Source organism: Cibotium barometz, chromosome 7, assembly GCF_041138505.1.
Source record: "Cibotium barometz isolate CiBa-2024 chromosome 7, ASM4113850v1, whole genome shotgun sequence".
Classification (NCBI taxonomy): domain Eukaryota; kingdom Viridiplantae; phylum Streptophyta; class Polypodiopsida; order Cyatheales; family Cibotiaceae; genus Cibotium; species Cibotium barometz.
In genome coordinates, this window is record NC_141052.1 from 26,588,948 (window position 1) to 26,704,206 (window position 115,259).

The following is a 115,259-nucleotide window of genomic DNA, read 5'->3' on the forward strand; positions in this document are numbered from 1 at the left end:
TGCACGAAGGCCTCATGTCCACCTCTTTTATCCATTAGCATCTCAACCATGTTGAAATTTCCACCAATAATCCAATGGTTAGCAAGAGGCATCAACATAGTAAGAGATTTCCAAAAGATAATCCTCTCACCTCTATGGTTAGGAGCATAAAGATTGAGAATACCAATGTGTATAGTACCCTACATAAGAAGGATCCATTGCACTCTCTCGCAGGTAAAATGACACCATGTCAATGATGCAAGGCAAGACCAAAGCTGAAACAGAGATACAGACACCACATTTGGTACCAATAGTTGGTGACCAAAAGGTGTGTCTCGAGAGAAGCTTGCCTGATCTCCCACATTGGCTAGCATCCAGTTTATGCTCTTGAAAGAGCAATACATCCATAGGTCCACATGTAACTGCACAATGAAGCTGAGTTTTGACAATTTGTTAGAAATTGAACCTTCCATGCATCACATATACTTAAGCATTTGCAATATCCAAGGAACCCATTCTCACCCTCTCCAACAAAATGAATGAAAGAGGATAGGTCTGTGAAAGGTGAAGAGAAATTTGAAGAAGGATCATTAGGATATAAATACCCATCAACCTAAAGATCCACATTACAATGACCTTGTTGTCTTCTTTCTTGCTTCTCCTATGTGTTTAGACGTTCTTTTCTAATAGGTGCATATTCATTCAAGATGCGAATATGCAAGTCTACCTTCCTCACTCGTGATGAATTTGAGGTGTTTGTTATTTCTTTGAGTGCCATAGTAGACGCAATGGAAGATGGTAGATAGCTTGGATCCCAAAGAGAAGCTTGAAAGAGAGACCTACTGCAATGAGAGAAGGGCTTGGGAGGAGCGACTGAGAGAGAGAGAGAGAGAGAGAGAGAATCTTTTAGACAAAGGTACGTCTCGCATAGATAAGGGAGGAAAAATCTAACGATGAAAACCTTACCTCTCGTTCCCACTCTGGAGAAAAGCCAGGGCTGGTCCTCAAAACTGGAGAGGTACCATGACATTGCATCTGTGCAACATCATCCTCAAGGGTGCAATCATCATGTAACTGTAATGCAACATGCTCCTGTGAGAGATCCAAATCTTGTGCCTGCAGAGCCTCATCCTCCAAAGAAGGATCAACATCATGTGAGACAAGAGCTACATAAGGGTTGGAGTGCTCCACTAGGGGTGCGGGTAAAAGGGTAGGTACGAGGGTCCAAGGACACCTGCCATTTTTTAAACCACAACCCAATGTTGTATGGTCTGCTATAGCATAGAGGCAATTGGAGTTTGGGGCAAGCAGAAGACATTTGATGGATAGGACCACGTCGCCTCCTAGCATGGCCTCTTAATCTGGGACAATCTCTAGCAATGTGGCCCTATCATGAGACAAATCTGACACTGGTCCGGTCTACTTGCAATCTCCATCCTCTGGCGGAAATGAGAGCCGTCAAGTCTCTAAAGCATGATATGATCGTCAGTAATCGATGGACCATGAACAAGCATAAAGACCGAGGTACACCATCAAAAGTGGCAGTAATAGCCCGCAAAAGCTGAGGCAAGAGAACCTGGAAGGGTTGGTACCTCTAAAACCTAGCCAGCGGATGCCCCTATGGAAGCTAAGAGCTTCCAATAAGATAGAGGAAGAGTAGGGAACTATAGTGAGACCTGGGCAAGGTGTCGATCCTCCGCCACTGGATAAAATCCCACCTGGTACTGAATGAATAAAATTTTCTTAGGGCCAAGAGAGAAGTGGCTACCAACCAAAACCTCAAAAGTGGATCCTGGAGGATGAAAGTTCGTCCACCTGGAAGAAGCCTCAACCAAGACAATCATCTCCAAAGGGAGAGCTGCTATAAGCCATTCACGGGCCTGCGAGACGAATGAGAGGGGTGGGAGCCATAAACCGTCACAACAAGGGTGGTCTAGACCTCAATGACAATGTCGTGCTGAAGAGGTGAGCTCGTCTTGCTAAAAATTGATTATTCTCCCGGTTGGGGGTGCGAAGGATTGGTTGTGGCAAAAGCAATAGAGCCAATCGACAATGGGCGGCCGACTCAAATCCAAATGAAAGAATGCTGCTGAAGGAAAGAGGTGGTGAGAAGTGGAAGAGGTGGGTGACAGCAAGGAAGAGGAGGCGGGGATGGAGGCAGGGGACAAGGCAGGTGCAGCAGAGAAGGAGGCGAAGGGCAGCAAGGGTAGGAGCAAATGGAAGGGGCAGCGGGAGCAGAAGGGGCAGAGGCGGGAGGAGCAGATGGGGGGCGGCGGAAGCAGGAGAAGTAGAAGGGGGGTAGAGGCGGGGGAAGCAAGGGCAAAGACAGAGGAGGGGGCGGAGGGAGCAGAAGGTGGGGGCAAGGGCAGAGAAGAGCGCAGGCAGCACACTCTCAGCCTTCAAAGTTGTTCGAATTCTTACGTAAAGAATGTGTCAACAACGACAGTTCTTGAGCATAGTTGGACCCAAAATTAAAGGAGTTCCATCTTTTTGGTTGGAATGTTAGAAAATTTGATTTGCTCCGTTTACTACTTTGTGTGGGAAACTACTGTTTTTGAGAAAACACACTTCTCGTTTGTATTTAGCCAAGCTGACAATTGTAAGGAGAAAGGTATAAAATCTACCAAACACTAATTACTATTATTTTTTTTTTGAATTGGCATAGTTCCTTTTGATTCAAATCATAATAGACAAATTTGGATTTTGGATTTTGGATTTCATCTTGCTCGATTTCAAGGTGAGGCACCTATTTCTCGAACACTACTAGTATGTCAATGTTTCTCGAACGAGCTTCTAAGAACGTTCCATGTCTCGGTGTGTCCTTGGGTACTTGCATGTTTATTTGGCATGTTAGATGTTATGTGCCAGGGTTTGAGGAGCACAATACTTTTATGAATTTATTATTTATATTTTTCTTTATTTCCAAAATATAAGTGGGGATACCTAAATAAGTCATGTAGGGTAGCCCTACTTCAAGTACTTTACAGCCTTATCATAGTGTTGGTTTTCTTAGCATAGGCATCTAAGTTTTTGCTTGCAAAAGACACATTTGTCTAGAATAGGACTAACCTACAAGATGTAATGACATTGAGCTTCCAAAGTTGAGGAGGTGAGTATGCTTTGTTTGACTTGAAATTTATTGTCAAACCAAGTTTTTTTTTCTAAAGTGAAAAGGCTATGTGCCAAGTTTTATTTTTATTTTTTTTAAAGGGAGGAAACCTACGCTTTTACGCGAGAAACTCAAGAAAATATGCAAAAAGTTACTTGCGCTGCACACATGAGCGACGGAAACCATCTTGAGTATCCACATCAAACAAGCATTGTAACATGAAACTTCTCTGAAGACATGACTTGTACCCAAGGTAGGCTATCCCCTTGGGTGGGTATGCCCATGGGTTTAAAAAGCTTCCCTACTTTTTTTAAACTTAAAAAAGCATATAGATATGCACTAATCATGTTTTGCAAAGCCTCATCTCTATATTATGTTAAGGAATAGTTTCACAAAGCTGCCATGTGGCAAGAATTTGGAGGTTCGGGAAAGTATGAGGAGGTTTGGGTAGAATTTAAATTTGGAGTCTCAAAAGACGTGCGAAGCACGGGTTGCCCATTAGTCCATTTTTAAGCAAAATAGTATCAGGCAAAAAAAAAACAAGAAAACATCTCCCTATTTTTTAGGCCATCTGCTCCCCTATTGTATGGCCAGCACACCATGCCCTTGTATGGCCTTTGTTCGGCAACAATACATGTTGCTTTGTACGACCTAGCTAGGTTGTGCACATGTGCCCCAGCCAGGTTGCTTGCCTAGGGTGCCCCCCTACAAGTGTCTACCATGCACACACAGCCTCATCTGTACAACCCTAGCAAAGCGGTGTTCTCTAGTGCAGCAGTCGCCTGCCAAAAATAAGAAACTAGGGTTTTTGTTCCTAGGGGTCAAAAAGCTTTTCCCTTGTCTCCCCCTCTTTCAGAATCCACATGCATACTATCATGCCAGAGCAAAAACCAATAAAAAGAGCTACTTCTTTGCTATAAATAACCATTCAATCTACTGGCGCCATAAATAACCATCCAATCATAAATAGCCAGTATCTATGGATTTATAAACAACCATTCAATCTACTCGCACCATAAATAACCATCCAATCATAAATAGCAAGTATCTATGGAATTATTAATAACTAGCCACTTGTATATCAACTTGCTTTCCCTAATCTCTTGCAAGAGTAGTCTCAAGGATTAGTAACATCAGGGTTCTATGTTTGGTTTGCATTTATTGTTTGCAGTAATTAGTTTGAGTGAGTTTCATTTTCAATTTCCAAATAGTTTACCTTTCTATAGTTGGCAATCATTTGATCTATATATTATTATTTGACCTATATATTATTTTTTGAGAAGCGTGTTGCTGAAGTTTATCTTTTTGGATTGAAGGGAATCATTTTTATGATTTGCGTGAGGGAGAAAGAGTAGTTTTTGTTCTACTTAGTCTTTTGTATTTCTCATACTATATAATTTTTTGGTGTCTTTTCTTTTTCTTCTCTTTTTCATAGTTTTTATGTGACATCAATATTTTACTAGACACACGTTTTTGAGTTTTGATAAACATTTACTCTACTCAGCCTTTTTTCCAAACTTTAATTTATTGTGAACAATCTTTTACCATTCATTGTAACATAATTTTTTTGTTTGTCATAAAATAGAATATTTTAATTATTTTAAAAGTTTACCATTTTTTACATTGATTTTTTCATTTGAGGTAGCATAAGAGCTTCCCTTTATTCAAAACTCTTTTGTCATTCTTTATGACACCAATTTTCTATTTAAAGCAACATTATAGTTGCCATTTGTTTTTGCCTTTCTAAGTTTTTCATTTAAAGTGCCATGGAGCTGTCATTTATTGTGACTTTAAGTTTACCATTTTTTTTCTCACAAAAGCGCCATCATTTGTGACATTTTTTTTGTCTAATATGATTATCATTATAATGATCATTTTTTGTTAATTTCCTATCTTATGTAATACAATAAAATTATTTATGCTATCATTTAATTAGCACTAATTCTTCATAATATAAAGAGTGACTAGTAAGTTGACCCATGTTATGCAAGATTACAAGATCTTCAAATAAATCTCAACTTTCCTCAATGATTATCGAAACGCCAACAATATTCATTCGAAAAAAAGATGAAACCATACTACATTTACAACACAATCCATCTTGATGTTTATGCTTATAATATTGTCGTTTAATTGCAGTATAGCATTGTTACCACACAAGGGACCTTAATCAATTACTATGCCAAGTATAGCAGTGTCACCCCACAAGGGACCGCAATCAATTACTATACCTCATTTATATTGATCATATTCATATTGGATACTAGATACCTCAATTACTTTGAGGTATCTAGTATCCAATATGAATGTGTGCAAGCAACACTAGTAGGGACCCAAATAGAAATGGCCTTCATCTAGAACTATATTATTCAATGAACACATATAAGTACTTACATATCATTACTTGCTTTATCATGGGAACCAATGAGGTGTAGTGAATTACTATACCTCATTTATACTGATCATATTCATATTGGATACTAGATACCTCAATTACGTTGAGGTATCTAGTATCCAATATGAATATGTGCAAGCAACGCTAGGGACCCAAATAGAAATGGCCTTCATCTAGAACTATATTATTCAATGAACACATATAAGTACTTACATATCATTACGCATTTCTTTGCGCGTGTGTGACATTCTGCATCCACATTAAAAGTAGCGCCACTACTTGAACCCTAACCCACCTAGGAAAGTAGTGTTTAATTTCATTCTTTTAACAATGTCAAGGACCAAAACATTGCATGTACTCATTGCCATACACTAACTCACCTAGGAGAGTAGTATATAATTTCATTCTTTTAACAATGTCAAGGACCAAAACATTGCATGTACTCATTGCCATACACTAACTCACCTAGGAAAGTAGTATTTGATTTCATTCTTTAACATGTCAAGGACCAAAACATTGGACGCACTCATTGCATGCTCATCTCTAACTCTTTCTTTGAAGCATTGGAATTCTTGCTTTTACTATCACGAGAGACACATCTCGTTGATATCTCATTATTACAAATTATAATAAAAATGTATCCATCTTAGAACTTTTGACAAAATGATGGGATGATAATGTGGAGAGGATTGGGCCCATTTTGATGCCATGTGGAGGCTAGAGTGATCAAATGCAAGAAACATAATGGAAGTGCTTCAACCAACCTTGCGCTAGTAAGTGCTTCAACCAACTCTTAACTTTGAGAGTCTCAAGTATTAACATCCTATAAGGCCGTTGAGCTCTTGGTAAATGTTCTATTTCATGCTCTACCTCTCTAGGTGGGGCACATTAGTTAACTCCTCATCATGAAAAAGATTTGATAAAACACATGAATCTAGGCATGGGTATGGTGGATTAAGTTATGTAGAAATGGATTAAGTTGTTTGTGTGTGTGTGTGTGTGTATATACACACACATATGTATATAAATACATAAATAAATATATGTATGTATGTATATGCATGTGTATATATGTATGTGTGTGTATATATGTATGTATGTGTATGTATGTATATATGTATGTATGTGTATGTATGTATATATGTATATATGTATATATGTATATGTATGTGTATGTGTATATACGTATATGTATGTGTATGTGTATGTGTATGTGCATGTGTGTGCATACATACATACACATATACATTTGTATATATGTATGCACGCACATGTGTGTGTGTGTACACACACACACACACACACACACACACACACATATATATATCAATATATATGTAAGTATGCACATACACACACATTGTGTGTATATGTGTGTGTGTGTGTGTGTGTAAATTTTTTTTACTATACATATAATGACCATATCCTTGGTATTCCTCTCTTTACCTTTGAGCTTGTGATAAAACCATTGTTTTTGCCCCATAATTTCCTCTACTATCTTGTTGTAGTTCGATCCCTTCAAACTTATGAAGCTCAACAAAGATATCAGTAAATAATGTTTCCAATTAACCTTTCCTAAACGGTAATTTTTTTAGCTTGGCACTGAGAATTCCATTAGCATAATTATGTTTGATGTCATGTAATATATGTTGTTCTATTGATAGAAGTCCTATATGCCCATAGAGTAGCTGGAAACTTCTCCTCCCAGTCGTTGTGCCGAGTCTCTACAATATTGGTGGTTAGGATAACATAAATAATCTTAAGAGTTCATGCTTTTAGCCTAGTCGTTTGGACTTATGATACCGTAAAATTCCTTTTATCATGGAGTAAGAATTGCACCACCATAAATTCCTTAAACATGAATTTATGGCGATGCAATTTTTGAAAGAAGAATTACATAACTTCATTAATAAAGTGTGTTCTATTGCTTGCTTCTTGTATAGGAATTTAAATGTAGATCTTGCACCAACTTTTTTGCTAGTTCAAGTGGACACCCGAAATCTATAGTGTTGACATTCTTGTATAGGAATTTGGATGTAGACCTTGCACCAACCTTTCTCTTACATTTGTGTTATAGGTTGTGGCTACTATGACTAGCGTGCTTGCATGTTTTGCAAGTAGCCAGACTAATAGGTCCAACTTGATCAATGCACCATTTCTTGAAAGGTTGTAGAGAAATGATAGAGTGTAAGGGTATTCTATTGTCCTTATCACGTGTACATTACCCTTAAGAGTTCACATATTTGATTGCACCACCAAACAACGTAGGCCACAACAAGCTTGGTAGTAGGACTTTCTTTACGGTGGTGCGTCTATTGTTTGCTGTGAAATATTCATAAAGCCGAGCACACCGAAGTGTGCTTGTTTCAAGGATCTCGACATACTCAAGTTCTTGTGGGCTATCCCATCTTAGCCTCTATAGATTATATAATTTCCCATCAAAATGATAGGGGGCTACCGTGATAAGGCATATGGAAGAATCTTAGTTGGTCTTTCAAGCCATTGGCTAGATAATGAACAATTTTGTCACCCATGAACAAGATAAATTATGAACAATGGATCATCTAGTGGATCACCTTTCAATACCAACTAACGGTTCTCCATTATCTATATGTAACAAATGGCCAAGATGCACGTGTTGAGAGCCTTGCTATAAAGTCAAACTTCATGAGGATCAATAGAGCAAATGGCTACTCCTTCCTAGGATACATGGTTTGTTGATAAGATAAAGGAGGGCTTAGTGGTCTAGGAGGATTAATAGCCAATGGGTGATCCTTCCTAGAGTATATGGTTTTGACGGTTTAATGGTCCACAAAGAAGTCAAACTTCAATGTCAAATAATTCTTGACAGAATATACTTTTGCAAAGTTTTGCAAGACCTTCCCTCTCTAGATCATGGTAATTATGCCCTGCATCACTCAAACTGGTGACTAGCAAAGCTAGCAAGGAAACCCATGTTATGTTCACCCCAGGTGGTATAGCACATAAGCAATTGCAAAAGCTAGAGCCATCTATGTGCACATGAAAGATAAGGTCCCAATTGGGAACTCTTAAGATTGGTGCATTTCCCAAAGATTTCTTGAGAGTTTCATGAGCTCATTGGCATCCTCGGTCCACTAAAAAGAATGTGCATGTGTAAAAGGGGTTTAGCTATGTCAACATACAAAAGATGAAAAGTATCTTAAGCATCTCTTTATTGTATAAGAAGATTAGAGATAATCCAATTCTTCCTATTCTTCCAAAAAGAGTAGAGTAATTGCTATTATTTTATGATGCTGATTTGTGAATTAGTATGGTTAATTAGAGTTATGATTATTACTCTCCTTAAGTAGAGAAAATGCACTGTGATATCTTTGATCATTGCTCTGATTAACAAGGTTAAGCTGTTTAACGCTATGATAGTAGTTGTAAGGCTCCCACCCTGTCGTTTCTTCTAAGGGTCAATAGTCTCAGCCTAGGGGCAAAGCATACTCGGGCCTTGATGATGTCTTGGTGAATGGCTAATCTAGGTGGCTCTCCTTGGCGATATGAGTTAATTCCACTAGTCAAGAAATTTAGGCAACTCCGCCAATTGGGTCATGAGGTCTCACTACTCTTTTTCTGGTTTTTTCCTTGGTCAAGCCTAGCCTCATTCAATCTCCTTGGGTCTAGCCAACCGCTCGACCACTCAAACTTTAGGAATCTAGTCAATACTCAACCACCATTCCTTATGCTTTCATGCATGCACACCACCATAATGGACACTCTTTTTGAAAACAGACCTTCATAAGAGTCAAATTCACAATTCTTCCAAAACTATCATCATAGCTTGGGAAATAGCATCCAGGTCCATATCCATATTCCATTCCAAAATCATAGTCATATCCCCTTCTTATGTAACCATCATATATATCATGGATGTCAGCTTCCTCAAGTGCATCAACGGCCTCCCTAAGAATAACTCCCTCTAGCATCACCTGTTTAGGATCATTGGGTTCTCTGACCCTCTCTCCAAGTGTGTCGAGAACACACCCTTTTGTATGACTACCAAGGGGGTTTTTATTGCCGTCAACAAATGGTCCCATGAGCCACCGTGAGGGGTTCTACTCAAATTTGACTACCAAGGGGGTCATAACCTCATTAGATAGCCCCCATGGTGACCATTTGGGTGCACACATGGGTGACATAACCCTTGTAACATACCAAGGAAGGGTTTTAAACTCGATAGATGGTGCCCATAAGAATGCACTCATGGGTGACAATTCCATTTCTTTGTGGAGGATCCTTCTTTATGACCACTCATAAACTTTTGATATAATAACATAATTGTGAGCATCAAGTAAACAATCCTTTTTTTCAAAACAACATAATTTTTACTTTTGCAAAAATCATTCTAACTGAGAAACCCATGCTTAATTTCATTACCAGGCTTGTTTAAGACTTCCTTGGTTACTAGTTTACAAGTTGAATACATGTGCTTGTCCTTAAGGACAATTTACCTTGTCCAAAAGTACTACTTTACAAGATGAATATATGTGCTTGTCCAAGTGCATGGTTGCCATGCTAATCTAGAACACATAACCTACTCTCAAGTGAAAAGTTTGCATCACTGACATGAATGCATAACCATAATCTCAAGTGGGGGCTAATCCAAGATTACATAAACATAAACTCAAGTGTATGGGCTAATCCCAAATGGTTAGTTAAATCCAAGGCATAAGCATAACATTAATCATGCTAATCCAAAGGTTAGATAAACCCTATTGTATAGGCATATACTTATGTATATGGTTAGCCACTTTTAGAAAACATGATTTCTTATGCTTAATCTCAAATAGACAACATATTCTACGTTAGCATAAACACATAAACATAACCTTGGTTAGCCACACCTATCAAGGAGGTTAGATAAACATGATGACATGTGTAAGCCAACAAGAGTAAGGTTAGCATCTCTTAATCTTAAAACACATAAACATAATCTCATAGCATGGGTATATTCCTTAATAAGGGGTCAATCATCACTAAATACCATACATGTTAACTTAGTCACATGAAAACTTACTTAACATAAGCAACAAGCTAAATCTCCTTTTTTAAAAATAGATTAACATAAGCTAAATCATAAACTAGTCTTGTTATACATGATAAGAAAGTAATAATTACTAATCTAGATAAATACATCACTATTATTCATTAATATAAGCTTAAACACATGATTATAAACAAGATTAATCCCATATTTACTGAAAATCTACACAAAGCATAAGATTAGTTGGGTGGTGTAACCAGTTTGTTTTCTAAAAATCTCACTCATATAGAGTTCAAATTGAGATTTGTTTTCATAAATGGGATCTAGGGACTAAATAGACACTTTTTGTAAGCATAGCTTTATCTCTTTAGCAACTAAATAGAAGTGATCCCTTTAGACACTTTTTTGGGAATAACTTTATCTCACTATACCTTTTTCTCTCTCTACTTTTTTATACAGCAAAATGAAATGCTTTTCTCATTTTAATTTTTCCACTAATTTCTAGAGTATAAAGGTGAAATATTCAATAGCTTACATGAGCCCAAATAATTTCAAGTGGTATATTCAGAGACCTGCACATAGGCGGTTTCCAATTGAATCCCAAAAATTTCACTTATTTGGCACCCGCTTAATGATTTGCTTGCCTTTCAGAGTTCTTGGGACTTAAAGAAGAGCTTTTATTCAGAAATTTTTTTAAACTCAATTTTCTCTCTCTAGGTTGATCTTCTCTCTCTAGATTCTTACCTCATAAACAAACATCTTACATTTAAGTCAATCCATATTTTTAAATTGATGTACAAATTCAATGGCAAGTGAACATCCCCACAATTCACCACCAAGAGATACGTAGTGGGGCCTCACTTGTAATGGACTGACTCATTATGAGTTGGGGGTCTTTCATTGTAACAACCTTCTAGTACTCGGAGAAGCAAAAAGGGACAAAAAAGCTAGTTCATATGATAAAAGATGGACTGGTTACTCTAATTCAAGAGAGAGAAGAGAGACTAACTTTAGAGGGAATCAGAGAGAGAGTAATGTACTTAACAATGGGCATATTGCCATGTTTGCTCTAACGAGAAGGGTCTTGTAAGGAGAAGGTCATGACTTATGGTTATAATTTTCTGATGTTGCTAAAGTAGGAAGTAGAGGTTAGACTTAGTGGATTATGACTATCTGCATGTTAAGTTCTAATTATGCGGTGTACTTTAACATTAATGAGCTTCCATTAATGCACTATCATAAGCATGCATATGAGTGTTGTAGTTCACACAACTAGGTCTCTCTTATATAATAAATAGTAGTTAGCATTCATAACTCTTGTGGGACACATTTCAGACAGAATTCATTTGGACTAATCTCTAGAGTGCCCCCTGCTCACGTAGACATAGATTGGTGTTGGGAATGTTTTGCCCACTTATGGTGTTGGGTGGTCCTATACCACTAAAGTGTCGAGTCTTGACTGGATAACACCTTTAGTGATCTTGTGAGGGATTCCAATGACACTTTTAGTGATCCTATTAGTGATTCTAACTCATGGGGGGAATGAGTAATTTGGAAGCGTCGGGAGTTTTAAATATACCTAGATAGGAAAGGAAGAGCTTAGTGGAGCGGTCTAACCATGTCTTGGAAAGAGTACGATTACTACGTCATGACAAGAGCTATAATCATGTGACAAGTGATTTCTAGAAGATGTGCACATGGAAACTGTATGAAAAATGATAAACACTTATCCAGATTGATGCATTACCTAAGGCAAAGCAACCAAGACCAGAGATGGAAATGGTGGTTGTTGGAATTGGGATTAGGGTTATAACAATGCACATACACAAGATAGAGAAGCTTGAGAGCACACAAACTCACTAGATTAGAATGAAGAAATGTGTGCTAGATACAAAAAAATAAGTACACACCCCAAAATGAGTAGATAAGAGGGTGTACATACGCACGGGGGAAAAAACCTTCTAGTGAGGGAAAAAGTGCCCTAGCGGTCCTAAGTGTATTCACACACATCACTACCATATAATGATACAAATCTCCCCTCGAGTGATGATGTAAACATGTATAGGGTATGGCTGATCAATCTTGAAAAGGTAGTAAGCCCAAAGCTTTATGAAAAGCTTCAAACTTTTCATGAGGAAGAGTCTTCGTGAATAAATCTGCCATGTTGTCATGTGTAGGCACATAGACCAAGCTGATCTCTATTGCAGAGAGTCTTTCCCTAACAAAGTACTAATGCACCTCAATGTGCTTAGTGCGAGCATGAAACACTGGGTTCCTCGTAACTGTTAATGCGCTCTGGCTGTCACTAAAAATCGTAGTACTAGACGACTGTCCAACACCCAAATCAGCCATAAGACGTCTAAGCCACACACACTCAACTGTAGCTGTAAAAGCTGCCCTGTACACTCAGTTCATATCTGGAAGTGGCCACTATAGGCTGCTTCTTGTTGCTGAGCCATGATATACATGAATCACCAAGGCGAAAGCAAAACCCACTAGTAGACACTCATGTGTCATAACATCCAGCCCAATCTGAATCACTAAAAGCATGCAGTTGTGACTCACCCCCCTTTGGATAAAACAATCCAAAATATTGAGTCTCGTGTAAATAGCGAAAAACCCGCTTAACAACCTGCCAATGCTTCGTACCTGGGCTATGCATAAATCTGCTCAATTGTGAGACCGTATACTGTATATCTGGGCTCGTGTGTTGCATACATAAAGAAGGGATCCACAGCCTATTGATACAAACTAGCATCAAAAGAGTCTCCTGAATCTTGAACACTAAGTCGAGTACTTGGCTCCATAGGTGTAGCCACAGGTTTACACTCTTCAAGATTAAACCTCCTCAATAGCTTCTGTATATATTTAGACTGCAGCATAACCATCCATGATGTGCTACCAAAGCAATGAGACACCTAATGGTAGTCATACGAGATATGGGTGCAAAGGTCTCATCATAATCAATGCCCTTTTGTTGGGCATACCCCTTTGCGACAAGTCTGGCCTTGTTGTGATCAATGCTACCAACAACTGCTTTGCATTTTAACTTGTAAACCCACTTAGTACCAATGGCCTTCTTGGCATGAGGTAGATCTGTCAAATACTAGGTGTCATTCTTGAGTATAGAGTTATACTCATCCTGCATAGCATGCATCCAATGATCATTATCATGTGCTTCCTCAAATGAAATAGGTTCCTCCTCATCATTACATAAAGTAGAAATGAGAACATGATCCACATGAGAATAATTTGCATAATGAGAACCTGCACGAGTTCTACTAGGTAAAGGAGCTGCCAACTTACTATCCCTTAATGTCTGTATAACAAGCCATTTTAGCACACACCTAGATTCTTCTATGGCTGCTCTCTCCTCATCCACCACTACATCCTCAATAATTACCTCATCAAAAGGCTGATTTGCACCTACAAAGGCTGAATTTTAGCACTTGGTTGAGCATTCAATTGCTCTACATATGGCTGCCCTCCATTAAACAAAGGTGGGAGCGAATCAAACATGTCTTATAAGCATACATTCTGCTGTTTTTTTGCATGAAAGCATGGGCTGAACTGAGTTTTCGATAAAAACATCTCTACTTACCAAAATATGCTTTAAGGCCAGATGGTAGAGTCTATATCCCTTGCTTTCTAAACTGTATCCCATAAATATGCATTTAACTGCCTTATCATCAAGCTTACTGCATTGTTGATTAGGCACGAGAGGATAAGCAAGACAACCAAAAACACGCAAATGAGCCATAGAAGGCTTCTTGCCATGCCAAGCTTCATGCCAAGCTTCATGATAAGGAGTTTTAGACTACAAGGCCTTGGTAGGGCATTTGTTCAACACATAGTTTGCGCACATAGTTGCCTCTAACCAAAAACTATGAGGTAAATCTTGGGCTTTCACCATACATCATGCCATCTCCATGAGAGACCTATTCTTCCTCTCAACCACACCATTTTGCTGAGGTGTGTATGGCACTATACATTGATGCTTTATGCCTTTTTCAGCCATATATGCATGAAATTCCTTGGACATATACTTCCCCTCTCGATTTGAACGACTGGTGCTAACTTTACATTCACATGCATTTTCAGCCATGGATACGAAGTGCCTAAAGCTAGACTTCTACTTTAATGGATACACCCAGCTATATCTAGAGTAATCATCAATAAAAGTGACAAAGTAGAGATATCCCCCCATAGATGGTGTCCTCATAGAACCACATACATCACTATGTATGTGACAAAGTAGAGATATCCCCCCATAGATGGTGTCCTCATAGAACCACATACATCACTATGTATAAGCTGTAATTTCTTAACAGCTCTCACAGATCCATCATTTGGAAATGATGCCCCATGTATTTTACCAAGAATATGCCCCTCACATACATGTCTAGTAGGGGTCTCAAGAGTTGGCAACTCAGACACCATATCATGCCTTTGGAAGGCATAACAAAGTGCCATAATTCAGATGGCCAAATCGTGCATGCCATAATTTTGCATCACTCATAGCATGAGTCGTAGAGACTGAGCAAGCATCATGTTGCAACTTCTCAAATACATCCATCTTGTATAGGCCATGAAACAAGGTGCCTGAGGCAATGATAGAATAACCATCATTTCTATCCTGAAGTGTATATCTATCATCCACAAATTTCATCATCAAGCCTGACAAGGCTAAGGCTGAAACTGGCAGCAAGTTCTGCTTAATTCTTGGCACATATAAAACTTTAGAAAGAGTAAATGCACCCCCATTTGCAACAGTGAGCACAACTCTACCAACTCCTTTGACAGGATATGAGGAACCATTTGCACATGTGACGGTTCCTACACTTGGGAAAGATTCCAGAGATGAGCAATTTTTTTGTGAAGTATCTTACTAGCACCACTGTCAAAGTACCAAGCATTCGATTCTGCCACCACTGACATGCATACAATGAACATAAGGGTCATAATTGCAATGTACAGTCCATGCCCAATCATCTTGAGCAAAACTTACAGATTCCTTCTTCTCTACACTTGGTGCAGATGCATCAGCCCACAACCATGCCTGATTCTTTCTTTTTCTCCTTCTCTAGCCTTTTCTTGCACTCATTTATGTAGTGCCGTGGTTTCCTGCAATAGTGACACTTGCCCTTCTTTTTAGGCTTATCACCTTCTTTCTCTGCATCCTTACCTAAGGATTATGATTTTGGCTTATATCCACCATGGAAAGAAGCTTTACCTTTACCTTTTTGATTGGCAACAAAAGCTTGGTCACCAACTCGCATAACAGATCTGTTTTTCCTAGACTTCTCTTCTTGCAAGAGTACTAAAACCAGCTCATCAAATGTAACAACATTTGGATTTCCCTTCATCATCAAATGTATGAGTCTAAGGGTAGAGGCAAAACTCTAATAAGAATCCGGCAATGCATTGAGAACTCTGGGCACCAATGTACTATCTGCATATATCTCATCCACACTAGCAAGCTGCTCCTTAAAATCTTTGATCATGGTCAAGAAGTTGTCCATTGAGTCTCCCTCATTCATGTTCTTAGACTCTAACTGTTTACGTAGATATGCAACACGTGCTTCATTGCGTACCTAATATAATGCAACAAGTGCATCCCATGCCTGTTTTGAAGTCTTACATGACCGAATATGAGGAATAATGCTTCGCTTCACAGAAAGTGCAAGCAATGCATGTGCCTGTGCATCTCTTCCATCCCATCTCATTGTTCGAACAGTAGTGGTAGGTATTGGTGGTGCATGTGGAGGAGCCACATCTGTATTAGATTCTACTTCAGATGTACCTGCAACACTTGGTTGCACTGGTAGTTGTGAAACAGGATGAGCTTTACTACCACTGACCATATTCCAAAGGCCTTTAGCAACCAGTACATGCCTCATCATATAGGACCACAATGGGTAGTTAGTCTCATCAAGTTTGTCCTTAGCAGACAACATGTTGAATACATCACTACTGCTAGCCATGACTTTCTACCAAATGCAAAATCTTTCAGCACATTGCAAGTACTCAGTTTTCACTGAATGCAACCCTAGATGGCTACCAACTGACTGAATCACCTGCAAAGTGTATGAAAAATAACACAGAGTAGAGGATACAGTATTACTGGTGAAAGTATGATGGTCGATGTTGTTGAAGACACTGTAGATGCTACTGCACACCAAATCTTGACCGCTACACAGCCCAAACACCCTAAATCGAGCAAAATCAATCCAGAACGATGCCTCTTCAGAACGTCAGCAGAAACCTTGCGATGCCCAAAACGCGCCCAAATCACGCCGCAGATCCTATATACCTTCTTCTCCTAAGAGGGTAACCCAATCGGAGAGAGAAAAACAGGGTCGTGAGAGGAGGAGGGAGGCAGACTACTAGATCAAGTGTCAACAAGGAAGCTAGCTCTGATACCAATTGTTGGAATTAGGGTTAGGGTTGCAACAATGCACACACACAAGATAGAGAAGCTTGAGAGCACACAAACTCACTAGATTAGAATGAACAAATGTGTGCCAGATAAAAAAAGATAAAAGTACACACCCAAAATGAGTAGATAAGAGGGTGTACATACGCACGAGGGAAAAAACCTCCTAGTGAGGGAAAAAGTGCCCCGACAGTCCTAAGTGTGTTCACACACATCACTACCATATAATGCTACAGTGGTAAGTCGTAGCACACAAAGCAGGTCTTGAGAGAAGACCTACAATAGCAAGAGCAACATCAACAAGGACTTGTAAGGAACCAAAGGGTGTCAAGAAGCATTCCAGAATCTGAAGAAAATGGTGGCTTCCACAACCATCCTTTGATAACCCAATTTTCACCTTATCTTCCATGATGTCTTTGTACTTTAGATGTGGCAATAGGAACTAGCCTATTACAAGAAGTGCCCTGTTTACAAGAAGAAGGATAATTTTAACCATTGTACTATGCAAGTAGAAAGCTATCCAAAGTAAAAAGAAATTATTCCACCATAGAAAAGTAATCATTGGAAATGATCTACTCGATTAAAAGTTTAGGCACTATTTATTGGGGAATATTTTGGAGTTTCATGTGGATCACATGGCACTTTTGTATTTGGTGCAATAAACACGACCTTATAGAGAAGTTAACATGACAGATGTTAGTGTTATAGGAGTTTAACTTCACACCATTAAGCACACCCTAGGTAACCAACATGCAGTAGCAGTAGAAGGTTTCTTATCCATACTGGAGTCGAGAGAACTCTAGTATGGATGAAAAATGACTTTCCATATGCAAAAGTATTTGTGGTGGATAATGAAAAGCTAAACTAGCATGAAGAAATTATGTAATTATAGATGTTGAGGGACCATAGGAAAAAGCTGACCCTCAAAAGTAAGTTATTCATGGTGATATCTAGGTAACTTTACAAGCTGAGCATTGATCAAATACTTAAAAGATGTGTCCTAGGGCATGAGTATTAGGTTGTTTGGTAGAAGCATACCAAGGGGTCATTAAGAAGAAATTTTTCATGAGAAATCACAAGAAGAAAAGTGTTCCAAGCAAGACTGTGGGGTGGCCAACAATAATTAAGGATGGTCACACCTTTGCAAGGAAATGTGACATGTGCCAAAGGATGGGATAACCAAATGCTTCAGAAAGAATGCCACACAATCCGATCTTACCTCTCTTGAGCCATTCAAACCAACATCCCAAATGACAGGCAAGAAGTATAGTGGCAATGGATTATTGCATAAAGTTGGTGGAGGTAAAGGTAATGAAAGATTGCAAAGCAACATCTATAAAGGCAATGAAAGATTACAAAGCAACAAGTTGGTGGAGGTAATGGCAAGTAAAGATTGCAAAGCAACATCTATAAAGGCAATGAAAGATTACAAAGCAACAAGTTGTTGGAGGTAATGGCAAGTAAAGATTGCAAAGCAACATCTGTAGCCAAGTTCCTATATGAAGTGATCATGATAAGATTCAAATGTCCAAGGAACTCATCTTTTAAATAAGCTGGCAAAGTAGCACATGGTGATATACAAGAATTCTGAACAATGTATTATCCATAGGCCACCAATGGTCAAGAAAATTTCACCAATCTAATTCTAAAGGAAATTTTGGTCATCAACACTATGAACAAGATCCGAACAGATTGGGACACAAAGTCACATTCTACATTATGGGCATTTAGAATAGCTTACAAGAACACTACAAGATTGATACCCTTCAATATGGTGTATGGGTTAGAGGTAGTAGTTTCCATGGAATTCCTAGTGCCAAGTATTTGATTGTTGTAGCTAAGATAGCGAGAGATTGCCAAAGTACATGGGTAAACCGAATTATGGTAGGACCATGAATCATATGTAAAATGACCAAAAGAAGAAATTCAATCTCGAAGATGATAAAGAAAAAAGGGATCCAAAAGTGTGAGTTTGCATGGTGACGCGACAAAAGCTAGCAATAGGACCATGGTACCATTTAAACCAAAAATAGCACCCCTAGCTAGGCCACATATGGGCAAAGGGAAAGGGTCATGATTGTCTTTCTGTGTGTGTGTGTGTGTGTGTGTGTGTGTGTGTGTGAGAGAGAGAGAGAGAGAGAGAGAGAGAGAGAGAGAGAGAGAGAGAGAGAGAGAGAGATCAATAGATGCCACCTACATGAAGTAGGAAAGAAAAAATCCATCCTTAAAGTTATCATCCTTGAAAAAATATATATATGTTTTTAGCTTCCAAAGCTCTAAACCTTAGAAAAAACTTACCCAAAAACATATTTCAACATTACCTGGGCAAACTATTTATTAATAAGACTTTAGTGCCCTATTTGGAGCTTGATCACATGAGGTAGACCATAGCCTTACACGCTCCTTGCGTATTCCAACTTATGCTACCTAATTTTAATTGTTTGCTTGATAGCCCCCGATACTCTATGTCAGGGCAAGTTACATGCTTGAAAGTTTAAAGAAAAAGAAAGCATGATCTTCCATGCTTGAAAGTCTAAAGCAAAATAAAGCACAATCTTCCATAATGCTAGTAAGAAAGCACACTTACATCAAGCATAAGACTTAATGAATCCACATTATATGAATGGTGATGCTTTCATGAGTGATGTGGACAATATCATTAGCTAGCCTTGGGAGTGACCCTTGTAAGTTATAGTAACATGGCTATACACACAATTGAGCCACATAGTATTGTTACATGTATTAAATTCTTCAAAGTGTGCTAGTCATGTTTGTCTAAAGCATAGACTTAGTAAGGCAAGGCACTATAGATCTAAACAAAAAAAATAGTTCCAAGTACATATTGAAAAGACACAAAGCATGCCAAGAAGTCTTGTAAGAGTTAAAAATATTGTGCAATGAAGTGCTCATCTATCATGTAAACATGTAGGGAGTTAAAGAAAAAGAAGTTACTTTCTTTGTTATCTTCTCAAAATGAGGTACACCTTGTTAGCTTCTCAAAAGGAGATACACTTGCAAGGACTTTGTGGTTTGTGACAACAAAAAGGGCCCTTATATGTTGCCTTACAAACACATCTCCAAAGTAGCCAATGCTTGCTACTTTTCTATGCTTGATGCTTAATAGACATTAGTGTATGTTTTTTGATTTAATGTTTCTCCTTATGGGTTGCCAAGAATCGCTACAAAGCTACTGCACTAGTGGTTGTAGATGCATAGAAGGAAGGGCCAAGATCTACTAGAGCTTGCTTGTTTTCTCCATTGGTAAATGATTGTTGTTGACATGTGGTTATAGATTTCTAAAAATTTTCATGTAGATTGGGAAATGTATGGATAACTCTTTTGTGCTTAGCTTGAATTGGGTGGAGAGTGTTGTTAAATCAGAAAAAAGAGACTTGGTAGGCCTAGGAAATTATGTATACAATGACCAACTTGTGGCTACAAAGATAATATACCGGTGTGATGCATATTTAAAATTTGCTCAAACAATGACTATTTAGTTTATAGATTTCTCTCTACCTTTTTATGTTTGATTTCATTAAATTTTGCGCATACTTTTTAGCATAATAAAGAGTCCGTGTGTATAGTCCTAATGTCCACTATAAGAAGGTGACACTCCTCCCTCATATCTCACTTTACATTTGTTGCTTTGAAAGCTCCCATCTACTTCCTTGTGCTCTTCTCCCAGTTGGCGCTCTTTCTCCCTTTGTTACCATGGATCTCACACCCTATGATTCCTTTTAAGGATTGAATTCAAAAATTTTATATTTTCCACCATACTATTGGCTTTCTAACCCTTGTGCACTCTACATCAAATAGATTAACATGTTACATTACCATTAATGTATGAGTATATCCAACCTTAAACAATGAAGATTTCTTCAAGTAATGTTTAATGGTGGGTGCCATGATCCCTCCTCCTCTACATCAACACCAATAAGTGTTAATTTAGAGGAGGAGGGATCATGGCACCCATTAAACATTACTTATTTCTCCAAGTAATGTTTGATGGGTGCCATGATCCCTTCTCCCCTACATTGACACTAATAATGTCCTTTCAAGAAAAGGCTTTAGAGATTTCAAGAAGCAATGCATGAAGATGATGGCCATTTCGAGGGGATCATACAAGAGGAACCTCCTAGTCTTTGAAAGGGCATAAAAGATCTACAATTTCTATATTGGGTTTCCACCTTCATTGAGCCTAAAGAGGTTGATGAAGTGGTATTCCAAATCTTGGCCTTCATAATATTATAAGGGAGAAAGAGATGGATCCTAAGGGTGAGATTCTCAACTTGATGGCTAAGTGTGCACTTTCCCTCCAAATTATGTACAAGTAACCCATGCTAGAGGGAGACTCGAGAAGCTTCAAACCCTATATAGGGTTTGCAGGAGGAAGATTACCTCCCTTAGCACTTTTTTAAGGCTTCATTAGAGGAAGAGTTACGCCTTTAGCACTCTTTTGGAGGAAGAGTTAGACCACTAGCATTTTTTAAGGCTTCATTGGAGAAACTCCCATCTACAAGCTTCTTAAATTACCTTAGACTTTACTAATAATGGTTTTATTACCTACTCAAAGATTTTACAAACCATCTTAGTTAAGTGGGAGTAATTCTTTTTATTTTTAAGCTCACAACTCTTGGGAACAAAGGCTATGGGGTTACCTCTCACAATCATTGTGCATTAGAGGAGTGAGGTCATTGTGGAACCATGTCTAGCAATCATGGTGCAATAGAGGAGTAGAGAGCTCACTACAGAGACAGGCACCCCCTAAGGTTTAGCATCTACCATGTATCAAACCATGATAAGTAAAGCACCAATATCCAGCTCAACAATCAACAAAATAGGGGAGTTGTTTAATGGCAATACCTACCCTCTTTGACGTGGAAAATGAAGATGATTATTGAAGGCAAATGGATGTGGGAGACTGTGACAAGGGAACAGGATTTATCTTATATTGGAAGAGTATGAAGAGGGAAGGTTAGATTTCCAATGGAGAGAGATTGCTTAATACACATACTAATCTACCTTAGCTAAAGACGTACATTATGTCCCTACAGGAAGCATGCCTATTCATGAATTTTGAGTCAAGAAATATTTCCATTATAAAAAAACTCAAGAGAGATTTAATGAGTCAAAAGATTAAGATTATAGCTTCGCAACTCGCAACAATAGGTAAACCAATACCCAATGAAGCTAGCATTGACACCATTGAACACGTTACTGCATTCAAGTTTTCGAATAGCTTACACAAACCTTATTCATACCTACTTGTCACCATGTCATCACACTGATTCTTTTACTACTTGGCCTCTACAAAACCATGACTAACAAAAAGAAGATGATTGACGTAGTTGATATAAGATTATGAATCTCCACATTGTGTAAATTAGGGTGTGTGTGTTGGGTCGAGTTGGTGCAATGCCTTGGTTCTCAAGAAGAGAACTCATGAACTTGGACCCCAAACAAAAAGCCCACTAAAATTTGTTACACATCTTTCACAAACAAACAAAAAATATAGTGCAAATCCAAAAACCAATCAATAATTTTGATTATACACAAAAATATTCTCTCATCAATTGATGCACTACACATGAAGCAATCAAATCCAAACTGAATCACATCACATGGCCGTGAACCGCACTTCTTACAAAATGACAAGATATGGGGTGTAGTTGGGTTTTAAGGCTCACACGGCATGTGTCGTTAGTATAGTGTGTGTGTGTGTGATTTTTATGGGATTACAAAGCTTGCTATACACCAGCTACACAAAAACTTGTAGTGGCTATGTAGCAGCATCTTTGACTACACCAAAAATTTTTCCCCATATAACATCAATTACAACCATTAGACTATTAGAATGTGAAAATGTTACTGAGGATGCCATTCATTAAATGGATAAATGGATGGCTATCGTGCAAATGTGAGTATGTTTTTGCATCCACCAAAAAATAACATAGATAAGTTGTCTTGTTTCTCAAAAAACCTAACATTTGACTATTTAAGATGAAAAAATAGAATATTATAGGAATCATGCTTTTGTAGGAGATTTGATTGGTTGAATTCATCGTTCTTGTACACTAAAAACCACCAGTAAACGTGTTTTTCAAATTCAAATACCCATAGTATTGGGATAAAGAAAACTGGTCTCAGTGTGAATCCACTTTGTGGCGGACTTGAATTTCTATGAACTTTTTGCAAATGAGTTTTGTTATATAATTATATATATATATTTCCCCAAAAAAAGGAAAATTTTAAAATGGGAGACAAAAACCGCCCCGTGAGAATACCAGCAGGTAGAAGAGGGTGCCCACGGGGTCAAGTGTGAAGGCTCCTAACACACACACATATACGCGCTGCTTTTGTTGTCTCCTGCCAGGCCGTTCACAATGGCGCAGCGGCAGCTCATCTCGTTCTTCCGTCGCGCTCGCAAGCCCACCTTCATGTACGGCCATCTCCACTCCCTGAACGAGGCTTCCAGCTCCTCCCTTGTCCACAAGCGCATCAACGATACCTGGTTCAACAAGGTAACTCTTACTTTTCCTCCTCTCCGTTGCCTCAGATGATCGCTTCATTTTTCTGTAACTGAGTAGGTATTCTCCATCTCCAGACGCAAGTGTTTTGATGAAATAGGGTTAATTCTCACCTGTCTGTAAAATTCTACGTCCTACATGGCAATGCCGGATGAGAGTAGGATCACTAATCTGCTGATAAAGAAAAAAAAGTGTGTGTTTTAGGTACTTAGTTCCGGACCATCAAGCCTTCAAGGATGCCTGCAGAGATAATCTGCTTCAAAAGAATATAAACTGCTTATAGAATCCTTCAAATATGCGTAATTTCAATAAAATAAATATATGGGGCTAATGATACAGTCACCTTTCAGTGGTGTCTTTATGGCTCAAGTTGGTCTTGCTCAAACTAAAAAAGAAAGTAGGAGATTAAGCCTCAGATGCATGTGCCTCGACTACCGAGATCCATCATCTTCACCAATTTAGCCCTTAGCAAAGCAAATGCAGCCCGGCAGCACCCTCTAGCAGCCCAAATTCAGGCTAGAGCAGCACGAAATCAGGAATGCCCCTGGGGAATCCTGCAATTTCAGCAATGTAGTGCTGATGTTGAAGGAGAAGGCACAGATTGTTGCTCAGCCCATCTACTGGCTTTGGGCCCGGATGCTTCCTTGAAAGAATCACATGAAATGCATTAGGTCCATAGTACCTGTTGGAAAGCTTGGCTTTCTTGAGTTTTAGCAACACCCAATATCCTTCTTTGAGAATCACATGAAATGCATTTGGTCCGTATGGAAAGCTTAGGATATGCGGCCTTCTTCGTAGATTGCTTCGTGAGACTGGCTTTCTTGAGTTTTAGCAACACCCAATATCCTTCTAAGCATATTTACATGGGTTTATATCCTTTCCCAGGAGGACCAAGCTTTTGCTCGGTTCAAGGAGTGGCATGTTATGGTGGAGAAGGAGTCTGGATTGCAGATAAAGACTCTTTGGGCTGACAAAGGAAGAGAGTTCGCTTCTAATGCGTTCGTGTGGTTTTGTGCGGAACATGGCATCAAGCGGGAGCTGGCCAATACAAGTTCGCCTTCAGAGAATGGAGTGGTTGAGCGAAAGAATCGAACTGTGGTGGAGATGGTGAGGACGATGTTGGAGCATCGTGATCTTCCTCGTCCACTTTTGGGAGAGGCTATGGCTATGGCTATGGCTGTCCATATCTTCAACCGATCTCCGACGACTTCAGTACCAAAGATGACTCCATTTGAGGCTTATTTTGGCAGGAAACCAGATGTCTCCCATTTCCGTGTGTTTGGGAGTGATGCCTATGTTCATATTCCAAGGAAGCAGAGGGGGAAGCTTGACTCGAAGTCCCAAAAGCTTGTATTTGTGGGATATAACGCTCTTTCCAAAGGCTACAGATTGTATGACCCGGAGCAAAACGAGGTTATTGTCAGCAGAGACGTTGTCTTTGATGAGCATGTTTCAACTTCCACTGTTGATGAGCCGCCACTTCTTGGAGAACGAGATGAGTCTGTGGATGATTCCCAGTCTATTGTTCTAGCTAGACAGCCTTAGTCCGTTGTAGAGGTTGAGCCCGAGGCTGGAGATGAGCCCCAGCCACAGCTGAAGGCTCCGCGTTCTGTTCGAGTACCAAAGTGGTTGTTAGACACCCTTCGGGAGTCCGATGTTATGGAGCTTCCCTCCGAGTGGACCACAGAGGACGGACCTCAAAGATCGCACAGAGCTTGTGACAAAAATCATTCAGCGGAGCTCTTACAGGTAAACTATGCTTTGATGTCTCGTATCATTCGGGACAAAGAGCCCACTTTCGTGAAGGAAGCTCTTTCTCAAGAGACTTGAAGGAAAGCCATGCAAGTGGAACTGGATGCCATAGAGAAGAATAAAACTTGGGAGTGGGTTCCGAGACCGTCAAAATGGTCAGTCATCATTGGTGTCAAGTGGGTCTTTAAGACTAAGTATATATGTCTGATGGGTCAGTGGACAAGCACAAAGCCAAACCTTTATGCTCAGTAGCCTAGCATCGACTATGAGGATACCTTTGCACCGACAATGAGGATGACCACGATTCGGACCGTTCTTGCCCTTGCCTCTTCTCAGCGGTGGCCCGTATATCAGATGGATGTAAAATTTGCGTTTCTTAATGGTGACTTGCAGGAGGAGGTGTATGTTGAGTAGCCTCGAGGCTTTGAGGTTCTGGGATCAAAGGGGATGGTTTACAAGTTGCGGAAGGCCTTGTATATGGTCTTAAGCAGGCTCCTAGGGCTTGGAATCAGAAGATTGATTCCTTCTTTCTAACGAACAGGATGTCAGAGATCAGTTGGCAGGATCCTAACTTGTATCTCTTTCGGAAACGCGGTTTGGTCACATTGATTATCCTTTTTGTGGATGATCTCATTCTTGTTAGCACATTCACCCCCAATTTCTGCCCATTTCTGGTATCCTTTTGGTCCCTTTTGTATGGCCCTTGATTGTGGGCTGGCCACTCCTTTTTTCCATATTTTTCTGGGATTTTTCCCAGTCCTTTTGGTATATTACCAGTCGGCCAGCTCCTCTGCTCCAGTCGGCCTGTTTTGTAGCCCCAATCGGCCAGCTTACCCCTACTACCCATACTATAAATAGTGGGTGCTGGCCTCTCATTGTTCATTCAGTCTTGTACATATTTTGCTCCCTCACTTATGAGACTTGTATTGTCTCTTGCTTGGGACTGTTTTGCTTCAGTATATTCAGCATAGTTTTCTCCATATCTCTCTCTCTTGCACTCTTTGTTCAGCACATTCTAGTGCCACTCTGCTTCCGCTTGGGGCACTCTTTCATGGTATCAGAGCTTCCGGTTTAGCAACCTCTTTGCTGCCCCAGATTCAGCTCTGTTTTCAGCACCTTCTCTGCGTTTTCCTTCAGATCTGCAGCTCTTTCATGCTGCGTTTTCTGGATTGAACCTGGTCACTTTGCCTCTGTGTTTTTCTCTCAGATCTGCAATTTCCTTTGCTGCGTTTTCTGGACTGAACCTGCTGGTTGCTGCGCCCTTCAGTTTGGCTTCATCAACACAGCCTTCTGGTATTATTTGATCAGTGTTTTCTGTTCCACGTGGAGTTTGGGACATAGGCGGCCTGTTTTCTTCAGGACAGCAACTTCCTTTGCTGTAGTTTTCCTCTCCCGTGGGTTTGCTCCTCTGTAGAGGGGGTCTTTGGTGTTGCAGGTTTTGGTGCAACTCTTGGTACCTGTGGAGGACACTTCTTCTTTAGAGAGAGTGCGTTTTCTTGCGGAGAGCCCAAGCTACTGTCTTTGTTGTTGCCTTTCCCTCTTGCACCCTCTTACAGCATATTCCCTAGCCCTGTGTGGCTGCCTTTTCTCTCTATATCAAATCCGCATTTTTTGCTTCCCTCTTCTGGTGACCTCAAGGTTGGAGGTATAGTCGACAGAAGCTTTTGCGTTTTTTGCTACAGGAGGATTCTCGGGTGCTCTCCAGCCTCTTAGGGCTGCGTTTTGGTGGGAGGAAAGACCCTATATCAACGTTTTCTGATTTGGACAGTTTTATCTTATGAGGGTTGGTTCTCTTGATTGGATCCATGATGACAGCTGGATTTGGCTCGCGTGCCACTCTCTTGTTATTTCCTTGATGAGGTAGACAAGTTGGATGGTGGTAACTTTCAGTCATGGAAGTCGCAGGTTACTCCTATTCTCAAGGAGTATGGTTTGATGGAGTTTCTCTCGTACAAGAATCGGTGCTTGCCGGACATTGTCTCTGCGGAGGATGTGTGTCGGTGGAGGAAGACTAACGGACATATCTATGGCTTTCTCCTCTTGAATTGCCAGGATTCGGTTCTTCGACACTTCATCTATGCTCTTGATGATGCTTCTACCTTCTATGTGTGGTAGTTGCTTTGTGACCTGTATGGTGATGCCAGTGATTGGCAGATGCTTTTTGCTTCTGGGTGCTGTGCAGCCAGTGATTTTGTGGATACTTCTTTTGGAGATGTTCCTGTAGCGAAGGATATTGGGCCAATTTTGCTCATTGCATTTGAGGAGTTTGTTTCTCCTATTGCTGTGCCTTCAGTTTCTGTGCATACTTCTCCTTGCCAGGATGATATCTTTGGTAATGTTTTTGAGGAAGACAGTGGGATATCTTTGCTCACAGCTTCTGAGGGGGATTTGTCTCCTATTGCTTCGTCTCCGACTCTTTCTTCGACAACCAGTGACCAGGATGAGTTGCTGGTCCCTTTGCCTTCTATGGAGGAGCCTGCTTCTACGTTGTGTTATGCTATTGAGGAGGCTACTACTACTTCAGTTACCACTACAGTGAATGTTCCTCTTCTCCTTACTCTGTGTGAGGATTCTGGATTGTGGTCAGGTGTGTCTGTGACTGTGCCTGGGGCACAGTGGTACTTCCAGGGATTGAAGGATTGGGATTTGGATTTGGTTGGGCCTGTGGAGTCCTGACATCAGTTTTCAGAGGGGGCAGTTGAGTTCTTACATCTAGTGATGCCGACCTTCGAGGAGGGTGCTATTATACAACATTTGGCTACTCTTGGTACAGTGTTGGGGCAGATGGACTCTAGACTCTTTCTTTTGAGGGTAGTCCTCTTGTAGCGGCCAATGGAAAAGAAGTGCAACCTCTTGCAAAAAGGAGATGGAGTAGCCGCCTTAGGAGAGGTAACGCCTCGCTGTAGGAACACAGCCACCAGATGTATAGGAGAAGGTGGCTCAGCCTAAAGAGGCGTGGAAGAGCAACCAATATATAGTCGCTTGGCTGCAGATGAACACCCTGGCTGCAAAGAGGAGATGGAGGCGGTGTAGGCGCCTGCAGTGGATAGGGCAACCTGCTGGAAAACAGGCGCAGGAGAGCACACAGGCGCCTGCAAGGGACAGCGCCGTCTGCTAGTGATGGTACCAGCCGCCTGTGAAGATAGCAGCACAACCTTCTGGAGGTGGCAGCCGCCTGCTCAGCGCAGCTTGCTGACGATGGTAGCCGCCTGCTGAAAGAACAGCAGTCTGTACTGTCCGTATGAAAAAGAAAACACATAGCCGCCTTCTAGGTTGCCTGGCGAAGGGAAGGCAGCCTGCTGGTGATTCAACGCAGCCTGCTGGACAGAGGGAGACGCCTGCAGGGGAGCAACGTAGCTGTATGGAGGTGGCAGCTTGCAACAGTTCTGATGTGTGTGAAGCGCACAGTCGCTTGAAGATGGCAGCCGTCAGTATACAGGATAGAGGTGAAGGTGGCGCAACTTGAAGGGAGGCGGCGCACGATCATGTGGGTGGAAGGATGGTCGTGGTGCTTCTTTTTTTAAAGGTTGGAAGGGGAGTAAAAACTATTTGATTTGGCTGGCTCCCCACGTTTGCATGTGGGCGGCTAGTTCCAAGGTGGTGTGGGTAGGTGACCATGCACCCACCCCCACACACACACAAGTCAAGTGTGGCTCCCCACCTTGGCTCCTACTTTTAAGTGAGTGTGAACACATAACCTTATAAAACAAAGGGTTAGAATATAAAATATTAAACCAACATGTGCAATACACTTACCACCTGTTCACATGCACCAAAACTCGTCAGAAGACAGAGCAAACTTCACGACTCACTGGCAGGCGTCCCCGCTCAGTAAGTGGCACGTCAAGCAGGCAAACACAAAAAATTAAAATACAAGTCATGCAAAAACAGATACAAACATGCAGAACATGAGTGCATATGCAAATAGTATCATGGACATCTCTCCCGTTCATGGAACAAGTACAAAATATCTGTCGAGCACAAAAATGGCACGACGTAAAACATAAATCCTGGTCTTCCTATGGAGTGACAGTCCCATAGGTAAGACACAGTTCCAGGCACGAGCCTCCCTATGGAGTGACAGTCCCATAGGCAAGACACGGCACGAATACTGGCTCTTCCATGGCGTGACAATCCCATGGATAGAACACAGTCTAGGTCATACACGGGTGGCACCAGTCTGGCTCCCGTCCATACGACACCTTCCTGTTAACACACGGGTGGCACCAGTCTGGCTCCTGTCCATGTCAGCAAAATATTGGCCTCTTCACATGAGACACCGGCCTGGCCTCAAGTGAACGAGACACAAAAACTGGAGATGGACCAAATGGTCGGCCAATTGGTGACACTGTGTGTCGCCTCCTTCGGAAAGGCGGCTCGGTGTTGCTTCCCTTGTAAACAAGAGGAACAAGTAGTAGATGGAGCCTTGATGGTCGGTAAACGCTCAACCAACCCATCCTTCGAAGCTCGTTGTAGAAGCTGATAGCTCAAATGGCCAAACCGACCATGCCAAAGAGCAGAAGAAGCACCAGAAGAAAGCAGAGCGGTCAACTTGTACAGACCACTATCTTGGACTCCCTGAGCCAAGATGCTACCAGTTGCCTTATCACGAATGGTAATCTCATAACAAGAGAAGATCACCTCCGCACCTTGAGTTGTAAGAGCACTCACTGACAAAAGGTTAAAAACCAAATCTGGAATATACATAACGTCACAGAAGTACCTCTTGTCCTCGGAAGAGCGGAAGATGGGGATAGTGCCATGTCCATGCACTGGCATAGAAGAAGAATCACCCAAAGTGATCTCGCCTGACCCGGCAGTGAAGTCCTCGATGGGGTGTCATGTGAGCAGTAGCACCGCTATCCACAATCCACGACCGTGTCTGAGAAGTGTGATCCCAGAAAACGCAGCAACAAAGAGGCTGCAAATCTAAGAAAAACGCAGAGGAGAGGGTGCTGAAAATAGAGCTGAATCTGGGGCAGCAGAGGAGTCGCTGAACTGGGAGCGATGATACCATGAAAGAGTGCATAGAGCGGAAGCAAAGTGGCACTAGAGTGTGCTGAATAGAGAGTGCAAGAGAGAGAGAGAGATATGGAGCAACTATGCTGAATATACTGAAGCAAAACAGTCCCAAGCAAGAGACACTAGAAGTCTCATAAGTGAGGGAGCAAAATATGTACAAGATTGAATGAGAAATGAGAGGCCAGCACCACCTATTTATAGGTGAGGTATGCTGGCCGACTGGAGCATATGTGCTGGCCGATTGGTAAAATACCAAAACAGCTGGGAAAAATCCTAGAAAAATATGGAAAAAAGGGGTGGCCAGCCCACAATCAAGGGCCATACAAAAGGGACCAAAAGGGCACGAGAAATGGGCAGAAACTTGGGATGAATGTGCTAACATCTGCAAGGTACGAAGGATCTTGGACTCTTCTACACCACTGGAGGTGAAACGAAGGAACGAGTTCGACTCCAAGGTTGGAGTGACTCAGATTGGTGAGGAGATCGAGACACGGGGAGATCTACATCAGGCTACAGTTTTTCCCTTGGCTCAGGAGCAGTTTCATGGAGTAGCAAGAGGCAACCAACTATTGCCTTGTCGTTGACAGAGGCAGAGTACCGGGTTGCTTGTGGTGCTGCTTGCGAGGTTGCTTGGCGAGATTGGGTTTCCATAGAAGGAGCCCACGGTCATCTAGTGCGATAACCAGAGCTGTTTCGCTATTGCTTGGAACCCGGTCTTCCATGCTTGGACCAAGCACATAGAGATACAATATCACTTTGTTCGTGAGAAGATCTTGGCTGGTGACATCTTGCTTCTTTATTGTTCGACGGAGGACAATGCGGCGGACCACTTCACGAAGTCTACCTCAGGCTATGCTTCGGCGGCACTCTAGCTCACTGGGGTTGGTTCCACATCCAAGAGCTCAGAGGGGGTGTTAGCAGTCATCTCCTGTTTGTACACTATGTCAGGGCCTCTGTTGTTGGTGTGCCCCCCCAGTTTTGGTGTTTTTCCATTTTCCCTCACTTCCATGTATTTTTCTCGTTCTTTTTGCTAGGTGTGGGAGGCTGTTTTCTTCCTGTCGGCTGTATCAGATGCTGGCCGACTGGGTTCTGGGCCCCAACGTGCTGTCCAGCCCTGGCCGATTGCCCTTCTGCTGGCCGACTGGGCTTATTGCTGGTCGTGGGCAGCTGGGCTGCTGTCGGCTGTTTTAGTGCTGGCCGACCAGCAGCCTGGGGCCATACAAAATGTCCCCTTGCCCCCCCATACATTTTGATTGCATGTCATGGCAATATGATTTGAAAACATCAAAGACCAACTGATTATAAATTTATGTCTGACCATCTGTCTGTGTGGATGAAACACTAGACAAGTGTAACTTAGTCCCAAAGTTATCAAATAATGCTCTCCAGAAATGTGAAGTAAACTTGGGATCTCTGTTTGAAATAATTGTCCGTGGTAAACCACAAATGGGGTACCAAAGTTAAATAAATAGTCGAGCAATATCTTTTGCTGTGGTCGTCTGCTTGAGTATGCAAACCTTACTGAACCGGTCATTAATGATCATACACTATATTCATAGTTCCCATTGCTGCTAGAAGAGGGCCTACAAAGTCCATGCTAATATAGTGTGAAAAGGTCCCTCGGGAACAAACAAAGGTTGAAGTAACCAAGCTTGCTTCAGGTGTGTAACCTTCACTTTCTGGCAATTTTGGCATGCTTGGACATACCGATGGACTTTCCTTCTCATTTTGGCCAATAGAATAACTACTCTTAACTTCTCCAAGGTACTATTCATACCATGAACATTTGAGACATCATTTTTTTAAAATGTCGCTGGTACATTGGTGAGTCTGAACGGCATCACCACGAACTCATAATGGTCACGCTTGGTCCAAAAAACTGTCTTTTTAAGTGTCGGCCTCAAAGATCCGAATCTGATGGTAAGCCACTCTTGAGATCTATTTTGGAAAAATATTTAGCACCATTGAGACGCTCCAAAATGTAGTCAATCTTGGGCATTGAGAACTTATTCTTGATGGTGAGCGTATTTGGTGCCCTATAGTGTCATGTGCATCCCACACTTGGATGCCATATGGGCCTTTGTGAGTCTCAGTCCGGGACGAGTCTGCCAAGGATTTGCTTTACATGACTTATAGGTACGGGAGTTTGAGCTTCGAACGCAAGTGGCAACGCGAGGAACAAAGACGACACATGGAGCATGAGCGTTTTCTTCCAACCCTTGATGCAAGGGTGGTATGGCGACATTCTTGACTCACCTTCACGAGAAGGTGAATTTTAGGAAGTATAATGGTAAACTTGATCCCACATCTTTGTATTCATGGATTCATCAGTTTGAAGCTTACTTTGCTGTTGGTAGAAAGTCAGATGTGGAAAAAGTTGTGTTAGCTAGCCTCTACATACAAGGGCAGGCGATATCTTGGTCGACTCATTGGGCCTAGGCAAATTCCCAGTTTGGGGTTGCTGTCTATCAATGGAATGAGTTTCTCATCGATCTCAAGAAGCGGGTTCTACCGCCTCATTACCTTGAGCAGCTCGAGGATGAGTTCATGGGATTGCTCTAGAATGCGCAACCGCTGGTGCTTTAATTTGCCAATAAAGTCACTTATCGGAGGACAAGAAAGGGCAATTCCTTTATGGTTTAGACGTGCGAATCCAATGGGATATGCGTATATTTGAACCACCGACCTTCGTACGGGCACTAACACTCGTGCAAAGAGCTGAGATGAAGTACAAGGGTGGAAAGCCCAATCCACAGCGCCCAAGGCAGCTCCTGCCAATGGCAAGGGGTAGCACTAAGCAGGGTCTTCTTGAGGACAGAGCACGGGAGCCAAAGGCTCCCAGAACTCGACTAATGCGCTAAAACTTACTCCAAACCAGAAAGCGCAAGCAAGGAAGACAGGTGGCAGGCTCAGCTAGGATGAGCAGAACCAATACAAGGAGGAGGGGTGATGCTTTTATTGTCACATAATAGGGCATGCTTCTAGGGCATGTCCTAAGAAACCCCCTGCCCAGACCACACCACTAGCCTCGACCGTGTCGGTCGTGAGCTAGGCTCCTACACAGACCACCCAGGATACTTGTAGTTCTTCACATCCCATGGTTGGCACCATTGTTAGCTAGGAACTCGAAGATAAGCAGAAGGGCACCAAGGACCAGGAGTATGAGCGCAATGAGTTGCTCAAGACCTTTGGCTTTTTAGGTGGCTAGCGAGGAGTCGTCTTGTTTGACAGCGGTAGCACGGAGGATGCGATCAGTAGACAAGCCGGTGGAGGGATTTGGCATAGGAATGGCCACAAGTATCAAGTTTGAGGTTCATAGTGCTAAGTTAGTCATCTAGGGCACAGAATTTGTGCGAGATTTTATGGTTGCCCCTCTTATAGGAGCATACATAGTGGTTTCACAAATTTTGCCCCGATATTCACTGGGCATAGCACACTTTTCGGATTTTCCGGAACGTGTCCGAAGCCTCGGTCATCGTCAAGTGTTAACCAAGCATTCCCAGCTTTCCTCTCATCAGCCACGTGCAGGCTAAATGAGAACTGAGAAAAGGCACACAAGGCCATTGATCTATGTTCAGACCGCCTAGACTGTTATGAGTGCTTCAGAGAAGTACCAGGCCCTACATGACCATCTAGAACATTTTCCTTGGAGACAATCTCCCTCCCAAGCATGCCCCATCTAGATGGGAGGATCACAACATTGATCTCCTCCTAGGCTTGGATTCCTTGAGTAAGTTTCTATATGGCTCTTAAGCAAGGCTATGAAAACGCAGCTGTGATGAGAAATCTCAGCCACTGTTTGATCTCCAAGAAAACGAAGCCACAGTTTTGAGCTCCAGAAAATGCAGCAACTTGGTGTGAGCTCCAGAAAACGCAGCTACTGGTGTGAAATCAAGAAAACGCAGTAGTTGGAGGGGAAGAAATAGTTGCCTTCAAAGGATGCAGCCGGGCACCTAAGCGATTGATACCATGTTGGAGTATGCACAGGCATACGCGTAGGCAAAACAAGAGAGAGAGAGGGAGCAAAGGAGAGAGAGCTTGTGGACAAGATCACCTTTTATAACAACATGAAGCTTTACAATGGCAATAGTCAGCAAGTAGTGTTGAACTTGTGCTTGGGATTGGATTACATCAAGTGAATATGTGAGGCCCCTTTTATAGTGAAGGGAGTGCTCAGTGAGCTGGCTGACTGCTCATAGAGCTGGCCGACTGGCCGATAGCTCCACGACTCCTTAAAATAGGAGAAAATGAATAAAGCCCATAAAATAGGCAAACCCCATAAATACACTGAGATGCACAATTTCTAACAAGGGTGTCTTTGATTCCTAGTGTGGTGAATGTGAAAATCGGAAATTTTTGGTTTTTATGTCTTTAATTGTGTGCTTAATCAAGTTTAGTACGAAAGTGTTCCAAGAAATGCATGACTCGGTTATAGCATACAACCCACACGTGTGGAGTATATGCCACCCAGATACCTCTAGGACAACATGGAGGGCTGTCGGTAGTATTGTATGGTCAGCGGGAAGTGAAGTTTCGAGTACCACGAAGATGGCGATCAGCGGCACTAGAACGTGGGGAAAAGGTGGTTGACAGGGTAAAAGGGCTGGTTGTACAGTACTCTAGTGATGTGGACTTTGGCCACCGATGGTAAAAAGAGCTCAATATTTTCGAGGTTTTGGTCAAGTTAATGGCCATAGAGAGAGACGAACCCTTAAGGTTGGAGAGAATCTAAGAAACTCTCTCGCTCCTCAAGAAGAGCAAGAAACAAATCCTTAGTAGAGGCTAAAAAAGAAGTTAAGTGCATTCTACAAGAGAGCACTTATGCAGAAGATCTCTAGGCAGGCTGCGCTTCAAATGTATAACGTGGGCAACCACTTTGTACATTTTGAGAAGGTAGAGAGGGCTTGAGTATGTCGTCTTTGGATCATCTCGAATTGGATGGTTAGACGGAGTAGACTAACTAGATAGTGCAGAATATGATGAGGATGTATGTCTTCAAGAGATAGGCTGGGTCATAGTCACATGAAAACGCGTTTTTGGAGTGAGAAACCCTGAAACCCCGAAATGCAAGAAACATTTCGAAACGTTTCAGAAACTCTTGATTTTTTTGGTTTCTCAAAAAAAAAGAAAAAATGTTTCTCAAAGTTCAAAGTTCCTATTTTTTGGAACTTTAGCAATGCAAAATTATATAGAAAAAAATCTGAAACCTTGGCGTTTCTTAGTTGAAGGCCGAAACGTTTTGCCCAAAACCTCAAAAACCCCGAAACGTTTCTGGTGACTATGGGTTGGGTGGCATAGTTGCAATGAACTGCGTTTCATTCAGTTTCAATGAAACGAAACGTTTCATACGAATAAAACGCGTTTCATTCATGTCCACTTGGGAACTGTACGATTTAAGCGTTTTTAACCCATATTCTTTAGTTTCAATGTGTAAATGATGCATGTTTAATATTGTTTGGTAGGGAAGGCAACATATTTTTTACATATTATAAACTTATATATAAATTTTGGGGCTTGTAACCCCCCTGTTTTGTATGAAACGTTTTTGAAACTTCTGGGATTTGAAAGAAACATTTCTAAAATGCATTTGATTATGTGTGCATTAACCTCATATGTCTTGTCAGATTTTTGTAATTCAAAAAGTAGATCTAAATCTTGATGGTTAGGGTCTCCCTCCAGGGAAATGCGGAACATTTGATGTGCAGCGAGGAAACATTAAAATAGCCCCTATACGCTTCAACTCCATCTTTGTCTGGAATTTTGATACTGCAGGTTGGAAACAATTTTTTTTCTGCAGCTTCTAATAGGCAAGCTGGTGGAAAAAGTACACCCTCTTCAGAAAAGGTTTCTAGTGGTTCTCAAAAGCAAAGCAGTGGAAAAAATACACCTCCTCCACCCACAGCTCCGAAAGTTTCCCAGAGTCAAAGTGAAGGAGAAATTTCACCTCGAAGATGGTCGCCAAGTTATTTTTTGATTGTGGGAGCTTGCTCTGCTTTAGTAATTGGCTTGCTTACATTATACCCGACTGATTTGCTAAAAAATCTCAATCCTGGTCGGAAGGAGGAAGAAAGCCCAGAAAATTTATTCAAAGATGCTAATCAGAGAAACTCTAAGGATGTTACTCTTTTAAAAACTCAGAATCCAGATGCAAAAGAACAGGAAGGTGCTCTTAATGATTTGAAGTTTCTACCTGCTGCAGAGGAACAAGAATTTGCAAAGAACGAGTTTGGTGAGGACAAACAGGATGCTGAAGACAGGGAAACAGAGCATACAGAAAGGGCTGATCATTCAAAGAATTCTATCGATCAGCATATTAAATTTACTTTTCAAACAGACACACAAATTTCAGAGTCAGATAAGCAAGTTCTGCCAGCTCATCATGCTAACGTACATGAAGAGCCCCCCACAGTTTCAATCAACGAACATAACAAATTTACTTTTTCACCGGAGGCTCAGGTCTCTCAGTCAAACGAGCAAGCAGGGCCAGCTGAGGATTCCCCACCCACGGTGCAGAAGGTGATTTCTGGAGATGTTGATAGAGGTCTTTCAGATTCTTTTATATCGTCACCATCAACAAACAAGGAACCAGAAACCTTGTCTGAGGAATCTGTCCATGAAGTCCTACCCAAATCATCAGAAGAGGTACATTTCTTACCGTGTCACAATTTCATGCATGTCATAATTTCATGACTTTGAATTCTCGTCTTCTGCAAGGGTCATTATCAGATGGTTTTAACTCTCAAATGCATCAATTATGGTTCATGCGGATGGGTGAATGCTTAGGTGTCTCATGGTCTGTTGTCTGTTTCCAAATTATATTCAGACTGCCATGTCACTGCGTGTGCCATAACTCCTGCTCTTGTAGATGATTATTGCTTCACAAAGGATGCTATTTCATGACACATTTGAATAGTGCTCTTGTTTTTTATTTTTTATTTTATTTTATGGGCATCTAGGCTTCAAAGAGTGAAACAAAGAGACCTAGTCTTTTTGAAGCATATTACCTTCCAAATGGAGATGGAGACATTATCAATATATCAGGAAAGGAACTGGTTACTGAAGCTGAAGACGAGTCTAGCTCGCTTAAGCATGAGGCTGGAGAAAAGGTAACTTGGTGTCAGAGAAGCTGTGTCTTTTGTGACAGTAGTTCAATGCTTGTGTATTTGCAATTATATTTTGATGTTTAATAGAGATGGCTACCGCAAGACTGCTGGGATCGCTGACAAAATTGTGGTGCTATATATGCAGTCTCTTAACATAGAGGGAACAGATCTTGCCGATGCAGTCCATCCTGAAACTGTACGCAGTGCTTTTGATTTATTGGAAGTAGTCCATGCTGCGGAGCAGCGACAAGCAGAAATAGATGCTCATCTTCATGATGAGGCTCAAAAGAAGCTAAAGGTGAATCTTTAAGAAGAAATTATGCAGTTCAGGGAAGGTGCAGAGGAAGCTGAAGATGGGTTTTTAAAAGTAGTAGTTTTACAACTTTTTTTGCTTATAGGCTTCCTAATATCACAATTCTGGGAGTGTGTACTGTTTCAAGGGAGTGGGTCTTTATAATTGTGCATTTAGCCATCTCTGGCAAGCTGTTCTGGTTGACAGCAAACCTGTTATCATGCAGCAAGCATTCCAACAAGAGTTAAAGGATGCACAAGCAAAGGAGCTGATGTATGCAGAGGAAGCCAATCGTCTTGCAAAGGTAGGTGCTCGACATATATCAGCTTTAGGGGCCAGTTTGTGAGTGAAGTGATTGAGGTATTGAGGAGTTTCTTTTGTTTGTTTTTGCTAATTGATTGTTAGATTTACAATAACATGCTAAATAAAATGCATTTTTTACCCTCTGACATTGTCACATGCACTCTGCACTCAGTGCATGGTGACAAGATGGCTCATCATCAGAAGTGCAACAGTTGTACAGTTTTAGAACCCAATAGGATGATAATTGTCGTACGCCGTGACCCCATTGTACATCCTCAGTCCAGGATAAGTCAGGCAGGAGCTACGTAGGTCATTCCTCAGCCTTAGCGGGTCAGTCAGTCAGTCAAGTCCCTTAACCCACTTGGAGAGAAGCATTCATGCATGTAGAGTCAGTAGAAGCCTTAGGGTTGCATCAGAAAGCACTCTGCATCCTGCATAATATGCATTCATATGCCTGTGCATCATTTAGAACATCCCAGAAACCTTAGGGAATTTACTAGGATTTATCTGGTATTTTTTCCATATTTTATAGTATTTATTTAGCATTATTTGCATTATTTGTCATTTATAAATATAAACTTTATTAAATGACCAGCCAACTTGACCAACCTCCAGTTAGTATAAATAGGCTTGCATAGGGCTTAGTTTCTCATTCAGTCTTCAGTGTGCTAAGAGCTTTCCTCCTCAGCTCTAGGAGTTCCCTTGCCTTCAGCACTAGACTAGTCTCATCTAGCCCTTGGAGTGCTTGAGGTTGCTTCAGCCAGCCTTGTTCATCCAACACGTGCAGTTCAGCAGTCCCTACAGCCCTAGGCGCCTGCAACCAGCATCAGTTCAGTTCCTGAATCAGCATACAGCCTGCGTTTTCTGCATGTGAACCAGCCGTACAGTCATCTGCGTTTACAGTTCAGTTCAGCAGCCGTACAGTCACCTGCGTTTCTGTCCAGCAGCAGCACACCTGCGTTTTAGTCCAGCATCATCCCTACAGGTCTGCGTTTCAGTCTATAGCAGTTCTCAGCCTTGAATCATCAGTTTACATCAATATCCAGCCTTCATCTGGTGAAGGTAACACAACATTCATAAGCATTTACAACATTCTAACATAGCGTAGAACAGTCCACCATCTTCTTTCTCAGCCTCAGGTGTGCACCCCTTCCTCATGCCCTTGGGAAGAGTGCATAGGCTCGAGATCAGTTCATCGAGGTGTTTCTACAGCCGTGTACAGTTCAGCCAATCTCCGATCCTCCGAGATGTTGCGTTTGGCTTATCTACAGTCCACAGTCATTCTCTCTAAAGAAATAAAGCAAATACTATCTCGTTATTGGGATAGGGGGCCCTTCAATGGGTAATTCGGGACCCAATGTGGTGTGCAGTTCTCATCTCTCTCTCTCATATCTCTTTAAAGTTTGAAGTATTGAAATGGATTGCTAAACTCACGAAACTCAGGATATAGAAGACGGTGTGAGCATCTGTGTGACAGGATCTTCCAATACAAAGACTTCTGCTGCATATCACATTGGTACCAGATTCAGATTGTCCACACACACCGTATCCTAGCGTGGGGGCATCCTTGGATGGTTAGATTGCGTTCCGGCACGACCACCGACTTCAGCATCATGTCTACAGAAGAGAGTACTCATTAGCCGGAAGACGTCTCCCCCGAAGGAGACCTTGTTCTTCCACCTACAGCAGACACCATAGCTCTTCTTAGAGCTCAGAACCAGCTGCTCATGGAGCGTCTCCAACTCTTGGAGGCAGCAGCAGCACGTCCTACTACACCTCCAGCAGCACCCGACTACATCTCCCTCTTCTTTCAGATGGAACAACAAAGGAGAGAGGATGAGGCCCGAAGGAAAAGAGAAAAAGCAGAAAGACGGGACTATGAGGAAGCCCAACGCAGGATCGACGAAGACCGGCGTCAGGCTGAACTCGCCGCTCGGGAACACTAACGTGAGCTTGATCTCGAGAACGTATGTTACTCGAGCACCAACGGGAAAAGGAGGCCATACACTTGAGGTATCAGCAGCTCTCCTCAGTCTCCCCAGTCATAGGTGTCACCAGCCAGCAGTCCGCAGTAGCATCAACCACCATCATTTGCAGTCAACCGAACTTCAGTAAGTATGATGGTAAGTGTGATCATTCATCAGTTAATCAATTTATCCATCAGTTTAATGCTCATTTTCCATTAGCTAGGATCACAGACCCACAAGACAAAGTCCACTTAGCGGCTCCCCATCTCACTGGTGAGGCAGTCACTTGGTGGCAGCATTGGTCTAGTATTCATACAGACCAGGCCACAGGTGTCACAGCCTTTGACTGGGACATCTTTGTTTGACCGGTCTGAAAGACGAGTTCTATGCACTCAGACAGAACGGATCCCTAGTGCTTCAGTTTTCCGGTAAGGTTATTACTTTAGCACAACAGTTAGGGTTATCCGAGCAGGCTAAGATGGAGCAATTCATTTGTGGATTGGACTCTAACATTCGGTTCACAGTTCGTAACTTTGAACCAAGTACATATGACCGGGCTCTGAATCTCGCTCAGAATGAAGAAATGAAGCTTAACGGGGGCAAGCCCAAGCAGTCATCTCAGTCCAGTACCAAACCCCAGCAGCAGCAATCAGCTGCACAGACAGGGAAAGGTAACGCGTCTTCTAAAGATGCTAAGAAGGACATCAATAATAGCTCCAGTTCAGGGGGTAAGAAGGATAAAGAACCTAAGAAAACCCCTGATGAAAAGGCTAGAACAAGCATTACTGGAGGTTATCTTCCTCCAGAGGAGCAAAGGAAGTACCAGTCAAAAAATAGATGTTTTTTCTGTCATATTATAGGGCATGGTAAGAAGGATTGCCACAAATGGCAAGCGGCACAAGCCGCCAAAGCTCCTTCTGCCACAGTTGCCACAGCCTCCCCAGCTCCTCCAGCCCCGTCTACTACCTCAAATGCAGTTCAACTTTTACCTTCCATGCATCCTATGCCATTCGTGGTATTTGAAGCTAAGCAGGAGGGTGAGAGCGATGCTGCTCAAAAGAGCCTCATCTGAGCTTATGCACCGACAGTTTGTAGTCCTTTTCGATATGGGTAGTTCTGAAGAGGCCATCTCTCCCCGGTTGGCTAATAAATTGACCTGCACATTAGTCCCATATCATTTGGATGTGGACGGGTTTACACCTGGTCTTCGCACCCACATTTCCGAGAAGGCACAGCAATTTGCCTTTGAAGTTCAGAAGGTCTCATTTCAACGAGATTTCATCGTCTCACCTCTGTTGGGGTGTGACATGATCTTAGGAATTCAGTGGTTCCGTCAGTATGAGCCTATTCCCAATTGGGGGCAGGACACTTTTACTATTTGTAAAGGTTTTCCTGAGCCTGTCATGATTTGTGGGGATAGAAGCATTCTTGGCATCCCATTGATTTCACATCTCCAGGCCAGACGAGCTATCCGCAAGGGAGCAGAAGGAGCACTCCTTTATATTCGTGCTCAAACAGCCCGTCCCTCATTAGTAGCATCCGTTACATCTTCAGTCCCTCAGTTAGCAGACCTCCTATCCAGACACCAGGACATTATGCTTAGGGACGATCTCCCGCCCAGTCTCCCACCCTCTCGCCTTGAGGACCATCACATTGATTTGGTCCCTGGATCAGATCCTCCTAGCAGGTTTCCCTATCGTCTTTCCAAGACTTTAGAGGGCGAGTTAGAAAAGCAGTTATCTGAGCTTCTCCGAGCCGGATTCATTCGGCCTTCTTCCTCCCCATTTGCTGCACCTATCCTATTTGTCCAAAAGAAGGACAAGTCTGCATGCCTTTGTGTAGACTACAGGGCATTAAACAAACTCACTATCAAGAATAAGTTTCCTAGGCCCAGGATAGAGTACATTTTGGGGCGTTTAGACGGTGTTAAGTTTTTCACTAAGATCAACCTTAAGAGTGGTTACCACCATCAGGTCCGCATTTTTGAAGCTGACATTCCAAAAACAGCTTTTCGGACAGAGTGTGGTCACCACGAGTTCGTAGTCATGCCTTTTGGGCTTACAAATGCACCCGCAACGTTCAATAAGATGATGTCTAGGATTTTCGCAGTCCACATTGGGAAGTGTGTTTTCATATTCCTTGATGACATACTAGTCTTCTCAGCCACTGCGGAGCAGCATGAGAAAGATGTGGAGAAAGTCTTGCAACTTTTGCGAGATAATCAGCTCTACATAAACGCCAAAAAGTCTGTCTTTGGTGTTAAGGAAGTTCAGTATCTGGGCTACATCATCGGTTCCGATGGGATTAGAGTGGAACCATCAAAGGTTCAGGAGATCGGGACATTCCTAAGACCGCCCAAGAAATCCGTTCATTCGTAGGTCTTTGTCAGGCCTATAGTACCCATGTCCATCAGTTTTCCACCTTGCAGCACCTCTTACCGCATTGCTCAAGCTGGTGAAGACTCGCAAGCAGAAAGTCTCAGTTACAGGTAAGGCACTTGATGCATTCCGTGCACTCCAGAAAGCTGCCTCAGAAGCACCTGTATTAAAGTTAGCATCATGGGACGAACCTTTCGAGGTCATCAGTGCCATGGTTGTTTCCGTACGCCGTACGAATGTATTCGTACGGTCGACAGCGCTCATCTTGTCCAGTTTGAAAAACTAGCCGTTTTTGACCGTTTTGGAGCCGTTTTGGAGCCGGTTTTGACCGTCTTGGAGCCATAAGGCCTTATAAAAAAGGCTTCTCATCCCTCATTTGAATTTTGTTCAAGTCCTTGGTTGCTTTCATAGTCTCTCACTCCCTTGCAAGGCTCAAGCTTTCCCTCCAACGTCATTCTACATTGCCCCCCTCTCTCTCTCCTTCCCTTTCTTCCTCTCCCTCCCTCTCCCTCTCCCTCTCCCTCTCCCTCAAGCTATTCCCTCCCTCTCTCTCCCTCTCCCATGGTTTGGCGGCTTTGTTGCATCCCGCATACAAATCACCCGCTATCGCAGAGGATCCGGAGTTGCTTGCCGATAGAGATGCATTCTTGCCAAAGGTATTGCCATCCAACCTCCACATGAAGTTTTTACAAGAATTGATCTTGTATAATGATAAGAGGGGTGGGCCGGCATTTGCCAATCCAAATACATGGAAGAGGGAGTACCTTGTGAGGCCCCTCTTTTGGTGGGAAACTTATGGATATAGCCACCCCAATCTTCGAAAGGTGGCCCTAAGGTTGCTTGCTCAAGATTGTTCCTCCGGCGCATGTGAGAGGAATTGGAGTTCCTTCTCACTCATCCATACCAAGATACGCAACAAATTGAGCTCGAGACAATTAGAGCGACTAGTCTATTGTCGCTCTAATATGCGTATGTTGCAGGCAATGCAAACAATGGATGAAGCAAGACAAGTAAGTCTTCAATGTTCATCACTAAAGTGTAAAGTATACTGTATAATGTCATTAGGTTAAGTTTAAACATGTTGCATCATGCATGTATAACATGTGTTTCTGACATATGTACATTGTAATGTATTATGTTACATGTAGGTCAATGTAGATGAGTTCAAGCTATCAGGAAACACTCTCAAGAGTGTCAACAAAGAGGTGGACAAGGAGGAGGAGAGAATATATGCCGAGCTCTATAGAGAGCTAGAGGAGACGGATCGACGCATATCTCGTACTCGTCGTCGTCGGCGACCTACTACAACCAAGGATAGCGGCAAAGGAAAGGACAAAGGCAAGGAAAAGCACGGGGAAGGACAAGAGCAAGGGAAAAGGTGCTTCCATGCGGCGTGGATCTAGTAGCGCTTCCGCAACTACCATGGACGAGGATGACCTTATGCCTCCCATTGAGGGGCTTAGAGAGCCGGAGTATGATGATGAGGGTAACTTTCTTAGTGAGGGTGACTTCATTTTTGATTCAGAGACAGAGGAGGAGTATGCCTTAGAGGATTTCCTTGCATCAGATCATTCCTCTGATGAGGATATCTCCCCTTAGCCCACATAGTACGTGGGTCCTGCCACTAGTCACTTCTTTTTTGTTCTAGTCTCGACTCTCTAGAGTCTAGTTATGTATTTTGGAAATTGGACCTCTATGGCATATGCTCTAGCCTCTCATTGTACTTTTTTTTGTTCTAAATTCAATGAGACTTGAAAGCTGGCACCTCTAAGTATTTAAGTTTTGTGACTTGCCTACTCTTGAGTCTTCATACTTCCGAGTCACAACTTTGAACTCTCGACTTGTATTGCTCTAACTTGAGAGTCAAGACTTGAGTCTTGTGCCTTGTTTCAAGATTTAAATGCATGTGGATGATGTTTCGTGGTTTTCAAGTTTTTACGTGTGTTTTTAGCATCTTAAAAAACACACACCGTATTTGTCGTATCGTACGATATGAATTATATCGTACCATAAGTACACCGCACCGCACCGTACCGTACGCGTATCATATGACAACTATGGTCATCACCGATGCCAGCAATGTAGCCATAGGTGCAGTCCTCCAGCAGGACAATAGACCCGTGGCATATTATAGTAGAAAGTTGGATGTCGCCGAAAAGAATTATTCGGTCTATGACAAAGAGCTTTTGGGTGTGATCACAGCGCTCAAACATTGGAAGCCTTTTCTTTATGGACAGGCTTTCAGAGTGAAAACAGACCACCAAGCACTTAAGTGGCTTCAGACCATGCCGAGTGCCCAGTGGAGTGATCGACAGGCCAGGTGGAGTCAAATCTTCCAACAGTTTGGAGGCATGATTGAATACATCCCTGGTAAGCATAACCCAGTAGGAGATGCTCTTAGTCGAAAGTCCAGCATCCAGGCAGTCCAAGAAGCTACCATTCTCGAAATCACGGGAAAGGACTTGGATAGTATGAAAGATCAATATGTCGACTCCCCTGGGTTTGGTACTCAGCATGGTTTGGCCCTCACTTTTGAGCCTGGCCACTATTCAGTACAGAACGGTTGGTTGTTCTACAAGAACCGTCTCTGTGTTACTCGGGAAAAGCGTTCTGCTCTTCTCCACGATGCCCATGACTCCTTAGTTGGAGAACATAGGGGTATCAACAGTACCCTCGAGAAATTGGAACGGTCCTTTTATTGGCCAAAGATGAGGCGTGATGTCTATGCACATGTACAAGCCTGTAAGATTTGTCAAAAAGTCAAGGTTCCCCATACAAAGAAGGCAGGTTTACTTCAACCTTTGCCTATTCTCGACGGACCTTTCATCGACATATCTATCGACTTTGTAGGGCCTCTACCAGCATCCACTGGATCCCGTAACACTTAGTGTTTTAACCATTGTGGATCGCTTTAGTAAATTCTGCATGCTCATCCCATGCAAGCATACGGCCACAGCCAAGGACGTAGCCCGTCTGTTTCTCAAGCATTGGTATCCAATTTGTGGTTTGCCTAGCACCATAACATCAGATAGAGATTCCAAGTTTACCTCGCATTTTTGGAGGGCATTATTTGAAAACTTCGGAACCAAGTTGCAGTTGTCTAGTGCATTCCATCCCCAGACAGATGGCCAGACAGAAATTTATAACCAGTTGGCCTTTGATGTCCTCAAGTCATACTGTCATGACCAGCAGTCCAAATGGGAACACTATCTTCCATTGGTTCAAGCTATCTTGAACGACACTCATTCATCCAGTGTCGGACGAACTCCATATGAAGCAGCCTTTGGTCGTCGTTTTTCTTCTCTTTTGACGAGAATGGTGTCTCCATCTTTAGAGGCTAAGCATGATGTTTTCCATGTTTCTTGGCTAAAACCATATGTTGGTCCAGAAGTGTTTGATGTTTCAGATGAACAACAGCCAGACGTGGTAGACGAGGCACAAGATATTGAGCCTGAGCAGATCCTTCTTCATCGATGGAAGCATGGTTCCGGTCAACGGATTCGTCAGTTCTATACGAAATTCCGAGATCGAGGCACCCACGAAGCCGTATGGCTCGATGAGGAGTTCTTCCAGGAGTACCCCGAGTTATTAGCGGACTACTTGGAAGCCATGAACCTGCCGCCAAGCTAATCAGGAGCGAATGTCACATGCACTCTGCACTCAGTGCATGGTGACAAGATGGCTCATCATCAGAAGTGCAACAGTTGTACAGTTTTAGAACCCAATAGGATGATAATTGTCGTACGCCGTGACCCCATTGTACATCCTCAGTCCAGGATAAGTCAGGCACGAGCTGCGTAGGTCATTCCTCAGCCTTAGCGGGTCAGTCAGCCAGTCAAGTCCCTTAACCCACTTGGAGAGAATCATTCATGCATGTAGAGTCAGTAGAAGCCTTAGGGTTTGCATCAGAAAGCACTCTACATCCTGCATAATATGCATTCATATGCCTGTGCATCATTTAGAACATCCCAGAAACCTTAGGAAATTTACTAGGATTTATTTGGTATTTTTTCCATATTTTATAGTATTTATTTAGCATTATTTGCATTATTTGTCATTTATAAATATAAACTTTATTAAATGACCAGCCAACTTGACCAACCTCCAGTTAGTATAAACAGGCTTGCATAGGGCTTAGTTTCTCATTCAGTCTTCAGTGTGCTAAGAGCTTTCCTCCTCAGCCCTAGGAGTTCCCTTGCCTTCAGCACTAGACTAGTCTCATCCAGCCCTTGGAGTGCTTGAGGCTGCTTCAGCCAGCCTTGTTCATCCAACACCTGCAGTTCAGCAGTCCCTACAGCCCTAGGCGCCTGCAACCAGCATCAGTTCAGTCCCTGAATCAGCATACAGCCTGCGTTTTCTGCATGTGAACCAGCCGTACAGTCATCTGCGTTTACAGTTCAGTTCAGCAGCCGTACAGTCACCTGCGTTTCTGTCCAGCAGCAGCACACCTGCGTTTCAGTCCAGCATCATCCCTACAGGTCTGCGTTTCAGTCTACAGCAGTTCTCAGCCCTGAATCATCAGTTTACATCAGTATCCAGCCTTCTGTGCATCATCCATACATGCAGCAGTCATCTGGTGAAGGTAACACAGCATTCATAAGCATTTACAGCATTCTAACATAGCGTAGAACAGTCCACCATCTTCTTTTCTTAGCCTCAAGTGTGCAGCCCTTCCTCATGCCCTTGGGAAGAGTGCATAGGCTCGAGATCAGTTCATCGAGGTGTTTCTACAGCCGTGTACAGTTCAGCCAATCTCCGATCCTCCGAGATCTTGCGTTTGGCTTATCTACAATCCACAGTCATTCTCTCTAAAGAAATAAAGCAAATACTATCTCGTTAATCGGGATAGGGGGCCCTTCAGTGGGTAATTCGGGACCCAATCTGGTGTACAGTTCTCATCTCTCTCTCTCATATATCTCTTTAAAGTTTGAAGTATTGAAATGGATTGCTAAACTCACGAAACTCAGGATACAGAAGACGGTGTGAGCATCTGTGTGACAAGATCTTCCAATACAAAGACTTTCGCTGCATATCACAGACATATGCAATACTATTGGGGTCAAACAGGGTTGCCCACTCTCTCCTACACTCTTTGGTCTATACATTGATGAGATAGATGCCTGGCCTTTGTGGATGCTCACTCATGTAGTGGTCCCCATATTGTTGTATGCAGATGACATTGTCTTGATCTCAAATTCAGCCAAGGGTTTTCAGACACACTTGGATGCACTGGAGAGGTTTTGCATGGAGAGAGACCTCTACCGTCAACCTTGGACCAAAGTCATGGTCTTTAACACATCCTATGAAGTTGCATCATGGCTATCCTTCTTGTACAGGGATGTCTTTGTGGAGATCGTCAAAAGGAATGTAAACCTCAGAGTGACCTTTATGGGTCCCCGCTTTTGCATGACCATGGGCGCCATTGATTGACTAGCCAAAGGCCATGCCTCCCTAGCCCCTCTAGAGGCAGTGCTTCCAAGGCCACTTCGAGGAGCCTCGCATGGAGTGTTGGCTTTTTGACACTTTGGTACGCCCAACAGCCATGTATGGTGCAACTTTTTGGGGACCAGGGCTTGGAAAGCCTTCCTAGAAGAGCACAAAGAAGCTACAGGTTATGATGCTTTCACGCATGATCATAAGTAAGATGTCGGTGCCACAAAAGGTTGATGCTAGCAAAGTTTGGGGTGGCCCCACTTGCCAAAGATGCCCTCTTTCAAACCATCACCTATATCCGGCATGTATACATTTGGCATGTTTACACTCGATAGGGATCGCCTTCCAAGGTTGGCACCAGAGTCATCTACGCAGTTACCTCAGGAGAGGGATTAGGTTGGCTGGATTGCTCTCCACCTCATCAGCACCATCACCATCATTATCCTCGCCAACATGTATTTGGAGGTAAGATGATTGGTTTGATGCTTTGGCCTCCAGATGGACTGTCTTCCTACTTTTCAGTAGGCTGGACTATCTAGATCAACCAAAACATCTTGCTGTTTGGGGATTTTGCAGAAATTGGCACTATTTGCGGTTAATTTTGGGTATTGGAGGCACATTTGGTTGGCATTGGAGCATTTCCCCCAAATTTTTGGATATTACAGGCACATTTGGTTGGCATTGGAGTATTTCTCCCAAATTTTTGGGTATTACAGGCACATTTGGTTGGCATTGGAGTATTTCCCCCAAATTTTTGGATATTACAGGCACATTTGGTTGGCATTGGAGCATTTCCTCCAATTTTTTGGGTATTACAGGCACATTTGGTTGGCATTGGGGCATTTCCTCCAATTTTTGGGCATTGCAGCACTTGGTACAGGTGACAATCGCATTAGCAGATTTACAGGTGCACATCTGGTTTAGATGTGGTCTAATTGGTTGCTTAAAAGTTAGGGTTTTTCTACATTGAGCCCATTTTTGGAGCATTCGACCAATTTACATTTGATCTGCCAGGATTTGAGCACTTGCAGCTCTTACAGGTGTCAGCTGATTGTGTTTTTCACGGCACATGTATACATTTGTGGTTTCTACCGTATGTGGGCTTATATGATGTGTCATGTTTTGGTTGCCAAAAATGTATGGTTGTATGTGGATGGCACTGAGGAGCGTCCTCTTGCACCTGCTCCAGCGGAAGGTGAAGTGATTCCCGCTCATCCTCCTGCAGGTCCACCTCCTACTCAGCAGCAGCGTACTTGGGATGCTAGGGATGCTCAGGCCCATGCATTGATTGCTCTCTCGTGCCGCAGGCATATCATACCGCACATTCGATCTTGCACCACTGCAAAGGGTGCTTGGGATACCTTGGCGGCATTGTATTCAGGTCGCAATGAGGCTCGTGTAGCTTACCTTGGGGGCAAGCTTGAGACTGACCACATGCTTGAAGGTGACTCTATCGATCAGTACCTTACGCATGTGAAGGACCTACGAGAGCAGCTCATTAACATTGATGAGGTTTTGACAGATAGCTATCTTGTTCAGACAGTTTTGCGCAACTTGCCTGACTCTTATCAGACATTTGGCACCACTTTGCGGTTGTTGGCTGGCAATGCACCTAATGCGGTCACTTTTGACAACCTTGTGACTCTCTTGCTCAGTGAAGAGAAATCTCGTTCCAACAGGAACAACATGATGTCTGTCGAGTCAGCAATGGCTGCTCCTTTTTGTGGGAATAGATCTGGGCCTAAACCTAGCCCATCGAATCCTCCCAAGACAGAGGACAAGCCTGAAAAGAAAAAGCGCTGTAACTATTGCAGGAAAATAGGGCACACCATAGAGGAATGCAGGAAGCGTATTGAGAGTGAAAAAAAGAAGAAGCTGGCATCTTCTTCCACAGGTGTAGATCAGGCCAATTTGGCTACACATGTCTCAGCCTTAACACATACATCTTCATTGCCTGCAGAGATGTCTTCTGATGCCATTGCTTTTGATGACTATGCTTTATAGTCTGTACTCCATGGTATGCATTGTGTGGCAGATGCATTTCAGGGGGGGATTCTACTTGCCCACATGCAGTTGGTGATGCCTCATGGTCACTTATGCTTGTTGACCCCTATGTTGGTCTATGCTAGACGCTTTCTCTTATGTGATGTCTATTGGAGATGCCTTTTATGCTGTTTTCCCTTGCAGCGGGATTGTTTCTACAGTGTTGACATTGTCACTTTCTCACATGTGATGTTTACTGGGAGTGCCTTTTACACACTTGGCCAGTGTTGGCTTGCTCTCATGGTTTTGACATGTCACATGTATATTATTCATTGTGGGATTATGCATCTTTACATTTGCCATACATGCCACTGATCATGGCATCGCTGAGAGTTTACCTATCCTCTCATAGCATTGGCTGATGCCCGCCTTGAGCCCCCACTTTTTCTCCCCATTTTCAGCTTTTCCCATTGCTGATTTTTCCTCATCGGACCCTCCATTGATGAGTTTCACTTTTGCAGCTTACATTGCATGTCTCACAGGCATGACTTCTGGATCCTGTTGCCTTTACACATGCGTATATGTGCTACCTCCTCTTATGCTTATCACTGGTGCAGTTACAGAGCATTGATGTGGATTACATGCAGTTGAGCTTGGCATTTGGTACTTGCCTTTAGGGGGGTATTATGCGATGCCTCTTGATTTGATGCAGTCAATGTCCACGTGATCTTTTCCATGCATTTCTGGTGATGCATTTTTGTACTACTGTGCTCTAGCATTAGCACTATGACATTAGGGATTCTCCTTTTCCCCGTCATATAGTGCTTGCTTTTTTCATTGGCACTGCAGTTCACTCTTACTGAGGAGCATAGTGCAGGGCAGCCTTCACAGCTTTATCACCTTGTTGCTACCCGTTCACACCATTCACTTGAGGGGGGTTTGTTGGTCATGTCCACTCCCGGCTAGTTCAGGTGTGAACCTAGCTTACTCACGGGCACTTTTTCCCTGTGACTGGACACAGGTTTTTTCCCCGTATGAACACACTTATGTGTGTTGGGCACTTTTCCCTAGGCCTTTTAGTACTCACTTGTACTTTCATTTCACATCATTATTGAGTACATCTTTTCCAGCACTCTTACGTTTCTTTGTGCTTGAGGTTGTGTGTGTGTGTGTGTGTGCAGGCTAGCTTCCCTCCTACCCAACAGTGATGTAGTTTGATGATCAGAGATGCATGGGCATGTACTTACTGGAGCTCAGACGCCATAGGGATGCATTACTGAGACAACATGCCAAATGGCAGACCCGACATGATACTTCCTAGAAGATTTCTTTAGGCATCATATGCGTCCATATCAGAGCCCACCGCCCGCGCTAGCGGTCCGGTCTTCTGCCCCCGAGGGGTCCTTAGTGATAGAGCTCGATATATTTTGCGGGCTAGATGTTTGTGACCCAAAGCATCACGACCCACCGGATACAGAGATCCAGGAGGTTTTGACACCATGACATGCTTCCATCATAGTGGCCAGATACTTTCTCGGCCATCAGAGCTGTATTGGATAAGGAGGGCATCGTTATTAGTCAATCATGGCTAGTTTCTCCCATACACGGTCACATGCTGATATCACATCTGTATACACTAGTGATAATCGTTTTTCCTTTTCTCTCAATTGCTTTTTCCATGGCTCTGTATATCCATGATATCATTGTATCACTTATGGTCTACCGTCTCATAGACCCTTGGGGTTTTTTGTAGACGTTAATATTACTTTCTTTCTTTTGTTCTAGCTACTTTTGTATAAAGCAGCGTTAGATTACAAGCTCTAGCCAATTGTTTTGAGGAAGCTTGTAAATGGAGTGGAAAGTTGTTGGGATTCGGAGCTTAGTAGGTGTGAACATCTCCTATGTGTGGGTCAATGTGTGTGTGTGATTTCTATGGGTCAAAAGACAAATCTTCAAGCCTACAAAAGCATGTACTTGGTGAAGGTTTTACACATCAATCAAATCATTTTGAGTCCTGCACACTTCTCTCTCACCACCCCCCCGCCCCCCCCCCCCCCCCCCCCCCACAAGTAGTAAAAAAGTAGAAGGATACACCAGTCAATAAAGTAGAGGTGATGAATGCTACATTGGAAGAGGAAGCCAAGAGACGGGCACGTGCCTTACATGTACGCGATGTACGCGTAGTTGGTTGGGAAGGGAAATCCCGAAGAGGATGCAAAAGCTCTTGCAACAAAAATTGGAGCCACTTATGTATCCATTACTGGAGCATGGGGAGTAGGTAGAGATGAAACCAGGGCGAAGATGTAACGCGCGGAAGCTCTGGGTAGTCTTCTTTCAGCCCTAAACACTCTTGAAGACCTCCTGATGCAAAAACGCACCATGATGCAAAAACGCAGGTAGAGAGAGAGTAGAGAGAGAGAGTGAAGTGTGCTGGAATTTCAGTATATACTATGTACAAAAAAGGTACAATTCTGTACAGCCATGGGCTGCCTTCATAAAAAGGTGATAAACCCTAATATCTGCCCCCTTTGGGACCTCTAGTGACTCACACCCCTAGTGGGAATGAATACCTAAGACATTGAGCAAGGGGGCTATTTATAGCCCCTTGGAATAATGATGAACTGGCCGACTGCTGGTCGGCCAGTTACAGCTTCATTAAATGCCCTTAAATGCAGCCGACTGGATGTACTTGTTGTCCTGGCTGCGCCTGCTGCTGCCACTCCTTCCTGGCCTTGCTGATGTCAGCCGACATGTCTTCTGGTACAGCCGACAGCTCCTAAACTCAGCCGACTGCTCCCTGGTGCTTCTCCAAGTCCAACCTGTCCACTACTGCATCTTGTGCTCCACAGTCTGACTCTATCTGGTTCCTAGTCTTTATCTGCTTGCCTCTTCTGGATCTAGCCCTAGAAATGTCCATGGCATCTGTGATGCACATGACATCCCCCTCTGCTAAACTTGATGACGGGAATCCAATCTGCTCTTGGATGACTGTCATCATCCCAATCCTGTTCCGAAGTCCCTCTGTCATCATCCATCCCTGGCAAACCTTTTTCTCTGAAAATCCAATCTGTTCTCCAAACCACTCTGTCTCTGATGAAGATCTATGCATCTGGTCTTCCTCTAGTCCACAATCCATTCCTGCCCCTGGCTCTGAACACGGTCTTGGTCTGGAACTGAGTCTGGCACTCTCACATCACCCTTGGAGGATCAACCTCCCTTGGGACCGTAACCTGAGAACCCATCTGGCTCACGGAACTGCCATCCCCATCTGGCACTGTGGAACACCACCAACAAACTTCCTGGGAGTTCTTCCCGATCTGTGTTCCTGCCTTGGGCTTCGAATCCGTGTACTTTCCTGTACCTTGGACCTGTACACCATCATCTGGGACTGATTCAGTGTTTAGCTTGGCTGAGCCTGATGCTCTGATACCAATGTAACGCGCGGAAGCTCTGGGTAGTCTTCTTTCAGCCCTAAACACTCTTGAAGACCTCTTGATGCAAAAACGCACCATGATGCAAAAACGCAGGTAGAGAGAGAGTAGAGAGAGAGAGTGAAGTGTGCTGGAATTTCAGTATATACTATGTACAAAAAAGGTACAATTCTGTACAGCCATGGGCTGCCTTCATAAAAAGGTGATAAACCCTAATATCTGCCCCCTTTGGGACCTCTAGTGACTCACACCCCTAGTGGGAATGAATACCTAAGACATTGAGCAAGGGGGCTATTTATAGCCCCTTGGAATAATGATGAACTGGCCGATTGCTGGTCGGCCAGTTACAGCTTCATTAAATGCCCTTAAATGCAGCCGACTGGATGTACTTGTTGTCCTGGCTGCGCCTGCTGCTGCCACTCCTTCCTGGCCTTGCTGATGTCAGCCGACATGTCTTCTGGTACAGCCGACAGCTCCTAAACTCAGCCGACTGCTCCCTGGTGCTTCTCCAAGTCCAACCTGTCCACTACTGCATCTTGTGCTCCACAGTCTGACTCTATCTGGTTCCTAGTCTTTATCTGCTTGCCTCTTCTGGATCTAGCCCTAGAAATGTCCATGGCATCTGTGATGCACATGACAGAAGATATTGATCATCAGGTTTGGTGACTTGGAGAAGAAGAAGGCCTTCTTCCTCTCCAAAAGGATGGCCCTTAAGGGGAAAAGATTTATTTGGATGAGGACCTTACACCAGCACAGATAGCACACTGGAAGGAACACATGTTGCCTGTGCTTGAGGCAAGGAAAGAGGGGAAATGGGTGGTATACAGAGATGGCCGAGTCATCATTACAGAGAGGAGGCCCGCCTGACGGTGCGCGGCCTATGAGACCTTGCGATTCACGGTGTGGAATTGCAATGGAGCCCTTAGAACAGATGCAGGATACTTTCACACACAGTGATATTGCTATGTGTACGGAGATCCATCAGTGCACAAACAAGAGGCTTCCTGACGTGCGGGTTATAGATGGGAATCAGTGTTCCACCCTTAGCTACGCACAGTGGGAGGTACCAGAGCATTTGGAGGAGTGGCAATACTTTTAAGGGAGGAGGAGCTTCATGACAAAATACATGTGGTACATAGAGATGCAGATGCGAGGTACATGGGGGTCCGAGTATGTAGAGAGGGGCTCTGCAAGCTATATGTGGCGGTTTGCTACTTTCCCCCAGCCCACTCTAGGTTTGCACCATTAGGAGAGTCGCCCTATACGCCACTATATGATGATATCATGAGGTTTGCTAGCATGGGAGACATATTACTATTGGGAGACTTTAATGCACGTACAGGCATGAGCAGACATAGCTGTATGATGCTCAGGAGGCTATGTACCGGGAGATCACGGCAGAGGATGTAGGGTTGCAGAGATAAGAATAGGATGAGGGGGAGATTACAGATTATGTCAGGCATTTTCTCACACTCGGGAGTGCACATGGGTTGGTCATATACAATGGCCTATCGAGATGGCATGGATTAGATGCTCTCACACACTGGAACTCTAAAGGGGGAGTGAGCACAGTGGACTATTTGATGGGATCTCCTTCATTGATACCTGATGTGCGGGGTTTCACGATTTCCAGTCAGCCCATTGGCATAGCAGTCGATCATGCATACATGAGTTTCACACTAGTAGGTGGATCCCCGAGAGATGGGCCAGCTATTCATCTACCTAGGTACTCGAGATATCAGTTTACATGTGAGACAGCTGGGGTTTACCGAGATGCAGTATCTGATGGCTTGTTTGCTTTAGACCCGCATAGCCCTCTGGGCGAGATTACGAGAGGATTGGTAGGTGTACTACATGCATTTGCCTCATATGCGTTTCCCTGCACTATGATCCCCCCTGCAACATTGCCCCACATAACAATTGGTATGATGATGAGTGTCGTGAGACACGGGCACAGCTACAACGTGAGATTGCCATTGGGACTCACACACAGACAGGCTAGGATGATCTTTCGGTGCTTTGTGCGGAGGAAGAAACGAGCCTACCTGGCTAAGTTTGAGGAGGAGATCTACGAACTCTTCCTGGGGAAGGACAGCAAGAGGGCATGGAAGATATTTCACGAGAGACAGCTTGGTACTCCGATTACTGCACCTGAGGCATGGCATGCTTATGCTAGAGAGCTATATGATGCACGAGGACAACCCCCCACCCCCCCTCCACTAGGAGCTAGACCGACTAGTAGCACCTTTTTTACTATGCGGATGGTGCTAGATGCGATAGACAGGTTACAGACTAGAAAGGCATAGGATCATGATGGGCTAGTTGGAGAGCACTTCTCATATGTGCGCGATACTTTGGCTCCGCTGATCGTACATGTGTTTAATCGTGCCATTTGTGAGGGTTTCTCGGCAAGCTGGACAAAGCATATCATTGTACCACTCTTTAAGAGTCATGGTACGAGGCAACTATAGGACGATCATGATTGGTCATTACTTGACCAAACTATATGGCTCTATATTGGAGTCGGAGTTGAGCCGCTGGGCAGAGAGGCATGGTCATTGAGCACAGGGATAGGCCGGCTTCTGGAGAGGATTTACTACCTTGAATCACATACTAACACTTCGGGCACTTATTGAAGAGGGCAGGGCATAGAAGAGAAGGATATACTATTGCTTTGTGGACTTCCGCAAAGCCTTTGATACCGTACCACGTGCTAGGCTTATGCACAGATTGCATGACATTGAGGTACCTGAGGATATGCAGTGGGGGGTATATGCTTTGTATGAGTTTGTGATAGGCAGAGTTCGAGCTCCAGGCGGACTATCCGATATGGTGACCAGCACGATAGGGGTGAAGCAGGGATGCCCGCTATCACCCACCCTCTTTGGACTGTACATTGATGTGGTCTCCGATTATGTAGACAGATTGGGAGGCCCAGGGGCATGCCTGGCAGGGGTGTTGATACCCATCTTGTTATATGCTGAAGATATTGTTCTAATCTCAGACTCTCCGGAAGGATTACAGAGACATTTGGATGCATTACAAGCATTCTGTGCAGATAGAGATCTGACAGTGAACCTTGGGAAAACCAAGGTTATGGTGTTTAACACCACATAGGCATGGGTGACGAGATTAGAGCCTTAGTTCACTTTCCGAGGGCAGCCGGTTGAGTACGTTAGGTCTTATGTCTACTTGGGAGTTACTTTCACAGGACCACTTTTCTCACTGAAGGAGGCAGCAACAGATATATTAGCTCGAGGGCATGCAGCCTTGGGGGCACTTGAGAGGCAGGGTGCACACATATAGTTTCAGGAGCCGCACACCAAATTGTGGCTATTTGATACACTTGTCACACCGACCCTCCCGTACGAAGTTCCAATTTGGGGGCCCATCATACATCACAGATCTCAGAGAAGGACGGATGAGGGATGGAGGCAAATGGAGAGACCACTGATTATGATGATTGCCCGCATGATTCGGAGCAAATCATGGGTACCACATGAGATTGTTCGGGCTGAGCTGGGTGCCGCACTAGTAGTGACTGAGGCCCTATTCCATGCTGTTACCTTTTTACAGCGGCTATGGGAGCTCCCTCCGCAGAGGTACTCCCGATTGGCATTGACCTCATCCATACAGTTGGTAGAGGATGGAGATACTCATTGCTGGTATGCTCAGATGAGATCATGGTTTGACCTACATGGTTTGCGGATAGAGGCACTACCATCCTTTCAGTATAGCCTGGATTGTCCATTTTTGGATCTCACCCCCTCAGAGCAGAACCGCGTGAGTAGGATGGATATCGTCAGAGTGGACATAGAGAGGACATGGACTAGTCCCCTTGAGCCCTTAGGCACGAAAATGGCGCATTACAAGAGCCATTTTTTGCATCTCTCACCAGATGATTTTATCTTGTGGAGATTGTCTCATCCTATGTTTACCTTGATGTCACTTTTAGTGGCCCACACTTCACCATGCTTCCCGCAGCACATACTAGAGTGACGGGGATCAACCTTGAGCTTACTTGAGTGGCAGTGCTTCCAGGCACATTTCCAGGAGCCTAGGATGAAGGGTTGGGTTTTTGACACCCTCGTCACACGAGCCTTGATGTATGGAGCAGTTTTCTGGGGGCCAGATTTATCCGATGAGGATTGGCAGCGAGTTTAGAGGTCCTAGGTCATGATGTTCTCCTGTATGATACGCAGCAAACCATCAGTCCCACACGAGATTATCCAGGCAGCGTTTGCTGCAACCCTGATGGTAGTGGATGCACTCTTCCAAATAGTGACATACCTCCATCGCATCAGTCACATGGATGCCCACAGGTGCTCGAGGCTTGCCTTGGAGTCCTTGAGACAACTAGCACTTGAGGGCCACTCTGGAGTATGGTATGCATTAGTTTCCGCTAGGTTCTTAGTATATGGGCTCCGCATGGACCGCCTACTATCCCTTCAGTACAGTTTGGACTCCCCTTTTCTCCGGCTCTCTCTCGAGGATGCGAAATGGTTTATCCGGTTAGATCCTCTCAGCCTCTACACCCATTGCACATGGATCACACCTCCGGAGCTCCCAACAAATATGCACTTCTATAGAGATCACTTCCTCACGCTCATTGAGGATGGATTCATCCAGCATACTTGAGTGTTCACATGTCCCATGCCATGTGGATTGCAATTGGCCAGATACAGGTTTCATCCCACCACCTTAGTGGAGTGCGTCTTCAAAGCCGGACAGCTCATACGAAGACCCAGAGAGGAGAGGATTTGCCAATTATGCCACCAGAGGAGCATTACATATGCCGCTGCCCAGTATACTATGAGATCCGTGGGATGTTTCCTTGTCTGTTTCGTGAGGGATTTGGTCCAGTCCCAGGATCATTGACTTCTTGGACTAGCGTTGCCTAGGCCTCTTCTTGAGCTCCGCAGACAGAGGGACACTTTCTTGAGAGAGCTTGGGACCTAGCCACCCCGCCCCCATCCCTCGCCAGCCAACCATCACCAATTTCTTTCGGACCCAAGAGGTGGAGGACACCGATACAATGGATCTTCTGGACCCACCTTGAGTTGCTCCGGACCCACCTCGCCCGAGAGGAGTTACCTCGGACCGGGCCCTCGCACTGCCCCCAGCTGTTGGCCACGATCCCCTCATCAGCTCCAGACCTAGGACATGCTCCACCGCCATCAAGCTACCTTTCCACGTGACATAGCTAAGGGAGACCTCTCGGCCATACTCATTAGCCCCATGCTTGATATTTTGGAGAGTGGTATACCATCTACTAGGAGCTGATGCTGCTCTCATGCTTCTATGTTCCTAGTATTCCATGATGAGTTTCCATGGACAGTTTTGTATCACCCCAGCGAAATAGCTATGTTTATATTTTGTTTCTGTTTTGTTTTCCATTCCATGATGAGATATGCCACTATTACTTTGGTCTCATAGGCCCATTGGGTCTTTAGTAGACGCATAATATATCTTTCTTCTCTCTCTCTCTCTCTCTCTCTCTCTCTCTCTCTCTCTCAGCCAGCTCTCTTGGTACCATGCAATTTAACAAAAGGAATGAGTTCAGTGTGGGTGGGTACATGCCATAGGAATTAGTCTCAAAATCTGTAGTTTTTTCAAAAACATAATGCCATGCTCCAGCTCAGCTCAGTTCCAAGTGGAGAAAGAGGTGTCACTTGGCGTATATTCAATAATTAGACATAGTAAGGCTGTTTGGTGATTATAAAGAAATTAACTAAAAAACTTTCTTTCTGGTAGAAGGATAATAGGTTCAAAGTAGCTCTATTTTGTTCAGAGTATCTGCAGGTTTTTAGAGCCCTACTTAACGTGATTAACCACATTAAAGGTTGAGCTTTATTTGTTTTACTTTTTGGCCAAGATTTCTGTCATTTGATTTTGAGAGGCTCTCCTTAAAAAAATATTTGTGACGCCCTATTCATGACACATGTTGAAGGAAATAGAAATAGAGAAGGAAAGAGCAATGGTTGCGTTGAAGTTAGAACAGGAAAAAGCAAGTGAAAGGCTTCACAGAGAACTGGAGCACAAGGTACATTTTTAAATATTATACCATTTTAATAGACTTACAAAATATAGATTGAAAGACTGAACTAGTTTTGCCAGGAAGAGGAAATCAACCTTAAGCTCAAGAAAGCAGAGCTTCTCACAAAAGCACAAATAGCAGCAGCTGTTGCACGGGAGAAGTCAGTCTATTTGAATGATGTAAAGGATGTCAAGCAAGAAGTAAGCTTCAATTTTCTCTAAAAGTAACCTATATGCATGGCCTTTTAAACTTTAGTGTTGGTACACCCTTGTTGTGCTGTATGTTCTTGTGTGATAAGCTTAATGGTGGGGTTTATTTTCCTGAAATGGCTCAAGATCTAGAATCAGGGTAGATTGAATTGTGGTGAGTATTTTTTGGATTCTGCAACCTTAAGTCACCATGCTTTCATTCTGCATGCTAGAATCATGTATTCTGCATTGCATTCTGATATTAGACTCACTTATCTTTTTTACAGCTTGAGGCTTTGCATATGGCATTTTATACACGATCAGAAGAAGTTCGCCAGAGCCATACAGTCCATAAACTTGCTGTGGTGACTAAATACCTAACTTGTTCCTTCCTTTTTTTATTTAAGAATTTTCTTATCAGGAAGAAATGGTTGCTTGACTCTGTTCTATGTTGTACAAATTTAAATTTTGGCCTTTAGTGTAGGCGAGACTTGTCCAAATCTCTGGATTTTTCTGACAAAGTAAGATGGCAATGAATGAAATAGGCATGTGTAAAAGTCTTTTATTTTATGCAGGGAACCTTTGCTTTGGAAGATGCAATGAAAAGGGGGGCTCCAATAGAAAAAGAGATCTCTTTGATTCTTTCTTCTCATGGGGGCTCTGGTTCAGATCCTCTTCTTGATGCCGCCATATCTTCTTTACCCAAGGAAGTTGTCAAACAAGGAACCAGGACTCCTGCCCAACTGCATCAAAAGGCAGGTTCCAACGACCAGCTTCAATCTGTTTGTACTTGTTTAAAATGTTCAAGCTGTTCCGTTTCTCTTTTATCTGATTTTGGCTCTGATTTCTTAAGGATTTTTAAGTGTATCTCTAAGTACTTTCGTGTCTGGACCTGGCTGCTACTATAGTTTGAAAAAGTGAGCCTAGGGAATATTTATGGTCATGGAATCAGAAATGTGCACTTCTTTTCACCTGCTTCATAAATGACCATGAACCTTAGGTCATACGCTTTGTGATGGTCTTGACCAAAGTCTCACCTCATTTTGGGGCTGTCATCTCCCTGAGCAGAGAGCATCTTCAATCCTCACCTATCCCTTCTAATATGGATACGTGAAGATTCTCAAGTGAGTGCTTAAGGTGAGCATGAAATGTACATTTTATCTTGCTAAAGTAGCTAGCATCTCGTAGCCAAGTTGTGGCCAGCTGGTTTATATTAATTCTTTCTATCTGAAGTGATGCAATTGCCTAGCAAGCTATCCCGCGCGCGCGCGTGCGCGTGTGTGTGTGTTTGTTTTTAGCCTGCAACCTTGTTTGTCTGCGACCTAGCCTGCGACCTTGTTCATTTGTGACCTTATTCATCTGCGAGCCTGCGACTTGCTTGTCTGTGACCTGTTCGTCTGTTCGATGTGCGACCTGCTCGTCTGCGTCTTTGCAACTTGCCACCTGCACGTCTACTTCTGTCCTGCGTCTTGCCACCTGCACATCTTTCTTGTAACACGTTAATTTTTGCCTTTCGTTTCTCTTCTTTGTACATCCCTTTTTGAGTGCGTGTGAGTGTGTGCAAGGGTCTCTGTACAGTGATCTCTGCAACTATGGCGGCCTTTTATGAAAGGAAAAGGAATCAAGAAACCAAGAAAAGACATTTCGAAATCAACAACTCGGGGGTGCTAAGTTGCCTTGTGTGGTCTCGCCAACAAGGAAATATTTGCAAAATGCAATCATAGTGTTTTTTCTTGGTAGAATGCCCACGGCAAGTGATGTTGCACAATGGCTTTGGTCTTTACTGGTTGGCAATTACGTGGAGGGAGTGTATTACGCAGATAAAGGATTTTATGAAGTGTTGCACACTAAAAATCAGTATAAGCTACAGATGCTGGAAAATCATCATTGTACTTTGGAAATCAAATGGTGCATATCTTACCTTGGATGCCCACAAAATATTATCAAGGACTCATCAAACATAGATGCCCAGTATGGGTGGAAGTAGTCAACTTTCCTAATTACATGCGAGAGGATTTGCCTGGGCTTGTTGCTTCTCTTGGTATAGTCATATGCCCACCTCGTCCTCCCGGTAATAGGAACAGGTTTTGTATACTTTGGGCCATGACTCAATCCATGCCCTCGTCCATTGCAGTGGAAGTAGATGAGGTTCATATGGTTGAAGCTTATTATGAATTGAAATGGGGTGTATTTGTTGGTGCATGTTACACATGTGGTAAATTTGGTCATATGGCCACTCAATGTCCTATAGTGTTGCATCCTCCACCGCCTGCTGTGGTCTCACAGCCGACATCAAATGTCAATGTGGAAGTTTAGGCACCTCCTATCACAAGTGGGCAAACTGACAATTAAAAAAAAACAGCCTCATCTTTTGCAAATGAACATTTATCGTATTCACAAGCTATGCAAAAAGGCAAAGAAAACGGAAAAGAAAACTTGGCAAATGATGGTTGGCAAACACCTAAAACCAATGTTGCATCGCAGGCAACTGTTGCCAACACGAAACTGGGCCCTGGATGCTTCCTCCTCACACATGGCTGCGTCAAACTTGCAACATAATATTGTGGGCAAGAAGTGGGAACAAATGGTGGACATGCATAAAGCGCAGACTCTTATGGAAGTGCAAGAGATGGAATTGCAAATGTAGGCACATGAAGTTGAAATGCAAGAAAATATGTGCATTATGATAATGGGGAACACATGCCAATGGCAGATGCCTGAGTAGGTTGTGTCATCTTCTTTCTTGTATATATTTCTCATGGTAGGCCCCCTTAAATGCTTTACGTACAATGTCAATGGCCTCTGTGATGTAAATAAATGGAGGTGTTTTTGGTGCTATGTAAATATGATGAAACCGGATACAGTTTGCTTGCAAGAACATAATCAGAATGAGTTCGTAGGGCAAGTAGGTCACTTTGCTGGTTATGGCATCTTTTATGCAAGCTTGGGTGCATTTTCAAGAGTTGCCTTGTTGGTCAGATATGAGTTACAACCGGTTTTAGCACATAATGACTCGGATGGTTGTTGGTTGGTGGTTCAATGTTTGATAAATGTTGAGATGTATGAGTTCACGGCTCTTTATGTGCCAACTGTTTTAGCCCAGAGAGCAAGGTTATGGGCAGAGATTTGTGACTATTTCTTGTGTGGGGATTTTAACAATGCTCCTCAGCATGGGGATAACTCGTCTGGACATTCACATATGCTAGCTCCTGAGAGGTTTTGTTGGAATTCAATGATAAATATTTTACAGGCTATTGATTTGTGGACTCAAATGTGCCCTAGGGTGTCTAGCTTCACTTTTCATCACATGGCTTTTTCTCAATATCAAGCCCGCCTGGATAGATGGTATTTATTACATGCGGATCAATACGATGATTTTATATGCAAAATTTGGGTGGATCACTCACAAGTGTTATTTGACCATGTACCTCTGTGGATGGGGCTATACTTCGGACTGCAATTAGATGGTCGTCCTTTATAACGCTGTCGTCTGCTTCTCATCAATAATTGTTACCCCCTTGCATGACATTTTTCATAATTTGGTCAAAGAGGTTGCTTAAGTTGCAAATGTTGGAAAGTACAGATGTGGCTTGGTATCGTATTGCTTAGAGGATCCAACTCATTATTAGAGACTATGGTCACTGGTATCTGCATGAAGAAAGACAGAGAGTCCATAATGCAAAAGAAACTTGTCAAGCTCTGGCGGAGCTTGCTTACACCACCAAGAATCTTTCGGTGTTTGAAGAAGAGGATTTATGCAATGCAAAATATGTTCTTGCTAAAAATAACAGACGTAAGCTAGAAAAATGGCAAGTCAAAGCCAAGCAACGGCTATTCAAGGATAAGGGATGCTCTTCAAAGGATTTCTTCAAAAGCTTACATTTTGAACGCCAAAAAGACACCATTAAACGTGTCAAGACCTTGACGCAAACTTGGACATGTTCCAAACAACAATTGGCCGATGAATGTGTGTCCCACTATGCGCATGTCTTTGCTACTACAGATCGTCTTAATGTCCAAGTTCAGGCTGCTAGGAATCAGTTGCTCTCTCATGTTTCATGCATAGTATCCCAAGAAGAGGCACTCTCTATGGAACAGTGCTTCATGGAGGAGAGGCAATAAAACAATTGGGCACTTAGAAATCTCCAGGTTGGGATGGTTTAAATGTGGAATTCTTCTTGGATTTTTGGGATGATCTCAAACATGGTTTGCTTTTCATGATAAATGATGCTTGGTGTACTTGGAAAATGCCCAAATCATGGAAAGAAGGGCTTGTAAAACTTCTTCCAAAAAAAGCCTATGTGAGACCATTGCTGATTGGTGTCTAATTACTCTAATGCTCGTAGTATACAAATTGGTCGCCAAAATGTTGGTCAATAGTATTAGGGTAAAAGGGGTACTTTATGCAGGCTCACACGAGGCGCAATATGGTTTTGTCCCGCTCAGACATATAACGGATAACATTGCAAATGCCTTCATTGGGGTTGAATATGCAAAATATACAAAACAAGATCTGCTTATTTTGCAAGTGGACATGGAGAAGGCCTTTGACACAATGCAATGGGATTTTATTGTGGTGACCATGTGCAAAATGGGCTTTGGAATTAAGATATTCAATCTTGTGTATTGGTTGTATCAAGGCAGTGAGGCATCATGTATTCTTGATGGTGAACTCTCTGACTTGTGGTCTTTGGGTAAGTCAGTGTGTCAAGGATGCCCTTTGAGTGTTTTATTATATGCCATAGCAACTCATCCTTTGCTTCTATATATGGATCATCTTACTCGGCAAGGTACCCTTCATGGTCTTCAATGCCCATCTGGCAAGTATTTTGTGGCATAGGCTTATGCAGATCATTCCTTCTTCATGCCACGAGATGATCCTCGTGATCTCCGCATTGTGATGGATGCCTTGGATCTGTTTGGTACGGTTGTAGCTCTCCGAATTAATTTTCGCAAATCCAAGCTTATCCCTCTCAAAACACAAGCTTGGCACAATGTCTTGTGGCCAGGGACTCTTGTTCCCACCAATCAGTTGATTAGACATTTGGGTTACCCACTTGCATGGCATATGTTGTTCAAACTCTAGGCTGATTGGGTTTTGCAAAGAATAAATGCTAAACTACAGTACTGGAAGTTGGCCACATGGCCTTTACATGTCAGACTCCGTATAGTGTAGTCCATTCTCATTGCATATATACAGTTTTTCTTGCCTCTGCTTGCTTGGCCAAAGAAGCACTTGGATGAGTATATGTCTGCTGGGCACTGATGACGTTAGTGGGGATTTCGTAGTATCTAGTCCATACTATGCATAATGGAGTTGATAGTTATATAGTCTTGTGGGTTGACTACCATGAGTATATAACATGCACGTTCCTAAAAGGTGAATTTGGGCATGTTCCTAGATTCATCTAGGTATATAATTCAGCTATATTAGTGGACATGTAGATTTCACGTTGTGAAGTTTTCGTCTGAGTTGCGGCCAGTTGATTCTTTCTATCTTTAGTGGTGCATTTGCCTTATCAACTACTTATTTGCTGTACTAATTCTTTCTATTTGCTACTTCCCTTAGTGCTAGGCTTCATTATGGCTAAGTCTTCCCTGCATCTCCTGAGGTTTGACAGAAACTCAGTACGAAGGGCTTTGTGTGAATATATGCTCTTATGTGTGTGTGTGTGTGTGTGTGTGTGTGTGTGGAGTGCATGTGAGAGCATATCTTGATACAGAGTTCTGCACCCACTATTGGGCACTGATGACATTAGTGGGGATGTCGTAGTATCTAGTCCATACTATGCATAATGGAGTTGATAGTTATATAGTCTTGTGGGTTGACTACCATGAGTATATAACATGCACGTTCCTAAAAGGTGAATTTGGCCATGTTCCTGGATTCATCTAGGTATATATATATATATATATACTTTCGAAAACCAAACACAATACTAAAGGCCTCAGATTGCTGCGAAAAGACAAGCTCTGTATGCCAAGAAATCATGGGGGCATTAACATTCTCGACATTCATACACATGTCATTGCCAGGAAAGCCACTTTGCTCGTTGATTTTGCAGCTCAAAAACAGCCTTGGGCAGAGATGCTAGCAGCCATGTGCACCACTTTGAAGTCCGCCACATTTGGTGCATGGAACCCTGATTACGGGAAGATGGTTTTTGGGCACTTTACAAGGAAAATACCAGGCTGCCCTTTTAGTTTTAGGTTAATCATGAACTGGGAATTGCTAACGGAGAAATTGGAATGGCATGGAAGATCACCGGAGGTTGGAAACATCATGCGTCTGGAAAGCATACACTGGAGCATAGTTGTCGGGTACGAAAAGTTCGATTCGGTACGGTATGTTCAAATACGGTCTTGGAACACACCGCTAAATTTTGAAAATAAAAATATGGTGGAGGTATGGTCCATTTGAAAAATGCTTAAAAATACAAAAATAGATGCAAAATTTAGAGAAGTTCCAAGTTACAAGTTACCCAAAACATAAAAATTTAGAATGTTGCAAACTTGCAACTTGCATAGAAAATGAAAGTAGACAAATGTACATGTGACATGTCAAAGAGTCATGAATATATATAAAGCTGCAAAAGTCGGCATGCGGCATGGGCAAGTACAAAAATTTGAGTACAAAAATGCAAAAAGCCTATAGAGGACTATAGAGGCTAAAAACCTATGTCACCATCTATGTCAGAGTTGTCACTAGGCTCTTCAATATTCTCACAAGAGGAGGACACTTTAGAGCTCCCACCAAAATCTCCATCGCTAAGAACATTGGTCTCATCATCATATTCGGGCTCCCTGATATCATCATGAACTACTGAAGAAGATTTTGCAATGGAAGCATTCTCAACTCTAACCGTTGTGGGTGTAGAGCTCTGACTCGTGGAGCCATGTCTGACATAGTAGCAACTAGGCGATCAGAGCCTCGGGAGCCAAAAGTAAGGATGAGCCGAACTTGTACTCCACCTCTAGCTCGGCGGCTACGATGAGTGCGAGAGACTCGTCTATCAATCTCCTCTAGCTCTTTGTAGAGCTCCGTATATATGGCCTTCTCTGCATTACACTCCTTGTGGACACTTTTAAGAGTGTCCACTATCAACTTGAATTCGTTGACGTTTATCTACAAGTTTTGTAATTGATCAGGGGTCCTGGCTTATTAGTAAATCCACAAGTTACAACATATTTCAATTGTAAATAATAAAACATTGAAAGTTATGTAGGTCTAACATAACAATATACCTGTCTAGCTTGACTCATATCGTGCATTGCTCGCACCATGCGCAAGTTATTGCGACAATAGACTAGCCGCTCTAACTATCTCGTGCTTTGCCGATTGCGTAACTTCGTGTGTATAAGTGAGTAGGAACTCCAGTTCCTCTCACATACACACGAATAGCAATCCTAATCCACACATAAACAATGTTTAGGATTCTAGTATCTACACATAATTATAATTTTTAGGCTTTAGCTCAAGTGTTAAGAGTTAAAATCTCTTAACAAGTTAGTAACTTAGTGCAAAGTGGTTAGCGGTTACTTGTGCTAGAATCCTCGAAGCTACTCTTTGTAGGTGAGGCTGTTGGTAAGCAAATGACTCCCGCCAAAAGAGAGGCTTCAACATTAAATCCCTCCTCCAACATACCACATTAGCGAATGTGGAGCCCCTCTGATCGTTATAGTTGATGAGCTCTTGTAAGAACTGAAATTGTCCACTCTCATCATTGGGCAATGATTTCAGTAAGAAAGCATCCCTAGCTGAAAGCAACTCTTGATCAGTGAAAAGTGAGAGTGCTTTGTAGGCAAGATGCAACAAACCAGCAAGGCAATGGATAGGCCTCTTCATCCGCTTCCATCTCTTCTCCACGAGTGCCAAGATAGCATCGCGTAGAGGAGTAGCCTCAAGGGGATCACTGTGAATTTTAAAATAAAGAAAGAATATATTATATGAGAAAAAAGAAAGAATAAGTATTTAGATTAACACTCTATTTTAGTTCATTAAATTATTCTTGAATCTTATTTACCTTGTTAGCATATACTCTGAATCAAGCTCATCGAGGACTGTGGTGTGATGAATCTTGGCAGTGGCCTCTCTCAAAGTGAGTGAGGAGCTTCATAGTAGCCCTCTCCATGTCTGTCATGCGTAAAACCCTATACAAGGGAGTAATCGCAATGACTAGGACACGAACCTGGCGCCATAACTCCTCTCTCAAGCATAGCCGTTGAATGGCTCTTGCCTCATTGACACGCAAAGGTATCTCACCTTGTATCGATTCCTGCTACTCCGGCGAAACCACTGTTACTTGGAGCTTAGGCATCATATCATAAAGGTGCTCTAGAAGAAGCCACATGTAGGCAAAGCGTGTCGAGGAGGGCTTCTTCATCTCCAAGTTGCTGTGATGGTGGAAGATAGCGAGGGCCTTGACTTTTTGACTGAAAAAAGTGACAATATGAGTGGCTTGTGTCACCACAGTCTTCACCCACTCTAACTTGCCTATGTCCTCCATAAGCAAGTCAAGGCAGTGAGAGACACAAGGAGTCCATACTATGGACTTAAACTTCGCTTCAAGCAAGCGGCCCATCTTGTGGCAATTGGACGCATTGTCCGTAACCACTTGAACCACATTTTCGGGGCCAACCTACAAGGATGATGGATGCATGAAATTTGAATGAGAATATGGAAAATAAATGAGACTTGAAAGTTGAGTAAAAGGCAAAGGCTAAACTTTAAAAGCTTCAAACTCAAAAATTAAGATTGTATCTCACCTCCATTAGGGCTTGTCGAATGTGGCGATAGATGAAATCGCTTGAGGTTTTCTCCCCCCCCCTTTCTGGCATCCACGGCTTGCAAGAAGTAAGTGGCAAGAGGGCAAGATACTAGAATGTTGAGGATGCTCCTCTTCTTTCTATCGGTCCATGTGTCGGAGGGGATGGAACACCCATACTTCACCCATCCTGCTCGGACGGGCTCGAGGGTCTTGTTGATTCTCTCCTTTTCTTTATCAAGTGCCTTCGTACGCATGTCGTTGTAGGTGGTACCATGCCGAGGGTGATGGCATGGTCCTACTTCGGCAATGGCCCTTACCATCCTTTGCCATTGAGGAGTTTTAAGGACACGCAATGCGAGATTGTACTCAATGACTGTGCGTGCAATCTCCACATTTGCCTCTTGTGTGGAACCTCAAACTCACTTGGTCTCTTTGATGAGGGGTTGAAGTTGGTCAAGGGAGAGAAGGATGCGGAGAAGGATGAGGAGGATGTATCCTTTGCCGGCGGGACGACTTCATCTTGAGCGGCGGCAACGGCGGGGGAGACTCTTCCACTATCACTTACTTTGTCAAGCAAGGAGTATTTCTTCACAATGCCATCGGAAATCTCTTGAGGGATCATCTTGCAAGGTGCAATTTGCCCCCCCATCTTGGAGAGATGTGCAAGAAGCCTAGTGACACTACTAGTGTAGGCCTTGCCACAATACTTGCAAGTCAACTTCCATGCCCTCGACTTCCCCTTGTTCTTCTCATGGGTAATGGCATGCAAAGTAAAGGCTTCATGCTTTTCTCTCATGGTGAAAGAGGAGAGAGGGAGAAGGAAAAGGAGAGGGAGGGGGAGGCTTGAGGAAGAGGGAGAGGCTTGAAAGTTGATAAAGAGGGACAGGCTTGAGCCTTGAGGGGGAGGCTTGAGCCTTGAGGAAGAGGGAGATGTTTGAGAGAGCCTAGAGGGGAGAGAGGCTTGAGCGCCTTGAAGGAGAGCTCAAGGGAGAGGATAGACTTGAGCAATGAGAACTTGTGAGGGGAGGGTTGAGCAATGAGCACTTGTGAGGATGGGGTTTGGGAAGGGGCTATTATATAGATAATAGGGAGAGGCTCAAGCAAAGCCTAAAGGCAACCAAAGGCAAGACTCAAGCAAAAGCTAAAGCCCCAAGAAACGCCCAAGAAATTGCTCTCCAAAAAAAGGTGCAAAAAACGGTCAACAAACGGCAAAAAAAAAACGGACTGTACCGCTAGTGGACAGAACCGTGTCGACCATACCGTCTCGTACCTCCAGGACGGTGCGCGAACCGGGTGCCACTATGCACTGGAGTAGGTTGTTTCGTGCTTCGTTAGGCCTTCTTGAACCACGGAATGCTTGCTTCCTCTCACAAAAGAATGTACGTTTCGTGGCAGATGTGGTCAATGATGAAGGTTATCTCCTTTCCGGAAGCAAGCCAGAGGTATATGCAGGTTTGCAGGCAATGGCAGGAAACGCAGAAGATATTGTACTTCCCTTTCTCTCGCTCTTCTGCATATTGTCGGACAGAACTGTAGGCAGCTAGCAGGCTACGCAGGTGCAAATAGTTAGGTGAAGGGGTGCAGTCGGGTAGAACACACACTCTCTCTCTCTCCCTTGCAAACAGTCAAGGCAGGACTCTCTATACCTCTTTTTATAGGCTTGTGGGTGGTGTCAGACGCACACGGATTCAAACTCATCTTTCTTCCGGCTCATGGGTTGTTCGGGAGTGTCTCTCCTGGTCCCTTGTGAGAGGAGGGATTTGCAGCCTAAGAGGGTAGAAACAGGAGTAAATTTAGCATGTTTTTGGGAAGAGTTTACAGGTTGATGTATGGCTGTGTTTTTGGCTATGTGCATGGGCCAATTAGATCTGTATTCAAGGCCTCATGGATGTACTATCTTGGCTGATTAGAGATGAATAATAGTGTGGTGTTTTGAGGCATAGGGCTGTGTGAAACCTCTATGCTGAGAGGTCCAGAGGACTGGCAGTTTGGACATGCATATGTATAAGCCATGAATGGCCATGATGTATTCAGTTAAACTCTTCCATTGAATGTGAATAAAGAAATACCTAAAGGGGCGCCAAGCTTTGGGGCCAACAAGTGTCGCTGTTCTTTCTGTGTACGAGCACTCTAGCTCCCTTTTGTCTGTCTTATTTGCTGGACTATCAACTGTGTTTGGGTGAGTGCTACTCTACCGCACTTTGGTTTCTACCAGAGGCCGGTAGGCCGGACGTAGCGACGGCGGAAATTAACAGGAGATTCTTCTTGATACCTAGTACATACAATACACGGGAGAGAATGATCATCCCCTCATTTGTAGGAGTGAGCTCAATCTTTCCAACTCCTTTAACGATATAACCGGAGTTTGCACATATATATGTGCCCTCCTTGGGAGCATCTTCCAAGGAAGAGTAGATGACGTGATGTGATGTGCTTGCTAGCACCACTATCAAAGTACCATACATCAACATCTGTAGCTGCCATGCATACATCATGTAAGGAAGGATCATAGCTGCAATGTACCTGGAATACCCATTCATCTTGAGCATAGCTAGCTGAATCCTTTTTGTCAGTACTAGGCGCTGATGCATCGGCCACAGACATGCCAAGAGTCTTTCTTCTCCTTCTCTTTTGCAAGCCTTTTCTTGCACTCATTTATGTAGTGCATTGGCTTTCGACAGTAATTACATTTACCCTTCTTCTTGGGCTTCTCATTGTCACCCTTGTCTACATCCTTGCCAGAAGAGGCAGCTGTCCCACCTTTAGTCTTGTAGCCTTTGTGGCAGTGGATGCCTTACCTTTACCTTTGTCTTGAGCAGCAAAAGCCTAATCACCAATCCTCATTCGCGACCTGTTCGTCAGGGATTGCTTCTCTTGCAAGAGCAAAGACGCGATCTCATCAAAAGAAAAGGCATTTGTATTGCCTTTCATGAGTAACTGAAGTGTAGTAGCAAAGCCATCATATGAGTCAGGCTCATCAATGTTGGCTAGCTGTTCTCGAAGGTCTTTCATCTTCGTGACACTCTTATCCATAGGGTCACCCTCATCCAAATGCAACATGTCCAGCTGCTTTTTCAGGTAGGCTACCCAAGCCATGTTGCGCACGTGATATAGTGCTACAAGGGCATCCCACGCTAACTTAGCAGTGACACATGAATGGTGGTATAATGCTTCTCTTCACTGAGAGAGCAATGAGGGAATGTGCCTGTGCATCTTTCGAATCCTATCCTCTTTGATTTGCAATAGGAGGTACAGGTGCTAGTATGACTGAAGCGATCAATAACTCATGTAGAAGAAGCAAGAGCAGGCTGTTGCATTGCAGATACTGGACGTTCTTCATCTCTTGTAACTCTTTCCCAAAGGCCTTTTGCAACCAGTAAGTGCCTCATCATATAAGCCCACGATGGGTAGTTAGTCCCGTCAAGCTTGTCTTCGGTAGCAAGCATCCCAAACACATTATTACCAGCCATATTGTCTGCAAGTGTACTCTCTGTACCCAACTGAATGCAAGTGTACACTCTGTACCAGCCATATTACCAGCCATATTGTCTGCAAGTGTACTCTCTGTACCCAACTGAATGCAAGTGATGCCAAACCCCCAAAATGCTGCAAGTATGTATGCTACTGATTGCAATGTGAAACACTGCAAGTAGCTCTCTGAAGACCTACAAAAGTATTGAACGGAGTAGGGATAGAGATTACTTTTTGTAATTTCTGCAAGCTCGGTTAAAGTATTTCGATGCCGGTACCACTGATGAGTAGCTTGAAGTCTTTTGCACGCACCCCTATACTCGGTTCAGCTCTGTTTTGGGACAAGCTGAAAATTTGCAAAGGTGTTTTGGAGGCCCAAACGAACTCCGATTTCGATGATGTTTGGCTTAGGAGACTCTAGAAGAGACGAGGAACACAATGGTGAATTTTTTAAAATGGGAGTTGCAACGGTGGCGTTGCCTGCTCAGCTGGGTGGCGACAGGTGGCAATGGGCTGAACTGCCACAAATTGAGCAGCATTGGGCAGATACCCAAATTGAAAAATTTAAAAGGGGGATGGTTAATTGGACTGCCGATGAGTTCGTGTGTGTACGCGGCTTCCGGGAGCAGGCTATGTGAGTCGTGAGAGTACAAGGAGAGCCACATAAAGCAATAGATTACGTGTTAAGTGCGAAAAGTACAATATAAGACGAACCCTATAATGAATAAAGGGTGGGTTCACACCTAGAGTGCACATGGAAACAAACTCCTCTTATGGGGGGTAAAAAGTGCCTTAGCTGGTCCTACTGGAGTTCACCCATCACTGCCATGACATAGATGTCTAGAGAGCACACCCTCTATGTTTGGAAGGGTGGAGAGGATTTGATTGTGCTCATCCTTTATATGGATGACATGCTACTCACGCGACCTAATGATGACAATATTTCAGCATTCAAAGTCTTTCATCATTTGAGATGAAAGATCTATATCAGAGCATTGGTTCGCGTGACGAGCTCAAGAGGCAAGCAAAGGAAGCAGCACACGGGTAAGGATAACTCCATTTCTTTACCGTTGATTTGGAAGCAAATCTCTACAAGTAGCTGCTAGTCAAGAGCAGCATGCAGGGGTTCGTTGGACTATTTGATGCCATGATTTATAGCTAGGCTGGTGGATGCTTGATTTACTTGTGCAGACAAACCTTCATAGATAATTCATCAAATGCAATTTCTCTCACTTCCCTGGAGGTAAAGGGCAGACTTTAGCAATTCAGATTGGGCTAATTGTTTTGACATCTGAGTGTCCACTACTGGTAATTGCTTTCTTTTGGGTTCTTCATGCATATTTTATTTGAGCAAGAAGCAACCAACAATGGCCACTTGATCTTGTGAAGATGACTACATAGTAGCATTCACAACAACAGTTGAGTGTGAAAGGCTGAGAAGACTACTGGAAGATCTTTGTGTGGGATCACATACTACCACACTCATTCTCCCTGATAGTCAGAGTGCTATAGCCGTGGCATGAAACCCGGTTTCCCCCTATGCTCGTTCTAAGCACATTGAGGTGCACTACCGTTACGTCATAGAGGCTGCATGCAGGAGAGATCAGCCTCGTTTATGTCTCTACAACGACAACATTGCAGATCTGTTCACGAAGGCACTGCCCATGGAGAAGTTTGAAGCTTTCCAAAAAGATTTAGGCTTACTATCTTTTGGGGAGTGATCTGCTAGATCTCTGATCATGTTCATATCATCTCTACGGGGCAGATTTGTGAGATTTTTAGTATTGACAATCTGAACTAGGGACACCAGGGCACTTTTTACCTTGTAGACACACTCTTTCTAAGTGTGTAAAGTACTTGTAGCTTGATCTCATTATTGTGTGGATCGTGTTGTTTCACTCTCTCCTTCTGCAAGTCGACAGCGCTTTGTATGCTTCATTGCTAACCCTAATCCTAACCCTAAACTAACTAACATCACTAGCTATTTTGGCCTTTTTGACCTGAAATCGGTTGGCAATGATTGCTATTATATTCTGGAAGAAAATTCTTTTTAATGCTTTTTTTAGGGGAAAAAACAAAAGCTGTTAGCGCTTACAACTGTACTTGTGCTCTCAAATTATGAAGTTAATTAGATTTCCTGTCTTGGGGTGAATGGCTGTACAAGACTCCAAGGCAACCCTTCAAAAAAACTGCAACCACTGCTCTTTCTTTCCAGCTTTGACTGACTCATTTGGTTTATGCAGCTTCCTTTGAGCCCTACTTTGGCTTCATGATGGCAGACTTCTGAATGTTTTCATAGAATCAGAGATGGTCTTTTGATGTGGACTGACTTTTGATTTTGCAGTTTGAGACCATGAAGGGTGGACTTCTAGAATTGTCTCTGATACCAGCTTCAGGCGGGGGGTTTCTTAGTCACGTAGCTGCCAAAGTGGTGTCATTACTGAAGGTAGCATCAATTTGATTATAATTCATTCATTAACATTTTATTTGTATTATACTCTATATGACCGTATATGTACACAGTAATGCAGAGTCAAATTCACACTCTCAAAAAATTGTTCAGCTTGGAAGCAACAGTTGTATTGAATATTCTGAAAGCACACTGCCTTTTGTATATCTTTGGCTTTTGTGGGGGTTCCTCTAGTTATCCTAATGCCTTTTTGCAGTTTGCTTATTTCCAATTATATGAGGTGAGACCTTACAGTCATGTGGTGTGAATGACTATTAATGATGAGCTGCCTGTTAACGACGATCTGATGATGGAGATGGCGGCAAGTCCGTATGCGTGTGCTGGAGTGACTGAGTTGGAGACCAGGGCTGGCAATTTTTGGCAACTAAGCAGAACGCTGGATGGATGGAGCCCTATGACTGCCACACAGCCCCCACGGCTGCGTGCATAATTCCAGTAACTGGATGCTGGAAGGTGCACCCAGCATGGAGGTAAGATTCAGGGCCTAAGAAGTAGGGCCTATAAGAGCATCCTGCAATGGGGAAGAGATGGAGAAGAAAGATTAATGAACATCTATCTACTAAAGACCCAAAGGGTCTATGAGTAAAGACCATAAACATGGAAACTAAAAATGCCATACAACACAGGCCCTACATGTACACTGAATAGTAATGTCAGTGAGACCGATGGAGCACATCAAATGTCATCCTCTTCGTTTATAGTATACTTGGAGGCAATGTCCACCACCAAGGGGGTGCCGTTCTCTGTCGCTGGAGTATGTCTCTGATTTGGAACTGGCGGGATGAGGGCACAGATCTCGGGGTCATGGGCTTCTAGCGCTCTGGAGGATCTGTGCTCTCTCTCTCTCTCTCTCTCTCTCTCTCTGGTGGACAATACGTCTGGCCTGGGGGCTTCCAAGGGTTGGCTGCCTCCTCGGAATGCTAGATGTCATCAAGTGTGGGCCAAAGAAATCTATCATAGTGGTCTAGGCAGTCGTGAGTGTGTGTGTCTGTATCTATCGATGAAATCATAGATCTCTTCAATGTACAACTCGGAATGAGTGCGCAGCCCTGTTTAACCTGGATGTTGCTATTTATCTCCCCTAAGAGGCCTCCTGCTGCCCATACCCAGCTCATATAATGCCATCACACACCATACCCTCTAGGTAGTCGTGAGAGTGTGCCTTAGTATCTATCGATGAAATCAGAGATCTCTTCAATGTACAATTCAATAGTGTCAGAATGAGTGTGCAGCCCTGTTTGACCTGGATGGTGCTATTTATCTTCCCTAAGAGTCCTCCCACTGCCCATACCAAGCTCATATAATGCCATCACACACGATATCATCTCTGGTGGGAAATGCAAGTGGTTTAAGAGTCGTTATCTCGAAACTGAATCAGAGTCCTTCAGAAAGTCCACAAAGGAGCAGTATAACCAGTGTCTGGGTGCCCTCCCCACCTCAATGGTGGCCTGGACAGTGAAAATTTGGTTTAGTGTCAAATAGTTCCTGAACCTGGCGTACCCTCTCTCTCTCTTTGCCGAATCGCCAATCTCGGCCTCAATAGTGGCCCTGAGAGTGAAAATGTGGTCTACTGTCAAATAATTCTCTTGAACCTGGCGTGCCCTCTCTCTCTCTCTCTCTCTCTTTGTGAAAATGCCAATTTCGGCCTTAAGTAGGGCTCCATAAATTTTGGCCATGATCATGATGGTCTGATAGCTACCCAGGTCCATGCGATCTCCTGCCTTATGGAATGGGACAATGGTGTTGGTGGTTTTAGAGAGGGGAAGCCTTCATACAAAGCCCGGTTGAAGATATGTGTCAGGACAAGGGCCAAGATGGGATGCCCATGTGTGAAGGGTTCTGTGTGGATGTCCTGAGATGAAGAAAGGTATAAGTTGGCTGTGTGATGGTAGAGATGATGGGCATAATAAGATGAGCAGAGATCTTGATGAAAGAGGATACGGATGTAAGTGGAGGAAGGGGGGCATGGTGCAGGAGATGATGAAGGTGAGATATGCGTGATCTGCCCTGATGGGTGGTGAACTCACAGATATGTCACGCATAAGTGCAGGAGACCCCATAAGAAAATCAATTGTGCTTGAGTCGCCACTGTCATGTGCATGCTTCCTTGAGGAGGATGGACATAGACACTGATCTCCCTTGCAGACACCTTTTAAGCAAGATCCGGAGGTGAGTCTGTACCTATTGGGCCAGTTTTGATGGCCGAATAGGTTCCCTGAGGTGCCCAGAATGTGCGCCAATGGATGGGACATAATTTGGGCACAATAAGAACATGTTTGATGACCTTTTGAATATATTTTTTGGGTTGATGCATATTTTTAGGTGAATTCAAGTCATTCAAAGGCAGATGAGCGGAAGAGGAGCAAGAATTTGCAGTGCCTCATACCCTTGGCATCAGACAAGGCTATCTGTGATCTCATTATACATAATCATGTTTTGAGCAAATACAAAGATTTAGGTAATTTAATCCTTATCTATTGTGTATTTGCAGAATCTATTAGCATTAATCTTTCCATGTGATTAGCATCAGCTTCTGCAGCCATGATAAAACCACACTGTGGGAAGCAGGTCAGGCTGTCCGATGATGTCCAACATGACATCCCGTTAGGTCATGCATAGTCCCCAACTAGGAAGCTCCTGTCATAGCTAGTGATATGCCCTGTCTTTGCTGAGGCCTGCTATATCCCTGATTTTGACGCATTCATCTCTGAAAGCATCCCTAGGTCTGCATGAAAGTCATACATATGTACTGTGTCTCAACCAATTTCTTTCATGAACACAACTTTACAATTTGGACATATCATTAGGTGGATTTAGATGATGACAAGTGCAGGCTTGAGTAAGTGACTGTTGGGGTAAAGGCATTATGCCCACCCTTATAGTGTGTACAAGCCCATAAGTTATAGTACATAGTACACTTAGTACTTTTAATGTACTAAGTGCACACTGTGTACTAGTGCAATATACATGTGTGATAAGGGAGTCACACACTCATCTCTTGAGTTGACTTATCCCCACAACTCACTCTCTCTCTCTCTCTCTCTCCTCTCTGTGTATTTCTCCCACATGAAAACCTAACCCTAATTCTCTCTCCCATTCAACTGGTATCAGAGCCTTGGCAAACAGAACTGCAGAGACCTGCTCAACACTAAGCCTTCGAATCTCTCTGTGATCGCTTTGCTTACAGGCAGTAGCTTTCGCTTCACACACCCTTAGCCTTTGAATCTCGAGTGCAGGGCAGTGCGCAGCATGTATAGTCACGGGCAGTGCTGCATCGCTTCATCTACAGCAGCACAGCAGCAACGTGGTGAGGCCGGAGGAGTGCACGGCGTACCCATTCGCACGTAGCAAGGCGTTGGGCGTTAGACGGCCTGGCCACAAGGCGTAGCAACGCAACCGTGCTGGCCGAACATCTCTACTTGAAGAAGCGTGGCGTTTCTGGTGCTGGTTAGCGTATTGCTGGCAGCGGCGTACCCATTCGCACTGTACTTTGCTGCCCAGCAGCTGGGCGTAGGCAGCCAGCAGACGTGGGCTGCCCAGCCAGCAGCGTGGGCTGCTCACCTGCTGCCCAGCAGCAGCCACGCTGCCCAACCAGGCAGCGCAGAGGGCTGCCCAGCCATCCGTACCTGCACAGCAGCAGGCGCATCAGAGAGCTAGCACCAACACACGCACAGCAACGAGCAGCAGCAGCAGCATCGTGCAGCACCCTTTTCAGCAGCAGCAGCAGCAGCATCCGATTCAGCAACATTAGCAAGAAGCGCCCCTCGCCCCCCCCCCCCCCCCCTTTCTGCAACAGCATCAACACAAAGAAATTCAGCCTGCAAATTGTAGAAAATCAGAAAATTAAGAGGTATTTGCCTTCAATTTTGGGATTTTCCTTGTCAATTATCATCAATTGAGCAGGTACAGGTTGCAATGGCTCAAATTTGAGCACAATTGGCAAAATTGGTGACATTGGTCACAATCAGAGTCAATTTGCAGGAAATTGGATGTCGAAATTTGGGGCTTTTGATGTAATTGTGCAATTGGGCATTCATACATGCTGTATGATGTGAGCAATCTCACATTCGGGCCAAAATTGCAAGAAATTGCAATGCAAATCAAAGGGCTTTTGTGCCGATTGGGTTGATTTGCATGCAGGCACTCGCATTTGATGCTTTGGGCAATGTGTTGATGCCTGTCAAGCACTCAATGTGCCTGTAAATCAAGGGGCTTTTATGTATTGGATGTATATGTGGCCAGGGGGAAGCACTGTGAAGACTCTGGATGCCTTCATGTGCGTTAATGTACCATGTATGATCAGAAATTGATCTTAAATCAAGGGGCTTTTCAAGATTTTATGCTTGTTGAGCTTGGCAAAGCAGCAGGCAAGACTTTTATGCCTTGAATCCTCAGAAATCAGCTTGCAGTCAAGGGGCTTTTGTCCAATTTCTGTTCGGGACTGTTGTATGTAGTGGTCGTGACTGTAAAAGTCTGATTTTCACTCATTTGGACAGCCAAGAGAGCATTTATTGCTACTGTACCTACTGGTACAGATTTGGTACAACTTTGTACAAGTTTTGGCATGGCTGTACACTGATTTGAGTGAAGAAAAAGCTCATTTTCAGCTGTTGTACTTGCCAGTACAGGTTTGGTACATCATTGGTGAGCACTTAGTACTGCTGTACAGTACTTTGGAAGGGGAACAGAGCACATTTAAGGTGCTGTCCTAAATCTGCAGCAACCAGATTTTGGTGATTTCATCACATACAGTGGGAGTAGAGTTGCATTTGTGCTTCCGCAGTGGGAGATATACTTTGGGAGAACAACTGTGAGCACTTTGTGTGCTTTTGGTGCAGTGTTTGCACATTTTGAGGCATTGACAGGTTGCATATTGCTATGGCAACCACAAGTGAGAGCTCTTCATTGCTTCACATCAAGAAGCTTGAAGGCTCACATAATTATGATATTTGGCAAACCCAATGCTATAATGTGTTGCTCTAGAAGAAGCAGCACAAGCCTATCAAAGAAAGGGGTGTAATGCCCGCTTCTCTTACTGCTGAAGAGTGGGAAGATATGGATGAGCTGGCAAGATCTACTATCATGTTGTCTGTGTCAGACTCTTTACTTCTCAGCATTCGTGAAGAGAAGACAGCTTGGGGAATGTGGCAAAGATTGCAGGACTTGTATGCCCAACAAAGTGCCTCAAGCAAAGTGTATTGGTTGAAGAAACTCATAGGTCTTCAGATGAAGGAAGGGACATCTATGATAGCCCATCTAAATGAGTTTAATGGTATTGTCAGCATGGTCATTAATCAAAAGTTGGCAATGGACGATGAGTTCAAAGCCACTTTTCTCTTATGCACTTTGCCAGAGAGTTGGAACACATTCAGGACAGCCACTAGCAATTCGAATGCTATGCTGTCATATGCAGATGTTGAGGGTGCTCTTCTTCAAGAAGAGATGAACAGGAAGAACAATTCTGTTGGAAAGTCCAATGCAATGAATGCACGTGGGAGATCCCAGCAAAGGGGTAAAAGCCAAGAACGGGGAAGGAGCAAGTCCCGCTCCAAAAAGGACTTGGAATGCCATTATTGTGGCAAGAAGGGACACATCAAAAAGCAATGCTACAAATGGAAAAATGATCAAAAGGAAAAGGGAAAAGGCAAAGACAAAGACAAAGACAAAGATGAAGCCAAAGATGTAAAGCCAAAGGGCAAAAGTGGAGTCAAAATTGAAGAAGTCAATGTGTCACATGCAAGTGACAGTGAGGAAGAGGTCCTATTCACGTCTTCACTTGATGCCCATTCACTTCTTACAGGAGATGGTCATGGTATGCACTCATGGATCATTGATTGAGGTGCCTCCTTTCATGTCACAGGTTGCAGAGACTTGTTTGTCAGGTATACTGCTGGCAATGAAGGAGTAGTTTATTTGGGTGACAACCATGCATGCAAGATTCTTGGCAGAGGTGATGTGAGGCTTGTGTTTTCAGATGGCTCACAGCTTATGCTCCATGATGTCAGGCATGTGCCTGAGATCAAGAAGAACCTGCTTTCTACTGGACAGCTTGATGATGCTGATTATGTTACCACATTTGGTCGTGGAAAGTGGAAGATTAGTAAGGGCTCACTGGTTGTTGCCAGAGGCTCTAAGGTGGACACTCTTTACTTCATGCATGCAGGTGTTTGTCACCATGCTAATGTAAATGCAATTGAGCTGCCGGAAATCTCTATGTGGCATAGCCGGTTGGGACACATGAGTGTCAAAGGAATGGAGCAATTGTCTCGTTTGGGTTACTTGCCTTCTCTAAAGTTTTCAAGTTTTCAGTTTTGTGAGCATTGTATATATGGCAGGCAACTCCAGTGCCCCCACAAGAAAGCTCTTGGACAGAAAGATGCTCAGTTAGAGCTTGTGCATACAGATGTATGTGAGATGCCTCAGCTTTCTTTGGGAGGGGCAAAATATTTTGTGTCATTTATTGATGATGCCACACGCAAGGTGTGGGTTTATTCTCTTCGTTTGAAGAGTGATACATTCTCAGTGTTTGAGAAGTTTGTTGCTCATGTTGGGATATTCCATTGTTGCATTGTGACAGTCAGAGTGCCATCCACTTGGCAAAGAACCTTGTCTTTCATGCAAAGACGAAGCATGTGGATGTGAAGTATCACTTCATCAGAGAGGTGATAGAGAACAAGCAAATTCAGCTTGTTAAGATTCATACGGATGACAACCCGGCTGATTTGTTGACAAAGAGTTTGCCTTCGGAGCGGTTTGCTCATTGCAGACACTAGATGGGCATTGGATGAGGCCAGTTTCAGCCTTGATATGTATATTATCATGTACATGCTGATTTTTCTTTTCCTTCATTTAAGGGCACTTTGCCTTTAAGTGGGAGGTTGTTGGGGTAAAGGCATTATGCCCACCCTTATAGTGTGTACAAGCCCATAAGTTATAGTACATAGTACACTTAGTACTTTTAATGTACTAAGTGCACTATGTGTACTAGTGCAATATACATGTGTGATAGGGGAGTCACACACTCATCTCTTGAGTTGACTTATCCCCACAACTCTCTCTCTCTCTCTCTCTCTTCTCTCTGTGTATTTCTCCCACATGAAAACCTAACCCTAATTCTCTCTCCCATTCAGTGACAAGCTGGTTTGAGTCACATTTTTGAATAGTTTAGGAGCATGAATGAGTACATACCAAGGACAGCCCACCTTACAACTGGATGTATACTCACCAAGCTGTCCCCATTAATCTTGGCTAATCCCTGTCACCTTTCCTCAGAAACACATCACATCTGCCCATGGAGCAGTCTTCCCGTAATCACCTGCTTCCTTGCTCCCCCAGGTGGCTCTCTCAGAAGTCGGCACCACACTTTTTCATTGCTTCACTCTGTGCCCTCTCATTGCATCCCAAAGGCTTCCCAGCCGTTGCCAGCTCTTCTCTCCTCAGCTGTCCCCAGTCAACTCTGCCCAGCCTCTTCTCTTCTTTTCTGCACGCTCACCAGAGAGACCGCCTCTTCCACATGGCAGCAACCACACCAGCCCGACTCGCCAGCCTCACCTTCTCTTTGCTTGCAGCCACAGCCTTCGCTGTCCAGTCAACATAAGAAGCATCTCCTCTCCACGGCGGCCACCTCACTCTGCGTCTGTGTCTGCCGAATCACCAGAACTTCGTCTTCTCGCACAAGGCGGCTACCCCATTTTCTTCGCTCTGTCTGCAAAACCACCAGAGCGCTTCTTCTACGAGGCGGCAACTTCACCTTCAAAACCCCAGCCCGTTCGCTTCACACAGGCGGCTCCCCTCACTCACCTACGGCTGCGCTCCAGCCACGCTATCCACTTCGATCAGCTTCTGGTCCCCTAGCTCTCCCACGCTGGTCACCGCCACTCCTTCGTACAAGGCGGCATACACCATTCTCTTCGCTCTGTCTGCAGAACCACCAGAGCGCTTCTTCTACGAGGCGGCAACTTCACCTTCAAAACCCCAGCCCGTTCGCTTCACACAGGCGGCTCCATTCACTCACCTATGGCTGCGCTCCAGCCACGCTATCCACTTCGATCAGCTTCCGGTCCCCTAGCTCTCCCACGCTGGTCACCGCCACTCCTTTGTACAAGGGGGCATACACCTTCTTTGAATGGGAGAGTTAATTAGGATTAGGTTATTCATGTGGGAGACATACACAGAGAGAAGAAGGGGGAGAGAGAGAGAGAGTTGTGGGGATAAGTCAACTCAAGCATTGAGTGTGTGACTCCCCTATCACACATGTATATTGCACTAGTACACATAGTGCACTTAGTACATTAAAAGTACTAAGTGTACTCTGTACTATAACTTATGGGCTTGTACACACTATAAGGGTGGGCATAATGCCTTTACCCCAACAACCTCCCACTTAAAGGCAAGGTGCCCTTAAATGAAGGAAAAGAAAAATCTGCATGTACATGATAATATACAAGGCCATATCAAGGCTGAAACTGGCCTCATCCAATGCCCATCAAGTGTCTGCAATGAGCAAACCGCTCCGGAGGCAAACTCTTTGTCAACAGATCAGCCGGGTTGTCATCCGTATGAATCTTAACAAGCTGAATTTGCTTGTTCTCTATCACCTCTCTGATGAAGTGATACTTCACATCCACATGCTTCGTCTTTGCATGAAAGACAGGGTTCTTTGCCAACTGGATGGCACTCTGACTGTCACAATGCAACAATGGAATATCCCCTGTATAACCCAAATCAACCACTAAACGAGATAGCCATAATGCCTCCTTGCAAGCCTCTGTGGCTGCAATATACTCGGCCTCTATAGTAGATAAGGCAGTGCACTTCTGCATCCTGGATATCCATGACACAGCACCTCCTGTGAATGTAAACACATAACCGATAGTAGACTTCCGGTTATCTGGATGACCGGCATAATCCGAATCCGTGTAACCATGCACTAATGCATCCTGTTTGCCAAAGCAAATGCACATATCCTGTGTGCCCTTCAGGTATCTCATGACACCTTTCACTGCTTCCCAATGCTTCTTGCCAGGGTTGGCCATGTATCTAGAAACCACTCCCACTGCAAATGCAATGTCCGGCCTAGTAGCAACCATGGCATACATGAGACTGCCACAAGCTGAAGCATACGGAATCTTGGCCATATCAGCCCTGCCACTATCTGACTGTGGGCTGTCCATAGCACTGAGTTTCACATATGGAGGCAAAGGAGTACTAGTCTTCTTCCCCCCGTCCATATTGAACCTCTGCAAAACTTTGCCAATGTATTCCTTCTGAGACAAATACAACACATGCTGATTTCTGTCCCGAAGTATCCGCATACCCAAAATGTGATTTGCATCACCCAAATCCTTCATATCAAAGGTTTGATGCAGCCTCTTCTTCAAGGCATCTATCTCTTTACAAGATTTCCCGGCAATCAACATATCATCAACATACAAGATGAGAATCAATAGACTGCCATCCAAAGCTTTCTTGGTGTATAAGCAGTGATCTATGTCACTTCAATCCTGGGATTTCACGAATGTATCAAATTTATGGTACCATTCCCTTGGTGCCTGTTTGAGCCCATAAAGACTCTTTTTCAGCTTGCATACAAGCTTCTCCTTTCCACTCACTGCATAACCCTCTGGTTGTTGCATATATATCTCCTCATGGAGATCACCGTGAAGAAAAGCAGTCTTCACATCCATCTGAATCAAGTCCAGATCATCATGAGCAACCAAAGCTAATACAGCTGTAAGTGTGGTCATTTTGACCACTGGAGAGAAGATCTCATCAAAGTCCACACCATATTCCTGCTTGAAGCCCTTAGCCACTAACCTGGCTTTGTATCTTGGCTTTGCATCTGGTGCAACTTTGAGCCTGTAAACCCACTTTCATGGCAAAACCTTCTTGCCTGTAGGCAAATGCACCAACTTCCATGTTCGGTTTTTGTGCAGAGAATCCATCTCTGACTTCATGGCACGCTCCCAAAGAGCTTTGTCTGCCCTCTGTAAAGCCTCCTTATAACATGAGGGCTCCCCACAGTCAGTAAGCATCAAGTAGTCAACCCCTGGAACAAACCTGTCAGGGGCTCTGGAGGGTCTTGTGGACCTCCGTACCCAATGACCATCATTTGCAGGTTGCTGTCCAGCCTGCATATCACCTATTGGTGGCTCCTGTTTCATGCCATAAGGCTGAAAAATCATGCCCGGTATCTCCTCTAACTGTGGGATATCCATAGGGATATCTTCTGCCATCTCTGGCTGTCCATTTGGACCATTTTCAGCACCATTTAAGGGCTGGTTTTGCTGCTGTAATGGGATTTACAGCCCTTGGTTGTTGTCCATGATGTCCATCATCATCAAAGATGACTCTGCCAGGCTCCTGTTGCCTTACAGGCTCCTTATACATGCACATCAAAAATGACATCATTGCTGCGTATAATCTTTCTATTCACGGGATCCCAAAGTCTATACCCCATTTCACCTCTGTCACCATATCCTAGGAATATGCATTTGTGAGACTTAGGATCAAGTTTGGTGTGCATTTCCCTGCGTATGTGCACGTACGCAACGCAACCAAACACTCTCAAGTGCTTGTAGGACGGAGGCTTCCTTGTCCATACTTCTTCTGGCACTTTCCCACCAAGCCTCGTGTTAGGTGACCTGTTTATAAGATGAACGGCTGTCATAATAGCTTCAGCCCAAAAACCATGAGGTAATGCAGCATGTGACAACATAGAACGGACTTTCTCCTGAATGGTCCTGTTCATCCTCTCTCCTGTCCCGTTTTGTGGAGGATCGTAAGGAGTAGAGAGCTCCCTCTTGATGCCTTTAGCATCACAAAAGTCCTGAAACTATTTGGACATATACTCTCCACCATTGTCGGAACGCAAAGCCTTCAGTGTTTTGCCAGTTTGATTCTCAACAAGAGCAACAAACTTCTCAAACACTGAGAATGTATCACTCTTCAAACGAAGAGGATAAACCCATACCTTACGTGTGGCATCATCAATAAATGACACAAAATATTTTGCCTCCCAATGAAAGCTGAGGCATCTCACATACATCTGTATGCACAAGCTCTAACTGAGCATCTTTCTGTCCAAGAGCTTTCTTGTGGGGGCACTGGAGTTTCCTGCCATATATACAATGCTCACAAAACTGAAAACTTGAAAACTTTAGAGAAGGCAAGTAACCCAAACGAGACAATTGCTCCATTCCTTTGACACTCATGTGTCCCAACCGGCTATGCCACATAGAGATTTCCGGCAGCTCAATTGCATTTACATTAGCATGGTGACAAACACCTGCATGCATGAAGTAAAGAGTGTCCACCTTAGAGCCTCTGGCAACAACCAGTGAGCCCTTACTAATCTTCCACTTTCCACGACCAAATGTGGTAACATAATCAGCATCATCAAGCTGTCCAGTAGAAAGCAGGTTCTTCTTGATCTCAGGCACATGCCTGACATCATGGAGCATAAGCTGTGAGCCATCTGAAAACACAAGCCTCACATCACCTCTGCCAAGAATCTTGCATGCATGGTTGTCACCCAAATAAACTACTCCTTCATTGCCAGCAGTATACCTGACAAACAAGTCTCTGCAACCTGTGACATGAAAGGAGGCACCTCAATCAATGATCCATGAGTGCATACCATGACCATCTCCTGTAAGAAGTGAATGGGCATCAAGTGAAGACGTGAATAGGACCTCATCCTCACTGTCACTTGCATGTGACACATTGACTTCTTCAATCCTGACTCCACTTTTGCCCTTTGGCTTTACATCTTCGCTTCATCTTTGTCTTTGTCTTTGTCTTTGCCTTTTCCCTTTTCCTTTTGATCATTTTTCCATTTGTAGCATTGCTTTTTGATGTGTCCCTTCTTGCCACAATAATGGCATTCCAAGTCCTTTTTGGAGCGGGACTTGCTCCTTCCCCGTTCTTGGCTTTTACCCCTTTGCTGGGATCTCCCACGTGCATTCATTGCATTGGACTTTCCAACAGAGTTGTTTTTCCTGTTCATCTCTTCTTGAAGAAGAGCACCCTCAACATCTACATATGACAGCATAGCATTCGAATTGCTAGTGGCTGTCCTGAATGTGTCCCAACTCTCTGGCAAAGTGCATAAGAGAAAAGTGGCTTTGAACTCATCGTCCATTGCCAACTTTTGATTAATGACCTGGCTGACAATACCATTAAACTCATTTAGATGGGCTGTCATAGACGCCCCTTCCTTCATCTGAAGACCTATGAGTTTCTTCAACCAATACACTTTGCTTGAGGCACTTTGCTGGGCATACAAGTCCTGCAATCTCTGCCACATTCCCCAAGCTGTCTTCTCTTCACGAATGCTGAAAAGTAAAGAGTCTGACACAGACAACATGATAGTAGATCTTGCCAGCTCATCCATATCTTCCCACTCTTCAGCAGTAAGAGAAGCGGGCTTTACACCCCTTTCTTTGATAGGCTTGTGCTGCTTCTTCTGGAGCAACACATTATAGCACTGGGTTTGCCAAATATCATAGTTATGTGAGCCTTCAAGCTTGTGTGAAGCAATGAAGAGCTCTCACCTGTGGTTGCCATAGCAATATGCAACCTGTCAATGCCTGACTCCCTGCAAAATGTGCAAACACTGCACCAAAAGCACACAAAGTGCTCACAGTTGTTCTCCCAAGCTTTATCTCCCACTGCGGAAGCACAAATGCAACTCTACTCCCACTGTATGTGATGAAATCACCAAAATCTGGTTGCTGCAGATTTAGGACATCACCTTAAATGTGCTCTGTTCCCCTTCCAAAGTATTGTACAGCAGTACTAAGTGCTCACCAATGATGTACCAAACCTGTACCGGCAAGTACAGCAGCTGAAATTGAGATTTTTGCTCACTCAAATCAATGTGCAGCCATGCCAAAACTTGTACAAAGCTGTACCAAATCTGTACCAGCAAGTACAGTAGCAATAAATGCTCTCCTGGCTGTCCAAATGAGTGAAAATCAGACTTTTATAGCATTGACGCACATGAAGGCATCCAGAGTCTTCACGGTGCTTCCCCCTGGCCACATATAAATCCCGTACATAAAAGCCCCTTGATTTACAGGCACATTGAGTCCTTGACAGGCATCAACACATTGCCCAAAGCATCAAATGCGATTGCCTGCATGCAAATCAATCCAATTGGCACAAAAGCCCCTTGATTTGCACTGCAATTTGCTGCAATTTTGCCCGAATGTGCGATTTCTCACATCATATAGCATGTATGAATGCTTAATTGCACAATTACATCAAAAGCCCCAAATTTTGACATCCAATTTCTTGCAAATTGATCCTGATTGTGACCAATGTCAGGCAATTTTGCCAATTTTGCTCAAAAATTGAGCAATTCGGCACCTGACCTGCTCAATTGATGATTGTACCTGCTCAATTGCAAATTGGACATGCAAATTCCAAAAAATTGAAGCAAATACCTCAGGTAATTTTTTGATTTTTTTGTTGCAGGAAAGGGGGGTTTGCTCATGCTGCTGCAGAAAGAATTGTGCTGATGAAGGACTCCTCACGCTTACCAGTTGTACGGATAGCTGGCTGCTGCTGCTATGAAGCGCTGGCTGCGCCTGGTTGGCTGGGCAGCCCTCTGCGCTGCCTGGTTGGGCAGCGTGGCTGCTGCTGGGCAGCAGCTGAGCAGCCCACGTTTGCTGACTGCCTACGCCCAGCTGCTGATGGGCAGGAGGCGAGGGATCAGACGGCGCTAATAAAAACCAACGCCTCCTTCGTTCGCACCGCTTGTCGCCTACGTGCGAAGAGAAAAAAAAAACGAAGAAGTTGCCGCCGTTTTCGCCTAGAGGTGGCGGGTTGTGCTCGCCCAGCGATAACACGCCTGCACTTCGACGGCTCGCTCGTAGGCGTGTTTGCCTCGTAGGACTCAACTCGTCTAACGCCCAATGCTTGCTGCAACAGTTCTCAGGCTGCCTACGACTGATTCGCTACCTGCTGTGCAGCGCTTTGCTGCGCTGCCTGTCATGGCAGCTGCTGCTGACACGTGCAACACCCAAGCTAGCCGCTATCTGTAAGCACCTGCTCCACAGCCTGAAATGCAGCTTCAAACTGTTCACATGGAACAGCCTCACAATTTGGATAAGCTCTACTTGCCGCTGGGAGAGGATCAAGACAGCTACCTAAGCTCTGATACCAGTTGAATGGGAGAAGAAATTAGGGTTAGGTTATTCATGTGGGAGACATACACAGAGAGAAGAAGGGAGAGAGAGAGAGAGAGTTGTGGGGATAAGTCAACTCAAGCATTGAGTGTGTGACTCCCCTATCACACATGTATATTGCACTAGTACACATAGTGCACTTAGTACATTAAAAGTACTAAGTGTACTATGTACTATAACTTATGGGCTTGTACACACTATAAGGGTGGGCATAATGCCTTTACCCCAACATTCTTCGCGTGTCTCTGCAGAACCACCAGAGCCGCTTGCACGCTTACCCACACCCAAGGTCTCTGGCACAAGGCGGCAGCTACACTCCCCGGCGTCTCCTTGCAGAATCACCAGAGCAGCTCTCTGCATTGGCTTCGCTCTTCTCGCTCAGTCGAGCGTCTCCCTTTTTCAAAGCGGCCCTTCAGTTGTTCGCCAACCTTCCAGAGGGTGTCTCCATTGTGCTGGCGAGAGAGCTGGCAGCTAACAAAGCTTCCATGTGGCTTTCAACTAGCTGGCCACTCTTATATTATTTTTTTTATTTTTCTTCTAAAGCCTAGAAGATGGTCGCTTAAATAGAGACCCCCAAAGCAACCTTTCAGCTATCCCGGCTAAATCAACTCTGCGCCGCCAACAAAAGAAGCATCCACTCTTTCTCAGAGGCGGCCACCTCCACACCAGCTGCCACTTTTTCCGAATCAGTCGGTGCCCTGCATTTGGCAACCACCCGCACACCATACTGCTGCAATAAAAAACTTCCAAATCTCTAGCATCTGCTCCCAAAAAAAACGTGCGTGTACCAGCTCACTGCAAAACCACCCGCTCTATACATTTGCCAAGGCATTCAGGGCAAAGTTTATTCACAAACCATGCATCCCATATGTACACCGACTCAAAACACTTCTCAGATTTTTACCTGACGACGTCTTCCACATAACAACCATATGAGTGTTAAATCTCACTTGTAGATCCTGCTTAACTATCTATCTAACAAAAAACATGTTTTTGTTGATATTGAAAACATGAACTACATCCAAGTACTTCATTTTGCCATCTTGCATAGATAATGGTACCTTACCACCGTACATAATAGATGCGTAGTATCATCACCTATTTCTACATACCTTGGTTTTTCCATTTTATGCATATCTCTAAACCACTTTCCATGATGGGTCATGTGGTTACAGGGACTAGAAACAATATACCATATATCTCCAGGGCTCCTTACATCTCTAGTCAAAGAACTAAGAATATGGTGCATCATAATAGTTGCTCACTTCTATCTTCAGCTTGCTTGCTTGAAGATGCATAGTTTCCTTGTTTGTATCTTTCCACTTTTGATGTTATTTTAATTTTTAACACACTACTTTGCTATATATGAGCTGGCTTGCCATAATAATATCACTCCATGCTATTTTCACTCTGGTTTCTTTGCCATCGTCCACCTCAACCTCTACCTTTAGAGTAGCCTCTTCCACCTATTTGTACATTAGATTCTTGTTGTTGTTGCTACCCATGATTTTGGTTTCCAAACCGACCTGTACCTCGGCCTTTAGATGATTTACTCCCTACATTCATCTCCTCTATGATGATGTTCCTCTACCTCTACTTGTGTTTATGTAGATGGCATGCTCCTACATATTTCCAAAAGATGATTTACTCTCGACATTCATTCATCTTCTCTATGATAAGAAGGGCTATAAGATCCTCAAAGTTTGGGAACTTTTCACGAGTTTGGATAGATATCTAAAACTGGTCATTCTCTTTGCCAAGCCCATTTAATGTGAACGTGACACCGTCATCGTCGTCATCCATAAGAGCTCTAATAGAATCAAGGGCATCTATTGCAAACCCTTTTGCCTTTAATGAGTAAACACTTATACTCAATCTTATTTCTTTGCCTCGTTGATTTGCAGTTTGTCTCCTAAAGATGAGAGAGAACGAGGGAAACAAATGAAAAGCAGGCTTGCAGGCGAGAGAGAAAGAAAGAAAGAAAGAAAGATATATTAACGTCTCCTAAAGGCCGAAATGGCCCATGAGACCAAAACAAGGTACAACTGATGATGATGATGTCTCATCATAACAAATCTGAAAGAAAGAATGAAAATAGTAACATCCTAAGAGAGCTAAGAGCTGAAAGCTGTACCGTTGAATCGTCGCGGTAAACTCCTCCGGTGGCGGGCAATGATGGCTCGAATCTGCCGATGGTGAGGGAGTCGTGGACGTGATCCTCGTGGTCGTGTGCGTCTCGCTCTACATATGGCAATGGCTCTGTCCAGTGTGACTGCTCTGGAGGGTGGTCTGCCAGGTAGGCCTGTAGATGGGGGAGTAGAGGCTGGTGGGGTTGTAGTGCTGGCTCTGAAAAAATCTGAGGGCTCTCTGTCTAGGCGGCTCTGGTCACACTGCCCTCCTGTCCCTCAATAGGCTCTCTCTGTGGTGTCTAAGCTCAAGCATGAAGAGCCCTAAGCACCTTTGGTCCTCAAAGTCCATGATCCGACGCAAAGGTCCAAAGCCTTCACGGAACAGGCAGTGGTACCTCCCTCGGATCTCATAGTAGACAGTACAACGACATATATAGTGTTCCTCCGACTCCACCTCCTGATGGCAAAGCTGGCATATGCGGTCCTCTAGTGATATATGCTCATATCGACCTGTCTCTATCCTCAGCCGGTGTGAGGAGGTGCGAATCTGTCCAATAGCACTGCGAATACCATGTTAGGTGTGTGTGTCCATGTAAGCATGGCGTATAATAAACCCGTCCGAAGAGAGGTGTAGAAAATGACTTTGGTAGTGTGCCATTTTTGTGCCCAACTGCTGCGGGGGCCTGACCCATGTCCTCTCTGTATCTAGTCTTACAATGTCCATCCTGATCACCCGATTCAGCTCTGAACGGCTGAGATCTAAGAACGGGCAGTCCAGGCTGTAAGCAAAAGGCGAGAGTGCATCAATACTCATGCCATGCAAGGCCAGCCATGTGCGCATCTGGGCATACCAACACTGGGTGTCTCCCTCATCTGCAAGTTGTTTGGAGGAAGTGAGTGCTAGGCGAGGGTATTTATGCTGAGGGAGCTCCCATATTCTATGGAGAAAAGTAACTCCACGGAACAAAGCCTCAGTAACCACTGGGGCAGTCCCCATCTCTGCCCTGATGATCTCATGTGGTACAGATGACTTGCTCCGAATCATGTGTGCAATCATCATCACTAATGGCCTCTCCATATGCTGCCATCCATCGTAATAGTCTCTCTCTGGTCTGTCTTGTCCTGTCCTGCCAATGGCTCCCTCCTCTTATGGAAAAGACTAGGCCCCCATATTTCCGCTCCAAAGAGAAGTGTCAATGTAACGAGAGTGTCAAATAGCCATAGTTTCGTGCGTGGCTCCTGAAACTGTATGTCTGCGCATTGTCTCTCAAGTGCCCCCAAAGCTACAAATCCTCGTGCTAGTCTAGCCTCTGCTGCCTCCCTCATAGAAAACCACGGCCCTCTAAAGGTCACCCCCAGGTACATAGGATCTGACATACTCAAGTGGCTCTCCTCTAAACGTAAACTGCGTTTGTGTTCTAGTCACCCATGCTTGTGTGGTATTAAATGTCATAACCTTAGTTTTACCAAGGTTCACTGTGAGATCTTTGTCCACACAAAAAGACTGCAGTGCATCCAAGTGTCTCTGTAGTCCCTCGGGAGTGTCTGAGAAGCACAATGTCATCTGCATATAGTAGGATGGGTATCAACACCCCAGCTAGGCTCGCTCGTGGGCCACCCAATCTATCCACATAGTCTAAGACCTCATCAATGTATAGCCCAAAGAGTGTGGGTGAAAGCGGGCAGCCCTGCTTCACCCCAATAGTATTGTTCACTGCATCCGACAAGTCCCTTGGGGCACGTACTCTGCCTATCACTGACTCATACAAAGTGTATACTCCCCCCTGCATCTCCTCAGGGACACCAATATCCTGTAGTCTCCTCATAAGCCTGGCACGTGGTACCGTATCAAATGCTTTGCGGAAGTCCACAAAACAACAATATATCCTCCGTCCTCGTGCTCGTCCCTCCTCAATAAGAGCTATGAGGGTGAGTATATGATCCAGTGTGGTGTATCCCCTCCTAAAACCAGCATGTCCAGTTGCTCTATGTCCCTGCCTCTCTGCCCACCGGCTCATCTCATGCTCCAAGATGGATCCGTATATCTTAGCCAGATAATGGCCAATCATGATCGTACGATAGTTACTGGGCATCATGGGGTCCCCGCTCTTAAGCAACGGCACAATAGTGTTATCTGTCCAACTAGCTGGGAAACCTTCACACGTAGCTCTATTAAACATGTGTACAAGGATCGGTGCCAGAGTATCCCGTGCATATGAGAAATGTTCAACTGCTAGACCTTCATGATCTTGCGCCCTCCCTATGTGTAGTGTATCAATTGCATCTAGCACCATCCGCAAAGTAAAGAAAATGCAATGATCCGGTCGAGGTGATGGCGGGCGCGGAATGGAAGGCTGTCTAGGTACATCATATAGGGACATCGCATACTCGTGCCAAGTCTCAGGTGCCGTGATTGGGGTAGGTGGTTGCCTCTCCCGGAACATTTTCTAAGCCCTCTCACTGTCCTGACTCAAGAATAATTGGTGCAACTCTGCCTTGAGCTTTGCCAGGTAATCCCACTTCTTCTTTCGCACAAAGCGTCAGAAGAGTGTCCTGGCTTGTCTGTGTGTACGTGCCCCAAGGGCGACCTTTCTCTGTAGCTGAGCTCGGGTCTCTCGGCATTCGTCATCATACCAGCTATTCTACGGACTAGTACTGCTCAAGGGCTTAGAGGCAGCTATAGTATATGGGAAAGCATATGCTGCCGAGGTATGTAGTACCTCTATAAAGCCTCTCGTAAGCTCCTCTAAAGGGCTATCTAGGTCAAGAGTGAAAAGGCCATCGTAGACTGCACTGCAATAAACTCCAGCAGTCTCTCTTGTAAAATGGTATCTAGGGTGGCGAGAGAGAGGTAATGGCGATAACTGTCTTTGGTTCCTGCATACCACTGTGAAGCTTAAGTATGCATGATTTGCCGCCATCCCAATCGGCCTGTCAGAAATATAGAAACTCTGGATATGTGGCATTTACGCAACTCCTTCCTCATGCATGCATACATGTCATTCTTCCGGGCTTCCATAGCCTCATACATTTCCTTTTCCAAATCTAGTCGCATGTTGTTCAATTCCGCCTTGATCATAATCTGCACTTTTTCATACATAGAATCGTCTTTGGTTCTAGACATTTTCCCCGCCCTAGATGAGCCCGGGGAAGGCGTACTTTCCCTCATTCTTCTGCGAAAAATGAGCCGTGCTTTAGGCGGTGTTTGGCAGACACCCTGGTCATCAACATTGCACGAAGTATCCATTTCTCAGAAGCCCACACGATGCATACATGCATTCAGATGGAATCACTGGAATAGAACCTCTGAAATGCTGCAATAGTTTGCTCTCGGGACCAAAACCCACACTATGTATACATAAAAGCTCATGGCTTGAACCTGCACACTTTCAGCTTTCAGTTTTGCACGCCTGCACACTTTGTACCTGCGCGCATAGCACTTCCAACCAATAGCTACACACTTTGCATACACTTGTCCACCATGCACTCTGCACTTGGCATTTCCTCCTGTAGGTACTGTGAATAGCAGTGTGCTGTCTCTGTACAGCAAATTCAGATCAGATGAATCAGCTGTAACCCAAGACCTGGAACCTTGTTGTTGATCTTCAAAAAGAGAGAGAGAGAGAGAGAGAGAGAGAGAGAGAGAAATGAAATGTTATATTAACGTCTTCAAAAGGCCAAAGTGACCTATGAGACCAAAGTTACAACCATGTGATATCTGATACACTGTCTGGAAAAGAAAAGAAAGAACTGAAGGTAAGCATCTAGCCCTACAATACATCAGTATCTAGCCCTACAATACATCAGTAGGGAGCATCCGGAAGCAGCAACTAGGGAGAGTGGGAAGCTAATGCTACTAGTCAAAATGGGGTACATGAGTACATGGATACATGAATACATGAATATGGGGGAGTGCAAAAGTGACAGTGAGTACAACAGTATATGGCTGGAGTCGTAATCATCCTTGGAGCTCTAGCATGGGTCTCTGCCGGATGGCCTGGACATCTGCCATAGTGAGATGCCTGGTCGGGAGCCCGATGCCTCGCAATGATGCTCTGAATCCTCCGGTGTAGGCACCATCTCCGATGTGAGGATCCGCGAACCCTCGGGCGTCTGAATCTGCCCAACTGGAGAGCTCTCTCAACTAGAGTCCCACGGGGTGCCCACTGCTGGGCTGTCGGCTGTGTGTCCTCCCGGGTAGTCCCTCTAAAGAAGTCAGTAATCTGTCTCTGTGTGGACTCCCTGCCAGTCGGGCGTCTGCTCCTGATAATGGACTCTCTGAGCCTGCGGATCTCCAGGAGATAAAAACCCAAGCATCGCTGATCACAATAGTCCATGACTCTAGCCAGTGGTCCAAATCCCTCTCTGAAAAGGCAATGGTAGTGCCCTCGAATCTCATAATATGCTGTGCAGCGACAGATGTAGTGCTCCTCTGTCTTTGGCTCTATCCAACAAATCTGACAAATCTTGTCCCCTGGAGGTATGCCTCTAAATCTGCCTTTCTCTATCTCTAGATGATGTGAAGAGGTGCGGATCTGCCCAATGGCGAACCTCAATCCATGAGACAGATGGGTATCCATGTAGCTCGGTCTAAGTATGAAGCCATCCTCAGTGGTTGTGACCAGCGTGTCAAAAAGCCACAGCTTAGTGCGTGGCTCCTGAAACTGTACCTGTGAGCACATCCTCTCTAGACCTCCTAGTGCTGCATATCCTCTAGTCAATCTGGCCTCTGTTGCCCCCCTCATGGAAAATGTGGGTCCAGTGAACACCACTCCAAGATATGTGTATGAGTCAACATACTCCACTGTTTCCTGCCCATATGTGAAAATAGGCGTTGATCTCCAGACCCACTGAGCTGTAGTGTTAAACACCATAACCTTGGTCTTACCAAGGTTAACTGAGAGCCCACTGTCCTGTGCATAAGCATGTAAAGTATCCAAGTGCCTCTGCATACCCTTTGGTGAGTTTGCTATAAGCACAATATCATCAGCATATAAGAGCAGAGGTATCCAAGTGCCAACCAACTGGGCTCCTCTGTCCCCTCGTGTCCCAATATAATCAGAGATCTCATCAATGTATAGTCCAAATAGAGTCGGAGAGAGCGGGCAGCCCTGTTTCACCCCTATAGTGGAGTGTACTGGCTGGGAGAGACCCTCTGAAGTCCGCACCTGCCCAACTACTGTCTCATGAAGTGCCATAATACCCCAAATGAGCTCACATGGAACCCCCAAGTCTTGCAGCCTGCGCATCAGTCTAGGTCTGGGCACTGTGTCAAAGGCCTTGCGGAAATCCACAAAGCCATAGTAGATCCTCCTCCCATGTGCTCTGCCTTCCTCAATTATAGCCCTGAGGGTAAAGATATGATCCAAAGTAGAGAATCTCCTCCTGAAACTGCCCTGTCCTTGAGCTCTGTCTCTCTGCCCATCTGCTCAACTCCTGCTCAAGAATAGAGGCATATAGCTTGGCCAGCGAGTGACCAATCATAATGGTGCGGTAGTTAGTCGGTAGGCTCGGATCTCCAGACTTGAGTACCGGCACAATCGTGGAAGTACTCCAAGTCCCAGGAAACCCCTCACACATGGCTCTATTAAACATGAGAGCTAGCAAGTCTGCAATCATATCTCTAGCATGTATGAAATGCTCGGCTACAATGCCCTCATGATCCTGTGCCCTCCCTGTATGCAATTTGTTGATGGCCCTCCTCACCATCTCTGCTATGAAGAAGGTAGAAGTGGGTGGACAAGGCTCTGGAGGGTTCGGTAGTGGTGGCTGCTCTGGTACTGTGTAGAGGGAGGCCGCATACTCGCCCCATGTATCTAGAGAGGTAATGGCCGGAGGCGGGGGGTGGCCTCCCGAGAATCCTGACTCAAAAACAACTGATAGATGTCTCTCTCCAGCCGAGCTAAGAATGCTCTTTCTTCCGCCGAATGAGGGATCGGAAGATGATGCGTGACTGTCTATATGTAGTAACACCTATGGCCACCTTTCTCTGTAGCCGGGCTTTGAGCTAACTATTCTGGGGCATGCTCCCAGGACGTGGTCGTACTGTGGGCTGCGTGTGTGGGAAGGCCGTCGCTGCAGCTGTATGTAAAGCCTCTGTCAGGATCTGTGTGTGAGAGAGAGAGAGAGAGAGAGAGAGAGAGAGAGAGAGAGGTGTTGCTACACTACACCTTGGCAACACGAGTATATAGTTCTGATAATTAAGGTAGCCCCTTCAGCATGCAGAACGGGCAGAGACATCTCTGGTTGAGAGAGAGAGAGAGAGACTGTTGCAGGTTTGTGTGGGCAGGTTTATGGGCAGAGCATTAGGTAGCATATTAGGGTAACTGGCTGCACAACAGGGTTATGGGCAGCGCATTAGGGTTACTGGTTGCACAGTATAATTATACGTAGGGTTATGGGCAGTGCATTAGGATTACGGGCTGCACAGTATGGTTATGGGCAAAGAGAGAGAGGGAGAGAGAGAAAGTTATATTAAACGTCTCCTAAAGACCCAATGGGTCTTTGAGACCAAAGCGATACGATGCTATCCATGGTATGTCTCATGATGGAAAAGAGAGAGAGAGAGAGAGAGAGAGAGAGCGAGAGAGCATCTTTTAATGCAAATTTCTTTGTAGGTGAGGGAAGGAGGGGATTATTCAGATGGAATTGAGGCTGTTGTTAGCCAAGTGCAAAGTTGTTTGGCTGATGGAAAGCTTGCAGATGCTGCTGACTTGCTGGAGAAAAGTGTGCAAGGAACTGAAGCAGAAGCCCTTGTTGTAGACTGGGTTAAACATGCCCGGGATCGAGCAGTGATGGAACAGGTTTTACTGCTTTTGCAAGCTCATGCAACTGCTGTTGCATCTAGCCTGGCATAGTGTCATGAAGAATTTGAGATTATCAATGTTTGTGAGCTCATTGCTGGAATGTGGAAGAGATGGGCTTGTCCTTCTAGTCAATTTCAATTGCGCTCTGGGTTCATATCTAGCTCATCCATCATTTTTGCACGAGAATTCAGTTTTTTTGCTTTTCAATATGTCTCTTTTTCCCTTATAACTGTTAACTTGCGGGAGTGGTTCACAAGTGACATATCAGTCCCGAGTTGAGTAGATTGTAATTGGGAATAATTCTGTGGCTAAGGTTACATATGGGTTCCTGTATACATATCCATTGATACACACAAACAATTTTGCTGAATTGGAGTCGTCTCTGCATTTTCCTTTCGTGCCTATTTTCATGTAACTGAAATGTTGATGAGTTGTAAGGTCCTTTGGTCTTAAGCCCTTTTGTCTTATACCCTTGCTACCTATAGGACTTGCTATTTAAAGAAAAACATTGTGTACATGCACTCCCATTATATAGGAAGATTTTTACCTATGTAGAGCCAGTGATGGGATTATGGTGCAAGGGAGCATGGGAAGGCTCATGATGGTCCCCCTTGCATCGCTTTTGGAACCTGTAGGCCCTTCCCATGCACTCCATACAGTGCCGGTAATAATACCTATATCATTTAGTTCCCGTTTGTTAAGAATCAATATTACAAGTCATTGAAAAGGGTGTCACCAGGTGAATGCCTGCTTAGTTGTCTTTTGATTCACGTATCACCAGGGCTAAGGCTGTGCATAGATGAATGCCACTGCTACTGCAGTAGTGAGCATGTAAAGAGACGTTATATGACAGGTCACATCTGCAAGTGCTGTAAATATAATACCCCCCTCAAGCAGTTCTGCATAAGACCAACATCAATGACAGCAGAAGATCAAAGCAAATCAGCCTGGAATGGTCTTCAACTGGTCCAGCCTGAAAAGTTGTGTATGCTATCTTGAATGCAATAGTGTTACGTCAATGGACAAGCCAACAGGTATGAAATCAGCAATGGGAAGGGACTGATATGACTGATTTTCAGCATTGAACAATGGGCTGAAAATGCTGGAACTGTAGGGACAAAATGAGTCATGAAGTGGGGGCCTCAAGGGCATGCATCAGCCATTGCTATGAAAGCGTAGTGCAAACTTTCAGCTATACTATGCACAATGGTATTTATGGCAATCAAAGAGATGCATAATCCCACAAAAGAAAGCAAAGGAGACAACTGCACAAAGTCTCCAAGTGATAGGTCAAATACATGGACCAAGCCAATGCTGCAGATAAAAGGCATATCCATGAGTAGACATCACCGCAAAAAATGTAGGAGTCTTTGAATGCATAGAGTCTTTGAATGCATAGATAAAGCAAGAGGGTCAAAAACACAAGTGACCAAAAAATATCACCAATGGCATAAAGACAAAAAATGCCCCCCTCATGCATCTGCCCATAGAGACCATAAGAGAGTAGACTACACAGCAGGGTCATCATCATGGTTTGGCATTGGAGGTGGTGAGAATGTAATGGCCAAGGCTAGAGTAGATTTGGCTAAATTGACCTCATCTTGGGCAGTAGAAGAACTTGCAGTGCTAGAACTTTGCATCTTTTTCTCAGTGGCAATCTGTTTCAAGCACTCGTCAATGAGATGGCCCGGTTTTCGACAGTAATTGCATATGTTTTTCTTTGCGGCTACATCGGATGACATAGGGTCTTGATCCCTTGGCACTGATCCAGCACTAGATGTACACATAGATCATGTGCGATTATTCTTCTTGAAGGAGGAGCCCAACTAACTCATCAAAAGTGTACAAATCAACATGTTTCTTAGAAATCAGACAAAAAGTTGTCACGAACCCTTGGTACAATTCTTGCAATCCATTCAACACATTAGAAATGAGGGAGCTGTCAAAAATAAACTCATCAATGTTAATCAGTTGATCACGTGAATTCTTAACATGAGTAAAGGATGCATCCATAGAGCCACCTTCATCAAGATGCTCATCGTCAAGACATTTGCGCAAGTATGCAATACGCGACTCATTGCGCACTTGGTACGGTGATGCCAGCACATCCCAAGCCTATTTGTCCATGGTACACGACCGACTATGAAGGATAATGTGGTGCTTGAACGAAAGTGCAATCAATGCATGCGCTTGTGCATCTCTGCCATCCCACCTGATTTGCTCCGCAGTGGGAGGAGTAGAAGCAACTGGTGCAATAGAGGATTCATCACCTGTAGAAGTAGTATTGGAAGCAAACATAATAGAACCAGGTCTTACATCAATGCCTGATAAATAGCACCACAAATTTTTTGCAACAAGTACGTGGGGCATCATATATGCCCACATAGGATAGTTGGTGCCATCCAACTTATCTTCGGTGGATAGCATACCAAACAGATCATTAGTGTTCCCAGCCATATGCACACAAAGTTTGAATCAAGGGCAAACACAAGCACACCGGCAAGATAACCAAATCTGTGAAAAATCTGATCAAATCCAACACTTCAATATAGGCAAAGTGATTCACATTGCAAAATACATGTGCATCAACTGGTTGTACATCACACAATCTGCAAGTGATGCACTAATACTGCATAAATGGGCAAACATAGCCACTAATACTGCATAAAACAATTGTGAAATCCCAAAATAACTGCGCGACTTTACAATTTCTGTCAAAAACTGCAAAAGTCACGAATTTTAACTGCAAGAGCACACAGTGTGTGTTGCATAAAATCAAGCATAACAGCATGACATAGCTGCAAATCTGAAGAATGTGTGCAATATTACCTGAATAGCATATAAACACTCTGTATCTGAGACCTGCAACCTGTAGAAATTGGGGAAAATGCCCCAATGTGAGAAAAACTGTAAATGTACCTGTAAACCTATCAATTTGTGCTTGAAATCCCAAATGTGTTGTAATCCCAATGAAATGTGTTAAAATAGGCTAAATGTTGGGTCCCCCAAATTTAGTAGAGAATTTTGTCCGATTTTGAAACTTTTAAGAAGGGGAAATGTGTACAGAAGACTAATGTCAGAAAATGCCAATTTGCAGAGAGGTGAACTATGTGCGTGCAATGTCAAGAAGGTTGTTGTGCAGAAACCCTAAAAGACAGCAGGTATGCAATGTACGGCAGCTGCAGCTGGAGCAGATGGCGCAGGCAGTAGGGTGCAGACAGCAGCGTACGGCAAGCAAACAGCAATGTACAACAACGAATCAGTAAACCGTAACTGCATGGATTGTACAGCAGCGAAACCCTAATTTTTGTTGATTTGACTGTACGGCTGAACTGTGCACTGTTGTACGGACTGCCAGAAACCCTAAGCTTGCAGATTCAATTGTACGGGAACCCTGGCGCATCGTGCAGAAACTCTAAATCTGCAGGTGAACTGTACAAACACACACGCAGAGAGCTTGAACAAAGAAACGTGAGACAGCTGGAAACGTACTCTCTAATACTAATAAGATGAAAGTACATAAAAGGTCTAGTGTGTTCACATGGGAAAAATCCATGTCCAATCATGATAAAAAGTTCCCATGTGTAACCTCTGTTCACACGTGAACTTCTTGGGAATGGTCGGGTGGACATAACCAACAACACTAGTCCTCCAGCATGCCGTACAACCCACACGTAAGCAACAGTTGTCAAGTTAATCTCCTCCGTTATCTCTGATTGTACAGCCTTGGAGTGCACCAACAGAGGGAGAACCTTGGACGAGTGTGCTAACTGAATTGATGATACCGCCTTCATGTTTTTGCCCAAATATATACCCACAATTTGCTTTTCCAATCATCACTTTCCCATGCTTTGATCAGTTTCATGCTTTTTAGCTTTTAATAAAAATGGAGTTTCTACAAAACTAAAATTAGAAAAACATATAAAATAAATTTAAATGAGATTGGACATAATCCTTACCTCGAGTTCATGTCCCCATCAATCTCGGGAATGGAATATCATAGAAATCCTCCATCTTGCAGAGCATTAAATAATATTTCCACAACATCGGAGATCCATAAATTCCAAAAAAGAACATTGAGAACAAAACAAGCACAAGCCTCTTTGTTTCATTCAGAAACAATACTGGCATGAGCCGTCTTTGTTCCATTTGAGAACAGGTGTGGCAAGCCTGCTATCACGCCTTTCTTGTGCCAATACGGACACAAGTCTTTCTTTGTTCCAGAATGGAACAAGCCTTTACCATATCAATATCGACACGCTTTGATCGTTGTCTCGTGCAACTAAAAGTGCTACTATCAGTGCCTTTGACTGTCCGATGCCTCCTGGCATCCACTCTTCGGAAACCATGTCACTATTGCCTGTTGGGTATTCGGAGCTTCACGTATGTACCCATGTTTGTGTTCACATGTGTACCCACTTGTGTCTATGCGTATACTTCCCCCAACGGTTTGTGTTCGTATGTATGTGTGTGTAACCTTATTTGTGTATATGTGTGTGAACACTTGCTTAGATGTGAACACCCCTTATAATTGGATGTGTATCCCATGTGTCATGTGCTTATAGGTGGCCACACCAGAAGCCGCAGGCAGTGTATGGGAGCTACACTGCTACATCATCAGATGATTTACTGCCATCTCATCATGTGTACGGCCATCAATAGGGCTGCAGGAAGCTGTATGACAGAAATTGCGGCAGCAACAATGAAATTTGTATGTCAATCTATATGGACTGTAGCTGTATGGATATCAGCACCATGTGTATGGATATCAGCACCATGTGTATGGGAAAAGTGTGCTACAACACCACATCAAGAAGGTGTTGTATGGTGTTGCCTTGTGTACTGTACAACAACACCACGCCATCAGGCAGCATACAGACTCTTGCTGGGATTGCCTTGTTAGCAGTACAATACATCTCTGTATGGACAGTAGGATTTGCTTTGTCATTGAGTGTATAGACAATTATATTGAAAGATGTGTGACATACGACTATATTGAAGTTGTGTGACAGGGTTATCATGCCGCTCCGGGCCAATTATTTTACGAATGGTATCTTGCACGGGAAGAGCAAGGGTGCTTATTTTGAGTCCCTAGGACGATGGGAAGGAGGCAATGCTTGTGACTATGGCTTATCGAGAACCAGGATTCTTAGTGATGCACCCATGCCAATGCCCATAGGTCTTGGTTTCAAAATCCCACAAGGTGCTTCCTTAGCAGCATCGTCTATAACTACGGGCGGATAAAAAAGTGCCTATGGGCAGTGGAAAATAATAATTACGGGAGGATCTTGGGCCCAAGGCCAGTTGTATATGAGTGACGCACTCATGGAGCTTTTTAAAATAAAATTCTCCTTTGGAACAAAAGGGAGGGCATAGTGTGGAGTGCTACGAACGATAGCTAAAAGAAGTAGCCACTATAGGGCCTAGAAATGTTTTCTAGAAATGCACCCTCCTAGAAACAGTGACGTCAATAGAGTTACGGTGCACAATGAACACGAAAAAAAAGGCTTCAAAAGTGGTTATTTCTTGTTGTGAGTTCCCAGTACACGACAATGCCCACACAAAGTACATAAGCTAAGTCTCGAGTTGAAAATGCAGCTCAAAAAGGGGGTGATGAATAGAGCGGAGTGAAACTACACCAGCTACGTGTCAATGTCCTTGGGCATCATCTCGTGAAACAATACACTCATCAACATTAAAATGAACTAGCCACAATACACATAATCACTGAAAGATACATCATTGCTCAAGACAATCTGCAAAAGAGAAGCATTGCACATTACACCACCACTGGGGTTGCGAACGGGCCGACCCCCTCCCCTCAACACTGAAGTATATTATTGGAGTATTTTAATTGTGTACAAAGTTCCAAGGGCTTGCCAGCCAGATAATCCATGCAATGCATAATATGAAGGCATATTGCTCAAACAAGTATTTGCTGGCGAAGAATGTCGAAGCCGGACTCGTCGAATGAGTCAATGCAATACCAAATTGTTGTTCCAATACCACGCACGTATAGGCGCTCCTACTAGAGCCTAGCTCGCACAACTCACAAGTGTAGGCACACAAACATGCGCTCACACTCTACAAGTATCTCAATAGCCCTGAGACTTGGGACTTGAAGACAAAAGAAGAAAAACATAGAAGACTTCAGGGTTCTCCACTAATAGATCTCTGCAATAGCTCCTCATTGGATCATCTTCATTCATGACATGAAACTACTCAGATAACAGCATCAATAGACACTCAATTGTTGCCGTCGAGCAATTCTGACTTGGGCCAAGTCTCTAACGGAGGTTCTGTATAGAGAATCTAAGAGACCCACCTCTTAATTAACTGCTTGATGTTCTGCCTCCCTTTGCTCTGATCTTTAGTCTATCCACTTTCTCTGTCTGATAGTCGTTGGTCTCCGAGAGTCCCCTCAAAGAAATCAATCCTGCTTTTTTAAAATCGTGTCCTCGCCCTTGCTTCTTCTAGATAAATCCACCGCTAGTCTACGTTGGTTTGCCATGTTGTTTCTGTTTCCATGTTGCACACTTGCGCCTTTACATTCGACATCCACGTGTTGTTTTTATCCCCATGATCCTTCTACACACCATCATATACACATTGATTTCACCTACACATCATGTTTAGGAGGGGCTCATTTTGCTCCTCACAACGTCATAGCAGGCATTCACATGAAAACAAGTCACGCGAAAATAGTTTCAATCAGGTAGAGATGCATGCATATGCATTTTGCAATGGAAATATCCCTCGTTCTTGAAACCTATAAATAGCAGGTCTTCCTGAGCATGTAACTGGCTCAATGGGAAGCCTAAACTGGGATCCGTGAGACAGTGGGTTCCACGACTTGGCCACACTACGAGTGACACAAGGCGTGGCCTCCTCCCTAGCCTCCCGTACCTTGGTAGGAAAATAAAGGAAGACCACTTGGGCAGCCAATGGTGAGACCGAGAAGATAAGATTGTCCTTCTCCTCTCTTTCTCCCCCTTTTCTTTTGGTTGCAAATTTATTCCCTACCTTTTCTTTTGGTTGTGAACTCCCTTTTCTTTTGTCTACAAAGGGGATGAACAAAGAGGGGATTCCCTTTACGTAGCCAGCAAAACAAGGCAAAAGCAGTGACAGTGTAGAGTGGTGATGTGGGGCTTAGCTCCTATTTGCCCACCATCGCCAGTGTAGAGTGGTGATGTGGGGCTTAGCTCCTATTTGCAGGAGAGTCCAAGGAGAAAAACTGAGAGCTTGCATGTGGCGCAGGTTGGGCAAATAGTCGTGGGAGATGAGAAGAAGACAGTTCTCATGGAGGCTTTGGAGGGGTAGTGGTGAGGCTTGTGTGTGCAAACAAACTTTGCATTGAGGTTTATAACATACTAACAAATCCAAATACCCAGATCAATCTCACAAATCTACAGCGCTGAGTATAAGGTAGCATGCTTTGCTTCATGTGAAGTAGTCTGGTTGAGAAGGATTTTAGGAGACATGGGTGTTGCCCAAAAGGGAGAGACAATGTTGCTTTGTGATAATCAGAGTTACATGATGATTGCCAAGAATCCGGTGTTTCATGCATGCACAAAGCACATTGAGATACAGTATCATTATATGCGTGAGCTTATTATGGATGAAGAGGCGGAGCTTGTCTATTGCCCAACGCAGAGGGCTATGTAAATATTTTTAATTTAATGGCATTTTGTTGCTTTGATCCATCATAACCAATATGTTTGATCTATGTTTTTAATAGTAAATAAAAAGGAAAATGCAACCAAAAAAGAGAAAAGTGGGGAGTGTTGTGCGGGGGGGGGGGGGGGGTTGCATAGAGAGGAGAGTACTAGTAGTTTTATTCTTCTCTTTGCTCCCCCTCCTCTTCCCATTTCTTTTGCAATGTAAATTGTAATGCTTGAGCCTTGCAATGTGAATTGTAATACTTAACACATGTGACGTAACATGTTTGGGTGGATAAAGAGGAGGAGAAGATACAAATTTTCCTTTTGCTCTCCTCTATATTCTCCTCCTTTTCTTTTGCAATGTAAATTGTAATGCTTGAGATGAGAGTAGTAGTAGTTTTATTTTTCCCTTTTTTTGGGGGGGGGGGGAGGGAGGGGGGGTGCATAGAGAGGAGGGACAATTCTAGTTGTAAGTTTCATTTTAAGTTTCTTAAGTTTTTTTTTTGTATTTTATTTTTGGTAGGGGCTTGTTGGATCCATGAGACATGGAATAGTTATAGGAGGCACTCCCAATTGATATATTATGGAACAATGAAGATTATTTTGGAAATTGCCGATCCCATTCAATTGTGATAAATTGATTAGAAGTAAGGGGTAGGCAATGACATGGCTCCTGGAAGACACACAAGGTAGTGACATGATTTCTTGAAAAATATCTTTAAAAATCATGTTGCAGGAGTACTAAGAAATCATGTTAGAGAGGTGAGGAGGAGGAGTATGATTCTGTTAGTCTTCTCTTTGCTCCCCCTTTATTTTGTAATGAAAACTTAATTCTCGGGCCTTGCAATGTGAATTGTAATGCTTAACACATGATATGTTTGGATAAAGAAGAGAAGAGGATATAAATTTTCCTTTTGCTCTCCTCTCTATTCTCCTCCTTTTCTTTAGCAAAATATATTGTAATACTTAAGCCTTGAAACATGAATTGTAATGCTTGACACGTGACATAACATGTTAGGACTAAGGATAAATATTTTCCTTTTGCTCTCCTCTCTATTCTCCTCCTTTTCTTTAGCAAAATATATTGTAATACTTAAGCCTTGAAACATGAATTGTAATGCTTGACACGTGACATAACATGTTAGGACTAAGGATAAATATTTTCCTTTTGCTCTCCTCTCTATTCTCCTCCTTTTCTTTAGCAAAATATATTGTAATACTTAAGCCTTGAAACATGAATTGTAATGCTTGACACGTGACATAATATGTTAGGACTAAGGATAAATATTTTAGAATTGTCAAAGGTCTACTATTTCCTATGTTTTTGTATCCTAGTTTTAGTTTTTTCTCAGACATCATCATTGAGCATGTAAGAGCTATGTTGCACACAAAATGTGCATTTTATGCATACTCTATTTGCATTGTGGTTTATTGTCTCAAAATTAGGTAAAATACTATCATAGCTCTAGTTTTTCACTTTCATGTGCAAATAGTTTTTGAGTCCAGAGATCTTGATTTTTACTCGGTTAAGCACATGATGACAAATAGGATGCTAGATCTTCAAGATGTTAAAACAAAATCAAGGGTCTAATAGTTTCATTCTTGGGGTGTCCAAACAGTAAGAAAGGCTTATTTATAGGAAGGACAATACTTTAAAGGTAGAGGGAAAAATCAAGTATATGTAAAATATCATGAAGTTGTCATAAACAAAGATTATTTCCATGTTTAAGGATGCAATTGATGCGGGCACTTTTCAACTTACACAATCCTAGTTGTAAGTTGCATCACATCCATCACATAACCAATTAAAAAATTAGCTTGCAAAACCTTGTCGATTTACTTTGTCATCTAGATAATAGCTTGGTAAAAGAGCTTGTTGCATTACCTCCCATGTCTCCTTGTTGAGTATTATTTGGAAGAGTTCCTTACTTAAGAACATGTGTGATTCTCAAGCAAGTAGCCCACCTTGGGATCTCCTTCAAATGTTTTGAATCACAACCAAATACTACATATTCTTTTGACATTTTAAATTTTACGAATCTACTTCTATCAATACATCAACCAAAAAATGAATAAGAAATTGAACTTGAAAATTTACTCTTTGTACATATTCTTTTGTTATGAGAGAAGTGGTTTTTTTAATTTCTACTAATTGATTCATCATCTTTCCTCTTAAAATCCATCTAACACCATGGATCTGCAAAACTTGTAACTCTTCTCGTCATAGGGTAGATTATACTAACCATTCTCTCACCTTGTTTGCAAACTCATCAAGATACATGAACTCTACAAAGTTTCACATGCATCTTTAACACTAGTCTACAAAGTTTCACATGAACTCTACAAAGTTTCACATGCATCTTTAACACTAGTAACATGACATTTAAGTATCATAGGACACTTTTTTTTATTACAAAGTTTATGACTTTGGATAATTATTTTATCAAAATCCTTTTGTAAGACAACACAAAAGAGAAAGCATGATCTTCACAATACAAAGCACTAAATAGTAGAAAGAAGTGGAGAGTAAACACTATTACTGCTTGTTGCAAACTGATGTCCATCCCACTCGTGTGCTCTAGACAGACTCTAGGTGGAGGATGTATTACTTACAAGAGTGCTTGAACATGATGAACTTGTAGCAAATATCTCCTAAGAGCCTTTGTTGTGAAAATATTTGCATAGTTCTCTGTCTTGGACAATAGACAGGCTCCATCTCTTCATCCATGATGATAAGCTCACACACATAATGATACTATATCTCAATGTGCTCTGTGTGTGCATGAAACATCGGGTTCTTTGGAAATCCTCATGTAGCTTAGATTATCACATATAGAAACATTATCGCTCCCTTTTGAGCACCACCTGTATCGCTTAAAATCCTTTTCAACCAGACCACTTCACATGAAGCAAAGCATCATGCCTTGTACTCAACCTCTATGGAGGAAAGTGCCACTATAGGCTGCCTTATACTTTGCCTTTGTAGAAGAATGTTCCATTGTAGGCTACCGCTTATTGATCCAGGATGTAATTATAGACCCAATAAGAAAATAGTAACAATAAATATATTTTCTACTATCACAATCTTTTGCCCAATCTGAGTCACAATATCTAGTCAAGGTAGAGCCCGATATGTAAGTGATGCCATACCCAATGGAACCTTTGATGTACTTTACCCACATCCCTACCTTCCACTGGTTCTCGGGGTTATTTGAGAACCTACTAAGGACACTAATTGCAAAGCTAATATCAAGCCGTGTATTGCACCAAAATATCAACTCTTCACCAACTTCTTGTACTCCTTCATATCCATGAGTGAAGAAGCATATTCTATAAATAGCTTTGTATCATTAACCTCCATGGCTGTAACCATTGACTTGCACTCACCTATGCCAAATGCCTTCATAATTTATCTTGTATACTTTAGCTGAGAAATGAAGATTCCTCTTACTAGACCTCAATTCACAAATAGAAATTCATATTCCAAGGTTTCTCATTTCAAACTCTGAGCTCAACATCTCTTGTGTCTACTAGCCCTTCTCTTTATGGTTCCCTGTCTTAATGAGGTTGACTACATATATGACAATGATCATGTGTCTACCTTGCTCAAAGAAAATATATAAATTTACATCTCTCTGACAGGCTTTTAGAAAGATCAATACAAGGAAAGCCTCTAGTGGTACCATGCCCGAATAGCCCGTTTCAGCTCATAAAATGACTTTAATAATCTGTATGCTTTGTTTTCTGAACTAGGTAGCTCAGCCACATCAAACTCCTCCTTAACTTCACATCCACTTGTAATATCGACCACTTACCACCCCATGAGTAGCCAATGCTTGTAGTACTATATGAATAGTGGTCAATCCTGTGGGGGCAAATGTCTCCTAAAAGTCAAACCCTTCAACCTGTGGAATACCCTTTGCCACCATGAGCCTTGCCTTGTACTTAACTAGTGTACCATCAAGCTTGTACTTGGCCTTCTAAGCCCACTTGGTGTCTATAACTTTTTGTTTTACAGGACGATCCATAAGATCCCAAGTGTGGTTTCTCATAATTGAGTCATACTCATTACATGGCCCCCTCTAGTTTAGATCTTCTAATGTTTCGTGCAAGCTTGCTACCTCCTGTACTTTCAGTATCTCAACCATCAAGGCCATCTTGACCATGTGAGTGGAAGCTCTCTTCTGCTCCTCTATTCCCTTGGATCTGCAAACTATTAGCTCTTCTAAGATTGCCAATGAAGCTTTCCCATCCAAGAGCTTGACCATGTGAGTTGAAGCCCTTTTCTGTTCCTCTATTCTCTTGGATCTGCAAACTATTAGCTCTTCTAAGATTGCCAATGAAGCTTTCCAAGAGCTCCTTCATCCATTTAGTTTAATATGGCCGCTTCTATGGTGTTGCAAGCTTGTCTTCTTCATCATCTAATATATCCACCTCTTGTGGAGTTGGCACTGTCTCACTGGTGATTATGTCTGCTAGGCTACTTCTTTGTTGAAGGTTACTGTGAATGAGCCTTCTTCTCCACTTGATGAGGTTGTTCCACAAAAACCACACCATGGTTGAAAATTTTATTGTTTGCCTCTGGGTCATATAGTCAGTAACTCTTTGACTCCATATATTGTGTCCCAAGAAGATACACTTCTTGCTCTTGGAATCCCACTTAGTTTTGGATGAGTCTGGAACAAAATAGTCAAATCCAAATGGCATGAAATATGTAACTGAAGGTTTCTTACTAGAATAAGCTTCTTGAGGTAGCATACCCTTCAATGTCTTTTTGTAACTCCTATTAAGGATATGCATTCACATCTTACTAGAATAAGCTTCTTCATGTACCATGCCCTTCGATGCCTTTGTGTAGCTCATGTTAAGGATATACATTCATGTGTTAATAACTACCTCGGCCTAAGATGAATTCGGCATTCCCTTTTCTTTAAGTATACTCCGAGTCATCACCATAATTGTGTGATTTTTGTGCTTTGCAACACCCTTTTTTGTGAAGTATGAATAACTATCAAGTGTGCCTCTTTTGATCCCGTGCTCCTTACAGTAGGCATTGAATACACCCAATGCGATTTCTCCTCCTCGATTTGTTCAAAAAAAAATCAACCTCCTTCCCATCTCATTCTCCACCAAATTATTTTCCAAAAGCTTCAGCCTTCTAGAAAATATACCCACATTTACTGAAGTCATTAATCATACGAGCTTCCAATTGTCTTCCATGTGCAAATTCACGCCTCTGTGTTTGCGATTAGCTATAACATGGATTTTCTTGTTAGCTTTGCTAGTCGCCACTAAAAAGACGCAGAGCAAAACTATACCATGACCAAAAGAGGGGGTCTTTCCATATTTTATGCTATGAAGAAGTATGGCCATTATCTTTTGGCAAAACAACTTTGTTTTTATCTTGTTAGCAAGCCATGTGCTACGAGAAAGATCACCCACTGGCTTTTGATTGTACTGAAGTTTGACTTCATAGTAATTTTGCAAAAAGGCTCATAGCTTGTGCATGCCAACCACTTGTCATACATCCCAAATGGAGAACCACCAAAAGGAGTACATAATGATCTACCCAACACTCCATTATTTAAACTTTATGTTTTATTGAATGGGTAAAAGAAATATTCACCATCTAACTAGTGGCTTTCCCTACGAAGAAAGACCCATAATTAGAGATCAAGTGAGATATGTGATCAAGAAAGTAGAGACCTATCAATTGTTAGCCAAGACATTATACACCAACAGTCTTAGATCTTGGGTTGGATTTGAGGAGGATGCAAACAATGGGCAATCAATCTATGCACATGTAATCTGTCCCACAACCTGTGCAAAGCAATGCCATGGTAGTTGTGTTGGTGGCATGGTAAACCATGGCCTTCTTGATGGGACACTCAACCACACTTAAGGTCCCTTGTAGTGGTCTCACTACATTGGCTCTCTTGCTCCTAGGGCATTGATATCCCTATCCCTAGTGGTGTGTACTATAGTTTGTACTATAGCGTGGTACCATCTGTGACATAGGGCTAAGGATCTAAGTTAGAGGGCTTTAAGCTTCTAGGGTCTCAATATAAACAATCTCTTGCCTTTCTCCCTCCTCATTCCCCTTTGGAATCTCAATCCAACGTAAATTGGTTCATCGGGGTCACTCACCCAACCAAAACAAGACAAAGAACAACATAGCAAAGCGGACTCAGTAGCCTTTTTTTTCTCAAATAGAGACAGCCAATATAACTTTGTCTCATTGAAATATCACACATTTTAAGCAAGTTCAGCTTCTCCAATGTGGCGAAGCTTTCACCCCACCTCTTCAATGCCAAGACTCTCTTTCACCCCACCTCTTCAATGCCAAGACTCTCTTCCACCACTCTTTCCCAAGGGAGGGATCAACAATATTCAAGATCTATTCACAATAAAAATAGTAAAAAAATCCAAAAATAAGATGCTAGAGCTGTAAAAAGTGCAGGGCATATTGTTGAAGGACATGATTTCCAAGTTGTCACAGAAAGTTACCTTTCCAATCCTGTCACTGTACTTTCTAGTCAATTCATCCATTTCCTGAATCTCTACCTTTCTCAACTCTTCCTTAGACAAAGAAGACCTCATTGGTTCCAGCTTCTTATGTAAATCTTTGAAGAATTGAACCTATGGAAACCACATTATGCTATCACCAACATAAAATATCCGATTCAAAGACACTTGATGCTTGTTGCTTATGCCCTTATCTTATTGTACATGAAAACATCTTAAATGATAGTTACACATGTGAAAATGTCATATAAACAATAAATAACTTACATTATATACCAATATGCCGCCCAAGTATCTCCGTGTTAGTGGAAACCAAGGCTCATCTCCCTTGGTGTACTTCTTCCAAATTTTTGTCATGAGCTTGACATCCTCATTCGGAAACTCTTTCAAATAATCTTTTAGATTTGCCGAACAAATGTTGGCTCTGTTCACTAATTCATTCCTCAAAGACGTGGCGACCAATGCATTTGAAGATTATGTCGGATTGCTATCTCTTCCTCAAAGCCCCTATTCATGTCATGCCATATCGGATCCCAGCTTGCCATAATGTCCTCACTAACTAAAGCTTCACCTCTGTCACACGTCAACACCGAAACAATGACCTTTCTCTGGCACATAACCCTCTCTCCCAAAAGAAATGTTCAAACTAGAAATATCATCCTCAAAACTCTTACTTTAGCATATAGAATCATCCGACAAAATGGAATTTGAGGACATTCAAAGCAACTCACTATTCTGACCTTCTTAAGGATGCCTTCACCTTGAAACATGGAAATGCTACTCTCATCCCTGACTGTATCTTCTTTTAACACCTCCGGACACAAGACATAAGACACAATTTGCAATCTTGCCTCTTGCTCATTCCAATGCTTCTTTTCTTCGTTGTTGTCTATAGCCTCATCATCTCCTATACCCACATCAACTATTTCATTATTTTCAAAGCCTTCCATGTTATCCTCCAAAGACTCTGAAATCAAACCTACCTTGCTTGGTCTTGGCTCTCTTCTATCCCTTCTACCCCCCCTCTCTTTGAAGACTCGGCAACACATTTGCTTCAAAAAAAAACATCACGGTAATCTAATCAATTAGCAAAACACAAAGGGTTTAATGTCATCAAAATGCAAAAGGAGATGGTTCCTATGGTATGTTGATTTTATTCATTTTCACCACACACAACAAAATTCAATCAAAATGCATGATAAAGAGACTTTAATTCCAAAAAAATACAAAAATAAGGTCCCTTTGATCGCCCGTGCTAGCACGGTCTATATTGGCCAGATTAAATTTCACCAAAACACACATCATAATTCCATAAAATAGACCAAAAAAAGAGTTTTATTATATCATTAAAAAAACAAAGTGCCTTTGATAGCCCGTGCCGGCACAGTCCATATTGGCAATGTTAATTCTTTTTAATTTCACCAAAATTCCTTTAAAAATGCGAGAATGGGATGAATTAATTCCATCAAAATGCAAAAACAAGGTCTCTAATGTAGCCCATGCTGACGCGACCTACTTAAGGGGACTCACACACACACACACACACACACACACACACACACATCAATGACTATATTGTGAAAAAGAAGCCACAATGAGGGGCTTGTTTTCAAAAGAAGCATACAATTGCCTCATGAACTAACATAATTAATCTAATGAATACAATGATGCATGCATGAGTAGTATCAAATATTGCAGTAAAGAAGATTAAACATGCCAAAGACAATGCACATAAACTCTCCAATGGTTTTGATAGTAGGAGACTATTGTGTAGCAATAAGCAAGAAAAATGAGATATCGAAGTATTAAGAGTGCTAAAACTTTTTCTGTGAATCAATGGAGTACCCATAGCTTTCCCAATGTGGCCAGGGCGTAGGAAATCCTCTAAAACTATCCAAGTAGTATGACATTCCTCACTATGTGACTCAAGAAAGGCAAACACTTCAAGGGATTGGTTGCATCAATCCAATCACACTCACCGAGATCCCATGGGAGATGTGTAGTGGGACATCCACCATAAAGCCATAGGCACTAACAACCGTGAGTCACATACACAAGGGAAGGATCAAGGGATTGGTTGCATCAATCCAATCACACTCACCGGGATCCCATGGGAGATGTGTAGTGGGACATCCACCATAAAGCCATAGGCACTAACAACCTTGAGTCACATACACAAGGGAAGGATCAATAGACTAGTCCCTCCCTAAGTATGTGACTCATCCTTTGATATTAGGATCCTCTATCTCAAGAAGGGTCTCCTCCTAATCCAAGCTTTAAAAGTATCTCACATGAGGGGAGATGAAGGTATCCCACACGCTAGTAGTCAAACGCGGCACAACTTTGTTGTTTTCCTTGGCCATTGTTGTTTAGACATAGTTAGCCTGCATAGGCTGCGCTGGCGAACTACAAGCCATGGTCAAACAATAAAGGCCAAATAATAGCCATGGCCATGGCCTGTAGCCCGCGCCAGTGCAGGCTAACCAAGGCAAACAACATAGGCCATAACCACATATGGTAAACTCAAAGACAAAGAGAATAGAGATATGGAAATTGAAAAGGAGTGAAGCCCACTACATACCAAGAAGCAAGACTCTAACTTACCTCAAGCTAAGTGAAATAAATCTAATTGGATTAAGAATCAAATGGACATCGTTGAGGCTAGAAGAGATCAAACAGGTAAAATTCTATCGAGAAACACCTTACTTAAAGTCTCACAATTCCTTGTTCAAAGCCCTCACCAATAAGAGAAGCCATGAAAGGATTTCTTAAGTTAAAAATGAGAAAGGGTATCTGCTAAACGACCCCAAGGAATTGGCTAAGATTTGGGTAGACTCTCTAGGTGGAACATCAATGCTTCATCCAGTTTATACTTGACAACATCTACAATGCATTGGCAAGTGCTCTCTACTTTGTTGTTTGCCTTGGCCATGGTTAGCATGCGCAGCCCACGCAAGCGCGGGCTACAGGCCATGGCCAAACAATAGCCATTGCCATGCAACAGATCTAACATCAAAACTTCTCCAAAGTGCAAGATATGCATCATTCTTGAAGGGTGGTCATATTGGAAGGGGACTTGGGATTGAGAAATTGAAAAAAAAAACAGCTTCCTTTGGGGATAGCACTATGGCCCCAAGAACTGTCATTGGTCTTACTAATGAGGCAGCTGTGGAGATTAATGCAACAAAGAGGAGAGCTTCCACACACATGGTGATACACACACTATGAGGAGAAAGAGGATGGGTGCATAATAAAGTCCAATCAAAGGCAATGACTCTCATCAACCAAAATATGAGTAAGTGCCTCAATTAGTAAGAAGAAATAGGTTCAAGCTTGGAATACAAAAAGCTTGAATAGAAGGTTCTTCATGCATAGTGGAAGAGAACATTCACAAGACAATGTGGGCTATTTGAAGAACAAATGCTAAAAGTGAGGTAAGATGTCAAGGATACATTGAGGATAAAGGAATGAAGTGTAATAAGCTAATTAACCAAAAGGGAAGGGTTGGTTTGGTAGGTGTTCCAGCCCCAAGCTTCTTTGGCAGGATCAAAACATCGACTGGTATAAGAAGGCAAATGGTGTGATTTTGTGGAGATAGTGTGGACCATAATGTGGACACCATCTACTATTATTGAGGATCATCCAATTAAGAGCCCAAAAGAGTGGCCTTTTGAAAAGGGAGCATTCCTTTCTTCCATCGAAATAGAGACAATAGATGAGGAAGGATTCATTCTTAAGACACAAGGTGTGGCAAGTGCAGATGCACCTTCTATTGACATTCCAAAGCAGGTTGAGATTGTTGTGGCCCAAGACAACGTATTGGATTTGTTACTTAAATAATCAAATAATGCATGTGGTGAGTTCAGTGACAAGGAGATGACTGAACTATTG

The 115,259-nt window shown here is 43.4% G+C and overlaps 1 protein-coding gene across 1 annotated transcript; it reads left to right on the forward strand.

Annotated features, from left to right (window-relative positions):
* Positions 1-23,248: 23,248 nt before the first annotated feature.
* LOC147636840 (MICOS complex subunit) lies at positions 23,249-97,576 on the forward strand. Its single transcript, XM_086800395.1, has 11 exons — positions 23,249-23,451; positions 36,004-36,873; positions 37,188-37,337; positions 37,480-37,632; positions 37,853-37,930; positions 59,072-59,164; positions 59,239-59,358; positions 59,634-59,711; positions 59,922-60,101; positions 73,930-74,031; positions 96,994-97,576. The coding sequence occupies exons 1-11, from the start codon at positions 23,314-23,316 to the stop codon at positions 97,231-97,233; spliced, it is 2,202 nt and encodes a 733-aa protein (XP_086656521.1). The 5' UTR covers positions 23,249-23,313; the 3' UTR covers positions 97,234-97,576.
* Positions 97,577-115,259: the final 17,683 nt, after the last annotated feature.

Bases quoted from the DNA above. Each gene is read 5' to 3' on its own strand.
- LOC147636840 (XM_086800395.1), top strand. From the start codon at position 23,314: ATGGCGCAGCGGCAGCTCATCTCGTTCTTCCGTCGCGCTCGCAAGCCC. The intron at 23,452-36,003 runs GTAACTCTTACT...TTGATACTGCAG, and splicing joins ACGATACCTGGTTCAACAAG to GTTGGAAACAATTTTTTTTC. The intron at 59,712-59,921 runs GTGACTAAATAC...TATTTTATGCAG, and splicing joins CAGTCCATAAACTTGCTGTG to GGAACCTTTGCTTTGGAAGA.